Genomic DNA, 144,179 nt, shown 5'->3' on the forward strand with positions numbered 1-144,179 from the left:
TGCCTACTGGCGCTGCCGCGGCATTCTGCAACCTTCATCCTCGTGGGACCTGCTGGCGCTGCCGCGGCCCGTTGTAACTTCCATCTTCGTTGGGACCTGCTGGCGCTGCCGCGGCCCGTTGCCACCTACGATCTCTTCGGGACCTGCTGGCGCTGCCGCGGTCCGACCCGTCCGACCGCCGAGCTCGAGGATTGTGAGCTACCGCCGTTTCACCTCAGTACCCGTAGGTACCAAGACTGTCCCGCTACCCCCTTTCCCTACTAGAGACTAGAATTGAGAGGATCATCGTGTCCTGATCTCCTTGTATCGTACTACCTTACTTCAAGAACTGCCTATAAAAGGTGTTACTCTGATCTTCGTGTGGTGTCCATCTGTGGGGGGGGGGGAAGTTACTTGTCTGTACGATCGCTGGAGACGGCCCTCACCGGAGGCCTCTCCCCTTGTGCTCGGCCGACCCTCCAGGTCCCCGTCTAACATTGGTGGCCAGCGGCGCGATCCGAACCAACGCGTAACCGTACAGAGAGTAACTCACCCTACGACTAATCCACAATGTCGACCAGAGAGAGCGGATCTGCAGAGAAATTCCAGATGGAAAAACTGGAAGAGTACAACCACCGAGAGCTAAAACAATTTTGCATAGAACTAGGCATTGCCACCACCGGTCTGAGCACGAAAGAGGACTTCAAACACGCCCTAGAATCCTGGGCAGAGACAAATATCGCCGGACCCCGGGACCCCGAAGCCCCGGAGACAAACACCACTCTGACGGAAGAAAGGAGAACGGATCTCTCCCGGGAAGAGATCCGAGAACGAGAGAAAAATAGACTACACGAGTTAGAGTTGGCACGGCTCAAATTAGACGGAGAATTGAAACTGGCAGAACAAAAGATGAACTTAGAACACTTACGGCTCCAAGAAGAGCGAGAGGAAAAGCAGAGACAGAGAGAACTCGAAGAAAAAAGACTGGCATACGAACACGAGTGCAAGCTAGCGGAGATAGAAATGCGCAAACAGAACAAAGACCTAGGGGTGCCCGAGCAACCGCGCCCCCCAGGTACTACCGAACAGAAGGTCCACATCCCCAAGGATGTGGTCCGTGAATACTATCGGAACGACGACATAGAACAGTGGTTCAAGGCCTACGAGATCGCCATGACTGCCCACCGGATCGCTCGAAGTGACTGGGGAGCCGGTCTATGGGGGAGATTCGTCAATGAAGGCCGGGATGCCCTGCTGCAGCTTCCGGACCATCAAATGACGTCCTATGACCACATGAAGGCCGCCCTCCTCAGTCGATATGGGCTGACGCCCGAGATGTACCGCCAGAGGTTCCGCAACTGCACCCGGATCCCGGGTACAACCTGGATAGAATATGTGAACTATTTCAGCCGAGCCTTCGAGGGATGGATCAAGGGTAGCAACGTAACAACCTACGAACAGCTCTTCAACCTCATTGTGTGGGAGCACCTCTCCAACAACTGCTTCGTCGAGCTCAGGCAGCACCTCCTCGACAGTAAATTGACTGACCCACGGCAGCTCGCCGCCGAGGCTGACCGATGGGAGAGCACCCGAGTGACCCGGAGTGGGCCAAACGAGCAGAACAGAACCAACCAAGGTCATCATCGTCCCTGAGGAGGAGGAGGAGGACAGGGCCGGGGCAGAGACGCCGTCCTGGCCGCTCCCGCCAACAACACCCCGCCCCCGGCCGGCCGGGGCAACCCCCCGATGTGCCCGGGGTTCCGAGCCAACGTTACGTGTCATCGATGCCAGCGAGTCGGCCACTGTGCCAGTGACCCGACTTGCCCAAAGAACCAGACCCCCGGACCCCGCCAGGTGGCTGCCGCCGCCCTAGGAGAAGAGCAAGTCTCCGAAGAGCCTGAAGAGTATGAGCAGGAGCAGCCCGAGTGGGAACCTGCCGCCATGACCCTGGCCTGCCTAGGGGGAAGAGACCTGATCCCGCGGGCTCCCCTACCAGCCAACACCAGGAAATACAGCCAGTGGGTGAACATAAATGGGCGTAAGGCCGAAGCCCTGCGTGACACAGGGGCCAGTGTGACGGCCGTCCGTTGTCACCTGGTGACCCCAGAACAAATTCTGCCAAACGTTCTTTGCCCCGTCCGATCGGCCGACAATTCGGAGAGCCTGTGTCGGATGGCCTGCGTCCCCTTCGAATGGGGAGGAGTCTCCGGTATGTTAAAAGTGACTGTCCGCGACGATGCCCCCGTGGACTGCCTCCTGGGGAATGATCTCGAGAGTTCCCCGTGGGCAGCCGTTGAAAGAAGAGAGCACCTGGGGATGTTAGGCCTCCCGGGCTGGGCGTGCGTAACAACCCGGTCCATGGCCGCGGACACCATCCCTAGATCTGAAGAACCCGAATGGCCAGCACCTCCTCCCCCGATCGCTCCAGAGGGAGACTCCATCCCTACCGACACCCCAGAACAAACCCACGAAGAGCCCGCTCAGCCCCAAGACCTTCCGGACCTGGCTCAGTGGCGTCAGGAAGGGGGGCCCACCCAAGAACAATTCCGGCAAGAGCAAAAGACATGTCCCTCCCTCGAGGGACTGCGACAGCAAGCGCTCGCCCAGGGCGCAGGAGACACCGCAGGGGCCCACTGGATCTATTGGGACAATGACCTACTGTACAGCGAACAAAGAATAGCGGAGCTGGGGGCCAGTCGAGTGCTGGTGGTGCCCCTCCGTTTCAGAGACTTCCTTCTGAACTTGGCCCATGATGTCCCCCTGGCTGGACACTTGGGGCAAGACAAAACATACAACCGCCTGGTGACTCACTTTTACTGGCCGAAAATGAGAAATGACGTCTCCACCCACTGCCGGTCCTGCCCGACCTGCCAGGCCAGCGGGAAGAGCGGCCGCAAACTCAAGGCACCTCTGCAACCATTCCCCGTTGTGACCACCCCGTTCGAAAGGGTGGGAATAGACATTGTGGGGCCCCTGGACCCCCGAACAGCACAAGGGCATCGATTCATCCTGGTCCTGGTGGACCACGCCACCCGCTATCCTGAGGCGGTTCCCCTTCGAACTATAACAGCACCAGTGGTAGGTCGAGCCTTAATGGGGGTCTTCTCTCGAGTGGGCTTCCCCCGGGAAGTCGTCAGCGACAGGGGCACAAACTTTATTTCAAAATATATGAAATCCCTATGGCAACAGTGCGGAGTCACCTACCAATTCACAACCCCCTATCACCCGCAAGGAAACGGACTGGTCGAGCGATTCAACCGCATTCTCAAGGGGATGATCATGGGGCTGGAAGAACCCCTACGCCGCCAGTGGGACGTGCTACTACCGTGCCTCCTCTTCGCCTACCGAGAAGTCCCCCAGAAGTCCCTCGGCTTCAGCCCTTTCGAACTCCTGTACGGCCACCCTGTTCGCGGGCCTCTCAGCCTAGTTAAAGAAGAGTGGGAAATGGCCCCCCTGAAGACCCCTCCAGACGTCTACAAGTACCTCCTGACCCTCCGTAATCAAACCCGGCGATTCAGAGAGCTCGCCAAAGCCAATCTTGAAGCCAGTCAGGAGGACATGAAGAAGTGGTACGATCAACATGCCTCCTCCATCGAATTCGAGCCTGGCCAGCAGGTATGGGTGATGTCCCCCATCGAACCTTGTGCCTTACAGGACAAATGGACGGGGCCCTTCAAGGTGATCGAGCGTAAGAGCCCCGTCACCTACCTCATCGACATGGAATCCCCCCGGAACCCCCTCCGGGTCCTCCACGCCAACAGACTCAAACCCCACTTTGTGCGCTCGGAGCTCAGCCTGCTGATGGCTACAGACAGTGGGGCGGAAGAGGACTCCGAGCCCCTCCCTGACCTACTGGGGGCCGGGGAAAAAGATGGTTCAGTGGACGGGGTCCAACTCTCCGAGGCTCTGACCCCGGAGCAGCGCCAAGACTGTCGGGCCCTCCTGCTGCAATTTGCAAACCTATTCTCCCTCACACCCGGGGTCACCCCCTGGTGTCTGCACGACGTGGACACTGGCGACAGTCCTCCTATCCGACACCGGCTGTACCGAGTACCAGATCGGGTACGCACCTGCATCCAAGAAGAAGTCTCCAAGATGCTCGCACTCGGAGTCATCGAACCCTCGGACAGCCCCTGGGCCAGCCCGGTTGTACTGGTCCCCAAAGCTGCGGCCCCGGGCACCACACCCGAGCTCCGGTTCTGCGTCGACTATCGGGGTCTGAACGCTGTCACCCGAACCGACGCTCACCCCATCCCCCGAGCCGACGAACTAGTTGACCGCATGGGGGCGGCCCGCTACCTAAGCATCTTCGACCTGACGGCGGGCTACTGGCAGATCGGCCTCACCCCCAGGGCACAAGAACGATCCGCTTTCTCCACCCCGGATGGACACTACCATTTCAGAGTGATGCCATTCGGAATGAAAAACGCTCCAGCCACGTTTCAACGACTTGTGAACCAGGTATTGGCGGGCCTCGAAGAGTTCAGCGCCGCATACCTGGACGACATCGCGGTGTATAGCCGCCACTGGTCAGACCACCTCCGCCACCTCCGAGGGGTCCTGCAGGCCCTCCAACGGGCCGGCCTCACAATCAAGGCCAGCAAGTGCTGTTGGACAGGCCGCCTGGTCGGGCTGCCCCCCTCCCCGCAATGGGACCTGGACCCTGGCTCCCCCTGCATCCCCAGCCAGAGTCCCCGACGACCACCCGAAGTACACTGCAATCCCTCACCCACAAGACACCAGCTCCGGACCCAGCTGGCCCGGGGCACCATCCACACCACGGCCTCGGCCCAGCCGCCATCTTGGGGCACTGCAGCACGAGGCCGCGTGGCCTCAACTCGACCCTCACCCTGGGCCCGGCCGGGCCCGACATCGAGGCACCAACCTCCCCCCCAGGAGGCAGAGTGACCACTTGGCGAGTCAATGGGAGAAAGGAATCGTCAACGGCTCTCCTCCGCCAGGTGTCGATCATCCCAGGCCGCCCTGGGCGCTGGCTCCACCCCCCTGCTGGGTGTCTGGACTCCCTCATCCCGGACCTCCCGGCCCCCCAGGCGCGAGGGTCCGGACATCAAAGGGGACCAGACCTATAACTGGGGCAGGGCCAGACCAGGAAGCCAGTTGTATCCTGGAGTCGAGAGACCCGAGAAGAACTCATCTGTGACTGGCCTGCTGGCGCTGCCGCGGCCCTCTGCCTCGTGAAACCATCGTCTTGGCCTGCTGGCGCTGCCGCGGCCCTCTGCCTCGTGAAACCATCGTCTTGGCCTGCTGGCGCTGCCGCGGCCCTCTGCCTCGTGAAACCATCGTCTTGGCCTGCTGGCGCTGCCGCGGCCCTCTGCCTCGTGAAACCATCGTCTTGGCCTGCTGGCGCTGCCGCGGCCCTCTGCCTCGTGAAACCATCGACTCGGCCTGCTGGCGCTGCCGCGGCCCTCTGCCTTGTGAGACTATCATCTTGGCCTGCTGGCGCTGCCGCGGCCCGATCCACAGACACTCCAGCTCGAGGATTGTGAGCTCGCCTCTTACCACTTCCTGTACCGATCCGGTACCAAGACTGTCCCGCTACCCCCTTTCCCTACAGAGACTAGAAGTGAGAGGACCCCCGGGTCCGAGATATCCTGTATCGCTGATATCCTTGCCTTACGAACCTTATATAAAGTATTGAACTCGACCTGGTGTGGTGCCTGTTTGTGGGGAGGGAGGTAATTTGTCTGTACGATCGCCGGAGACGGTCCCCCTCGGGGATCTCTCCCGCAGTATCCGGCCGACCCTCAGGGTCCCCGTCTAACATTGGTGGCCAGCGACGGGATCCGAACCTACGCATAATCGTACAGAAAGTCACTCGACCCACGGCACACGACCACCATGACAACAGAGAGCGGAACAACGGAGAAATTCCAGATGGAAAAATTGGAAGACTACAACCACCGAGAACTGAAGCAATATTGCATAGAACTTGGTCTCCCAACCACAGGTCTGAGCACAAAGGAAGACTTCAAACGAGCCCTAGAAGCTTGGGCGGAAACGGGTACGGCCGTACCCCGAACACAAACAACCGAGACGAGCCCCGCACCAACTGAAGAAAGAAGAGCGGGTCTCTCCCTGGAAGAGATCCGAGAAAGAGAAAAAAGCAGACTCCACGAGTTAGAACTAGCCCGACTTCGCTTGGATGGGGAACTCAAGCTGGCGGAACAAAAAATAACTCTGGAACACTTACGGCTCCGAGAGGAGCGAGAAGAGAAGCAAAAACAGAGAGAGCTAGAGGAAAAGAAACTAGCGTACGAACATGAGCGCAATCTCAAAGAACTGGAGATCCAGAAACAGAATAAAGACCTCGGGCTCCCCGAACGACCGACCCTGCCTGCCTCTACCGAGCCCAAGGTTCACATCCCCAAAGATGTCATCCGGGAATACCACAAGAACGATGATATACAGCAGTGGTTTAAAGCCTATGAGGTGGCAATGACCTCCCACCGGATTCCCCGAAGCGACTGGGGAGCCGGATTATGGGGGAGGTTTGTCAACGAAGGGCGGGACGCCCTGCTGCAACTCCCGGACCAGCTGATGACATCCTACGACCACATGAAGGCCGCCCTCCTCACTCGATACGGGCTCACACCTGAGATGTACCGCCAACGGTTCCGCGACTGCAAACGGATTCCGGGTACAACCTGGGTGGAGTACGTGAACTTCTTTAGCCGAGCCTTCGAGGGGTGGATCAAGGGCAACAAAGTGACCACCTACGAACAACTCTTTGACCTTATCGTATGGGAGCACCTGTCGAACAACTGCTTCGTGGAGCTCCGCCAACACCTCTTGGACAGTAAGCTAACCGAACCTCGACAACTCGCCGCCGAAGCCGACCGGTGGGAAAGCACCCGAGTTGGCCGGAACGGACCCAGCGAATCATCCAGACCGTACCCAGGGCCCCATCGCCCCCGAGGAGGAGGAGGAGGCCAGAGTCGGGGGAGAGACCCCGGCCCCTCGTCACCCCCCAGGAGCCCCTCGACCCCGGTCGGCCGAGGAAGCCCTGCCATCCGGGCCGGTTTTCGGGCCCACGTTATGTGCCACAGATGCCTGCGACCCGGCCACTACGCCAGTGATCCCAACTGCCCAAAGAATCCGAACACTACCCCCCGCCAGGTCGCAGCGGCCGCCCTAGGGGAAGAACTAGTCCCGGAGGACCAAGAAGAGTACGAGACCGACCCCTCTGAATGGGCTCCCGCCGCCATGGCACTGGCCTGCTTAGGGGAGAGAGAGATGATTCCGCGGGCCCCCCTTCCCGCCAACACGCAGAAGTACAGTCAATGGGTCAACATTAATGGCCGCCGGGCGGGAGCCCTCCGCGACACCGGGGCCAGTGTAACGGCGGTCCGACGCCATCTCGTCACTCCAGACCAAATCCTGCCGAACATTCTCTGCCCTGTCCGCTCAGCAGACAATTCCGAAAGCCTGTGCCACATGGCTTGCGTCCCCTTCGAATGGGGAGGAGTAACGGGGATGTTAAAGGTGACTGTCCGCGATGATGCCCCCGTGGATTGCCTCCTAGGAAACGACCTCGAAAGCTCTCCCTGGGCAGCTATCGAACGGAGGGAACACCTGGGGATGCTCGGCCTCCCCGAATGGGTCTGCGTCACGACCCGGTCCATGACCGCCCGCGCGGTCCCCAGTCTAGAAGAGCCCGAGTGGCCGGAACCTCCTCCCACGCTCATCCCAGAGGAGGCCGCCCCAGAAGCCAGTCCCTCGACCCAAACAGAAGAAGGATCCGACCAGCTTCGGGACGTCCCTGACCTGGCACAATGGCGTCAGGAGGGAGGCCCCACTCAGGAACAATTCCGGGCCGAACAGAAAACATGTCCCTCTCTCGAAGGACTCCGGCAGCAAGCCCTGGCCCAGGGCACAGGGGATACCTCGGGGGCCCACTGGATCTACTGGGACCAAGACCTGCTCTACAGCGAGCAGAAAATTGCAGAACTAGGAGCCAGTCGGGTGCTGGTGGTGCCCCTTCGCTTCCGAGACTTCCTCCTGAACTTAGCCCACGATGTCCCCCTTGCCGGACACCTGGGACAGGATAAAACCTACGACCGCCTGGTGACCCATTTTTTCTGGCCCCAAATGCGAAAGGATGTCACCAACCACTGCAAGGCCTGCCCCACCTGCCAGGCCAGCGGAAAAAGTGGCCGAAAAATCAAAGCACCTTTACAACCCTTTCCGGTCGTCACCACCCCGTTTGAACGAGTGGGAATAGACATTGTGGGGCCCCTCGACCCTCGAACAGCCCAAGGACACCGGTTCATCCTGGTCCTAGTAGACCACGCCACCCGCTACCCCGAGGCCATGCCTCTTCGGACTGTGACGGCCCCCGTGGTGGGCCGAGCTCTGATGGGGATCTTCTCCCGGGTGGGGTTCCCCCGGGAGGTCGTCAGTGACAGGGGCACGAACTTTATCTCCAAATATATGAAGTCTCTCTGGCAACAATGCGGGGTCACCTACAAATTCACGACCCCCTATCACCCGCAAGGAAACGGACTGGTTGAGAGGTTCAACCGCACCCTCAAAGGAATGATTATGGGCCTAGAAGAACCCCTTCGACGCCAGTGGGACGTGCTACTTCCATGCCTCCTGTTTGCCTATCGGGAGGTCCCGCAGAAATCCCTCGGTTTCAGCCCATTTGAACTCCTGTACGGGCACCCCGTCCGGGGCCCCCTCAGCCTAGTCAAGGAAGGTTGGGAGCAGCCCCCCCAGAAAACTCCCCCGGACATCTACAGGTACCTCCTGGCTCTCCGCAACCAGACCCGGCGGTTCCGAGACACCGCCAAAGCCAATCTCGAGGCCAGTCAGGAGGACATGAAGAGGTGGTACGATCAGCACACGTCCTCCATTGAGTTCGAACCAGGACAACAGGTCTGGGTGATGTCCCCGGTTGAACCCTGTGCACTCCAAGACAGATGGTCCGGGCCCTTCAAGGTGATCGAACGCAAGGGGCCCGTCACCTATTTAATCGACATGGAGACTGCCCGGAACCCCCTACGGGTCCTCCATGCCAACAGGCTCAAACCCCATTTTGTGCGATCCGAACTCAGCCTCCTGATGGCTACCGATAATGGGACAGAAGAAGACTCCGAACCCCTTCCGGACTTACTGAGGGTCCTCGAACGGGATGGCTCAGTGGAAGGGGTCCAGCTCTCCGAGGCCCTGTCCCCGGAGCAACGCCAAGACTGCCAAACGCTCCTGAGGCGGTTCGCCTCCCTGTTCTCCCTCACCCCCGGAGTCACCCCCTGGTGCCTTCACGATGTGGACACCGGGGACAGCCCTCCTATTCGACACCGGGCGTACCGCGTACCCGATCGGGTGCGCAACTGCATCCAGACCGAGGTGTCCAAAATGCTGACCCTGGGAGTGATCGAACCCTCAGACAGCCCCTGGGCGAGCCCAGTCGTCCTGGTTCCCAAAGCAGCCGCCCCGGGCGTTGCCCCTGAGCTCCGGTTCTGCGTGGACTATCGGGGGCTGAATGCAGTTACCAGGACCGACGCTCATCCCATCCCCCGGGCAGATGAGCTAATTGACCGGATGGGGGCCGCCCGCTACCTGAGCATCTTCGACCTAACAGCGGGCTACTGGCAGATCGCCCTCACCCCTAGGGCCCAAGAACGTTCCGCCTTCTCTACCCCGGACGGGCACTACCACTTTAAAGTAATGCCCTTCGGCATGAAAAACGCCCCGGCAACGTTCCAACGGCTGGTAAACCAGGTACTGGCGGGCCTGGAAGACTTCAGCGCCGCCTACCTGGACGACATTGCTGTGTACAGCCACCAGTGGACCGACCACCTCCGCCACCTGCGGGAGGTTCTACACGCCCTCCAGCAAGCCGGGCTCACCATCAAGGCCAGCAAGTGCCAGGTTGGCCAAGGGTCCGTGACCTACCTGGGACACCAAGTGGGAAGCGGGCTGGTGGCCCCTCTCCAACTCAAGATTGCTGCCATCCAGGCCTGGCGACCCCCTACGACCCAAACGGAGGTCCGGGCCTTCCTGGGGCTCACCGGATACTACCGGCGGTTCGTGAAGGACTATGGCAGCATCATGGGGCCCCTCACAGAGCTCACCTCCAAGAAGGGCCCCAAAACCGTCAACTGGACCCCGGACTGCCAATCGGCCTTCGAGAGACTGAAGGCCGCCATGTGCACGGCCCCCGTGCTCCAGGCTCCCGACTACAGCCGGGAATTCATTGTGCAGACGGACGCCTCCGATCATGGTGTGGGGGCCGTCCTCTCCCAACTCAATGCTGAAGGGGTCGACCAACCAGTGGCCTACATCAGCAGACGCCTGCTGCCCCGAGAACAGCGCTGGAGCACCATTGAGAGGGAGGCCTTCGCCGTAGTCTGGGCACTCAAGAAGCTCCAGCCCTACCTCTTCGGCACCCACTTCCGGGTGCAAACAGACCACCGACCCCTGCAATGGCTGATGCAAATGCGGGGGGAGAACCCGAAGCTGTTGCGCTGGTCCATCTCCCTGCAGGGGATGGACTTCACGGTAGAACATCGTCCAGGCCAGGACCACGCCAACGCCGACGGCCTGTCACGCTTTTTCCGCCTCAGCGAGGAGAGTCCCCAGGAAGATGGCTGACTCTCCCCGCCTTCAGCTGGGGGGGACGCATGTTGGACAGGCCGCATGGTCGGGCTGCCCCCCTCCCCGCAATGGGACCTGGACCCTGGCTCCCCCTGCATCCCCAGCCAGAGTCCCCGACGACCACCCGAAGTACACTGCAATCCCTCACCCACAAGACACCAGCTCCGGACCCAGCTGGCCCGGGGCACCATCCACACCACGGCCTCGGCCCAGCCGCCATCTTGGGGCACTGCAGCACGAGGCCGCGTGGCCTCAACTCGACCCTCACCCTGGGCCCGGCCGGGCCCGACATCGAGGCACCAACCTCCCCCCCAGGAGGCAGAGTGACCACTTGGCGAGTCAATGGGAGAAAGGAATCGTCAACGGCTCTCCTCCGCCAGGTGTCGATCATCCCAGGCCGCCCTGGGCGCTGGCTCCACCCCCCTGCTGGGTGTCTGGACTCCCTCATCCCGGACCTCCCGGCCCCCCAGGCGCGAGGGTCCGGACATCAAAGGGGACCAGACCTATAACTGGGGCAGGGCCAGACCAGGAAGCCAGTTGTATCCTGGAGTCGAGAGACCCGAGAAGAACTCATCTGTGACTGGCCTGCTGGCGCTGCCGCGGCCCTCTGCCTCGTGAAACCATCGTCTTGGCCTGCTGGCGCTGCCGCGGCCCTCTGCCTCGTGAAACCATCGTCTTGGCCTGCTGGCGCTGCCGCGGCCCTCTGCCTCGTGAAACCATCGTCTTGGCCTGCTGGCGCTGCCGCGGCCCTCTGCCTCGTGAAACCATCGTCTTGGCCTGCTGGCGCTGCCGCGGCCCTCTGCCTCGTGAAACCATCGACTCGGCCTGCTGGCGCTGCCGCGGCCCTCTGCCTTGTGAGACTATCATCTTGGCCTGCTGGCGCTGCCGCGGCCCGATCCACAGACACTCCAGCTCGAGGATTGTGAGCTCGCCTCTTACCACTTCCTGTACCGATCCGGTACCAAGACTGTCCCGCTACCCCCTTTCCCTACAGAGACTAGAAGTGAGAGGACCCCCGGGTCCGAGATATCCTGTATCGCTGATATCCTTGCCTTACGAACCTTATATAAAGTATTGAACTCGACCTGGTGTGGTGCCTGTTTGTGGGGAGGGAGGTAATTTGTCTGTACGATCGCCGGAGACGGTCCCCCTCGGGGATCTCTCCCGCAGTATCCGGCCGACCCTCAGGGTCCCCGTCTAACAAGTGCCAAATCGGCCAGGGGTCCCTGACCTACCTCGGACACCAAGTGGGGAGCGGTCTGGTGGCCCCCCTCCAGCTCAAGATCGCTGCCATCCAGTCCTGGCGCCCCCCCGTAACCCAAACCGAGGTCCGAGCCTTCTTGGGGCTCACCGGATACTATCGGCGGTTCGTAAAGGACTATGGCAGCATTGTGGGGCCCCTCACGGAACTCACATCCAAGACCAACCCAAAAACAGTCAACTCCCGACTGTCAAGCAGCCTTCGAGAGGCTGAAGGCCGCAATGTGCACCGCTCCTGTGCTCCAGGCCCCCGACTACAGCCGTGAGTTCATCGTCCAGACTGATGCCTCAGACCATGGCATCGGGGCCGTCCTCTCCCAACTGAACCCCGAGGGAGTTGACCAACCAGTGGCCTTCATCAGCAGACGCCTCCTGCCCCGAGAACAGCGCTGGAGCACCATTGAGCGAGAGGCCTTCGCAGTAGTATGGGCCCTCAAGAAGCTCCGGCCTTACCTCTTCGGAACCCACTTCCGGGTACAAACAGATCATCGGCCCCTGCAATGGCTAATGCAAATGCGGGGGGAGAACCCCAAACTATTGCGATGGTCCATCTCCCTGCAGGGGATGGACTTCACTGTGGAGCATCGCCCTGGCCAAGACCACGCCAACGCGGATGGCCTGTCCCGCTTTTTCCGCCTCGACGAGGAGAGTCCCCAAGAGGATGGGTGACTCTCCCCGCCTTCAGCTGGGGGGGACGCATGTTGGACAGGCCCCACGAAGGGCTCGCTCCCTCCCCGCATGACAGGGCCCAGACACCGGCTCTCCGGGGGCTACCCGCAGAAGCAACCCGCAACCCGTCCCCTCCGGGACGCCTGCTCCCGGATATCTCTGTGTCACGGGCCCGGGCCCCCGGAAGCCCCATTGCCCGGCCCAGCCGCCATCTTGGACACTGCACCACGCGGCCGCGTGGCCTCAGCTCGACCCCAACCCTGGGCCCGGCCAGGCCCCGCCATCCCGGCACCACCATCCATCCAGGAGGTGAACGGACCACTTGGCAGGCTAATGGGAGAAAGAAGTGTCGATGGCTCTCCCCCCGCCAGGTGCCGATCGCCCCCAGCCTCCCCGGGTGCTGGCTCCACCCCCCTGCTGGGTGTCTGGACTCCCTCATCCCGGACCTCCCGACCTCCCAGTGCGAGGGTCCGGACATCAAAGGGCGCCAGACCTATAACCGAGGAGCCCCAGAGCAGGAAGGCAGTTGTATCCTGGAGTCGAGAGACACCGAGAAGAACTCATCCTTGACGGACTGCTGGCGCTGCCGCAGCCCTGCCTTGTGAACTATCGTCCTGCCTGCTGGCGCTGCCGCGGCCTTCTGCAACCTTCATCCTCGTGGGACCTGCTGGCGCTGCCGCGGCCCATTGTAACTTCCATCTTCGTTGGGACCTGCTGGCGCTGCCGCGGCCCGTTGCCACCTACGATCTCTTCGGGACCTGCTGGCGCTGCCGCGGTCCGACCCGTCCGACCGCCGAGCTCGAGGATTGTGAGCTACCGCCGTTTCACCTCAGTACCCGTAGGTACCAAGACTGTCCCGCTACCCCCTTTCCCTACTAGAGACTAGAATTGAGAGGATCATCGTGTCCTGATCTCCTTGTATCGTACTACCTTACTTCAAGAACTGCCTATAAAAGGTGTTACTCTGATCTTCGTGTGGTGTCCATCTGTGGGGGGGGGGGGGAAGTTACTTGTCTGTACAATCGCTGGAGACGGCCCTCACCGGAGGCCTCTCCCCTTGTGCTCGGCCGACCCTCCAGGTCCCCGTCTAACATCTGCACTCTGCACTCTGAATCTGCATTCTGCACTCTGAATCTGTACTCTGCACTCTGAATCTGCACTCTGAGTCTGCACTCTGAATCTGCACTCTGAATCTGCACTCTGAATCTCCACTCTGCACTCTAAATGTGCACTCTGCACTCTGAATCTGCACTCTGAATGTGCACTCTGCACTCTGAATCTGCACTCTGAATCTGCACTCTGCACTCACAATCTACACTCTGCACTCACAATCTGCACTCTGCACTCACAATCTACACTCTGCACTCACAATCTGCACTCTGAATCTGCACTCTGCACTCTGAATTTGCACTCTGCACTCTGAATCTGCACTCTGAATCTGCACTCTGAATCTGCACTCTGCACTCTGAATCTGCACTCTGAATCTGCACTCTGAATCTGCACTCTGCACTCTGCACTCTGAATCTGCACTCTGAATCTGCACTCTGAATCTGCACTCTGCACTCTGAATCTGCACTCTGCACTCTGAATCTGCACTCTGAATCTGCACTCTGCACTCTGAATCTGCACTCTGAATCTGCACTCTGCACTATGAATCTGCACTCTGAATCTGCACTCTGAATCTGCACTCTGAATCTGCACTGTGAATCTGCACTCTGCACTCTGCACTCTGCACTCTGCACTCTGAATCTGCACTCTAAATCTGCACTCTGAATCTGCACTCTGAATCTGCACTCTGCACTCGCAATCTACACTCTGAATCTGCACTCTGCACTCTGAATCTGCACTCTGCACTCTGAATCTGCACTCTGCACTCTGAATATGCACTCTGCACTCTGAATCTGCACTCTGCACTCACAATCTGCACTCTGCACTCACAATCTGCACTCTGAATCTGCACTCTGCACTCTGAATCTGCACTCTGCACTCTGAATCTGCACTCTGAATCTGCACTCTGCACTCACAATCTACACTCTGCTCTCACAATCTGCACTCTGAATCTGCACTCTGCACTCTGAATCTGCACTCTGCACTCTGAATCTGCACTCTGCACTCACAATCTGCACTCTGCACTCACAATCTGCACTCTGAATCTGCACTCTGCACTCTGAGTCTGCACTCTGCACTCACAATCTGCACTCTGCACTCACAATCTGCACTCTGCACTCTGAATCTGCACTATGCACTCTGAATCTGCACTCTGTACTCTGAATCTGCACTCTGCACTCTGAATCTGCACTCTGAATCTGCACTCTGAATCTGCACTCTGCACTCACAATCTACACTCTGCTCTCACAATCTGCACTCTGAATCTGCACTCTGCACTCTGAATCTGCACTCTGCACTCTGAATCTGCACTCTGCACTCACAATCTGCACTCTGCACTCACAATCTGCACTCTGAATATGCATTCTGCACTCTGAATCTGCACTCTGCACTGTGAATCTGCACTCTGAATCTGCACTCTGCACTCACAATCTACACTCTGCACTCACAATCTGCACTCTGAATCTGCACTCTGCACTCTGAATCTGCACTCTGCACTCTGAATCTGCACTCTGCACTCACAATCTGCACTCTGAATCTGCACTCTGCACTCTGAATCTGCACTCTGCACTCACAATCTGCACTCTGCACTCACAATCTGCACTCTGCACTCACAATCTGCACTCTGAATCTGCACTCTGCACTCTGAATCTGCACTCTGCACTCACAATCTGCACTCTGCACTCACAATCTGCACTCCGCACTCTGAATCTGCACTCTGCACTCACAATCTGCACTCTGCACTCACAATCTGCACTCTGCACTCTGAATCTGCACTCTGAATCTGCACTTTGAATCTGCACTCTGAATCTGCACTCTGAATCTGCACTCTGCACTCTGAATCTGCACTCTGAATCTGCACTCTGAATCTGCACTCTGCACTCTGAATCTGCACTCTGAATCTGCACTCTGAATCTGCACTCTGCACTCTGAATCTGCACTCTGAATCTGCACTCTGAATCTGCACTCTGAATCTGCACTCTGCACTCTGAATCTGCACTCTGAATCTGCACTCTGAATCTGCACTCTGCACTCTGAATCTGCACTCTGAATCTGCACTCTGCACTCTGAATCTGCACTCTGAATCTGCACTCTGAATCTGAACTCTGAATCTGCACTCTGCACTCTGAATCTGCACTCTGAATCTGCACTCTGCACTCTGCACTCTGAATCTGCACTCTGAATCTGCACTCTGCACTCTGAATCTGCACTCTGCACTCTGAATCTGCACTCTGAATCTGCACTCTGAATCTGCACTCTGCACTCTGAATCTGCACTCTGCACTCTGAATCTGCACTCTGCACTCTGATTCTGCACTCTGAATCTGCACTCTGAATCTGCACTCTGCACTCAGAATCTGCACTCTGAATCTGCACTCTGAATCTGCACTCTGCACTCTGAATCAGCAATCTGCACTCTGAATCTGCACTCTGAATCTGCACTCTGAATCTGCACTCTGCACTCTGAATCTGCACTCTGCACTCTGAATCTGCACTCTGCACTCTGAATCTGCACTCTGCACTCTGAATCTGCACTCTGAATCTGCACTCTGAATCTGTACTCTGAATCTGCACTCTGCACTTTGAATCTGCACTCTGAATCTGCACTCTGAATCTGCACTCTAAATCTGCACTCTGCACTATGAATCTGCACTCTGCACTCTGAATCTGCACTCTGAATCTGCACTCTGCACTCTGAATCTGCACTCTGAATCTTCACTCTGCACTCTGAATCTGCACTCTGCACTCTGAATCTGCACTCTGAATCTGCACTCTGCACTCTGAATCTGCACTCTGAATCTGCACTCTGCACTCTGAATCTGCACTCTGAATCTGCACTCTGAATCTGCACTCTGAATCTGCACTCTGCACTCTGAATCTGCACTCTGCACTCTGAATCTGCACTCTGAATCTGCACTCTGAATCTGCACTCTGCACTCTGAATCTGCACTCTGAATCTGCACTCTGAATCTCCACTCTGAATCTGCACTCTGAATCTGCACTCTGAATCTGCACTCTGCACTCTGCACTCTGAATCTGCACTCTGCACTCTGAATCTGCACTCTGAATCTGCACTCTGCACTCTGCACTCTGAATCTGCACTCTGCACTCTGAATCTGCACTCTGCACTCTGAATCTGCACTCTACACTCTGAATCTGCACTCTGAATCTGCACTCTGCACTCTGAATCTGCACTCTGAATCTACACTCTGCACTCTGAATCTGCACTCTGCACTCTGAATCTGCACTCTGCACTCTGAATCTGCACTCTGAATCTGCACTCTGCACTCTGAATCTGCACTCTGCACTCTGAATCTGCACTCTGAATCTGCTCTCTGAATCTGCACTCTGAATCTGCACTCTGAATCTGCACTCTGCACTCTGAATCTGCACTCTGAATCTCTACTCTGAATCTGCACTCTGAATCTGTACTCTGCACTATGAATCTGCACTCTGCACTCTGAATCTGCACTCTGCACTCACAATCTGCACTCTGCACTCACAATCTGCACTCTGCACTCTGAATCTGCACTATGCACTCTGAATCTGCACTCTGTACTCTGAATCTGCACTCTGAATCTGCACTCTGAATCTGCACTCTGAATCTGCACTCTGAATCTGCACTCTGCACTCAAAATCTGCACTCTGCACTCACAATCTGCACTCTGAATCTGCATTCTGCACTCTGAATCTGCACTCTGCACTCTGAATCTGCACTCTGAATCTGCACTCTGAATCTGCACTCTGAATCTGCACTCTGCACTCACAATCTACACTCTGCACTCACAATCTGCACTCTGAATCTGCACTCTGCACTCTGAATCTGCACTCCGCACTCTGAATCTGCACTCTGCACTCTGAATCTGCACTCTGCACTCACAATCTGCACTCTGAATCTGCACTCTGCACTCTGAATCTGCACTCTGCACTCACAATCTGCACTCTGCACTCACAATCTGCACTCTGCACTCACAATCTGCACTCTGAATCTGCACTCTGCACTCTGAATCTGCACTCTGCACTCACAATCTGCACTCTGCACTCACAATCTGCACTCTGAATCTGCACTCTGCACTCTGCACTCTGAATCTGCACTCTGCACTCTGAATCTGCACTCTGAGTCTGCACTCTGAATCTGCACTCTGCACTCTGAATCTGCACTCTGAATCTGCACTCTGAATCTGCACTCTGAATCTGCACTCTGAATCTGCACTCTGCACTCTGCACTCTGCACTCTGAATCTGCACTCTGCACTCTGAATCTGCACTCTGAATCTGCACTCTGAATCTGCACTCTGCACTCTGAATCTGCACTCTGAATCTGCACTCTGAATCTGCACTCTGCACTCTGAATCTGCACTCTGAATCTGCACTCTGCACTCTGCACTCTGCACTCTGAATCTGCACTCTGCACTCTGAATCTGTACTCTGAATCTGCACTCTGCACTCTGCACTCTGAATCTGCACTCTGCACTCTGAATCTGCACTCTGCACTCTGAATCTGCACTCTGAATCTGCACTCTGAATCTGCACTCTGAATCTGCACTCTGAATCTACACTCTGCACTCTGAATCTGCACTCTACACTCTGAATCTGCACTCTGAATCTGCACTCTGCACTCTGAATCTGCACTCTGAATCTGCACTCTGCACTCTGCACTCTGAATCTGCACTCTGCACTCTGAATCTGCACTCTGCACTCTGAATCTGCACTCTGAATCTGCACTCTGCACTCTGAATCTGCACTCCGCACTCTGAATCTGCACTCTGAGTCTGCACTCTGAATCTGCACTCTGCACTCTGAATCTGCACTCTGCACTCTGAATCTGCACTCTGAATCTGCACTCTGAATCTGCACTCTGAATCTGCACTCTGCACTCTGAATCTGCACTCTGAATCTGCACTCTGAATCTGCACTCTGCACTATGAATCTGCACTCTGCACTCTGAATCTGCACTCTGCACTCACAATCTGCACTCTGCACTCACAATCTGCACTCTGCACTCTGCACTCTGAATCTGCACTATGCACTCTGAATCTGCACTCTGTACTCTGAATCTGCACTCTGAATCTGCACTCTGAATCTGCACTCTGAATCTGCACTCTGAATCTGCACTCTGCACTCACAATCTGCACTCTGCACTCACAATCTGCACTCTGAATCTGCATTCTGCACTCTGAATCTCCACTCTGCACTCTGAATCTGCACTCTGAATCTGCACTCTGAATCTGCACTCTGCACTCACAATCTACACTCTGCACTCACAATCTGCACTCTGAATCTGCACTCTGCACTCTGAATCTGCACTCTGCACTCTGAATCTGCACTCTGCACTCTGAATCTGCACTCTGCACTCACAATCTGCACTCTGAATCTGCACTCTGCACTCTGAATCTGCACTCTGCACTCACAATCTGCACTCTGCACTCACAATCTGCACTCTGCACTCACAATCTGCACTCTGAATCTGCACTCTGCACTCTGAATCTGCACTCTGCACTCACAATCTGCACTCTGCACTCACAATCTGCACTCTGAATCTGCACTCTGCACTCTGCACTCTGAATCTGCACTCTGCACTCTGAATCTGCACTCTGAATCTGCACTCTGAATCTGCACTCTGCACTCTGAATCTGCACTCTGAATCTGCACTCTGAATCTGCACTCTGAATCTGCACTCTGAATCTGCACTCTGCACTCTGCACTCTGCACTCTGAATCTGCACTCTGCACTCTGAATCTGCACTCTGAATCTGCACTCTGAATCTGCACTCTGCACTCTGAATCTGCACTCTGAATCTGCACTCTGAATCTGCACTCTGCACTCTGAATCTGCACTCTGAATCTGCACTCTGCACTCTGCACTCTGCACTCTGAATCTGCACTCTGCACTCTGAATCTGTACTCTGAATCTGCACTCTGCACTCTGCACTCTGAATCTGCACTCTGCACTCTGAATCTGCACTCTGCACTCTGAATCTGCACTCTGAATCTGCACTCTGAATCTGCACTCTGAATCTGCACTCTGAATCTACACTCTGCACTCTGAATCTGCACTCTACACTCTGAATCTGCACTCTGAATCTGTACTCTGCACTCTGAATCTGCACTCTGAATCTGCACTCTGCACTCTGCACTCTGAATCTGCACTCTGCACTCTGAATCTGCACTCTGCACTCTGAATCTGCACTCTGAATCTGCACTCTGCACTCTGAATCTGCACTCCGCACTCTGAATCTGCACTCTGAGTCTGCACTCTGAATCTGCACTCTGCACTCTGAATCTGCACTCTGAATCTGCACTCTGCACTCTGAATCTGCACTCTGAATCTGCACTCTGAATCTGCACTCTGAATCTGCACTCTGCACTCTGAATCTGCACTCTGAATCTGCACTCTGAATCTGCACTCTGAATCTGCACTCTGCACTATGAATCTGCACTCTGCACTCTGAATCTGCACTCTGCACTCACAATCTGCACTCTGCACTCAAAATCTGCACTCTGCACTCTGAATCTGCACTATGCACTCTGAATCTGCACTCTGTACTCTGAATCTGCACTCTGAATCTGCACTCTGAATCTGCACTCTGCACTCACAATCTGCACTCTGCACTCACAATCTGCACTCTGAATCTGCATTCTGCACTCTGAATCTGCACTCTGCACTCTGAATCTGCACTCTGAATCTGCACTCTGAATCTGCACTCTGCACTCACAATCTACACTCTGCACTCACAATCTGCACTCTGAATCTGCACTCTGCACTCTGAATCTGCACTCTGCACTCTGAATCTGCACTCTGCACTCACAATCTGCACTCTGAATCTGCACTCTGCACTCTGAATCTGCACTCTGCACTCACAATCTGCACTCTGCACTCACAATCTGCACTCTGAATCTGCACTCTGCACTCTGAATCTGCACTCTGCACTCACAATCTGCACTCTGCACTCACAATCTGCACTCCGCACTCTGAATCTGCACTCTGCACTCACAATCTGCACTCTGCACTCACAATCTGCACTCTGCACTCTGAATCTGCACTCTGAATCTGCACTCTGAATCTGCACTCTGCACTCTGAATGTGCACTCTGCACTCTGAATCTGCACTCTGAATCTGCACTCTGCACTCTGAATCTGCACTCTGAATCTGCACTCTGAATCTGCACTCTGCACTCTGAATCTGCACTCTGAATCTGCACTCTGAATCTGCACTCTGAATCTGCACTCTGAATCTGCACTCTGCACTCTGAATCTGCACTCTGAATCTGCACTCTGAATCTGCACTCTGAATCTGCACTCTGAATCTACACTCTGCACTCTGAATCTGCACTCTACACTCTGAATCTGCACTCTGAATCTGCACTCTGCACTCTGAATCTGCACTCTGAATCTACACTCTGCACTCTGAATCTGCACTCTGCACTCTGAATCTGCACTCTGCACTCTGAATCTGCACTCTGAATCTGCACTCTGCACTCTGAATCTGCACTCTGCACTCTGAATCTGCACTCTGAATCTGCTCTCTGAATCTGCACTCTGCACTCTGAATCTGCACTCTGAATCTGCACTCTGCACTCTGAATCTGCACTCTGAATCTCTACTCTGAATCTGCACTCTGAATCTGCACTCTGCACTATGAATATGCACTCTGTACTCTGAATCTGCACTCTGAATCTGCACTCTGAATCTGCACTCTGAATCTGCACTCTGAATCTGCACTCTGCACTCACAATCTGCACTCTGCACTCACAATCTGCACTCTGAATCTGCATTCTGCACTCTGAATCTGCACTCTGCACTCTGAATCTGCACTCTGAATCTGCACTCTGAATCTGCACTCTGAATCTGCACTCTGCACTCACAATCTACACTCTGCACTCACAATCTGCACTCTGAATCTGCACTCTGCACTCTGAATCTGCACTCTGCACTCTGAATCTGCACTCTGCACTCTGAATCTGCACTCTGCACTCACAATCTGCACTCTGAATCTGCACTCTGCACTCTGAATCTGCACTCTGCACTCACAATCTGCACTCGCACTCACAATCTGCACTCTGCACTCACAATCTGCACTCTGAATCTGCACTCTGCACTCTGAATCTGCACTCTGCACTCACAATCTGCACTCTGCACTCACAATCTGCACTCTGAATCTGCACTCTGCACTCTGCACTCTGAATCTGCACTCTGCACTCTGAATCTGCACTCTGAATCTGCACTCTGAATCTGCACTCTGCACTCTGAATCTGCACTCTGAATCTGCACTCTGAATCTGCACTCTGAATCTGCACTCTGAATCTGCACTCTGCACTCTGCACTCTGCACTCTGAATCTGCACTCTGCACTCTGAATCTGCACTCTGAATCTGCACTCTGAATCTGCACTCTGCACTCTGAATCTGCACTCTGAATCTGCACTCTGAATCTGCACTCTGCACTCTGAATCTGCACTCTGAATCTGCACTCTGCACTCTGCACTCTGCACTCTGAATCTGCACTCTGCACTCTGAATCTGTACTCTGAATATGCACTCTGCAATCTGCACTCTGAATCTGCACTCTGCACTCTGAATCTGCACTCTGCACTCTGAATCTGCACTCTGAATCTGCACTCTGAATCTGCACTCTGAATCTGCACTCTGAATCTACACTCTGCACTCTGAATCTGCACTCTACACTCTGAATCTGCACTCTGAATCTGCACTCTGAATCTGCACTCTGAATCTGCACTCTGCACTCTGCACTCTGAATCTGCACTCTGCACTCTGAATCTGCACTCTGCACTCTGAATCTGCACTCTGAATCTGCACTCTGCACTCTGAATCTGCACTCCGCACTCTGAATCTGCACTCTGAATCTGCACTCTGAATCTGCACTCTGCACTCTGAATCTGCACTCTGAATCTGCACTCTGCACTCTGAATCTGCACTCTGAATCTGCACTCTGAATCTGCACTCTGAATCTGCACTCTGCACTCTGAATCTGCACTCTGAATCTGCACTCTGAATCTGCACTCTGAATCTGCACTCTGCACTATGAATCTGCACTCTGCACTCTGAATCTGCACTCTGCACTCACAATCTGCACTCTGCACTCACAATCTGCACTCTGCACTCTGAATCTGCACTATGCACTCTGAATCTGCACTCTGTACTCTGAATCTGCACTCTGAATCTGCACTCTGAATCTGCAGTCTGAATCTGCACTCTGAATCTGCACTCTTCACTCACAATCTGCACTCTGCACTCACAATCTGCACTCTGAATCTGCATTCTGCACTCTGAATCTGCACTCTGCACTCTGAATCTGCACTCTGAATCTGCACTCTGAATCTGCACTCTGAATCTGCACTCTGCACTCACAATCTACACTCTGCACTCACAATCTGCACTCTGAATCTGCACTCTGCACTCTGAATCTGCACTCGGCACTCTGAATCTGCACTCTGCACTCTGAATCTGCACTCTGCACTCACAATCTGCACTCTGAATCTGCACTCGGCACTCTGAATCTGCACTCTGCACTCACAATCTGCACTCTGCACTCACAATCTGCACTCTGAATCTGCACTCTGCACTCTGAATCTGCACTCTGCACTCACAATCTGCACTCTGCACTCACAATCTGCACTCCGCACTCTGAATCTGCACTCTGCACTCACAATCTGCACTCTGCACTCACAATCTGCACTCTGCACTCTGAATCTGCACTCTGAATCTGCACTCTGAATCTGCACTCTGCACTCTGAATGTGCACTCTGCACTCTGAATCTGCACTCTGAATCTGCACTCTGCACTCTGAATCTGCACTCTTAATCTGCACTCTGAATCTGCACTCTGCACTCTGAATCTGCACTCTGAATCTGCACTCTGAATCTGCACTCTGAATCTGCACTCTGCACTCTGAATCTGCACTCTGAATCTGCACTCTGAATCTGCACTCTGCACTCTGAATCTGCACTCTGCACTCTGAATCTGCACTCTGCACTCTGAATCTGCACTCTGAATCTGCACTCTGAATCTGCATTCTGCACTCTGAATCTGCACTCTGCACTCTGAATCTGCACTCTGAATCTGCACTCTGCACTCTGAATCTGCACTCTGCACTCTGAATCTGCACTCTGAATCTGCACTCTGAATCTGCACTCTGCACTCAGAATCTGCACTCAGAATCTGCACTCTGAATCTGCACTCTGTATCTGCACTCTGAATCTACACTCTGAATCTGCACTCTGCACTCTGAATCTGCACTCTGCACTCTGAATCTGCACTCTGCACTCACAATCTGCACTCTGAATCTGCACTCTGCACTCTGAATCTGCACTCTGCACTCACAATCTGCACTCTGCACTCACAATCTGCACTTTGCACTCACAATCTGCACTCTGAATCTGCACTCTGCACTCTGAATCTGCACTCTGCACTCTGAATCTGCACTCTGCACTCTGAATCTGCACTCTGCACTCTGAATCAGCACTCTGAATCTGCACTCTGCACTCTGAATCTGCACTCTGCACTCTGAATCTGCACTCTGCACTCTGAATCTGCACTCTGCACTCTGCACTCTGAATCTGCACTCTGAGTCTGCACTCTGAATCTGCACTCTGAATCTGCACTCTGAATCTGCACTCTGCACTATGAATCTGCACTCTGCACTCTGAATCTGCACTCTGCACTCACAATCTGCACTCTGCACTCACAATCTGCACTCTGCACTCTGAATCTGCACTATGCACTCTGAATCTGCACTCTGTACTCTGAATCTGCACTCTGAATCTGCACTCTGAATCTGCACTCTGAATCTGCACTCTGCACTCACAATCTGCACTCTGCACTCACAATCTGCACTCTGAATCTGCATTCTGCACTCTGAATCTGCACTCTGCACTCTGAATCTGCACTCTGAATCTGCACTCTGAATCTGCACTCTGAATCTGCACTCTGCACTCACAATCTACACTCTGCACTCACAATCTGCACTCTGAATCTGCACTCTGCACTCTGAATCTGCACTCTGCACTCTGAATCTGCACTCTGCACTCACAATCTGCACTCTGAATCTGCACTCTGCACTCTGAATCTGCACTCTGCACTCACAATCTGCACTCTGCACTCACAATCTGCACTCTGCACTCACAATCTGCACTCTGAATCTGCACTTTGCACTCTGAATCTGCACTCTGCACTCACAATCTGCACTCTGCACTCACAATCTGCACTCCGCACTCTGAATCTGCACTCTGCACTCACAATCTGCACTCTGCACTCACAATCTGCACTCTGCACTCTGAATCTGCACTCTGAATCTGCACTCTGCACTCTGAATGTGCACTCTGCACTCTGAATCTGCACTCTGAATCTGCACTCTGCACTCTGAATCTGCACTCTGAATCTGCACTCTGCACTCTGAATCTGCACTCTGAATCTGCACTCTGAATCTGCACTCTGAATCTGCACTCTGCACTCTGAATCTGCACTCTGAATCTGCACTCTGAATCTGCACTCTGAATCTGCACTCTGAATCTGCACTCTGAATCTGCACTCTGCACTCTGAATCTGCACTCTGAATCTGCACTCTGAATCTGCACTCTGCACTCTGAATCTGCACTCCGAATCTGCACTCTGCACACTGAATCTGCACTCTGCACTCTGAATCTGCACTCTGAATCTGCACTCTGAATCTGCACTCTGCACTCTGAATCTGCACTCTGAATCTGCACTCTGCACTCTGAATCTGCACTCTGCACTCTGAATCTGCACTCTGAATCTGCACTCTGCACTCTGAATCTGCACTCTGCACTCTGATTCTGCACTCTGAATCTGCACTCTGAATCTGCACTCTGCACTCAGAATCTGCACTCAGAATCTGCACTCTGAATCTGCACTCTGTATCTGCACTCTGAATCTGCCCTCTGAATCTGCACTCTGCACTCTGAATCTGCACTCTGCACTCTGAATCTGCACTCTGCACTCTGAATCTGCACTCTGCACTCACAATCTGCACTCTGAATCTGCACTCTGCACTCACAATCTGCACTCTGCACTTACAATCTGCACTCTGAATCTGTACTCTGCACTCTGAATCTGCACTCTGCACTCTGAATCTGCACTCTGCACTCTGAATCTGCACTCTGAATCTGCACTCTGCACTCTGCACTCTGAATCTGCACTCTGCACTCTGAATCTGCACTCTGCACTCTGAATCTGCACTTTGCACTCTGCACTCTGAATCTGCACTCTGAATCTGCACTCTGAATCTGCACTCTGAATCTGCACTCTGCACTCTAAATGTGCACTCTGCACTCTGAATCTGCACTCTGAATGTGCACTCTGCACTCACAATCTACACTCTGCACTCACAATCTGCACTCTGCACTCACAATCTACACTCTGCACTCACAATCTGCACTCTGAATCTGCACACTGCACTCTGAATTTGCACTCTGCATTCTGAATCTGCACTCTGAATCTGCACTCTGCACTCTGAATCTGCACTCTGAATCTGCACTCTGAATCTGCACTCTGAATCTGCACTCTGCACTCTGCACTCTGCACTCTGCACTCTGAATCTGCACTCTGAATCTGCACTCTGAATCTGCACTCTGAATCTGCACTCTGCACTCTGAATCTGCACTCTGCACTCTGAATCTGCACTCTGAATCTGCACTCTGCACTCTGAATCTGCACTCTGAATCTGCACTCTGAATCTGCACTCTGAATCTGCACTCTGCACTCTGCACTCTGAATCTGCACTCTGAATCTGCACTCTGAATCTGCACTCTGCTCTCTGAATCTGCACTCTGCACTCTGAATCTGCACTCTGCACTCTGAATCTGCACTCTGAATCTGCACTCTGAATCTGCACTCTGAATCTGCACTCTGCACTCACAATCTACACTCTGAATCTGCACTCTGCACTCTGAATCTGCACTCTGCACTCTGAATCTGCACTCTGCACTCTGAATATGCACTCTGTACTCTGAATCTGCACTCTGCACTCTGCACTCTGAATCTGCACTCTGAATCTGCACTCTGCACTCTGAATCTGCACTCCGCACTCTGAATCTGCACTCTGAATCTGCACTCTGAATCTGCACTCTGCACTCTGAATCTGCACTCTGCACTCTGAATCTGCACTCTGAATCTGCACTTTGAATCTGCACTCTGAATCTGCACTCTGAATCTGCACTCTGCACTCTGAATCTGCACTCTGAATCTGCACTCTGAATCTGCACTCTGAATCTGCACTCTGCACTATGAATCTGCACTCTGCACTCTGAATCTGCACTCTGCACTCACAATCAGCACTCTGCACTCACAATCTGCACTCTGCACTCTGAATCTGCACTCTGCACTCTGAATCTGCACTCTGAATCTGCACTCTGAATCTGCACTCTGAATCTGCACTCTGAATCTGCACTCTGCACTCTGAATCTGCACTCTGAATCTGCACTCTGAATCTGCACTCTGCACTCTGAATCTGCACTCCGAATCTGCACTCTGCACACTGAATCTGCACTCTGCACTCTGAATCTGCACTCTGAATCTGCACTCTGAATCTGCACTCTGCACTCTGAATCTGCACTCTGAATCTGCACTCTGCACTCTGAATCTGCACTCTGCACTCTGAATCTGCACTCTGCACTCTGATTCTGCACTCTGAATCTGCACTCTGAATCTGCACTCTGCACTCAGAATCTGTACTCAGAATCTGCACTCTGAATCTGCACTCTGTATCTGCACTCTGAATCTGCACTCTGAATCTGCACTCTGCACTCTGAATCTGCACTCTGCACTCTGAATCTGCACTCTGCACTCTGAATCTGCACTCTGCACTCACAATCTGCACTCTGAATCTGCACTCTGCACTCACAATCTGCACTCTGCACTCACAATCTGCACTCTGCACTTACAATCTGCACTCTGAATCTGTACTCTGCACTCTGAATCTGCACTCTGCACTCTGAATCTGCACTCTGCACTCTGAATCTGCACTCTGAATCTGCACTCTGCACTCTGCACTCTGAATCTGCACTCTGCACTCTGAATCTGCACTCTGCACTCTGAATCTGCACTTTGCACTCTGCACTCTGAATCTGCACTCTGAATCTGCATTCTGAATCTGCACTCTGAATCTGCACTCTGCACTCTAAATGTGCACTCTGCACTCTGAATCTGCACTCTGAATGTGCACTCTGCACTCACAATCTACACTCTGCACTCACAATCTGCACTCTGCACTCACAATCTACACTCTGCACTCACAATCTGCACTCTGAATCTGCACACTGCACTCTGAATTTGCACTCTGCACTCTGAATCTGCACTCTGAATCTGCACTCTGAATCTGCACTCTGCACTCTGAATCTGCACTCTGAATCTGCACTCTGAATCTGCACTCTGAATCTGCACTCTGCACTCTGCACTCTGCACTCTGAATCTGCACTCTGAATCTGCACTCTGAATCTGCACTCTGAATCTGCACTCTGCACTCTGAATCTGCACTCTGCACTCTGAATCTGCACTCTGAATCTGCACTCTGCACTCTGAATCTGCACTCTGAATCTGCACTCTGAATCTGCACTCTGAATCTGCACTCTGAATCTGCACTCTGCACTCTGCACTCTGAATCTGCACTCTGAATCTGCACTCTGAATCTGCACTCTGCTCTCTGAATCTGCACTCTGCACTCTGAATCTGCACTCTGCACTCTGAATCTGCACTCTGAATCTGCACTCTGAATCTGCACTCTGAATCTGCACTCTGCACTCACAATCTACACTCTGAATCTGCACTCTGCACTCTGAATCTGCACTCTGCACTCTGAATCTGCACTCTGCACTCTGAATATGCACTCTGTACTCTGAATCTGCACTCTGCACTCTGCACTCTGAATCTGCACTCTGAATCTGCACTCTGAATCTGCACTCTGAATCTGCACTCTGCACTCTGCACTCTGAATCTGCACTCTGCACTCTGAATCTGCACTCTGAATCTGCACTCTGCACTCTGAATCTGCACTCCGCACTCTGAATCTGCACTCTGAATCTGCACTCTGAATCTGCACTCTGCACTCTGAATCTGCACTCTGCACTCTGAATCTGCACTCTGAATCTGCACTCTGAGTCTGCACTCTGAATCTGCACTCTGCACTCTGAATCTGCACTCTGAATCTGCACTCTGAATCTGCACTCTGAATCTGCACTCTGCACTATGAATCTGCACTCTGCACTCTTCTGAATCTGCACTCTGCACTCACAATCTGCACTCTGCACTCACAATCTGCACTCTGCACTCTGAATCTGCACTATGCACTCTGAATCTGCACTCTGTACTCTGAATCTGCACTCTGAATCTGCACTCTGAATCTGCACTCTGAATCTGCACTCTGAATCTGCACTCTGCACTCACAATCTGCACTCTGCACTCACAATCTGCACTCTGAATCTGCATTCTGCACTCTGAATCTGCACTCTGCACTCTGAATCTGCACTCTGAATCTGCACTCTGAATCTGCACTCTGAATCTGCACTCTACACTCACAATCTACACTCTGCACTCACAATCTGCACTCTGAATCTGCACTCTGCACTCTGAATCTGCACTCTGCACTCTGAATCTGCACTCTGCACTCTGAATCTGCACTCTGCACTCACAATCTGCACTCTGAATCTGCACTCTGCACTCTGAATCTGCACTCTGCACTCTGAATCTGCACTCTGCACTCACAATCTGCACTCTGCACTCACAATCTGCACTCTGAATCTGCACTCTGCACTCTGAATCTGCACTCTGCACTCACAATCTGCACTCTGCACTCACAATCTGCACTCCGCACTCTGAATCTGCACTCTGCACTCACAATCTGCACTCTGCACTCACAATCTGCACTCTGCACTCTGAATCTGCACTCTGAATCTGCACTCTGAATGTGCACTCTGCACTCTGAATGTGCACTCTGCACTCTGAATCTGCACTCTGAATCTGCACTCTGCACTCTGAATCTGCACTCTGAATCTGCACTCTGAATCTGCACTCTGCACTCTGAATCTGCACTCTGAATCTGCACTCTGAATCTGCACTCTGAATCTGCACTCTGCACTCTGAATCTGCACTCTGAATCTGCACTCTGAATCTGCACTCTGCACTCTGAATCTGCACTCTGAATCTGCACTCTGCACTCTGAATCTGCACTCTGCACTCTGAATCTGCACTCTGAATCTGCACTCTGAATCTGCATTCTGCACTCTGAATCTGCACTCTGAATCTGCACTCTGCACTCTGAATCTGCACTCTGAATCTGCACTCTGCACTCTGAATCTGCACTCTGCACTCTGAATCTGCACTCTGAATCTGCACTCTGAATCTGCACTCTGCACTCAGAATCTGCACTCAGAATCTGCACTCTGAATCTGCACTCTGTATCTGCACTCTGAATCTACACTCTGAATCTGCACTCTGCACTCTGAATCTGCACTCTGCACTCTGAATCTGCACACTGCACTCACAATCTGCACTCTGAATCTGCACTCTGCACTCTGAATCTGCACTCTGCACTCACAATCTGCACTCTGCACTCACAATCTGCACTCTGCACTCACAATCTGCACTCTGAATCTGCACTCTGCACTCTGAATCTGCACTCTGCACTCTGAATCTGCACTCTGCACTCTGAATCTGCACTCTGAATCTGCACTCTGCACTCTGAATCTGCACTCTGCACTCTGAATCTGCACTCTGCACTCTGAATTTGCACTCTGCACTCTGCACTCTGAATCTGCACTCTGAATCTGCACTCTGAGTCTGCACTCTGAATCTGCACTCTGCACTCACAATCTGCACTCTGCACTCACAATCTGCACTCTGCACTCTGAATCTGCACTATGCACTCTGAATCTGCACTCTGTACTCTGAATCTGCACTCTGAATCTGCACTCTGAATCTGCACTCTGAATCTGCACTCTGAATCTGCACTCTGCACTCACAATCTGCACTCTGCACTCTGAATCTGCACTCTGAATCTGCACTCTGAATCTGCACCCTGCACTCTGAATCTGCACTCTGAATCTGCACTCTGCACTCTGAATCTGCACTCTGCACTCTGAATCTGCACTCTGAATCTGCACTCTGAATCTGCACTCTGCACTCAGAATCTGCACTCAGAATCTGCACTCTGAATCTGCACTCTGTATCTGCACTCTGAATCTACACTCTGAATCTGCACTCTGCACTCTGAATCTGCACTCTGCACTCTGAATCTGCACTCTGCACTCACAATCTGCACTCTGAATCTGCACTCTGCACTCTGAATCTGCACTCTGCACTCACAATCTGCACTCTGCACTCACAATCTGCACTCTGCACTCACAATCTGCACTCTGAATCTGCACTCTGCACTCTGAATCTGCACTCTGCACTCTGAATCTGCACTCTGCACTCTGAATCTGCACTCTGAATCTGCACTCTGCACTCTGAATCTGCACTCTGCACTCTGAATCTGCACTCTGCACTCTGAATCTGCACTCTGCACTCTGCACTCTGAATCTGCACTCTGAGTCTGCACTCTGAATCTGCACTCTGAATCTGCACTCTGAATCTGCACTCTGCACTATGAATCTGGACTCTGCACTCTGAATCTGCACTCTGCACTCACAATCTGCACTCTGCACTCTGAATCTGCACTATGCACTCTCAATCTGCACTCTGTACTCTGAATCTGCACTCTGAATCTGCACTCTGAATCTGCACTCTGCACTCACAATCTACACTCTGCACTCACAATCTGCACTCTGAATCTGCACTCTGCACTCTGAATCTGCACTCTGCACTCTGAATCTGCACTCTGCACTCTGAATCTGCACTCTGCACTCACAATCTGCACTCTGAATCTGCACTCTGCACTCTGAATCTGCACTCTGCACTCACAATCTGCACTCTGCACTCACAATCTGCACTCTGCACTCACAATCTGCACTCTGAATCTGCACTCTGCACTCTGAATCTGCACTCTGCACTCACAATCTGCACTCTGCACACACAATCTGCACTCCGCACTCTGAATCTGCACTCTGCACTCTGAATCTGCACTCTGCACTCTGAATCTGCACTCTGCACTCACAATCTGCACTCTGCACTCACAATCTGCACTCTGAATCTGCACTCTGCACTCTGAATCTGCACTCTGCACTCACAATCTGCACTCTGCACTCACAATCTGCACTCCGCACTCTGAATCTGCACTCTGCACTCACAATCTGCACTCTGCACTCACAATCTGCACTCTGCACTCTGAATCTGCACTCTGAATCTGCACTCTGAATGTGCACTCTGCACTCTGAATGTGCACTCTGCACTCTGAATCTGCACTCTGAATCTGCACTCTGCACTCTGAATCTGCACTCTGAATCTGCACTCTGAATCTGCACTCTGCACTCTGAATCTGCACTCTGAATCTGCACTCTGAATCTGCACTCTGAATCTGCACTCTGCACTCTGAATCTGCACTCTGAATCTGCACTCTGCACTCTGAATCTGCACTCTGCACTCTGAATCTGCACTCTGAATCTGCACTCTGAATCTGCATTCTGCACTCTGAATCTGCACTCTGAATCTGCACTCTGCACTCTGAATCTGCACTCTGAATCTGCACTCTGCACTCTGAATCTGCACTCTGCACTCTGAATCTGCACTCTGAATCTGCACTCTGAATCTGCACTCTGCACTCAGAATCTGCACTCAGAATCTGCACTCTGAATCTGCACTCTGTATCTGCACTCTGAATCTACACTCTGAATCTGCACTCTGCACTCTGAATCTGCACTCTGCACTCTGAATCTGCACACTGCACTCACAATCTGCACTCTGAATCTGCACTCTGCACTCTGAATCTGCACTCTGCACTCACAATCTGCACTCTGCACTCACAATCTGCACTCTGCACTCACAATCTGCACTCTGAATCTGCACTCTGCACTCTGAATCTGCACTCTGCACTCTGAATCTGCACTCTGCACTCTGAATCTGCACTCTGAATCTGCACTCTGCACTCTGAATCTGCACTCTGCACTCTGAATCTGCACTCTGCACTCTGAATCTGCACTCTGCACTCTGAATTTGCACTCTGCACTCTGCACTCTGAATCTGCACTCTGAATCTGCACTCTGAGTCTGCACTCTGAATCTGCACTCTGAATCTGCACTCTGAATCTGCACTCTGCACTATGAATCTGCACTCTGCACTCTGAATCTGCACTCTGCACTCACAATCTGCACTCTGCACTCACAATCTGCACTCTGCACTCTGAATCTGCACTATGCACTCTGAATCTGCACTCTGTACTCTGAATCTGCACTCTGAATCTGCACTCTGAATCTGCACTCTGAATCTGCACTCTGAATCTGCACTCTGCACTCACAATCTGCACTCTGCACTCTGAATCTGCACTCTGAATCTGCACTCTGAATCTGCACCCTGCACTCTGAATCTGCACTCTGAATCTGCACTCTGCACTCTGAATCTGCACTCTGCACTCTGAATCTGCACTCTGAATCTGCACTCTGAATCTGCACTCTGCACTCAGAATCTGCACTCAGAATCTGCACTCTGAATCTGCACTCTGTATCTGCACTCTGAATCTACACTCTGAATCTGCACTCTGCACTCTGAATCTGCACTCTGCACTCTGAATCTGCACTCTGCACTCACAATCTGCACTCTGAATCTGCACTCTGCACTCTGAATCTGCACTCTGCACTCACAATCTGCACTCTGCACTCACAATCTGCACTCTGCACTCACAATCTGCACTCTGAATCTGCACTCTGCACTCTGAATCTGCACTCTGCACTCTGAATCTGCACTCTGCACTCTGAATCTGCACTCTGAATCTGCACTCTGCACTCTGAATCTGCACTCTGCACTCTGAATCTGCACTCTGCACTCTGAATCTGCACTCTGCACTCTGCACTCTGAATCTGCACTCTGAGTCTGCACTCTGAATCTGCACTCTGAATCTGCACTCTGAATCTGCACTCTGCACTATGAATCTGGACTCTGCACTCTGAATCTGCACTCTGCACTCACAATCTGCACTCTGCACTCTGAATCTGCACTATGCACTCTGAATCTGCACTCTGTACTCTGAATCTGCACTCTGAATCTGCACTCTGAATCTGCACTCTGAATCTGCACTCTGCACTCACAATCTACACTCTGCACTCACAATCTGCACTCTGAATCTGCACTCTGCACTCTGAATCTGCACTCTGCACTCTGAATCTGCACTCTGCACTCACAATCTGCACTCTGAATCTGCACTCTGCACTCTGAATCTGCACTCTGCACTCACAATCTGCACTCTGCACTCACAATCTGCACTCTGCACTCACAATCTGCACTCTGAATCTGCACTCTGCACTCTGAATCTGCACTCTGCACTCACAATCTGCACTCTGCACACACAATCTGCACTCCGCACTCTGAATCTGCACTCTGCACTCACAATCTGCACTCTGCACTCACAATCTGCACTCTGCACTCTGAATCTGCACTCTGAATCTGCACTCTGAACCTGCACTCTGCACTCTGAATGTGCACTCTGCACTCTGAATCTGCACTCTGAATCTGCACTCTGCACTCTGAATCTGCACTCTGAATCTGCACTCTGCACTCTGAATCTGCACTCTGAATCTGCACTCTGAATCTGCACTCCGCACTCTGAATCTGCACTCTGAATCTGCACTCTGAATCTGCACTCTGAATCTGCACTCTGAATCTGCACTCTGCACTCTGAATCTGCACTCTGAATCTGCACTCTGAATCTGCACTCTGCACTCTGAATCTGCACTCCGAATCTGCACTCTGCACACTGAATCTGCACTCTGCACTCTGAATCTGCACTCTGAATCTGCACTCTGAATCTGCAATCTGCACTCTGAATCTGCACTCTGAATCTGCACTCTGCACTCTGAATCTGCACTCTGCACTCTGAATCTGCACTCTGAATCTGCACTCTGAATCTGCACTCTGCACTCTGAATCTGCACTCTGCACTCTGATTCTGCACTCTGAATCTGCACTCTGAATCTGCACTCTGCACTCAGAATCTGCACTCAGAATCTGCACTCTGAATCTGCACTCTGTATCTGCACTCTGAATCTGCACTCTGAATCTGCACTCTGCACTCTGAATCTGCACTCTGCATCTGCACTCTGCACTCTGAATCTGCACTCTGCACTCACAATCTGCACTCTGAATCTGCACTCTGCACTCTGAATCTGCACTCTGCACTCACAATCTGCACTCTGCACTCACAATCTGCACTCTGCACTTACAATCTGCACTCTGAATCTGTACTCTGCACTCTGAATCTGCACTCTGCACTCTGAATCTGCACTCTGCACTCTGAATCTGCACTCTGCACTCTGCACTCTGAATCTGCACTCTGCACTCTGAATCTGCACTCTGCACTCTGAATCTGCACTTTGCACTCTGCACTCTGAATCTGCACTCTGAATCTGCACTCTGAATCTGCACTCTGAATCTGCACTCTGCACTCTAAATGTGCACTCTGCACTCTGAATCTGCACTCTGAATGTGCACTCTGCACTCACAATCTACACTCTGCACTCACAATCTGCACTCTGCACTCACAATCTACACTCTGCACTCACAATCTGCACTCTGAATCTGCACACTGCACTCTGAATTTGCACTCTGCACTCTGAATCTGCACTCTGAATCTGCACTCTGAATCTGCACTCTGCACTCTGAATCTGCACTCTGAATCTGCACTCTGAATCTGCACTCTGAATCTGCACTTTGCACTCTGCAGTCTGCACTCTGCACTCTGAATCTGCACTCTGAATCTGCACTCTGAATCTGCACTCTGAATCTGCACTCTGCACTCTGAATCTGCACTCTGCACTCTGAATCTGCACTCTGAATCTGCACTCTGCACTCTGAATCTGCACTCTGAATCTGCACTCTGAATCTGCACTCTGAATCTGCACTCTGCACTCTGCACTCTGAATCTGCACTCTGAATCTGCACTCTGAATCTGCACTCTGAATCTGCACTCTGCTCTCTGAATCTGCACTCTGCACTCTGAATCTGCACTCTGAATCTGCACTCTGAATCTGCACTCTGAATCTGCACTCTGCACTCACAATCTACACTCTGAATCTGCACTCTGCACTCTGAATCTGCACTCTGCACTCTGAATCTGCACTCTGCACTCTGAATATGCACTCTGTACTCTGAATCTGCACTCTGCACTTTGAATCTGCACTCTGCACTCTGAATCTGCACTCTGCACTCTGAATATGCACTCTGCACTCTGAATCTGCACTCTGCACTCTGAATCTGCACTCTGAATCTGCACTCTGAATCTGCACTCACAATCTACACTCTGAATCTGCACTCTGCACTCTGAATCTGCACTCTGAATCTGCACTCTGAATCTGCACTCTGCACTCTGAATCTGCACTCTGAATCTGCACTCTGCACTCTGCACTCTGCACTCTGAATCTGCACTCTGCACTCTGAATCTGTACTCTGAATCTGCACTCTGCACTCTGCACTCTGAATCTGCACTCTGCACTCTGAATCTGCACTCTGCACTCTAAATCTGCACTCTGAATCTGCACTCTGAATCTGCACTCTGAATCTGCACTCTGAATCTACACTCTGCACTCTGAATCTGCACTCTACACTCTGAATCTGCACTCTGAATCTGCACTCTGCACTCTGAATCTGCACTCTGAATCTGCACTCTGCACTCTGCACTCTGAATCTGCACTCTGCACTCTGAATCTGCACTCTGCACTCTGAATCTGCACTCTGAATCTGCACTCTGCACTCTGAATCTGCACTCTGCACTCTGAATCTGCACTCTGAATCTGCACTCTGAATCTGCACTCTGCACTCTGAATCTGCACTCTGAATCTGCACTCTGCACTCTGAATCTGCACTCTGAATCTGCACTCTGAATCTGCACTCTGCACTCTGAATCTGCACTCTGAATCTGCACTCTGAATCTGCACTCTGCACTATGAATCTGCACTCTGCACTCTGAATCTGCACTCTGCACTCACAATCTGCACTCTGCACTCACAATCTGCACTCTGCATCTGCACAATGCACTCTGAATCTGCACTCTGTACTCTGAATCTGCACTCTGAATCTGCACTCTGAATCTGCACTCTGAATCTGCACTCTGCACTCACAATCTGCACTCTGCACTCACAATCTGCACTCTGAATCTGCATTCTGCACTCTGAATCTGCACTCTGAATCTGCACTCTGAATCTGCACTCTGAATCTGCACTCTGAATCTGCACTCTGCACTCACAATCTACACTCTGCACTCACAATCTGCACTCTGAATATGCACTCTGCACTCTGAATCTGCACTCTGCACTCTGAATCTGCACTCTGCACTCTGAATCTGCACTCTGCACTCACAATCTGCACTCTGAATCTGCACTCTGCACTCTGAATCTGCACTCTGCACTCACAATCTGCACTCTGCACTCACAATCTGCACTCTGAATCTACACTCCGCACTCTGAATCTGCACTCTGCACTCACAATCTGCACTCTGCACTCACAATCTGCACTCCGCACTCTGAATCTGCACTCTGCACTCACAATCTGCACTCTGCACTCACAATCTGCACTCTGCACTCTGAATCTGCACTCTGAATCTGCACTCTGCACTCTGAATGTGCACTCTGCACTCTGAATCTGCACTCTGCACTCTGAATCTGCACTCTGAATCTGCACTTTGCACTCTGAATCTGCACTCTGCACTCTGAATCTGCACTCTGAATCTGCCCTCTGAATCTGCACTCTGCACTCTGAATCTGCACTCTGAATCTGCACTCTGCACTCTGAATCTGCACTCTGAATCTGCATTCTGAATCTGCACTCTGAATCTGCACTCTGCACTCTGAATCTGCACTCTGAATCTGCACTCTGAATCTTCACTCTGCACTATGAATCTGCACTCTGCACTCTGAATCTGCACTCTGCACTCACAATCTGCACTCTGCACTCACAATCTGCACTCTGCACTCTGAATCTGCACTATGCACTCTGAATCTGCACTCTGTACTCTGAATCTGCACTCTGAATCTGCACTCTGAATCTGCACTCTGCACTCACAATCTGCACTCTGCACTCACAATCTGCACTCTGAATCTGAATTCTGCACTCTGAATCTGCACTCTGCACTCTGAATCTGCACTCTGAATCTGCACTCTGAATCTGCACTCTGCACTCACAATCTACACTCTGCACTCACAATCTGCACTCTGAATCTGCACTCTGCACTCTGAATCTGCACTCTGCATTCTGAATCTGCACTCTGCTCTCTGAATCTGCACTCTGCACTCACAATCTGCACTCTGAATCTGCACTCTGCACTCTGAATCTGCACTCTGCACTCACAATCTGCACTCTGCACTCACAATCTGCACTCTGAATCTGCACTCTGCACTCTGAATCTGCACTCTGCACTCACAATCTGCACTCTGCACTCACAATCTGCACTCCGCACTCTGAATCTGCACTCTGCACTCACAATCTGCACTCTGCACTCACAATCTGCACTCTGCACTCTGAATCTGCACTCTGAATCTGCACTCTGCACTCTGAATCTGCACTCTGCACTCTGAATCTGCACTCTGAATCTGCACTCTGAATCTGCACTCTGCACTCAGAATCTGCACTCAGAATCTGCACTCTGAATCTGCACTCTGTATCTGCACTCTGAATCTACACTCTGAATCTGCACTCTGCACTCTGAATCTGCACTCTGCACTCTGAATCTGCACTCTGCACTCACAATCTGCACTCTGAATCTGCACTCTGCACTCTGAATCTGCACTCTGCACTCACAATCTGCACTCTGCACTCACAATCTGCACTCTGCACTCACAATCTGCACTCTGAATCTGCACTCTGCACTCTGAATCTGCACTCTGCACTCTGAATCTGCACTCTGAATCTGCACTCTGCACTCTGAATCTGCACTCTGCACTCTGAATCTGCACTCTGCACTCTGAATCTGCACTCTGCACTCTGCACTCTGAATCTGCACTCTGAGTCTGCACTCTGAATCTGCACTCTGAATCTGCACTCTGAATCTGCACTCTGCACTATGAATCTGGACTCTGCACTCTGAATCTGCACTCTGCACTCACAATCTGCACTCTGCACTCTGAATCTGCACTATGCACTCTGAATCTGCACTCTGTACTCTGAATCTGCACTCTGAATCTGCACTCTGAATCTGCACTCTGAATCTGCACTCTGCACTCACAATCTACACTCTGCACTCACAATCTGCACTCTGAATCTGCACTCTGCACTCTGAATCTGCACTCTGCACTCTGAATCTGCACTCTGCACTCACAATCTGCACTCTGAATCTGCACTCTGCACTCTGAATCTGCACTCTGCACTCACAATCTGCACTCTGCACTCACAATCTGCACTCTGCACTCACAATCTGCACTCTGAATCTGCACTCTGCACTCTGAATCTGCACTCTGCACTCACAATCTGCACTCTGCACACACAATCTGCACTCCGCACTCTGAATCTGCACTCTGCACTCACAATCTGCACTCTGCACTCATAATCTGCACTCTGCACTCTGAATCTGCACTCTGAATCTGCACTCTGAACCTGCACTCTGCACTCTGAATGTGCACTCTGCACTCTGAATCTGCACTCAGAATCTGCACTCTGCACTCTGAATCTGCACTCTGAATCTGCACTCTGCACTCTGAATCTGCACTCTGAATCTGCACTCTGAATCTGCACTCTGCACTCTGAATCTGCACTCTGAATCTGCACTCTGAATCTGCACTCTGAATCTGCACTCTGAATCTGCACTCTGCACTCTGAATCTGCACTCTGAATCTGCACTCTGAATCTGCACTCTGCACTCTGAATCTGCACTCCGAATCTGCACTCTGCACACTGAATCTGCACTCTGCACTCTGAATCTGCACTCTGAATCTGCACTCTGAATCTGCACTCTGCACTCTGAATCTGCACTCTGAATCTGCACTCTGCACTCTGAATCTGCACTCTGCACTCTGAATCTGCACTCTGAATCTGCACTCTGAATCTGCACTCTGCACTCTGAATCTGCACTCTGCACTCTGATTCTGCACTCTAAATCTGCACTCTGAATCTGCACTCTGCACTCAGAATCTGCACTCAGAATCTGCACTCTGAATCTGCACTCTGTATCTGCACTCTGAATCTGCACTCTGAATCTGCACTCTGCACTCTGAATCTGCACTCTGCACTCTGAATCTGCACTCTGCACTCTGAATCTGCACTCTGCACTCACAATCTGCACTCTGAATCTGCACTCTGCACTCTGAATCTGCACTCTGCACTCACAATCTGCACTCTGCACTCACAATCTGCACTCTGCACTTACAATCTGCACTCTGAATCTGTACTCTGCACTCTGAATCTGCACTCTGCACTCTGAATCTGCACTCTGCACTCTGAATCTGCACTCTGCACTCTGCACTCTGAATCTGCACTCTGCACTCTGAATCTGCACTCTGCACTCTGAATCTGCACTTTGCACTCTGCACTCTGAATCTGCACTCTGAATCTGCACTCTGAATCTGCACTCTGCACTCTAAATGTGCACTCTGCACTCTGAATCTGCACTCTGAATGTGCACTCTGCACTCACAATCTACACTCTGCACTCACAATCTGCACTCTGCACTCACAATCTACACTCTGCACTCACAATCTGCACTCTGAATCTGCACACTGCACTCTGAATTTGCACTCTGCACTCTGAATCTGCACTCTGAATCTGCACTCTGAATCTGCACTCTGCACTCTGAATCTGCACTCTGAATCTGCACTCTGAATCTGCACTCTGAATCTGCACTTTGCACTCTGCAGTCTGCACTCTGCACTCTGAATCTGCACTCTGAATCTGCACTCTGAATCTGCACTCTGAATCTGCACTCTGCACTCTGAATCTGCACTCTGCACTCTGAATCTGCACTCTGCACTCTGAATCTGCACTCTGAATCTGCACTCTGAATCTGCACTCTGAATCTGCACTCTGAATCTGCACTCTGCACTCTGCACTCTGAATCTGCACTCTGAATCTGCACTCTGAATCTGCACTCTGAATCTGCACTCTGCTCTCTGAATCTGCACTCTGCACTCTGAATCTGCACTCTGAATCTGCACTCTGAATCTGCACTCTGAATCTGCACTCTGCACTCACAATCTACACTCTGAATCTGCACTCTGCACTCTGAATCTGCACTCTGCACTCTGAATCTGCACTCTGCACTCTGAATATGCACTCTGTACTCTGAATCTGCACTCTGCACTCTGAATCTGCACTCTGCACTCTGAATCTGCACTCTGCACTCTGAATATGCACTCTGCACTCTGAATCTGCACTCTGCACTCTGAATCTGCACTCTGAATCTGCACTCTGAATCTGCACTCACAATCTACACTCTGAATCTGCACTCTGCACTCTGAATCTGCACTCTGAATCTGCACTCTGAATCTGCACTCTGCACTCTGAATCTGCACTCTGAATCTGCACTCTGCACTCTGCACTCTGAATCTGCACTCTGCACTCTGAATCTGTACTCTGAATCTGCACTCTGCACTCTGCACTCTGAATCTGCACTCTGCACTCTGAATCTGCACTCTGCACTCTAAATCTGCACTCTGAATCTGCACTCTGAATCTGCACTCTGAATCTGCACTCTGAATCTACACTCTGCACTCTGAATCTGCACTCTACACTCTGAATCTGCACTCTGAATCTGCACTCTGCACTCTGAATCTGCACTCTGAATCTGCACTCTGCACTCTGCACTCTGAATCTGCACTCTGCACTCTGAATCTGCACTCTGCACTCTGAATCTGCACTCTGAATCTGCACTCTGCACTCTGAATCTGCACTCTGCACTCTGAATCTGCACTCTGAATCTGCACTCTGAATCTGCACTCTGCACTCTGAATCTGCACTCTGAATCTGCACTCTGCACTCTGAATCTGCACTCTGAATCTGCACTCTGAATCTGCACTCTGCACTCTGAATCTGCACTCTGAATCTGCACTCTGAATCTGCACTCTGCACTATGAATCTGCACTCTGCACTCTGAATCTGCACTCTGCACTCACAATCTGCACTCTGCACTCACAATCTGCACTCTGCACTCTGAATCTGCACAATGCACTCTGAATCTGCACTCTGTACTCTGAATCTGCACTCTGAATCTGCACTCTGAATCTGCACTCTGAATCTGCACTCTGCACTCACAATCTGCACTCTGCACTCACAATCTGCACTCTGAATCTGCATTCTGCACTCTGAATCTGCACTCTGCACTCTGAATCTGCACTCTGAATCTGCACTCTGAATCTGCACTCTGAATCTGCACTCTGCACTCACAATCTACACTCTGCACTCACAATCTGCACTCTGAATATGCACTCTGCACTCTGAATCTGCACTCTGCACTCTGAATCTGCACTCTGCACTCTGAATCTGCACTCTGCACTCACAATCTGCACTCTGAATCTGCACTCTGCACTCTGAATCTGCACTCTGCACTCACAATCTGCACTCTGCACTCACAATCTGCACTCTGAATCTACACTCCGCACTCTGAATCTGCACTCTGCACTCACAATCTGCACTCTGCACTCACAATCTGCACTCCGCACTCTGAATCTGCACTCTGCACTCACAATCTGCACTCTGCACTCACAATCTGCACTCTGCACTCTGAATCTGCACTCTGAATCTGCACTCTGCACTCTGAATGTGCACTCTGCACTCTGAATCTGCACTCTGCACTCTGAATCTGCACTCTGAATCTGCACTTTGCACTCTGAATCTGCACTCTGCACTCTGAATCTGCACTCTGAATCTGCACTCTGAATCTGCACTCTGCACTCTGAATCTGCACTCTGAATCTGCACTCTGCACTCTGAATCTGCACTCTGAATCTGCATTCTGAATCTGCACTCTGAATCTGCACTCTGCACTCTGAATCTGCACTCTGAATCTGCACTCTGAATCTGCACTCTGCACTATGAATCTGCACTCTGCACTCTGAATCTGCACTCTGCACTCACAATCTGCACTCTGCACTCACAATCTGCACTCTGCACTCTGAATCTGCACTATGCACTCTGAATCTGCACTCTGTACTCTGAATCTGCACTCTGAATCTGCACTCTGAATCTGCACTCTGCACTCACAATCTGCACTCTGCACTCACAATCTGCACTCTGAATCTGAATTCTGCACTCTGAATCTGCACTCTGCACTCTGAATCTGCACTCTGAATCTGCACTCTGAATCTGCACTCTGCACTCACAATCTACACTCTGCACTCACAATCTGCACTCTGAATCTGCACTCTGCACTCTGAATCTGCACTCTGCATTCTGAATCTGCACTCTGCACTCTGAATCTGCACTCTGCACTCACAATCTGCACTCTGAATCTGCACTCTGCACTCTGAATCTGCACTCTGCACTCACAATCTGCACTCTGCACTCACAATCTGCACTCTGAATCTGCACTCTGCACTCTGAATCTGCACTCTGCACTCACAATCTGCACTCTGCACTCACAATCTGCACTCCGCACTCTGAATCTGCACTCTGCACTCACAATCTGCACTCTGCACTCACAATCTGCACTCTGCACTCTGAATCTGCACTCTGAATCTGCACTCTGCACTCTGAATGTGCACTCTGCACTCTGAATCTGCACTCTGAATCTGCACTCTGCACTCTGAATCTGCACTCTGAATCTGCACTCTGAATCTGCACTCTGAATCTGCACTCTGCACTCTGAATCTGCACTCTGAATCTGCACTCTGAATCTGCACTCTGAATCTGTACTCTGCACTCTGAATCTGCACTCTGAATCTGCACTCTGAATCTGCACTCTGCACTCTGAATCTGCACTCCGAATCTGCACTCTGCACTCTGAATCTGCACTCTGCACTCTGAATCTGCACTCTGAATCTGCACTCTGCACTCTGAATCTGCACTCTGAATCTGCACTCTGCACTCTGAATCTGCACTCTGAATCTGCACTCTGCACTCTGCACTCTGAATCTGCACTCTGCACTCTGATTCTGCACTCTGAATCTGCACTCTGCACTCAGAATCTGCACTCAGAATCTGCACTCTGAATCTGCACTCTGTATCTGCACTCTGAATCTGCACTCTGCACTCTGAATCTGCACTCTGCACTCTGAATCTGCACTCTGCACTCACAATCTGCACTCCGAATCTGCACTCTGCACTCTGAATCTGCACTCTGCACTCACAATCTGCACTCTGCACTCACAATCTGCACTCTGCACTCACAATCTGCACTCCGAATCTGTACTCTGCACTCTGAATCTGCACTCTGCACTCTGAATCTGCACTCTGCACTCTGAATCTGCACTCTGCACTCTGAATCTGCACTCTGAATCTGCACTCTGCACTCTGCACTCTGAATCTGCACTCTGCACTCTGAATCTGCACTCTGCACTCTGAATCTGCACTCTGCACTCTGCACTCTGAATCTGCACTCTGAATCTGCACTCTGAGTCTGCACTCTGAATCTGCACTCTGAATCTGCACTCTGAATCTGCACTCTGCACTCTAAATGTGCACTCTGCACTCTGAATCTGCACTCTGAATGTGCACTCTGCACTCTGAATCTGCACTCTTAATCTGCACTCTGCACTCACAATCTACACTCTGCACTCACAATCTGCACTCTGCACTCACAATCTACACTCTGCACTCACAATCTGCACTCTGAATCTGCACACTGCACTCTGAATTTGCATTCTGCACTCTGAATCTGCACTCTGAATCTGCACTCTGAATCTGCACTCTGCACTCTGAATCTGCACTCTGAATCTGCACTCTGAATCTGCACTCTGCACTCTGCACTCTGCACTCTGCACACTGAATCTGCACTCTGAATCTGCACTCTGAATCTGCACTCTGAATCTGCACTCTGAATCTGCACTCTGAATCTGCACTCTGAATCTGCACTCTGCACTCTGAATCTGCACTCTGCACTCTGAATCTGCACTCTGAATCTGCACTCTGCACTCTGAATCTGCACTCTGCACTCTGAATCTGCACTCTGAATCTGCACTCTGCACTCTGAATCTGCACTCTGAATCTGCACTCTGAATCTGCACTCTGAATCTGCACTCTGCACTCTGAATCTGCACTCTGAATCTGCACTCTGAATCTGCACTCTGAATCTGCACTCTGCACTATGAATCTGCACTCTGCACTCTGAATCTGCACTCTGCACTCACAATCTGCACTCTGCACTCACAATCTGCACTCTGCACTCTGAATCTGCACTATGCACTCTGAATCTGCACTCTGTACTCTGAATCTGCACTCTGAATCTGCACTCTGAATCTGCACTCTGAATCTGCACTCTGAATCTGCACTCTGCACTCACAATCTGCACTCTGCACTCACAATCTGCACTCTGAATCTGCATTCTGCACTCTGAATCTGCACTCTGCACTCTGAATCTGCACTCTGAATCTGCACTCTGAATCTGCACTCTGAATCTGCACTCTGCACTCTGAATCTGCACTCTGAATCTGCACTCTGCACTCTGCACTCTGAATCTGCACTCTGCACTCTGAATCTGTACTCTGAATCTGCACTCTGCACTCTGCACTCTGCACTCTGCACTCTGCACTCTGAATCTGCACTCTGCACTCTGAATCTGCACTCTGCACTCTGAATCTGCACTCTGAATCTGCACTCTGAATCTACACTCTGCACTCTGAATCTGCACTCTACACTCTGAATCTGCACTCTGAATCTGCACTCTGCACTCTGAATCTGCACTCTGAATCTGCACTCTGCACTCTGCACTCTGAATCTGCACTCTGCACTCTGAATCTGCACTCTGCACTCTGAATCTGCACTCTGAATCTGCACTCTGCATTCTGAATCTGCACTCTGCACTCTGAATCTGCACTCTGAATCTGCACTCTGAATCTGCACTCTGCACTCTGAATCTGCACTCTGAATCTGCACTCTGCACTCTTAATCTGCACTCTGAATCTGCATCTGAATCTGCACTCTGAATCTGCACTCTGAATCTGCACTCTGCACTCTGAATCTGCACTCTGAATCTGCACTCTGAATCTGCACTCTGAATCTGCACTCTGCACTATGAATCTGCACTCTGCACTCTGAATCTGCACTCTGCACTCACAATCTGCACTCTGCACTCACAATCTGCACTCTGCACTCTGAATCTGCACTATGCACTCTGAATCTGCACTCTGTACTCTGAATCTGCACTCTGAATCTGCACTCTGAATCTGCACTCTGAATCTGCACTCTGAATCTGCACTCTGCACTCACAATCTGCACTCTGCACTCACAATCTGCACTCTGAATCTGCATTCTGCACTCTGAATCTGCACTCTGCACTCTGAATCTGCACTCTGAATCTGCACTCTGAATCTGCACTCTAAATCTGCACTCTGCACTCACAATCTACACTCTGCACTCACAATCTGCACTCTGAATCTGCACTCTGCACTCTGAATCTGCACTCTGCACTCTGAATCTGCACTCTGCACTCTGAATCTGCACTCTGCACTCACAATCTGCACTCTGAATCTGCACTCTGCACTCTGAATCTGCACTCTGCACTCACAATCTGCACTCTGCACTCACAATCTGCACTCTGAATCTGCACTCTGCACTCTGAATCTGCACTCTGCACTCACAATCTGCACTCTGCACTCACAATCTGCACTCCGCACTCTGAATCTGCACTCTGCACTCACAATCTGCACTCTGCACTCACAATCTGCACTCTGCACTCTGAATCTGCACTCTGAATCTGCACTCTAAATCTGCACTCTGCACTCTGAATGTGCACTCTGCACTCTGAATCTGCACTCTGAATCTGCACTCTGCACTCTGAATCTGCACTCTGAATCTGCACTCTGCACTCTGAATCTGCACTCTGAATCTGCACTCTGAATCTGCACTCTGAATCTGCACTCTGCACTCTGAATCTGCACTCCGAATCTGCACTCTGCACTCTGAATCTGCACTCTGCACTCTGAATCTGCACTCTGAATCTGCACTCTGAATCTGCACTCTGCACTCTGAATCTGCACTCTGAATCTCCACTCTGCACTCTGAATCTGCACTCTGAATCTGCACTCTGCACTCTGAATCTGCACTCTGCACTCTGAATCTGCACTCTGAATCTGCACTCTGAATCTGCACTCTGCACTCTGAATCTGCACTTTGCACCCTGATTCTGCACTCTGAATCTGCACTCTGAATCTGCACTCTGCACTCAGAATCTGCACTCTGAATCTGCACTCTGTATCTGCACTCTGAATCTGCACTCTGAATCTGCACTCTGAATCTGCACTCTGCACTCTGAATCTGCACTCTGCACTCTGAATCTGCACTCTGCACTCACAATCTGCACTCTGAATCTGCACTCTGCACTCTGAATCTGCACTCTGCTCTCTGAATCTGCACTCTGAATCTGCACTCTGAATCTGCACTCTGCACTCTGAATCTGCACTCTGAATCTGCACTCTGCACTCTGAATCTGCATTCTGAATCTGCACTCTGAATCTGCACTCTGAATCTGCACTCTGCACTCTGAATCTGCACTCTGAATCTGCACTCTGAATCTGCACTCTGAATCTGCACTCTGCACTATGAATCTGCACTCTGCACTCTGAATCTGCACTCTGAATCTGCACTCTGCACTCTGAATCTGCACTCTGCACTCTGAATCTGCACTCTGAATCTGCACTCTGAATCTGCACTCTGCACTCTGAATCTGCACTCTGAATCTGCACTCTGCACTCTGAATCTGCACTCTGAATCTGCACTCTGAATCTGCACTCTGAATCTGCGCTCCGCACTATGAATCTGCACTCTGCACTCTGAATCTGCACTCTACACTCTGAATCTGCACTCTGAATCTGCACTCTGAATCTGCACTCTGAATCTGCACTCTGAATCTGCACTCTGCACTCACAATCTGCACTCTGCACTCACAATCTGCACTCTGCACTCTGAATCTGCACTATGCACTCTGAATCTGCACTCTGTACTCTGAATCTGCACTCTGAATCTGCACTCTGAATCTGCACTCTGAATCTGCACTCTGAATCTGCACTCTGCACTCACAATCTGCACTCTGCACTGTTAGACGGGGACCTGGAGGGTCGGCCGAGCACAGTGATCGCACAGACAGGTAACTTCCCCCCCCACAGATGGACACCACACAAAGCTTATGGTAACACCTTTTATAGGCACTTCGGGTAGTAGAGTGGTACGATACAGGGCGACCAGGACACGATGATCCTCTCAATTCTAGTCTCTAGTAAGGGAAGGGGGTAGCGGGACAGTCTTGGTACCCACGGGTACGGGTGTGTAACGGTGATAGCTCACAATCCTCGAGCTCGGTGTTCGGAGGGGGGGGTCAGACCGCGGCGGCGCCGGCAGGTCCCGAAGAGGTCGTAGGTGGCACGGGCCGCGGCAGCGCCAGCAGGTCCCAACGAGGATGAAGGTTACAACGGGCCGCGGCAGCGCCAGCAGGTCCCACGAGAATGCAGGTTGCAGAGGGCCGCGGCAGCGCCAGCAGGTCCCACGGGGATGAAGGTTACAACGGGCCGCGGCAGCGCCAGCAGGTCCCACGAGAATGCAGGTTGCAGAGGGCCGCGGCAGCGCCAGCAGGTCCCACGGGGATGAAGGTTACAACGGACCGCGGCAGCGCCAGCAGGTCCCACGAGAATGCAGGTTGCAGGGGGCCGCGGCAGCGCCAGCAGGTCCCACGAGGATGAAGGTTGCAGAGGGCCGCGGCAGCGCCAGCAGGCAGGGCAATAGTTCCCAAGGCAGGGCTGGGGCAGCGCCAACAGTCCGTCAAGGATGAGTTCGTCGCGGTGTCTCTCGACTCCAGGATACAACTGCCTTCCTGTCCTGGGGCTGCCTCAGTTATAGGTCTGGCGCCCTTTGATGTCCGGACCCTCGCTCTTGGAGGTCGGGAGGTCCGGGATGAGGGAGTCCAGACACCCAGCAGGGGGGTGGAGCCAGCGCCCGAGGAAGCTGGGGGTGCTCGGCACCTGGCGGGGGAGAGCCATCGACACTTCGTACTCCCATTGACCTGCCAAGTGGGCCGTTCACCTCCTGGGTGGAGGGTGGTGCCGGGATGTCGGGGCCTGGCCAGGCCCAGGGTTGGGGTCGGGCTGAGGCCGCACGGCCGCGTGGTGCCGTGTCCAAGATGGCGGTTGGGCCGGGCCGTGGTGCTGACGGTGGCCCGGGCCCTGTCCTGCGGGGAGGGAGCGAGCCCTTCATGTGGCCTGTCCAACATGCATCCCCCCCAGCTGAAGGCGGGGAGAGTCACCCATCTTCTTGGGGACTTTCCTCGTCGAGGCGGAAAAAGCGGGACAGGCCATCCGCGTTGGCGTGGTCTTGGCCGGGTCGATGTTCCACAGTGAAGTCCATCCCCTGCAGGGAGATGGACCAACGTAGTAGTTTCGGGTTTTCCCCCCGCATCTGCATGAGCCATTGCAGGGGTCGATGATCGGTCTGGACCCGGAAGTGGGTGCCGAAGAGATAAGGCCGGAGCTTTTTGAGGGCCCACACCACGGCGAAGGCCTCCCTCTCGATGGTGCTCCAGCGTCGTTCTCGGGCCAGGAGCCGTCTGCTGATGAAAGCCACTGGCTGGTCCAGTCCTTCGGGGTTCAGCTGGGAAAGGACTGCCCCAACGCCGTGGTCGGAGGCATCTGTCTGGACGATAAATTCCCGGCTGTAGTCGGGGGCCTGGAGCACCGGGGCGGAGCACATGGCGGTCTTCAGCTTCTCGAAGGCCGCTTGACAGTCTGGGGTCCAGTTGACCTCCTTGGGTTGGTTTTTAGAGGTGAGTTCCGTGAGGGGCCCTACGATGCTGCCATAGTCCCTCACGAACCGTCGGTAGTAGCCTGTGAGTCCCAAGAAGGCGCGGACCTCGGTCTGGGTGATGGGGGACTGCCACGACTGGATGGCAGCGATCTTGAGTTGCAGAGGGGCCACCAGACCGCTTCCCACCTGGTGCCCGAGATAGGTCACGGACCCCTGGCCAATTTGGCATTTGCTGGCCTTGATCGTGAGGCCAGCTCGTTGGAGGGCCTGTAGCACCTCTCGGAGGTGGTGGAGGTGGTCGGACCAGTGGTGGCTGTACACAGCGATATCGTCCAGGTAGGCGGCGCTGAATCCTTCGAGTCCTGCCAGGACCTGGTTTACTAGCCGCTGAAATGTGGCTGGCGCATTCTTCATGCCGAATGGCATGACCTTGAAGTTATAGTGGCCATCAGGGGTAGAGAATGCCGATCGTTCTTGGGCCCGGGGTGTGAGACCGATCTGCCAGTAGCCCGCTGTCAGGTCGAAGATGCTGAGGTAGCGGGCAGCTCCCATGCGGTCGATTAGTTCATCCGCTCGGGGGATGGGGTGTGCGTCTGTTCTGGTGACCGCATTCAAGCCCCGGTAGTCGACGCAGAACCGGAGCTCTGGCGTGGCGCCGGGAGCGGCCGCTTTGGGGACCAGTACCACTGGGCTGGCCCAGGGGCTGTCTGAGGGCTCGATGATCCCGAGTGTGAGCATCTTGGCGACCTCCTCTTGGATGCAGGCCCGTACCCGATCTGGTACGCGGTAGGCCCGATGGCGGATAGGGGGACTGTCTCCAGTGTCCACGTCGTGTAAGCACCAGGGGGAGACCCCTGGGGTGAGGGAGAACAGGGTGGAGAACTGGAGCAGGAGGACTCGGCAGTCTTGGCGCTGTTCCAGGGTGAGGGCCTCCGAGAGTCGGACCCCGTCCACGGAGCCGTCCTTCTCCCGTGACCGTAGGAGGTCAGGGAGGGGTTCGGAGTCCTCCTCGGTCCCATTGTCGGTTGCCATCAGGAGACTGAGTTCGGAGCGTGCAAAGTGGGGTTTCAGTCTGTTAGCGTGGAGGACCCGGAGGGGGTTTCGGGAAGATTCCATATCGATGAGATAGGTGACAGGGCTCTTGCGCTCGATTACTTTGAAGGGCCCCGTCCATTTGTCTTGCAGGGCGCATGGCTCGGTAGGAGACATTACCCACACTTGTTGGCCGGGTTCAAATTCGATGGAGGATGCATTTTGATCGTACCACCTTTTCATGTCCTCCTGACTGGCCTCCAGGGTTGCTTTTGCCATCTCTCTGAACCTTCTGGTCTGGTTGCGGAGGGTTAGGAGGTACTTGAAAACATCTGGAGTGTCTTTTAGGGGGGGCATTTCCCAGCCTTCTTTGACTAGGCTGAGCGGGCCTCGCACCGGGTGTCCATACAAGAGTTCGAAAGGGCTGAAGCCGAGGGACTCCTGGGGGACTTCTCGGTAGGCAAAGAGAAGGCACGGTAGTAGCACATCCCACTGGCGACGGAGGGGCTCTTCCAACCCCCCAATCATCCCTTTGAGCGTGCGGTTGAACCGCTCAACCAGTCCGTTCCCTTGAGGGTGATAGGGGGTCGTGAATCGGTAGGTGACCCCACACTGTTGCCAGAGGGACTTCATGTATTTTGAGATAAAGTTCGTACCCCTGTCGCTGACGACTTCCCGGGGAAAGCCCACTCGAGAGAAGATCCCCATCAAGGCTCGACCCACTACTGGGGCTGTTATCGTACGAAGGGGGACCGCTTCAGGATAGCGGGTAGCGTGATCCACCAGGACCAGGATGAAGCGATGTCCCTGTGCTGTTCGGGGGTCCAGGGGCCCCACAATGTCTATTCCCACCCTTTCGAACGGGGTGGTCACCACGGGGAATGGTTGTAGGGGTGCCTTGAGTTTGCGGCCGCTCTTCCCACTGGCCTGGCAGGTCTGGCAGGACCGGCAATGGTTGGATACGTCATTCCTCATTTTGGGCCAAAAAAAGTGAGTCACCAGGCGGTGGTAGGTCTTGTCTTGGCCCAGGTGCCCGGCCAGGGGGACATCATGGGCTAGGTTCAACAGGAAGTCTCTGAAGTGGAGGGGCACCACCAGCACTCGACCGGCCCCCAGTTCTGCGATTTTCTGTTCGCTGTACAAGAGATCATTGTCCCAATAAACCCAGTGGGCCCCGGTGGTGTCTCCTTGGCTCTGGGCGAGCGCTTGCTGTCGCAATCCCTCGAGAGAGGGGCAGGTCTTTTGCTCCTGCCGGAATTGTTCCTGGGTGGGCCCCCCTTCTTGACGCCACTTAGCCAGGTCGGGAAGCTCGGGGGGCTGTGTGGACCCCTCTGGGGTGGGGTCCGGGTGGTCGGTCTGGAGGAAGTCTTCTTCTGGAGTGATCGAGGGCGGAGGTGCTGCCCATTCTGGTTCTTTTGGTCTAGGGATGGTGCGGGTGGCCATGGACCGGGTGGTTACGCACGCCCAGTCCGGGAGACCCAACATCCCCAGATGCTCTCTTCTTTCCACAGCGGCCCACGGGGAGCTCTCGAGATCGTTCCCCAGGAGGCAGTCTACGGGGGCATCGTCACGGACAGTTACTTTCAGCATGCCGGACACTCCTCCCCATTCGAAGGGGACGCAGGCCATCCGACACAGGCTCTCCGAGTTATCTGCCGATCGGACGGGGCAAAGTACGTTTGGTAGGATTTGTTCTGGGGTCACCAGGTGACAGCGGACGGCCGTCACACTGGCCCCGGTGTCACGCAGGGCCTCGGCCTTGCGCCCATTGATGCTCACCCATTGGCTGTACTTCCGAGTGTTGGCGGGCAGGGGAGTCCGCGGGACCATGTCTCTTCCCCCTAGGCATGCCAGGGTCATGGCGGCGGGTTCCCACTCGAACTGCTCCGACTCATAGGTCTCCGTGTCTTCGGAGACTTGTTCTTCTCCCAGGGCGGCGGCCGCCATCTGGCGGGGCCCGGGGGCCTGGTTCTTCGGGCAGGTCGGGTCACTAGCATAGTGGCCGACTCGCTGGCATCGATGACACGTCACGTTAGCTCGGAACCCCGGGCGCATCGGGGGGTTTCCCCGGCCTGTTGGGGCCGGGTGGCGTTAGTGGGTGCGGCCGGGGCGGCGTCTCTGCCCCGGCCCGGGCCTCCTCCTCCTCCTCGGGGACGATGGTGACGTTGGTTGGTTCTGTTCTGCTCATTCGGCCCACTCCGGGCCACTCGGGTGCTCTCCCACCGGTCAGCCTTGGTGGCTAGCGGCGGGATCCGAACCAACGCGTACCGTACAGACAGTAACTCACCCTACAACTAAAACCACAATGACGACCAAAGAGAGCGGATCGGCGGAGAAGTTCCAGATGGAAAAGCTGGAAGAATACAACCACCGAGAGCTCAAGCAATTTTGCATGGACTTAGGCATTGCTACCACCGGGCTAAGCACAAAAGAAGACTTCAAAGACGCCCTAGAGGCCTGGACAGAGACAAATACCGCAACCCCCCGGGACCCCGCAGCCCCGGAAGTCAACACCACCCGGACGGAGGAACGGAGAACAGGCCCCTCCCATGAAGAGATCCAAGAGCGGGAAAAAAATAGATTACACGAGTTAGACTTGGCACGACTCAGATTAGACGGAGAATTGAAACTGGAGTAGAGTGGTACGATACAGGGCGACCAGGACACGATGATCCTCTCAATTCTAGTCTCTAGTAAGGGAAGGGGGTAGCGGGACAGTCTTGGTACCCACGGGTACGGGTGTGTAACGGTGATAGCTCACAATCCTCGAGCTCGGTGTTCGGAGGGGGGGGTCAGACCGCGGCGGCGCCGGCAGGTCCCGAAGAGGTCGTAGGTGGCACGGGCCGCGGCAGCGCCAGCAGGTCCCAACGAGGATGAAGGTTACAACGGGCCGCGGCAGCGCCAGCAGGTCCCACGAGAATGCAGGTTGCAGAGGGCCGCGGCAGCGCCAGCAGGTCCCACGGGGATGAAGGTTACAACGGGCCGCGGCAGCGCCAGCAGGTCCCACGAGAATGCAGGTTGCAGAGGGCCGCGGCAGCGCCAGCAGGTCCCACGGGGATGAAGGTTACAACGGACCGCGGCAGCGCCAGCAGGTCCCACGAGAATGCAGGTTGCAGGGGGCCGCGGCAGCGCCAGCAGGTCCCATGAGGATGAAGGTTGCAGAGGGCCGCGGCAGCGCCAGCAGGCAGGGCAATAGTTCCCAAGGCAGGGCTGGGGCAGCGCCAACAGTCCGTCAAGGATGAGTTCGTCGCGGTGTCTCTCGACTCCAGGATACAACTGCCTTCCTGTCCTGGGGCTGCCTCAGTTATAGGTCTGGCGCCCTTTGATGTCCGGACCCTCGCTCTTGGAGGTCGGGAGGTCCGGGATGAGGGAGTCCAGACACCCAGCAGGGGGGTGGAGCCAGCGCCCGAGGAAGCTGGGGGTGCTCGGCACCTGGCGGGGGAGAGCCATCGACACTTCGTACTCCCATTGACCTGCCAAGTGGGCCGTTCACCTCCTGGGTGGAGGGTGGTGCCGGGATGTCGGGGCCTGGCCAGGCCCAGGGTTGGGGTCGGGCTGATGCCGCACGGCCGCGTGGTGCCGTGTCCAAGATGGCGGTTGGGCCGGGCCGTGGTGCTGACGGTGGCCCGGGCCCTGTCCTGCGGGGAGGGAGCGAGCCCTTCATGTGGCCTGTCCAACATGCACTCACAATCTGCACTCTGAATCTGCATTCTGCACTCTGAATCTGCACTCTGCACTCTGAATCTGCACTCTGAATCTGCACTCTGAATCTGCACTCAGCACTCACAATCTACACTCTACACTCACAATCTGCACTCTGAATCTGCACTCTGCACTCTGAATCTGCACTCTGCACTCTGAATCTGCACTCTGCACTCTGAATCTGCACTCTGCACTCACAATCTGCACTCTGAATCTGCACTCTGCACTCTGAATCTGCACTCTGCACTCACAATCTGCACTCTGCACTCACAATCTGCACTCTGAATCTGCACTCTGCACTCTGAATCTGCACTCTGCACTCACAATCTGCACTCTGCACTCACAATCTGCACTCCGCACTCTGAATCTGCACTCTGCACTCACAATCTGCACTCTGCACTCACAATCTGCACTCTGCACTCTGAATCTGCACTCTGAATCTGCACTCTGCACTCTGAATGTGCACTCTGCACTCTGAATCTGCACTCTGCACTCTGAATCTGCACTCTGAATCTGCACTCTGAATCTGCACTCTGCACTCTGAATCTGCACTCTGAATCTGCACTCTGAATCTGCACTCTGAATCTGCACTCTGAATCTGCACTCTGCACTCTGAATCTGCACTCTGAATCTGCACTCTGCACTCTGAATCTGCACTCCGAATCTGCACTCTGCACTCTGAATCTGCACTCTGCACTCTGAATCTGCACTCTGAATCTGCACTCTGAATCTGCACTCTGCACTCTGAATCTGCACTCTGAATCTGCACTCTGCACTCTGAATCTGCACTCTGAATCTGCACTCTGAATCTGCACTCTGCACTCTGAATCTGCACTCTGCACTCTGATTCTGCACTCTGAATCTGCACTCTGAATCTGCACTCTGCACTCAGAATCTGCACTCAGAATCTGCACTCTGAATCTGCACTCTGTATCTGCACTCTGAATCTGCACTCTGAATCTGCACTCTGCACTCTGAATCTGCACTCTGCACTCTGAATCTGCACTCTGCACTCTGAATCTGCACTCTGCACTCACAATCTGCACTCTGAATCTGCACTCTGCACTCTGAATCTGCACTCTGCACTCACAATCTGCACTCTGCACTCACAATCTGCACTCACAATCTGCACTCTGAATCTGCACTCTGCACTCTGAATCTGCACTCTGCACTCTGAATCTGCACTCTGCACTCTGAATCTGCACTCTGAATCTGCACTCTGCACTCTCCACTCTGAATCTGCACTCTGCACTCTGAATCTGCACTCTGCACTCTGAATCTGCACTCTGCACTATGAATCTGCACTCTGCACTCTGCACTCGGAATCTGCACTCTGAATCTGCACTCTGAGTCTGCACTCTGAATCTGCACTCTGAATCTGCACTCTGAATCTGCACTCTGCACTATGAATCTGCACTCTGCACTCTGAATCTGCACTCTGAATCTGCACTCTGAATCTGCACTCTGCACTCTGAATCTGCACTCTGCACTCTGAATCTGCACTCTGAATCTGCACTCTGCACTCTGAATCTGCACTCTGAATCTGCACTCTGAATCTGCACTCTGAATCTGCACTCTGAATCTGCACTCTGAATCTGCACTCTGAATCTGCACTCTGAATCTGCACTCTGAATCTGCACTCTGCACTCTGCACTCTGAATCTGCACTCTGAATCTGCACTCTGAATCTGCACTCTGAATCTGCACTCTGCTCTCTGAATCTGCACTCTGCACTCTGAATCTGCACTCTGAATCTGCACTCTGAATCTGCACTCTGAATCTGCACTCTGAATCTGCACTCTGCACTCACAATCTACACTCTGAATCTGCACTCTGCACTCTGAATCTGCACTCTGCACTCTGAATCTGCACTCTGCACTCTGAATATGCACTCTGTACTCTGAATCTGCACTCTGCACTCTGAATCTGCACTCTGCACTCTGAATCTGCACTCTGCACTCTGAATATGCACTCTGCACTCTGAATCTGCACTCTGCACTCTGAATCTGCACTCTGAATCTGCACTCTGAATCTGCACTCACAATCTACACTCTGAATCTGCACTCTGCACTCTGAATCTGCACTCTGAATCTGCACTCTGAATCTGCACTCTGCACTCTGAATCTGCACTCTGAATCTGCACTCTGCACTCTGCACTCTGCACTCTGAATCTGCACTCTGCACTCTGAATCTGTACTCTGAATCTGCACTCTGCACTCTGCACTCTGAATCTGCACTCTGCACTCTGAATCTGCACTCTGCACTCTAAATCTGCACTCTGAATCTGCACTCTGAATCTGCACTCTGAATCTGCACTCTGAATCTACACTCTGCACTCTGAATCTGCACTCTACACTCTGAATCTGCACTCTGAATCTGCACTCTGCACTCTGAATCTGCACTCTGCACTCTGAATCTGCACTCTGCACTCTGAATCTGCACTCTGAATCTGCACTCTGAATCTGCACTCTGCACTCTGAATCTGCACTCTGAATCTGCACTCTGCACTCTGAATCTGCACTCTGAATCTGCACTCTGAATCTGCACTCTGCACTCTGAATCTGCACTCTGAATCTGCACTCTGAATCTGCACTCTGCACTATGAATCTGCACTCTGCACTCTGAATCTGCACTCTGCACTCACAATCTGCACTCTGCACTCACAATCTGCACTCTGCACTCTGAATCTGCACTATGCACTCTGAATCTGCACTCTGTACTCTGAATCTGCACTCTGAATCTGCACTCTGAATCTGCACTCTGAATCTGCACTCTGCACTCACAATCTGCACTCTGCACTCACAATCTGCACTCTGAATCTGCATTCTGCACTCTGAATCTGCACTCTGCACTCTGAATCTGCACTCTGAATCTGCACTCTGAATCTGCACTCTGCACTCACAATCTACACTCTGCACTCACAATCTGCACTCTGAATCTGCACTCTGCACTCTGAATCTGCACTCTGCACTCTGAATCTGCACTCTGCACTCTGAATCTGCACTCTGCACTCACAATCTGCACTCTGAATCTGCACTCTGCACTCTGAATCTGCACTCTGCACTCACAATCTGCACTCTGCACTCACAATCTGCACTCTGAATCTGCACTCTGCACTCTGAATCTGCACTCTGCACTCACAATCTGCACTCTGCACTCACAATCTGCACTCCGCACTCTGAATCTGCACTCTGCACTCACAATCTGCACTCTGCACTCACAATCTGCACTCTGCACTCTGAATCTGCACTCTGAATCTGCACTCTGCACTCTGAATGTGCACTCTGCACTCTGAATCTGCACTCTGAATCTGCACTCTGCACTCTGAATCTGCACTCTGAATCTGCACTCTGAATCTGCACTCTGCACTCTGAATCTGCACTCTGAATCTGCACTCTGCACTCTGAATCTGCACTCCGAATCTGCACTCTGCACTCTGAATCTGCACTCTGCACTCTGAATCTGCACTCTGAATCTGCACTCTGAATCTGCACTCTGCACTCTGAATCTGCACTCTGAATCTGCACTCTGCACTCTGAATCTGCACTCTGAATCTGCACTCTGCACTCTGAATCTGCACTCTGCACTCTGATTCTGCACTCTGAATCTGCACTCTGAATCTGCACTCTGCACTCAGAATCTGCACTCAGAATCTGCACTCTGAATCTGCACTCTGTATCTGCACTCTGAATCTGCACTCTGCACTCTGAATCTGCACTCTGCACTCTGAATCTGCACTCTGCACTCTGAATCTGCACTCTGCACTCACAATCTGCACTCTGAATCTGCACTCTGCACTCTGAATCTGCACTCTGCACTCACAATCTGCACTCTGCACTCACAATCTGCACTCACAATCTGCACTCTGAATCTGCACTCTGCACTCTGAATCTGCACTCTGCACTCTGAATCTGCACTCTGCACTCTGAATCTGCACTCTGCACTCTGAATCTGCACTCTGAATCTGCACTCTGCACTCTCCACTCTGAATCTGCACTCTGCACTCTGAATCTGCACTCTGCACTCTGAATCTGCACTCTGCACTATGAATCTGCACTCTGCACTCTGCACTCGGAATCTGCACTCTGAATCTGCACTCTGAGTCTGCACTCTGAATCTGCACTCTGAATCTGCACTCTGAATCTGCACTCTGCACTATGAATCTGCACTCTGCACTCTGAATCTGCACTCTGCACTCACAATCTGCACTCTGCACTCACAATCTGCACTCTGAATCTGTACTCTGCACTCTGAATCTGCACTCTGCACTCTGAATCTGCACTCTGCACTCTGAATCTGCACTCTGCACTCTGAATCTGCACTCTGAATCTGCACTCTGCACTCTGCACTCTGAATCTGCACTCTGCACTCTGAATCTGCACTCTGCACTCTGAATCTGCACTCTGCACTCTGCACTCTGAATCTGCACTCTGAATCTGCACTCTGAGTCTGCACTCTGAATCTGCACTCTGAATCTGCACTCTGAATCTGCACTCTGCACTCTAAATGTGCACTCTGCACTCTGAATCTGCACTCTGAATGTGCACTCTGCACTCTGAATCTGCACTCTTAATCTGCACTCTGCACTCACAATCTACACTCTGCACTCACAATCTGCACTCTGCACTCACAATCTACACTCTGCACTCACAATCTGCACTCTGAATCTGCACACTGCACTCTGAATTTGCACTCTGCACTCTGAATCTGCACTCTGAATCTGCACTCTGAATCTGCACTCTGCACTCTGAATCTGCACTCTGAATCTGCACTCTGAATCTGCACTCTGCACTCTGCACTCTGCACTCTGCACACTGAATCTGCACTCTGAATCTGCACTCTGAATCTGCACTCTGAATCTGCACTCTGAATTTGCACTCTGCACTCTGAATCTGCACTCTGCACTCTGAATCTGCACTCTGAATCTGCACTCTGCACTCTGAATCTGCACTCTGAATCTGCACTCTGAATCTGCACTCTGAATCTGCACTCTGAATCTGCACTCTGAATCTGCACTCTGCACTCTGAATCTGCACTCTGAATCTGCACTCTGAATCTGCACTCTGAATCTGCACTCTGCACTCACAATCTACACTCTGAATCTGCACTCTGCACTCTGAATCTGCACTCTGCACTCTGAATCTGCACTCTGCACTCTGAATATGCACTCTGCACTCTGAATCTGCACTCTGCACTCTGAATCTGCATTCTGCACTCTGAATCTGCACTCTGCACTCTGAATATGCACTCTGCACTCTGAATCTGCACTCTGCACTCTGAATCTGCACTCTGAATCTGCACTCACAATCTACACTCTGAATCTGCACTCTGCACTCTGAATCTGCACTCTGAATCTGCACTCTGAATCTGCACTCTGCACTCTGAATCTGCACTCTGAATCTGCACTCTGCACTCTGCACTCTGCACTCTGAATCTGCACTCTGCACTCTGAATCTGTACTCTGAATCTGCACTCTGCACTCTGCACTCTGAATCTGCACTCTGCACTCTGAATCTGCACTCTGCACTCTGAATCTGCACTCTGAATCTGCACTCTGAATCTGCACTCTGAATCTACACTCTGCACTCTGAATCTGCACTCTACACTCTGAATTTGCACTCTGAATCTGCACTCTGCACTCTGAATCTGCACTCTGAATCTGCACTCTGCACTCTGCACTCTGAATCTGCACTCTGCACTCTGAATCTGCACTCTGCACTCTGAATCTGCACTCTGAATCTGCACTCTGCACTCTGAATCTGCACTCTGCACTCTGAATCTGCACTCTGAATCTGCACTCTGAATCTGCACTCTGAATCTGCACTCTGAATCTGCACTCTGAATCTGCACTCTGCACTCTGAATCTGCACTCTGAATCTGCACTCTGAATCTGCACTCTGCGCAATGAATCTGCACTCTGCACTCTGAATCTGCACTCTGCACTCACAATCTGCACTCTGCACTCACAATCTGCACTCTGCACTCTGAATCTGCACTATGCACTCTGAATCTGCACTCTGTACTCTGAATCTGCACTCTGAATCTGCACTCTGAATCTGCACTCTGAATCTGCACTCTGAATCTGCACTCTGCACTCACAATCTGCACTCTGCACTCACAATCTGCACTCTGAATCTGCATTCTGCACTCTGAATCTGCACTCTGCACTCTGAATCTGCACTCTGAATCTGCACTCTGAATCTGCACTCTGAATCTGCACTCTGCACTCACAATCTACACTCTGCACTCACAATCTGCACTCTGAATCTGCACTCTGCACTCTGAATCTGCACTCTGCACTCTGAATCTGCACTCTGAACTCACAATCTGCACTCTGAATCTGCACTCTGCACTCTGAATCTGCACTCTGCACTCACAATCTGCACTCTGCACTCACAATCTGCACTCTGAATCTGCACTCCGCACTCTGAATCTGCACTCTGCACTCACAATCTGCACTCTGCACTCACAATCTGCACTCCGCACTCTGAATCTGCACTCTGCACTCACAATCTGCACTCTGCACTCACAATCTGCACTCTGCACTCTGAATCTGCACTCTGAATCTGCACTCTGCACTCTGAATGTGCACTCTGCACTCTGAATCTGCACTCTGCACTCTGAATCTGCACTCTGAATCTGCACTCTGCACTCTGAATCTGCACTCTGCACTCTGAATCTGCACTCTGAATCTGCACTCTGAATCTGCACTCTGCACTCTGAATCTGCACTCTGCACTCTGAATCTGCACTCTGAATCTGCACTCTGAATCTGCACTCTGAATCTGCACTCTGCACTCTGAATCTGCACTCTGAATCTGCACTCTGAATCTGCACTCTGAATCTGCACTCTGCACTATGAATCTGCACTCTGCACTCTGAATCTGCACTCTGCACTCACAATCTGCACTCTGCACTCACAATCTGCACTCTGCACTCTGAATCTGCACTATGCACTCTGAATCTGCACTCTGTACTCTGAATCTGCACTCTGAATCTGCACTCTGAATCTGCACTCTGAATCTGCACTCTGCACTCACAATCTGCACTCTGCACTCACAATCTGCACTCTGAATCTGCATTCTGCACTCTGAATCTGCACTCTGCACTCTGAATCTGCACTCTGAATCTGCACTCTGAATCTGCACTCTGCACTCACAATCTACACTCTGCACTCACAATCTGCACTCTGAATCTGCACTCTGCACTCTGAATCTGCACTCTGCACTCTGAATCTGCACTCTGCACTCTGAATCTGCACTCTGCACTCACAATCTGCACTCTGAATCTGCACTCTGCACTCTGAATCTGCACTCTGCACTCTGAATCTGCACTCTGCACTCTGAATCTGCACTCTGAATCTGCACTCTGAATCTGCACTCTGCACTCTGAATCTGCACTCTGAATCTGCACTCTGAACTCTGAATCTGCACTCTGAATCTGCACTCTGAATCTGCACTCTGCACTCTGAATCTGCACTCTGAATCTGCACTCTGAATCTGCACTCTGAATCTGCACTCTGCACTATGAATCTGCACTCTGCACTCTGAATCTGCACTCTGCACTCACAATCTGCACTCTGCACTCACAATCTGCACTCTGCACTCTGAATCTGCACTATGCACTCTGAATCTGCACTCTGTACTCTGAATCTGCACTCTGAATCTGCACTCTGAATCTGCACTCTGAATCTGCACTCTGCACTCACAATCTGCACTCTGCACTCACAATCTGCACTCTGAATCTGCATTCTGCACTCTGAATCTGCACTCTGCACTCTGAATCTGCACTCTGAATCTGCACTCTGAATCTGCACTCTGCACTCACAATCTACACTCTGCACTCACAATCTGCACTCTGAATCTGCACTCTGCACTCTGAATCTGCACTCTGCACTCTGAATCTGCACTCTGCACTCTGAATCTGCACTCTGCACTCACAATCTGCACTCTGAATCTGCACTCTGCACTCTGAATCTGCACTCTGCACTCACAATCTGCACTCTGCACTCACAATCTGCACTCTGAATCTGCACTCTGCACTCTGAATCTGCACTCTGCACTCACAATCTGCACTCTGCACTCACAATCTGCACTCCGCACTCTGAATCTGCACTCTGCACTCACAATCTGCACTCTGCACTCACAATCTGCACTCTGCACTCTGAATCTGCACTCTGAATCTGCACTCTGCACTCTGAATGTGCACTCTGCACTCTGAATCTGCACTCTGAATCTGCACTCTGCACTCTGAATCTGCACTCTGAATCTGCACTCTGAATCTGCACTCTGCACTCTGAATCTGCACTCTGAATCTGCACTCTGCACTCTGAATCTGCACTCCGAATCTGCACTCTGCACTCTGAATCTGCACTCTGCACTCTGAATCTGCACTCTGAATCTGCACTCTGAATCTGCACTCTGCACTCTGAATCTGCACTCTGAATCTGCACTCTGCACTCTGAATCTGCACTCTGAATCTGCACTCTGCACTCTGAATCTGCACTCTGCACTCTGATTCTGCACTCTGAATCTGCACTCTGAATCTGCACTCTGCACTCAGAATCTGCACTCAGAATCTGCACTCTGAATCTGCACTCTGTATCTGCACTCTGAATCTGCACTCTGCACTCTGAATCTGCACTCTGCACTCTGAATCTGCACTCTGCACTCTGAATCTGCACTCTGCACTCACAATCTGCACTCTGAATCTGCACTCTGCACTCTGAATCTGCACTCTGCACTCACAATCTGCACTCTGCACTCACAATCTGCACTCACAATCTGCACTCTGAATCTGCACTCTGCACTCTGAATCTGCACTCTGCACTCTGAATCTGCACTCTGCACTCTGAATCTGCACTCTGAATCTGCACTCTGCACTCTCCACTCTGAATCTGCACTCTGCACTCTGAATCTGCACTCTGCACTCTGAATCTGCACTCTGCACTATGAATCTGCACTCTGCACTCTGCACTCGGAATCTGCACTCTGAATCTGCACTCTGAGTCTGCACTCTGAATCTGCACTCTGAATCTGCACTCTGAATCTGCACTCTGCACTATGAATCTGCACTCTGCACTCTGAATCTGCACTCTGCACTCACAATCTGCACTCTGCACTCACAATCTGCACTCTGAATCTGTACTCTGCACTCTGAATCTGCACTCTGCACTCTGAATCTGCACTCTGCACTCTGAATCTGCACTCTGCACTCTGAATCTGCACTCTGAATCTGCACTCTGCACTCTGCACTCTGAATCTGCACTCTGCACTCTGAATCTGCACTCTGCACTCTGAATCTGCACTCTGCACTCTGCACTCTGAATCTGCACTCTGAATCTGCACTCTGAGTCTGCACTCTGAATCTGCACTCTGAATCTGCACTCTGAATCTGCACTCTGCACTCTAAATGTGCACTCTGCACTCTGAATCTGCACTCTGAATGTGCACTCTGCACTCTGAATCTGCACTCTTAATCTGCACTCTGCACTCACAATCTACACTCTGCACTCACAATCTGCACTCTGCACTCACAATCTACACTCTGCACTCACAATCTGCACTCTGAATCTGCACACTGCACTCTGAATTTGCACTCTGCACTCTGAATCTGCACTCTGAATCTGCACTCTGAATCTGCACTCTGCACTCTGAATCTGCACTCTGAATCTGCACTCTGAATCTGCACTCTGCACTCTGCACTCTGCACTCTGCACACTGAATCTGCACTCTGAATCTGCACTCTGAATCTGCACTCTGAATCTGCACTCTGAATCTGCACTCTGCACTCTGAATCTGCACTCTGCACTCTGAATCTGCACTCTGAATCTGCACTCTGCACTCTGAATCTGCACTCTGAATCTGCACTCTGAATCTGCACTCTGAATCTGCACTCTGAATCTGCACTCTGAATCTGCACTCTGCACTCTGAATCTGCACTCTGAATCTGCACTCTGAATCTGCACTCTGAATCTGCACTCTGCACTCACAATCTACACTCTGAATCTGCACTCTGCACTCTGAATCTGCACTCTGCACTCTGAATCTGCACTCTGCACTCTGAATATGCACTCTGCACTCTGAATCTGCACTCTGCACTCTGAATCTGCATTCTGCACTCTGAATCTGCACTCTGCACTCTGAATATGCACTCTGCACTCTGAATCTGCACTCTGCACTCTGAATCTGCACTCTGAATCTGCACTCACAATCTACACTCTGAATCTGCACTCTGCACTCTGAATCTGCACTCTGAATCTGCACTCTGAATCTGCACTCTGCACTCTGAATCTGCACTCTGAATCTGCACTCTGCACTCTGCACTCTGCACTCTGAATCTGCACTCTGCACTCTGAATCTGTACTCTGAATCTGCACTCTGCACTCTGCACTCTGAATCTGCACTCTGCACTCTGAATCTGCACTCTGCACTCTGAATCTGCACTCTGAATCTGCACTCTGAATCTGCACTCTGAATCTACACTCTGCACTCTGAATCTGCACTCTACACTCTGAATCTGCACTCTGAATCTGCACTCTGCACTCTGAATCTGCACTCTGAATCTGCACTCTGCACTCTGCACTCTGAATCTGCACTCTGCACTCTGAATCTGCACTCTGCACTCTGAATCTGCACTCTGAATCTGCACTCTGCACTCTGAATCTGCACTCTGCACTCTGAATCTGCACTCTGAATCTGCACTCTGAATCTGCACTCTGAATCTGCACTCTGAATCTGCACTCTGAATCTGCACTCTGCACTCTGAATCTGCACTCTGAATCTGCACTCTGAATCTGCACTCTGAATCTGCACTCTGCGCAATAAATCTGCACTCTGCACTCTGAATCTGCACTCTGCACTCACAATCTGCACTCTGCACTCACAATCTGCACTCTGCACTCTGAATCTGCACTATGCACTCTGAATCTGCACTCTGTACTCTGAATCTGCACTCTGAATCTGCACTCTGAATCTGCACTCTGAATCTGCACTCTGAATCTGCACTCTGCACTCACAATCTGCACTCTGCACTCACAATCTGCACTCTGAATCTGCATTCTGCACTCTGAATCTGCACTCTGCACTCTGAATCTGCACTCTGAATCTGCACTCTGAATCTGCACTCTGAATCTGCACTCTGCACTCACAATCTACACTCTGCACTCACAATCTGCACTCTGAATCTGCACTCTGCACTCTGAATCTGCACTCTGCACTCTGAATCTGCACTCTGCACTCACAATCTGCACTCTGAATCTGCACTCTGCACTCTGAATCTGCACTCTGCACTCACAATCTGCACTCTGCACTCACAATCTGCACTCTGAATCTGCACTCTGCACTCTGAATCTGCACTCTGCACTCACAATCTGCACTCTGCACTCACAATCTGCACTCCACACTCTGAATCTGCACTCTGCACTCACAATCTGCACTCTGCACTCACAATCTGCACTCTGCACTCTGAATCTGCACTCTGAATCTGCACTCTGCACTCTGAATCTGCACTCTGCACTCTGAATCTGCACTCTGAATCTGCACTCTGCACTCTGAATCTGCACTCTGAATCTGCACTCTGAATCTGCACTCTGCACTCTGAATCTGCACTCTGAATCTGCACTCTGAATCTGCACTCTGAATCTGCACTCTGCACTCTGAATCTGCACTCTGAATCTGCACTCTGAATCTGCACTCTGCACTCTGAATCTGCACTCCGAATCTGCACTCTGCACTCTGAATCTGCACTCTGCACTCTGAATCTGCACTCTGAATCTGCACTCTGAATCTGCACTCTGCACTCTGAATCTGCACTCTGAATATGCACTCTGCACTCTGAATCTGCACTCTGAATCTGCACTCTGCACTCTGAATCTGCACTCTGCACTCTGAATCTGCACTCTGAATCTGCACTCTGAATCTGCACTCTGCACTCTGAATCTGCACTCTGCACTCTGATTCTGCACTCTGAATCTGCACTCTGAATCTGCACTCTGTATCTGCACTCTGAATCTGCACTCTGAATCTGCACTCTGTACTCTGAATCTGCACTCTGCACTCACAATCTGCACTCTGCACTCACAATCTGCACTCTGAATCTGCACTCTGCACTCTGAATCTGCACTCTGCACTCTGAATCTGCACTCTGCACTCTGAATCTGCACTCTGAATCTGCACTCTGCACTCTGCACTCTGAATCTGCACTCTGCACTCTGAATCTGCACTCTGCACTCTGAATCTGCACTCTGCACTCTGAATCTGCATTCTGCACTCTGCACTCTGAATCTGCACTCTGAATCTGCACTCTGAGTCTGCACTCTGAATCTGCACTCTGAATCTGCACTCTGAATCTGCACTCTGCACTATGAATCTGTACTCTGCACTCTGAATCTGCACTCTGCACTCTGAATCTGCACTCTGCACTCTGAATCTGCACTCTGCACTCACAATCTGCACTCTGAATCTGCACTCTGCACTCTGAATCTGCACTCTGCACTCACAATCTGCACTCTGCACTCACAATCTGCACTCTGCACTCACAATCTGCACTCTGAATCTGCACTCTGCACTCTGAATCTGCACTCTGCACTCTGAATCTGCACTCTGCACTCTGAATCTGCACTCTGCACTCTGAATCTGCACTCTGAATCTGCACTCTGCACTCTGCACTCTGAATCTGCACTCTGCACTCTGAATCTGCACTCTGCACTCTGAATCTGCACTCTGCACTCTGAATCTGCATTCTGCACTCTGCACTCTGAATCTGCACTCTGAATCTGCACTCTGAGTCTGCACTCTGAATCTGCACTCTGAATCTGCACTCTGCACTCACAATCTACACTCTGCACTCACAATCTGCACTCTGAATCTGCACTCTGCACTCTGAATCTGCACTCTGCACTCTGAATCTGCACTCTGCACTCACAATCTGCACTCTGAATCTGCACTCTGCACTCTGAATCTGCACTCTGCACTCACAATCTGCACTCGCACTCACAATCTGCACTCTGCACTCACAATCTGCACTCTGAATCTGCACTCTGCACTCTGAATCTGCACTCTGCACTCACAATCTGCACTCTGCACTCACAATCTGCACTCTGAATCTGCACTCTGCACTCTGAATCTGCACTCTGCACTCTGAATCTGCACTCTGAATCTGCACTCTGAATCTGCACTCTGCACTCTGAATCTGCACTCTGAATCTGCACTCTGAATCTGCACTCTGAATCTGCACTCTGCACTCTGCACTCTGCACTCACAATCTACACTCTGCACTCACAATCTGCACTCTGAATCTGCACTCTGCACTCTGAATCTGCACTCTGCACTCTGAATCTGCACTCTGCACTCTGAATCTGCACTCTGCACTCTGAATCTGCACTCTGAATCTGCACTCTGAATCTGCACTCTGCACTCTGAATCTGCACTCTGAATCTGCACTCTGCACTCTGAATCTGCACTCTGAATCTGCACTCTGAATCTGCACTCTGCACTCTGAATCTGCACTCTGAATCTGCACTCTGAATCTGCACTCTGCACTATGAATCTGCACTCTGCACTCTGAATCTGCACTCTGCACTCACAATCTGCACTCTGCACTCACAATCTGCACTCTGCACTCTGAATCTGCACTATGCACTCTGAATCTGCACTCTGTACTCTGAATCTGCACTCTGAATCTGCACTCTGAATCTGCACTCTGAATCTGCACTCTGCACTCACAATCTGCACTCTGCACTCACAATCTGCACTCTGAATCTGCATTCTGCACTCTGAATCTGCACTCTGCACTCTGAATCTGCACTCTGAATCTGCACTCTGAATCTGCACTCTGCACTCACAATCTACACTCTGCACTCACAATCTGCACTCTGAATCTGCACTCTGCACTCTGAATCTGCACTCTGCACTCTGAATCTGCACTCTGCACTCTGAATCTGCACTCTGCACTCACAATCTGCACTCTGAATCTGCACTCTGCACTCTGAATCTGCACTCTGCACTCACAATCTGCACTCTGCACTCACAATCTGCACTCTGAATCTGCACTCTGCACTCTGAATCTGCACTCTGCACTCACAATCTGCACTCTGCACTCACAATCTGCACTCCGCACTCTGAATCTGCACTCTGCACTCACAATCTGCACTCTGCACTCACAATCTGCACTCTGCACTCTGAATCTGCACTCTGAATCTGCACTCTGCACTCTGAATGTGCACTCTGCACTCTGAATCTGCACTCTGAATCTGCACTCTGCACTCTGAATCTGCACTCTGAATCTGCACTCTGAATCTGCACTCTGCACTCTGAATCTGCACTCTGAATCTGCACTCTGCACTCTGAATCTGCACTCCGAATCTGCACTCTGCACTCTGAATCTGCACTCTGCACTCTGAATCTGCACTCTGAATCTGCACTCTGAATCTGCACTCTGCACTCTGAATCTGCACTCTGAATCTGCACTCTGCACTCTGAATCTGCACTCTGAATCTGCACTCTGCACTCTGAATCTGCACTCTGCACTCTGATTCTGCACTCTGAATCTGCACTCTGAATCTGCACTCTGCACTCAGAATCTGCACTCAGAATCTGCACTCTGAATCTGCACTCTGTATCTGCACTCTGAATCTGCACTCTGCACTCTGAATCTGCACTCTGCACTCTGAATCTGCACTCTGCACTCTGAATCTGCACTCTGCACTCACAATCTGCACTCTGAATCTGCACTCTGCACTCTGAATCTGCACTCTGCACTCACAATCTGCACTCTGCACTCACAATCTGCACTCACAATCTGCACTCTGAATCTGCACTCTGCACTCTGAATCTGCACTCTGCACTCTGAATCTGCACTCTGCACTCTGAATCTGCACTCTGCACTCTGAATCTGCACTCTGAATCTGCACTCTGCACTCTCCACTCTGAATCTGCACTCTGCACTCTGAATCTGCACTCTGCACTCTGAATCTGCACTCTGCACTATGAATCTGCACTCTGCACTCTGCACTCGGAATCTGCACTCTGAATCTGCACTCTGAGTCTGCACTCTGAATCTGCACTCTGAATCTGCACTCTGAATCTGCACTCTGCACTATGAATCTGCACTCTGCACTCTGAATCTGCACTCTGCACTCACAATCTGCACTCTGCACTCACAATCTGCACTCTGAATCTGTACTCTGCACTCTGAATCTGCACTCTGCACTCTGAATCTGCACTCTGCACTCTGAATCTGCACTCTGCACTCTGAATCTGCACTCTGAATCTGCACTCTGCACTCTGCACTCTGAATCTGCACTCTGCACTCTGAATCTGCACTCTGCACTCTGAATCTGCACTCTGCACTCTGCACTCTGAATCTGCACTCTGAATCTGCACTCTGAGTCTGCACTCTGAATCTGCACTCTGAATCTGCACTCTGAATCTGCACTCTGCACTCTAAATGTGCACTCTGCACTCTGAATCTGCACTCTGAATGTGCACTCTGCACTCTGAATCTGCACTCTTAATCTGCACTCTGCACTCACAATCTACACTCTGCACTCACAATCTGCACTCTGCACTCACAATCTACACTCTGCACTCACAATCTGCACTCTGAATCTGCACACTGCACTCTGAATTTGCACTCTGCACTCTGAATCTGCACTCTGAATCTGCACTCTGAATCTGCACTCTGCACTCTGAATCTGCACTCTGAATCTGCACTCTGAATCTGCACTCTGCACTCTGCACTCTGCACTCTGCACACTGAATCTGCACTCTGAATCTGCACTCTGAATCTGCACTCTGAATCTGCACTCTGAATTTGCACTCTGCACTCTGAATCTGCACTCTGCACTCTGAATCTGCACTCTGAATCTGCACTCTGCACTCTGAATCTGCACTCTGAATCTGCACTCTGAATCTGCACTCTGAATCTGCACTCTGAATCTGCACTCTGAATCTGCACTCTGCACTCTGAATCTGCACTCTGAATCTGCACTCTGAATCTGCACTCTGAATCTGCACTCTGCACTCACAATCTACACTCTGAATCTGCACTCTGCACTCTGAATCTGCACTCTGCACTCTGAATCTGCACTCTGCACTCTGAATATGCACTCTGCACTCTGAATCTGCACTCTGCACTCTGAATCTGCATTCTGCACTCTGAATCTGCACTCTGCACTCTGAATATGCACTCTGCACTCTGAATCTGCACTCTGCACTCTGAATCTGCACTCTGAATCTGCACTCACAATCTACACTCTGAATCTGCACTCTGCACTCTGAATCTGCACTCTGAATCTGCACTCTGAATCTGCACTCTGCACTCTGAATCTGCACTCTGAATCTGCACTCTGCACTCTGCACTCTGCACTCTGAATCTGCACTCTGCACTCTGAATCTGTACTCTGAATCTGCACTCTGCACTCTGCACTCTGAATCTGCACTCTGCACTCTGAATCTGCACTCTGCACTCTGAATCTGCACTCTGAATCTGCACTCTGAATCTGCACTCTGAATCTACACTCTGCACTCTGAATCTGCACTCTACACTCTGAATTTGCACTCTGAATCTGCACTCTGCACTCTGAATCTGCACTCTGAATCTGCACTCTGCACTCTGCACTCTGAATCTGCACTCTGCACTCTGAATCTGCACTCTGCACTCTGAATCTGCACTCTGAATCTGCACTCTGCACTCTGAATCTGCACTCTGCACTCTGAATCTGCACTCTGAATCTGCACTCTGAATCTGCACTCTGAATCTGCACTCTGAATCTGCACTCTGAATCTGCACTCTGCACTCTGAATCTGCACTCTGAATCTGCACTCTGAATCTGCACTCTGCGCAATGAATCTGCACTCTGCACTCTGAATCTGCACTCTGCACTCACAATCTGCACTCTGCACTCACAATCTGCACTCTGCACTCTGAATCTGCACTATGCACTCTGAATCTGCACTCTGTACTCTGAATCTGCACTCTGAATCTGCACTCTGAATCTGCACTCTGAATCTGCACTCTGAATCTGCACTCTGCACTCACAATCTGCACTCTGCACTCACAATCTGCACTCTGAATCTGCATTCTGCACTCTGAATCTGCACTCTGCACTCTGAATCTGCACTCTGAATCTGCACTCTGAATCTGCACTCTGAATCTGCACTCTGCACTCACAATCTACACTCTGCACTCACAATCTGCACTCTGAATCTGCACTCTGCACTCTGAATCTGCACTCTGCACTCTGAATCTGCACTCTGAACTCACAATCTGCACTCTGAATCTGCACTCTGCACTCTGAATCTGCACTCTGCACTCACAATCTGCACTCTGCACTCACAATCTGCACTCTGAATCTGCACTCCGCACTCTGAATCTGCACTCTGCACTCACAATCTGCACTCTGCACTCACAATCTGCACTCCGCACTCTGAATCTGCACTCTGCACTCACAATCTGCACTCTGCACTCACAATCTGCACTCTGCACTCTGAATCTGCACTCTGAATCTGCACTCTGCACTCTGAATGTGCACTCTGCACTCTGAATCTGCACTCTGCACTCTGAATCTGCACTCTGAATCTGCACTCTGCACTCTGAATCTGCACTCTGCACTCTGAATCTGCACTCTGAATCTGCACTCTGAATCTGCACTCTGCACTCTGAATCTGCACTCTGCACTCTGAATCTGCACTCTGAATCTGCACTCTGAATCTGCACTCTGAATCTGCACTCTGCACTCTGAATCTGCACTCTGAATCTGCACTCTGAATCTGCACTCTGAATCTGCACTCTGCACTATGAATCTGCACTCTGCACTCTGAATCTGCACTCTGCACTCACAATCTGCACTCTGCACTCACAATCTGCACTCTGCACTCTGAATCTGCACTATGCACTCTGAATCTGCACTCTGTACTCTGAATCTGCACTCTGAATCTGCACTCTGAATCTGCACTCTGAATCTGCACTCTGCACTCACAATCTGCACTCTGCACTCACAATCTGCACTCTGAATCTGCATTCTGCACTCTGAATCTGCACTCTGCACTCTGAATCTGCACTCTGAATCTGCACTCTGAATCTGCACTCTGCACTCACAATCTACACTCTGCACTCACAATCTGCACTCTGAATCTGCACTCTGCACTCTGAATCTGCACTCTGCACTCTGAATCTGCACTCTGCACTCTGAATCTGCACTCTGCACTCACAATCTGCACTCTGAATCTGCACTCTGCACTCTGAATCTGCACTCTGCACTCTGAATCTGCACTCTGCACTCTGAATCTGCACTCTGAATCTGCACTCTGAATCTGCACTCTGCACTCTGAATCTGCACTCTGAATCTGCACTCTGAACTCTGAATCTGCACTCTGAATCTGCACTCTGAATCTGCACTCTGCACTCTGAATCTGCACTCTGAATCTGCACTCTGAATCTGCACTCTGAATCTGCACTCTGCACTATGAATCTGCACTCTGCACTCTGAATCTGCACTCTGCACTCACAATCTGCACTCTGCACTCACAATCTGCACTCTGCACTCTGAATCTGCACTATGCACTCTGAATCTGCACTCTGTATTCTGAATCTGCACTCTGAATCTGCACTCTGAATCTGCACTCTGAATCTGCACTCTGCACTCACAATCTGCACTCTGCACTCACAATCTGCACTCTGAATCTGCATTCTGCACTCTGAATCTGCACTCTGCACTCTGAATCTGCACTCTGAATCTGCACTCTGAATCTGCACTCTGCACTCACAATCTACACTCTGCACTCACAATCTGCACTCTGAATCTGCACTCTGCACTCTGAATCTGCACTCTGCACTCTGAATCTGCACTCTGCACTCTGAATCTGCACTCTGCACTCACAATCTGCACTCTGAATCTGCACTCTGCACTCTGAATCTGCACTCTGCACTCACAATCTGCACTCTGCACTCACAATCTGCACTCTGAATCTGCACTCTGCACTCTGAATCTGCACTCTGCACTCACAATCTGCACTCTGCACTCACAATCTGCACTCCGCACTCTGAATCTGCACTCTGCACTCACAATCTGCACTCTGCACTCACAATCTGCACTCTGCACTCTGAATCTGCACTCTGAATCTGCACTCTGCACTCTGAATGTGCACTCTGCACTCTGAATCTGCACTCTGAATCTGCACTCTGCACTCTGAATCTGCACTCTGAATCTGCACTCTGAATCTGCACTCTGCACTCTGAATCTGCACTCTGAATCTGCACTCTGCACTCTGAATCTGCACTCCGAATCTGCACTCTGCACTCTGAATCTGCACTCTGCACTCTGAATCTGCACTCTGAATCTGCACTCTGAATCTGCACTCTGCACTCTGAATCTGCACTCTGAATCTGCACTCTGCACTCTGAATCTGCACTCTGAATCTGCACTCTGCACTCTGAATCTGCACTCTGCACTCTGATTCTGCACTCTGAATCTGCACTCTGAATCTGCACTCTGCACTCAGAATCTGCACTCAGAATCTGCACTCTGAATCTGCACTCTGTATCTGCACTCTGAATCTGCACTCTGCACTCTGAATCTGCACTCTGCACTCTGAATCTGCACTCTGCACTCTGAATCTGCACTCTGCACTCACAATCTGCACTCTGAATCTGCACTCTGCACTCTGAATCTGCACTCTGCACTCACAATCTGCACTCTGCACTCACAATCTGCACTCACAATCTGCACTCTGAATCTGCACTCTGCACTCTGAATCTGCACTCTGCACTCTGAATCTGCACTCTGCACTCTGAATCTGCACTCTGAATCTGCACTCTGCACTCTCCACTCTGAATCTGCACTCTGCACTCTGAATCTGCACTCTGCACTCTGAATCTGCACTCTGCACTATGAATCTGCACTCTGCACTCTGCACTCGGAATCTGCACTCTGAATCTGCACTCTGAGTCTGCACTCTGAATCTGCACTCTGAATCTGCACTCTGAATCTGCACTCTGCACTATGAATCTGCACTCTGCACTCTGAATCTGCACTCTGCACTCACAATCTGCACTCTGCACTCACAATCTGCACTCTGAATCTGTACTCTGCACTCTGAATCTGCACTCTGCACTCTGAATCTGCACTCTGCACTCTGAATCTGCACTCTGCACTCTGAATCTGCACTCTGAATCTGCACTCTGCACTCTGCACTCTGAATCTGCACTCTGCACTCTGAATCTGCACTCTGCACTCTGAATCTGCACTCTGCACTCTGCACTCTGAATCTGCACTCTGAATCTGCACTCTGAGTCTGCACTCTGAATCTGCACTCTGAATCTGCACTCTGAATCTGCACTCTGCACTCTAAATGTGCACTCTGCACTCTGAATCTGCACTCTGAATGTGCACTCTGCACTCTGAATCTGCACTCTTAATCTGCACTCTGCACTCACAATCTACACTCTGCACTCACAATCTGCACTCTGCACTCACAATCTACACTCTGCACTCACAATCTGCACTCTGAATCTGCACACTGCACTCTGAATTTGCACTCTGCACTCTGAATCTGCACTCTGAATCTGCACTCTGAATCTGCACTCTGCACTCTGAATCTGCACTCTGAATCTGCACTCTGAATCTGCACTCTGCACTCTGCACTCTGCACTCTGCACACTGAATCTGCACTCTGAATCTGCACTCTGAATCTGCACTCTGAATCTGCACTCTGAATCTGCACTCTGCACTCTGAATCTGCACTCTGCACTCTGAATCTGCACTCTGAATCTGCACTCTGCACTCTGAATCTGCACTCTGAATCTGCACTCTGAATCTGCACTCTGAATCTGCACTCTGAATCTGCACTCTGAATCTGCACTCTGCACTCTGAATCTGCACTCTGAATCTGCACTCTGAATCTGCACTCTGAATCTGCACTCTGCACTCACAATCTACACTCTGAATCTGCACTCTGCACTCTGAATCTGCACTCTGCACTCTGAATCTGCACTCTGCACTCTGAATATGCACTCTGCACTCTGAATCTGCACTCTGCACTCTGAATCTGCATTCTGCACTCTGAATCTGCACTCTGCACTCTGAATATGCACTCTGCACTCTGAATCTGCACTCTGCACTCTGAATCTGCACTCTGAATCTGCACTCACAATCTACACTCTGAATCTGCACTCTGCACTCTGAATCTGCACTCTGAATCTGCACTCTGAATCTGCACTCTGCACTCTGAATCTGCACTCTGAATCTGCACTCTGCACTCTGCACTCTGCACTCTGAATCTGCACTCTGCACTCTGAATCTGTACTCTGAATCTGCACTCTGCACTCTGCACTCTGAATCTGCACTCTGCACTCTGAATCTGCACTCTGCACTCTGAATCTGCACTCTGAATCTGCACTCTGAATCTGCACTCTGAATCTACACTCTGCACTCTGAATCTGCACTCTACACTCTGAATCTGCACTCTGAATCTGCACTCTGCACTCTGAATCTGCACTCTGAATCTGCACTCTGCACTCTGCACTCTGAATCTGCACTCTGCACTCTGAATCTGCACTCTGCACTCTGAATCTGCACTCTGAATCTGCACTCTGCACTCTGAATCTGCACTCTGCACTCTGAATCTGCACTCTGAATCTGCACTCTGAATCTGCACTCTGAATCTGCACTCTGAATCTGCACTCTGAATCTGCACTCTGCACTCTGAATCTGCACTCTGAATCTGCACTCTGAATCTGCACTCTGAATCTGCACTCTGCGCAATAAATCTGCACTCTGCACTCTGAATCTGCACTCTGCACTCACAATCTGCACTCTGCACTCACAATCTGCACTCTGCACTCTGAATCTGCACTATGCACTCTGAATCTGCACTCTGTACTCTGAATCTGCACTCTGAATCTGCACTCTGAATCTGCACTCTGAATCTGCACTCTGAATCTGCACTCTGCACTCACAATCTGCACTCTGCACTCACAATCTGCACTCTGAATCTGCATTCTGCACTCTGAATCTGCACTCTGCACTCTGAATCTGCACTCTGAATCTGCACTCTGAATCTGCACTCTGAATCTGCACTCTGCACTCACAATCTACACTCTGCACTCACAATCTGCACTCTGAATCTGCACTCTGCACTCTGAATCTGCACTCTGCACTCTGAATCTGCACTCTGCACTCACAATCTGCGCTCTGAATCTGCACTCTGCACTCTGAATCTGCACTCTGCACTCACAATCTGCACTCTGCACTCACAATCTGCACTCTGAATCTGCACTCTGCACTCTGAATCTGCACTCTGCACTCACAATCTGCACTCTGCACTCACAATCTGCACTCCACACTCTGAATCTGCACTCTGCACTCACAATCTGCACTCTGCACTCACAATCTGCACTCTGCACTCTGAATCTGCACTCTGAATCTGCACTCTGCACTCTGAATCTGCACTCTGCACTCTGAATCTGCACTCTGAATCTGCACTCTGCACTCTGAATCTGCACTCTGAATCTGCACTCTGAATCTGCACTCTGCACTCTGAATCTGCACTCTGAATCTGCACTCTGAATCTGCACTCTGAATCTGCACTCTGCACTCTGAATCTGCACTCTGAATCTGCACTCTGAATCTGCACTCTGCACTCTGAATCTGCACTCCGAATCTGCACTCTGCACTCTGAATCTGCACTCTGCACTCTGAATCTGCACTCTGAATCTGCACTCTGAATCTGCACTCTGCACTCTGAATCTGCACTCTGAATATGCACTCTGCACTCTGAATCTGCACTCTGAATCTGCACTCTGCACTCTGAATCTGCACTCTGCACTCTGAATCTGCACTCTGAATCTGCACTCTGAATCTGCACTCTGCACTCTGAATCTGCACTCTGCACTCTGATTCTGCACTCTGAATCTGCACTCTGAATCTGCACTCTGTATCTGCACTCTGAATCTGCACTCTGAATCTGCACTCTGTACTCTGAATCTGCACTCTGCACTCACAATCTGCACTCTGCACTCACAATCTGCACTCTGAATCTGCACTCTGCACTCTGAATCTGCACTCTGCACTCTGAATCTGCACTCTGCACTCTGAATCTGCACTCTGAATCTGCACTCTGCACTCTGCACTCTGAATCTGCACTCTGCACTCTGAATCTGCACTCTGCACTCTGAATCTGCACTCTGCACTCTGAATCTGCATTCTGCACTCTGCACTCTGAATCTGCACTCTGAATCTGCACTCTGAGTCTGCACTCTGAATCTGCACTCTGAATCTGCACTCTGAATCTGCACTCTGCACTATGAATCTGTACTCTGCACTCTGAATCTGCACTCTGCACTCTGAATCTGCACTCTGCACTCTGAATCTGCACTCTGCACTCACAATCTGCACTCTGAATCTGCACTCTGCACTCTGAATCTGCACTCTGCACTCACAATCTGCACTCTGCACTCACAATCTGCACTCTGCACTCACAATCTGCACTCTGAATCTGCACTCTGCACTCTGAATCTGCACTCTGCACTCTGAATCTGCACTCTGCACTCTGAATCTGCACTCTGCACTCTGAATCTGCACTCTGAATCTGCACTCTGCACTCTGCACTCTGAATCTGCACTCTGCACTCTGAATCTGCACTCTGCACTCTGAATCTGCACTCTGCACTCTGAATCTGCATTCTGCACTCTGCACTCTGAATCTGCACTCTGAATCTGCACTCTGAGTCTGCACTCTGAATCTGCACTCTGAATCTGCACTCTGCACTCACAATCTACACTCTGCACTCACAATCTGCACTCTGAATCTGCACTCTGCACTCTGAATCTGCACTCTGCACTCTGAATCTGCACTCTGCACTCACAATCTGCACTCTGAATCTGCACTCTGCACTCTGAATCTGCACTCTGCACTCACAATCTGCACTCGCACTCACAATCTGCACTCTGCACTCACAATCTGCACTCTGAATCTGCACTCTGCACTCTGAATCTGCACTCTGCACTCACAATCTGCACTCTGCACTCACAATCTGCACTCTGAATCTGCACTCTGCACTCTGAATCTGCACTCTGCACTCTGAATCTGCACTCTGAATCTGCACTCTGAATCTGCACTCTGCACTCTGAATCTGCACTCTGAATCTGCACTCTGAATCTGCACTCTGAATCTGCACTCTGCACTCTGCACTCTGCACTCACAATCTACACTCTGCACTCACAATCTGCACTCTGAATCTGCACTCTGCACTCTGAATCTGCACTCTGCACTCTGAATCTGCACTCTGCACTCTGAATCTGCACTCTGCACTCACAATCTGCACTCTGAATCTGCACTCTGCACTCTGAATCTGCACTCTGCACTCACAATCTGCACTCTGAATCTGCACTCTGCACTCTGAATCTGCACTCTGCACTCACAATCTGCACTCTGCACTCACAATCTGCACTCTGAATCTGCACTCTGCACTCTGCACTCTGAATCTGCACTCTGCACTCTGAATCTGCACTCTGAATCTGCACTCTGAATCTGCACTCTGCACTCTGAATCTGCACTCTGAATCTGCACTCTGAATCTGCACTCTGAATCTGCACTCTGAATCTGCACTCTGCACTCTGCACTCTGCACTCTGAATCTGCACTCTGCACTCTGAATCTGCACTCTGAATCTGCACTCTGAATCTGCACTCTGCACTCTGAATCTGCACTCTGAATCTGCACTCTGAATCTGCACTCTGCACTCTGAATCTGCACTCTGAATCTGCACTCTGCACTCTGCACTCTGCACTCTGAATCTGCACTCTGCACTCTGAATCTGTACTCTGAATCTGCACTCTGCACTCTGCACTCTGAATCTGCACTCTGCACTCTGAATCTGCACTCTGCACTCTGAATCTGCACTCTGAATCTGCACTCTGAATCTGCACTCTGAATCTGCACTCTGAATCTACACTCTGCACTCTGAATCTGCACTCTACACTCTGAATCTGCACTCTGAATCTGCACTCTGAATCTGCACTCTGAATCTGCACTCTGCACTCTGAATCTGCACTCTGCACTCTGAATCTGCACTCTGAATCTGCACTCTGCACTCTAAATGTGCACTCTGCACTCTGAATCTGCACTCTGAATGTGCACTCTGCACTCTGAATCTTCACTCTTAATCTGCACTCTGCACTCACAATCTACACTCTGCACTCACAATCTGCACTCTGCACTCACAATCTACACTCTGCACTCACAATCTGCACTCTGAATCTGCACACTGCACTCTGAATTTGCACTCTGCACTCTGAATCTGCACTCTGAATCTGCACTCTGAATCTGCACTCTGCACTCTGAATCTGCACTCTGAATCTGCACTCTGAATCTGCACTCTGCACTCTGCACTCTGCACACTGAATCTGCACTCTGAATCTGCACTCTGAATCTGCACTCTGAATCTGCACTCTGAATCTGCACTCTGCACTCTGAATCTGCACTCTGCACTCTGAATCTGCACTCTGAATCTGCACTCTGCACTCTGAATCTGCACTCTGAATCTGCACTCTGCACTCTGAATCTGCACTCTGAATCTGCACTCTGAATCTGCACTCTGAATCTGCACTCTGCACTCTGCACTCTGCACTCTGAATCTGCACTCTGAATCTGCACTCTGAATCTGCACTCTGAATCTGCACTCTGCACTCTGAATCTGCACTCTGTACTCTGAATCTGCACTCTGCACTCTGAATCTGCACTCTGAATCTGCACTCTGAATCTGCACTCTGAATCTGCACTCTGCACTCACAATCTACACTCTGAATCTGCACTCTGCACTCTGAATCTGCACTCTGCACTCTGAATCTGCACTCTGCACTCTGAATATGCACTCTGCACTCTGAATCTGCACTCTGCACTCTGAATCTGCATTCTGCACTCTGAATCTGCACTCTGCACTCTGAATATGCACTCTGCACTCTGAATCTGCACTCTGCACTCTGAATCTGCACTCTGAATCTGCACTCACAATCTACACTCTGAATCTGCACTCTGCACTCTGAATCTGCACTCTGAATCTGCACTCTGAATCTGCACTCTGCACTCTGAATCTGCACTCTGAATCTGCACTCTGCACTCTGCACTCTGCACTCTGAATCTGCACTCTGCACTCTGAAGCTGTACTCTGAATCTGCACTCTGCACTCTGCACTCTGAATCTGCACTCTGCACTCTGAATCTGCACTCTGAATCTGCACTCTGAATCTGCACTCTGAATCTGCACTCTGAATCTACACTCTGCACTCTGAATCTGCACTCTACACTCTGAATCTGCACTCTGAATCTGCACTCTGCACTCTGAATCTGCACTCTGAATCTGCACTCTGCACTCTGCACTCTGAATCTGCACTCTGCACTCTGAATCTGCACTCTGCACTCTGAATCTGCACTCTGAATCTGCACTCTGCACTCTGAATCTGCACTCTGCACTCTGAATCTGCACTCTGAATCTGCACTCTGAATCTGCACTCTGCACTCTGAATCTGCACTCTGAATCTGCACTCTGAATCTGCACTCTGAATCTGCACTCTGCACTCTGAATCTGCACTCTGAATCTGCACTCTGAATCTGCACTCTGAATCTGCACTCTGCACTATGAATCTGCACTCTGCACTCTGAATCTGCACTCTGCACTCACAATCTGCACTCTGCACTCACAATCTGCACTCTGCACTCTGAATCTGCACTATGCACTCTGAATCTGCACTCTGTACTCTGAATCTGCACTCTGAATCTGCACTCTGAATCTGCACTCTGAATCTGCACTCTGAATCTGCACTCTGCACTCACAATCTGCACTCTGCACTCACAATCTGCACTCTGAATCTGCATTCTGCACTCTGAATCTGCACTCTGCACTCTGAATCTGCACTCTGAATCTGCACTCTGAATCTGCACTCTGCACTCTGAATCTGCACTCTGCACTCACAATCTGCACTCTGAATCTGCACTCTGCACTCTGAATCTGCACTCTGCACTCACAATCTGCACTCTGCACTCACAATCTGCACTCTGAATCTGCACTCTGCACTCTGAATCTGCACTCTGCACTCACAATCTGCACTCTGCACTCACAATCTGCACTCCGCACTCTGAATCTGCACTCTGCACTCACAATCTGCACTTTTCACTCACAATCTGCACTCTGCACTCTGAATCTGCACTCTGAATCTTCACTCTGAATCTGCACTCTGCACTCTGAATGTGCACTCTGCACTCTGAATCTGCACTCTGAATCTGCACTCTGCACTCTGAATCTGCACTCTGAATCTGCACTCTGAATCTGCACTCTGCACTCTGAATCTGCACTCTGAATCTGCACTCTGAATCTGCACTCTGCACTCTGAATCTGCACTCTGAATCTGCACTCTGAATCTGCACTCTGCACTCTGAATCTGCACTCCGAATCTGCACTCTGCACTCTGAATCTGCACTCTGCACTCTGAATCTGCACTCTGAATCTGCACTCTGAATCTGCACTCTGCACTCTGAATCTGCACTCTGAATATGCACTCTGCACTCTGAATCTGCACTCTGAATCTGCACTCTGCACTCTGAATCTGCACTCTGCACTCTGAATCTGCACTCTGAATCTGCACTCTGAATCTGCACTCTGCACTCTGAATCTGCACTCTGCACTCTGATTCTGCACTCTGAATCTGCACTCTGAATCTGCACTCTGCACTCAGAATCTGCACTCAGAATCTGCACTCTGAATCTGCACTCTGTATCTGCACTCTGAATCTGCACTCTGAATCTGCACTCTGTACTCTGATTCTGCACTCTGCACTCTGAATCTGCACTCTGCACTCTGAATCTGCACTCTGCACTCACAATCTGCACTCTGAATCTGCACTCTGAATCTGCACTCTGCACTATGAATCTGCACTCTGCACTCTGAATCTGCACTCTGCACTCTGAATCTGCACTCTGCACTCTGAATCTGCACTCTGCACTCACAATCTGCACTCTGAATCTGCACTCTGCACTCTGAATCTGCACTCTGCACTCACAATCTGCACTCTGCACTCACAATCTGCACTCTGCACTCACAATCTGCACTCTGAATCTGCACTCTGCACTCTGAATCTGCACTCTGCACTCTGAATCTGCACTCTGCACTCTGAATCTGCACTCTGCACTCTGAATCTGCACTCTGAATCTGCACTCTGCACTCTGCACTCTGAATCTGCACTCTGCACTCTGAATCTGCACTCTGCACTCTGAATCTGCACTCTGCACTCTGAATCTGCATTCTGCACTCTGCACTCTGAATCTGCACTCTGAATCTGCACTCTGAGTCTGCACTCTGAATCTGCACTCTGAATCTGCACTATGAATCTGCACTCTGCACTCTGAATCTGCACTCTGCACTCACAATCTGCACTCTGCACTCACAATCTGCACTCTGCACTCTGAATCTGCACTATGCACTCTGAATCTGCACTCTGTACTCTGAATCTGCACTCTGAATCTGCACTCTGAATCTGCACTCTGAATCTGCACTCTGAATCTGCACTCTGCACTCACAATCTGCACTCTGCACTCACAATCTGCACTCTGAATCTGCATTCTGCACTCTGAATCTGCACTCTGCACTCTGAATCTGCACTCTGAATCTGCACTCTAAATCTGCACTCTGAATCTGCACTCTGCACTCACAATCTACACTCTGCACTCACAATCTGCACTCTGAATCTGCACTCTGCACTCTGAATCTGCACTCTGCTCTCTGAATCTGCACTCTGCACTCTGAATCTGCACTCTGCACTCACAATCTGCACTCTGAATCTGCACTCTGCACTCTGAATCTGCACTCTACACTCTGAATCTGCACTCTGAATCTGCACTCTGCACTCTGAATCTGCACTCTGAATCTGCACTCTGCACTCTGCACTCTGAATCTGCACTCTGCACTCTGAATCTGCACTCTGCACTCTGAATCTGCACTCTGAATCTGCACTCTGCACTCTGAATCTGCACTCTGCACTCTGAATCTGCACTCTGAATCTGCACTCTGAATCTGCACTCTGCACTCTGAATCTGCACTCTGAATCTGCACTCTGAATCTGCACTCTGAATCTGCACTCTGCACTCTGAATCTGCACTCTGAATCTGCACTCTGAATCTGCACTCTGAATCTGCACTCTGCACTATGAATCTGCACTCTGCACTCTGAATCTGCACTCTGCACTCACAATCTGCACTCTGCACTCACAATCTGCACTCTGCACTCTGAATCTGCACTATGCACTCTGAATCTGCACTCTGTACTCTGAATCTGCACTCTGAATCGGCACTCTGAATCTGCACTCTGAATCTGCACTCTGAATCTGCACTCTGCACTCACAATCTGCACTCTGCACTCACAATCTGCACTCTGAATCTGCATTCTGCACTCTGAATCTGCACTCTGCACTCTGAATCTGCACTCTGAATCTGCACTCTGAATCTGCACTCTGCACTCTGAATCTGCACTCTGCACTCACAATCTGCACTCTGAATCTGCACTCTGCACTCTGAATCTGCACTCTGCACTCACAATCTGCACTCTGCACTCACAATCTGCACTCTGAATCTGCACTCTGCACTCTGAATCTGCACTCTGCACTCACAATCTGCACTCTGCACTCACAATCTGCACTCCGCACTCTGAATCTGCACTCTGCACTCACAATCTGCACTTTTCACTCACAATCTGCACTCTGCACTCTGAATCTGCACTCTGAATCTGCACTCTGCACTCTGAATGTGCACTCTGCACTCTGAATCTGCACTCTGAATCTGCACTCTGCACTCTGAATCTGCACTCTGAATCTGCACTCTGAATCTGCACTCTGCACTCTGAATCTGCACTCTGAATCTGCACTCTGAATCTGCACTCTGCACTCTGAATCTGCACTCCGAATCTGCACTCTGCACTCTGAATCTGCACTCTGCACTCTGAATCTGCACTCTGAATCTGCACTCTGAATCTGCACTCTGCACTCTGAATCTGCACTCTGAATATGCACTCTGCACTCTGAATCTGCACTCTGAATCTGCACTCTGCACTCTGAATCTGCACTCTGCACTCTGAATCTGCACTCTGAATCTGCACTCTGAATCTGCACTCTGCACTCTGAATCTGCACTCTGCACTCTGATTCTGCACTCTGAATCTGCACTCTGAATCTGCACTCTGCACTCAGAATCTGCACTCAGAATCTGCACTCTGAATCTGCACTCTGTATCTGCACTCTGAATCTGCACTCTGAATCTGCACTCTGTACTCTGATTCTGCACTCTGCACTCTGAATCTGCACTCTGCACTCTGAATCTGCACTCTGCACTCACAATCTGCACTCTGAATCTGCACTCTGAATCTGCACTCTGCACTATGAATCTGCACTCTGCACTCTGAATCTGCACTCTGCACTCTGAATCTGCACTCTGCACTCTGAATCTGCACTCTGCACCCACAATCTGCACTCTGAATCTGCACTCTGCACTCTGAATCTGCACTCTGCACTCACAATCTGCACTCTGCACTCACAATCTGCACTCTGCACTCACAATCTGCACTCTGAATCTGCACTCTGCACTCTGAATCTGCACTCTGCACTCTGAATCTGCACTCTGCACTCTGAATCTGCACTCTGCACTCTGAATCTGCACTCTGAATCTGCACTCTGCACTCTGCACTCTGAATCTGCACTCTGCACTCTGAATCTGCACTCTGCACTCTGAATCTGCACTCTGCACTCTGAATCTGCATTCTGCACTCTGCACTCTGAATCTGCACTCTGAATCTGCACTCTGAGTCTGCACTCTGAATCTGCACTCTGAATCTGCACTATGAATCTGCACTCTGCACTCTGAATCTGCACTCTGCACTCACAATCTGCACTCTGCACTCACAATCTGCACTCTGCACTCTGAATCTGCACTATGCACTCTGAATCTGCACTCTGTACTCTGAATCTGCACTCTGAATCTGCACTCTGAATCTGCACTCTGAATCTGCACTCTGAATCTGCACTCTGCACTCACAATCTGCACTCTGCACTCACAATCTGCACTCTGAATCTGCATTCTGCACTCTGAATCTGCACTCTGCACTCTGAATCTGCACTCTGAATCTGCACTCTAAATCTGCACTCTGAATCTGCACTCTGCACTCACAATCTACACTCTGCACTCACAATCTGCACTCTGAATCTGCACTCTGCACTCTGAATCTGCACTCTGCACTCTGAATCTGCACTCTGCACTCTGAATCTGCACTCTGCACTCACAATCTGCACTCTGAATCTGCACTCTGCACTCTGAATCTGCACTCTGCACTCACAATCTGCACTCTGCACTCACAATCTGCACTCTGCACTCACAATCTGCACTCTGAATCTGCACTCTGCACTCTGAATCTGCACTCTGCACTCACAATCTGCACTCTGCACTCACAATCTGCACTCCGCACTCTGAATCTGCACTCTGCACTCACAATCTGCACTCTCTGCACTCACAATCTGCACTCTGCACTCTGAATCTGCACTCTGAATCTGCACTCTGAATCTGCACTCTGCACTCTGAATGTGCACTCTGCACTCTGAATCTGCACTCTGAATCTGCACTCTGCACTCTGAATCTGCACTCTGAATCTGCACTCTGAATCTGCACTCTGCACTCTGAATCTGCACTCTGAATCTGCACTCTGAATCTGCACTCTGAATCTGCACTCTGCACTCTGAATCTGCACTCTGAATCTGCACTCTGAATCTGCACTCTGCACTCTGAATCTGCACTCCGAATCTGCACTCTGCACTCTGAATCTGCACTCTGCACTCTGAATCTGCACTCTGAATCTGCACTCTGAATCTGCACTCTGCACTCTGAATCTGCACTCTGAATATGCACTCTGCACTCTGAATCTGCACTCTGAATCTGCACTCTGCACTCTGAATCTGCACTCTGCACTCTGAATCTGCACTCTGAATCTGCACTCTGAATCTGCACTCTGCACTCTGAATCTGCACTCTGCACTCTGATTCTGCACTCTGAATCTGCACTCTGAATCTGCACTCTGCACTCAGAATCTGCACTCAGAATCTGCACTCTGAATCTGCACTCTGTATCTGCACTCTGAATCTGCACTCTGAATCTGCACTCTGTACTCTGAATCTGCACTCTGCACTCTGAATCTGCACTCTGCACTCTGAATCTGCACTCTGCACTCACAATCTGCACTCTGAATCTGCACTCTGCACTCTGAATCTGCACTCTGCACTCACAATCTGCACTCTGCACTCACAATCTGCACTCTGCACTCACAATCTGCACTCTGAATCTGCACTCTGCACTCTGAATCTGCACTCTGCACTCTGAATCTGCACTCTGCACTCTGAATCTGCACTCTGAATCTGCACTCTGCACTCTGCACTCTGAATCTGCACTCTGCACTCTGAATCTGCACTCTGCACTCTGAATCTGCACTCTGCACTCTGAATCTGCATTCTGCACTCTGCACTCTGAATCTGCACTCTGAATCTGCACTCTGAGTCTGCACTCTGAATCTGCACTCTGAATCTGCACTCTGAATCTGCACTCTGCACTATGAATCTGCACTCTGCACTCTGAATCTGCACTCTGCACTCTGAATCTGCACTCTGCACTCTGAATCTGCACTCTGCACTCACAATCTGCACTCTGCACTCACAATCTGCACTCTGAATCTGCACTCTGCACTCTGAATCTGCACTCTGCACTCACAATCTGCACTCTGCACTCACAATCTGCACTCCGCACTCTGAATCTGCACTCTGCACTCACAATCTGCACTTTTCACTCACAATCTGCACTCTGCACTCTGAATCTGCACTCTGAATCTGCACTCTGCACTCTGAATGTGCACTCTGCACTCTGAATCTGCACTCTGAATCTGCACTCTGCACTCTGAATCTGCACTCTGAATCTGCACTCTGAATCTGCACTCTGCACTCTGAATCTGCACTCTGAATCTGCACTCTGAATCTGCACTCTGCACTCTGAATCTGCACTCTGAATCTGCACTCTGAATCTGCACTCTGCACTCTGAATCTGCACTCCGAATCTGCACTCTGCACTCTGAATCTGCACTCTGCACTCTGAATCTGCACTCTGAATCTGCACTCTGAATCTGCACTCTGCACTCTGAATCTGCACTCTGAATATGCACTCTGCACTCTGAATCTGCACTCTGAATCTGCACTCTGCACTCTGAATCTGCACTCTGCACTCTGAATCTGCACTCTGAATCTGCACTCTGCACTCTGAATCTGCACTCTGCACTCTGATTCTGCACTCTGAATCTGCACTCTGAATCTGCACTCTGCACTCAGAATCTGCACTCAGAATCTGCACTCTGAATCTGCACTCTGTATCTGCACTCTGAATCTGCACTCTGAATCTGCACTCTGTACTCTGATTCTGCACTCTGCACTCTGAATCTGCACTCTGCACTCTGAATCTGCACTCTGCACTCACAATCTGCACTCTGAATCTGCACTCTGAATCTGCACTCTGCACTATGAATCTGCACTCTGCACTCTGAATCTGCACTCTGCACTCTGAATCTGCACTCTGCACTCTGAATCTGCACTCTGCACCCACAATCTGCACTCTGAATCTGCACTCTGCACTCTGAATCTGCACTCTGCACTCACAATCTGCACTCTGCACTCACAATCTGCACTCTGCACTCACAATCTGCACTCTGAATCTGCACTCTGCACTCTGAATCTGCACTCTGCACTCTGAATCTGCACTCTGCACTCTGAATCTGCACTCTGCACTCTGAATCTGCACTCTGAATCTGCACTCTGCACTCTGCACTCTGAATCTGCACTCTGCACTCTGAATCTGCACTCTGCACTCTGAATCTGCACTCTGCACTCTGAATCTGCATTCTGCACTCTGCACTCTGAATCTGCACTCTGAATCTGCACTCTGAGTCTGCACTCTGAATCTGCACTCTGAATCTGCACTATGAATCTGCACTCTGCACTCTGAATCTGCACTCTGCACTCACAATCTGCACTCTGCACTCACAATCTGCACTCTGCACTCTGAATCTGCACTATGCACTCTGAATCTGCACTCTGTACTCTGAATCTGCACTCTGAATCTGCACTCTGAATCTGCACTCTGAATCTGCACTCTGAATCTGCACTCTGCACTCACAATCTGCACTCTGCACTCACAATCTGCACTCTGAATCTGCATTCTGCACTCTGAATCTGCACTCTGCACTCTGAATCTGCACTCTGAATCTGCACTCTAAATCTGCACTCTGAATCTGCACTCTGCACTCACAATCTACACTCTGCACTCACAATCTGCACTCTGAATCTGCACTCTGCACTCTGAATCTGCACTCTGCACTCTGAATCTGCACTCTGCACTCTGAATCTGCACTCTGCACTCACAATCTGCACTCTGAATCTGCACTCTGCACTCTGAATCTGCACTCTGCACTCACAATCTGCACTCTGCACTCACAATCTGCACTCTGCACTCACAATCTGCACTCTGAATCTGCACTCTGCACTCTGAATCTGCACTCTGCACTCACAATCTGCACTCTGCACTCACAATCTGCACTCCGCACTCTGAATCTGCACTCTGCACTCACAATCTGCACTCTCTGCACTCACAATCTGCACTCTGCACTCTGAATCTGCACTCTGAATCTGCACTCTGAATCTGCACTCTGCACTCTGAATGTGCACTCTGCACTCACAATCTGCACTCTGAATCTGCACTCTGCACTCTGAATCTGCACTCTGCACTCACAATCTGCACTCTGCACTCACAATCTGCACTCTGCACTCACAATCTGCACTCTGAATCTGCACTCTGCACTCTGAATCTGCACTCTGCACTCTGAATCTGCACTCTGCACTCTGAATCTGCACTCTGCACTCTGAATCTGCACTCTGAATCTGCACTCTGCACTCTGCACTCTGAATCTGCACTCTGCACTCTGAATCTGCACTCTGCACTCTGAATCTGCACTCTGCACTCTGAATCTGCATTCTGCACTCTGCACTCTGAATCTGCACTCTGAATCTGCACTCTGAGTCTGCACTCTGAATCTGCACTCTGAATCTGCACTATGAATCTGCACTCTGCACTCTGAATCTGCACTCTGCACTCACAATCTGCACTCTGCACTCACAATCTGCACTCTGCACTCTGAATCTGCACTATGCACTCTGAATCTGCACTCTGTACTCTGAATCTGCACTCTGAATCTGCACTCTGAATCTGCACTCTGAATCTGCACTCTGAATCTGCACTCTGCACTCACAATCTGCACTCTGCACTCACAATCTGCACTCTGAATCTGCATTCTGCACTCTGAATCTGCACTCTGCACTCTGAATCTGCACTCTGAATCTGCACTCTAAATCTGCACTCTGAATCTGCACTCTGCACTCACAATCTACACTCTGCACTCACAATCTGCACTCTGAATCTGCACTCTGCACTCTGAATCTGCACTCTGCTCTCTGAATCTGCACTCTGCACTCTGAATCTGCACTCTGCACTCACAATCTGCACTCTGAATCTGCACTCTGCACTCTGAATCTGCACTCTACACTCTGAATCTGCACTCTGAATCTGCACTCTGCACTCTGAATCTGCACTCTGAATCTGCACTCTGCACTCTGCACTCTGAATCTGCACTCTGCACTCTGAATCTGCACTCTGCACTCTGAATCTGCACTCTGAATCTGCACTCTGCACTCTGAATCTGCACTCTGCACTCTGAATCTGCACTCTGAATCTGCACTCTGAATCTGCACTCTGCACTCTGAATCTGCACTCTGAATCTGCACTCTGAATCTGCACTCTGAATCTGCACTCTGCACTCTGAATCTGCACTCTGAATCTGCACTCTGAATCTGCACTCTGAATCTGCACTCTGCACTATGAATCTGCACTCTGCACTCTGAATCTGCACTCTGCACTCACAATCTGCACTCTGCACTCACAATCTGCACTCTGCACTCTGAATCTGCACTATGCACTCTGAATCTGCACTCTGTACTCTGAATCTGCACTCTGAATCGGCACTCTGAATCTGCACTCTGAATCTGCACTCTGAATCTGCACTCTGCACTCACAATCTGCACTCTGCACTCACAATCTGCACTCTGAATCTGCATTCTGCACTCTGAATCTGCACTCTGCACTCTGAATCTGCACTCTGAATCTGCACTCTGAATCTGCACTCTGCACTCTGAATCTGCACTCTGCACTCACAATCTGCACTCTGAATCTGCACTCTGCACTCTGAATCTGCACTCTGCACTCACAATCTGCACTCTGCACTCACAATCTGCACTCTGAATCTGCACTCTGCACTCTGAATCTGCACTCTGCACTCACAATCTGCACTCTGCACTCACAATCTGCACTCCGCACTCTGAATCTGCACTCTGCACTCACAATCTGCACTTTTCACTCACAATCTGCACTCTGCACTCTGAATCTGCACTCTGAATCTGCACTCTGCACTCTGAATGTGCACTCTGCACTCTGAATCTGCACTCTGAATCTGCACTCTGCACTCTGAATCTGCACTCTGAATCTGCACTCTGAATCTGCACTCTGCACTCTGAATCTGCACTCTGAATCTGCACTCTGAATCTGCACTCTGCACTCTGAATCTGCACTCCGAATCTGCACTCTGCACTCTGAATCTGCACTCTGCACTCTGAATCTGCACTCTGAATCTGCACTCTGAATCTGCACTCTGCACTCTGAATCTGCACTCTGAATATGCACTCTGCACTCTGAATCTGCACTCTGAATCTGCACTCTGCACTCTGAATCTGCACTCTGCACTCTGAATCTGCACTCTGAATCTGCACTCTGAATCTGCACTCTGCACTCTGAATCTGCACTCTGCACTCTGATTCTGCACTCTGAATCTGCACTCTGAATCTGCACTCTGCACTCAGAATCTGCACTCAGAATCTGCACTCTGAATCTGCACTCTGTATCTGCACTCTGAATCTGCACTCTGAATCTGCACTCTGTACTCTGATTCTGCACTCTGCACTCTGAATCTGCACTCTGCACTCTGAATCTGCACTCTGCACTCACAATCTGCACTCTGAATCTGCACTCTGAATCTGCACTCTGCACTATGAATCTGCACTCTGCACTCTGAATCTGCACTCTGCACTCTGAATCTGCACTCTGCACTCTGAATCTGCACTCTGCACCCACAATCTGCACTCTGAATCTGCACTCTGCACTCTGAATCTGCACTCTGCACTCACAATCTGCACTCTGCACTCACAATCTGCACTCTGCACTCACAATCTGCACTCTGAATCTGCACTCTGCACTCTGAATCTGCACTCTGCACTCTGAATCTGCACTCTGCACTCTGAATCTGCACTCTGCACTCTGAATCTGCACTCTGAATCTGCACTCTGCACTCTGCACTCTGAATCTGCACTCTGCACTCTGAATCTGCACTCTGCACTCTGAATCTGCACTCTGCACTCTGAATCTGCATTCTGCACTCTGCACTCTGAATCTGCACTCTGAATCTGCACTCTGAGTCTGCACTCTGAATCTGCACTCTGAATCTGCACTATGAATCTGCACTCTGCACTCTGAATCTGCACTCTGCACTCACAATCTGCACTCTGCACTCACAATCTGCACTCTGCACTCTGAATCTGCACTATGCACTCTGAATCTGCACTCTGTACTCTGAATCTGCACTCTGAATCTGCACTCTGAATCTGCACTCTGAATCTGCACTCTGAATCTGCACTCTGCACTCACAATCTGCACTCTGCACTCACAATCTGCACTCTGAATCTGCATTCTGCACTCTGAATCTGCACTCTGCACTCTGAATCTGCACTCTGAATCTGCACTCTAAATCTGCACTCTGAATCTGCACTCTGCACTCACAATCTACACTCTGCACTCACAATCTGCACTCTGAATCTGCACTCTGCACTCTGAATCTGCACTCTGCACTCTGAATCTGCACTCTGCACTCTGAATCTGCACTCTGCACTCACAATCTGCACTCTGAATCTGCACTCTGCACTCTGAATCTGCACTCTGCACTCACAATCTGCACTCTGCACTCACAATCTGCACTCTGCACTCACAATCTGCACTCTGAATCTGCACTCTGCACTCTGAATCTGCACTCTGCACTCACAATCTGCACTCTGCACTCACAATCTGCACTCCGCACTCTGAATCTGCACTCTGCACTCACAATCTGCACTCTCTGCACTCACAATCTGCACTCTGCACTCTGAATCTGCACTCTGAATCTGCACTCTGAATCTGCACTCTGCACTCTGAATGTGCACTCTGCACTCTGAATCTGCACTCTGAATCTGCACTCTGCACTCTGAATCTGCACTCTGAATCTGCACTCTGAATCTGCACTCTGCACTCTGAATCTGCACTCTGAATCTGCACTCTGAATCTGCACTCTGAATCTGCACTCTGCACTCTGAATCTGCACTCTGAATCTGCACTCTGAATCTGCACTCTGCACTCTGAATCTGCACTCCGAATCTGCACTCTGCACTCTGAATCTGCACTCTGCACTCTGAATCTGCACTCTGAATCTGCACTCTGAATCTGCACTCTGCACTCTGAATCTGCACTCTGAATATGCACTCTGCACTCTGAATCTGCACTCTGAATCTGCACTCTGCACTCTGAATCTGCACTCTGCACTCTGAATCTGCACTCTGAATCTGCACTCTGAATCTGCACTCTGCACTCTGAATCTGCACTCTGCACTCTGATTCTGCACTCTGAATCTGCACTCTGAATCTGCACTCTGCACTCAGAATCTGCACTCAGAATCTGCACTCTGAATCTGCACTCTGTATCTGCACTCTGAATCTGCACTCTGAATCTGCACTCTGTACTCTGAATCTGCACTCTGCACTCTGAATCTGCACTCTGCACTCTGAATCTGCACTCTGCACTCACAATCTGCACTCTGAATCTGCACTCTGCACTCTGAATCTGCACTCTGCACTCACAATCTGCACTCTGCACTCACAATCTGCACTCTGCACTCACAATCTGCACTCTGAATCTGCACTCTGCACTCTGAATCTGCACTCTGCACTCTGAATCTGCACTCTGCACTCTGAATCTGCACTCTGAATCTGCACTCTTCACTCTGCACTCTGAATCTGCACTCTGCACTCTGAATCTGCACTCTGCACTCTGAATCTGCACTCTGCACTCTGAATCTGCATTCTGCACTCTGCACTCTGAATCTGCACTCTGAATCTGCACTCTGAGTCTGCACTCTGAATCTGCACTCTGAATCTGCACTCTGAATCTGCACTCTGCACTATGAATCTGCACTCTGCACTCTGAATCTGCACTCTGCACTCTGAATCTGCACTCTGCACTCTGAATCTGCACTCTGCACTCACAATCTGCACTCTGCACTCACAATCTGCACTCTGAATCTGCACTCTGCACTCTGAATCTGCACTCTGCACTCACAATCTGCACTCTGCACTCACAATCTGCACTCCGCACTCTGAATCTGCACTCTGCACTCACAATCTGCACTTTTCACTCACAATCTGCACTCTGCACTCTGAATCTGCACTCTGAATCTGCACTCTGCACTCTGAATGTGCACTCTGCACTCTGAATCTGCACTCTGAATCTGCACTCTGCACTCTGAATCTGCACTCTGAATCTGCACTCTGAATCTGCACTCTGCACTCTGAATCTGCACTCTGAATCTGCACTCTGAATCTGCACTCTGCACTCTGAATCTGCACTCTGAATCTGCACTCTGAATCTGCACTCTGCACTCTGAATCTGCACTCCGAATCTGCACTCTGCACTCTGAATCTGCACTCTGCACTCTGAATCTGCACTCTGAATCTGCACTCTGAATCTGCACTCTGCACTCTGAATCTGCACTCTGAATATGCACTCTGCACTCTGAATCTGCACTCTGAATCTGCACTCTGCACTCTGAATCTGCACTCTGCACTCTGAATCTGCACTCTGAATCTGCACTCTGCACTCTGAATCTGCACTCTGCACTCTGATTCTGCACTCTGAATCTGCACTCTGAATCTGCACTCTGCACTCAGAATCTGCACTCAGAATCTGCACTCTGAATCTGCACTCTGTATCTGCACTCTGAATCTGCACTCTGAATCTGCACTCTGTACTCTGATTCTGCACTCTGCACTCTGAATCTGCACTCTGCACTCTGAATCTGCACTCTGCACTCACAATCTGCACTCTGAATCTGCACTCTGAATCTGCACTCTGCACTATGAATCTGCACTCTGCACTCTGAATCTGCACTCTGCACTCTGAATCTGCACTCTGCACTCTGAATCTGCACTCTGCACCCACAATCTGCACTCTGAATCTGCACTCTGCACTCTGAATCTGCACTCTGCACTCACAATCTGCACTCTGCACTCACAATCTGCACTCTGCACTCACAATCTGCACTCTGAATCTGCACTCTGCACTCTGAATCTGCACTCTGCACTCTGAATCTGCACTCTGCACTCTGAATCTGCACTCTGCACTCTGAATCTGCACTCTGAATCTGCACTCTGCACTCTGCACTCTGAATCTGCACTCTGCACTCTGAATCTGCACTCTGCACTCTGAATCTGCACTCTGCACTCTGAATCTGCATTCTGCACTCTGCACTCTGAATCTGCACTCTGAATCTGCACTCTGAGTCTGCACTCTGAATCTGCACTCTGAATCTGCACTATGAATCTGCACTCTGCACTCTGAATCTGCACTCTGCACTCACAATCTGCACTCTGCACTCACAATCTGCACTCTGCACTCTGAATCTGCACTATGCACTCTGAATCTGCACTCTGTACTCTGAATCTGCACTCTGAATCTGCACTCTGAATCTGCACTCTGAATCTGCACTCTGAATCTGCACTCTGCACTCACAATCTGCACTCTGCACTCACAATCTGCACTCTGAATCTGCATTCTGCACTCTGAATCTGCACTCTGCACTCTGAATCTGCACTCTGAATCTGCACTCTAAATCTGCACTCTGAATCTGCACTCTGCACTCACAATCTACACTCTGCACTCACAATCTGCACTCTGAATCTGCACTCTGCACTCTGAATCTGCACTCTGCACTCTGAATCTGCACTCTGCACTCTGAATCTGCACTCTGCACTCACAATCTGCACTCTGAATCTGCACTCTGCACTCTGAATCTGCACTCTGCACTCACAATCTGCACTCTGCACTCACAATCTGCACTCTGCACTCACAATCTGCACTCTGAATCTGCACTCTGCACTCTGAATCTGCACTCTGCACTCACAATCTGCACTCTGCACTCACAATCTGCACTCCGCACTCTGAATCTGCACTCTGCACTCACAATCTGCACTCTCTGCACTCACAATCTGCACTCTGCACTCTGAATCTGCACTCTGAATCTGCACTCTGAATCTGCACTCTGCACTCTGAATGTGCACTCTGCACTCTGAATCTGCACTCTGAATCTGCACTCTGCACTCTGAATCTGCACTCTGAATCTGCACTCTGAATCTGCACTCTGCACTCTGAATCTGCACTCTGAATCTGCACTCTGAATCTGCACTCTGAATCTGCACTCTGCACTCTGAATCTGCACTCTGAATCTGCACTCTGAATCTGCACTCTGCACTCTGAATCTGCACTCCGAATCTGCACTCTGCACTCTGAATCTGCACTCTGCACTCTGAATCTGCACTCTGAATCTGCACTCTGAATCTGCACTCTGCACTCTGAATCTGCACTCTGAATATGCACTCTGCACTCTGAATCTGCACTCTGAATCTGCACTCTGCACTCTGAATCTGCACTCTGCACTCTGAATCTGCACTCTGAATCTGCACTCTGAATCTGCACTCTGCACTCTGAATCTGCACTCTGCACTCTGATTCTGCACTCTGAATCTGCACTCTGAATCTGCACTCTGCACTCAGAATCTGCACTCAGAATCTGCACTCTGAATCTGCACTCTGTATCTGCACTCTGAATCTGCACTCTGAATCTGCACTCTGTACTCTGAATCTGCACTCTGCACTCTGAATCTGCACTCTGCACTCTGAATCTGCACTCTGCACTCACAATCTGCACTCTGAATCTGCACTCTGCACTCTGAATCTGCACTCTGCACTCACAATCTGCACTCTGCACTCACAATCTGCACTCTGCACTCACAATCTGCACTCTGAATCTGCACTCTGCACTCTGAATCTGCACTCTGCACTCTGAATCTGCACTCTGCACTCTGAATCTGCACTCTGAATCTGCACTCTGCACTCTGCACTCTGAATCTGCACTCTGCACTCTGAATCTGCACTCTGCACTCTGAATCTGCACTCTGCACTCTGAATCTGCATTCTGCACTCTGCACTCTGAATCTGCACTCTGAATCTGCACTCTGAGTCTGCACTCTGAATCTGCACTCTGAATCTGCACTCTGAATCTGCACTCTGCACTATGAATCTGCACTCTGCACTCTGAATCTGCACTCTGCACTCTGAATCTGCACTCTGCACTCTGAATCTGCACTCTGCACTCACAATCTGCACTCTGCACTCACAATCTGCACTCTGAATCTGCACTCTGCACTCTGAATCTGCACTCTGCACTCTGAATCTGCACTCTGCACTCTGAATCTGCACTCTGCACTCTGAATCTGCACTCTGAATCTGCACTCTGCACTCTGCACTCTGAATCTGCACTCTGCACTCTGAATCTGCACTCTGCACTCTGAATCTGCACTCTGCACTCTGAATCTGCATTCTGCACTCTGCACTCTGAATCTGCACTCTGAATCTGCACTCTGAGTCTGCACTCTGAATCTGCACTCTGAATCTGCACTCTGCACTCACAATCTACACTCTGCACTCACAATCTGCACTCTGAATCTGCACTCTGCACTCTGAATCTGCACTCTGCACTCTGAATCTGCACTCTGCACTCACAATCTGCACTCTGAATCTGCACTCTGCACTCTGAATCTGCACTCTGCACTCACAATCTGCACTCGCACTCACAATCTGCACTCTGCACTCACAATCTGCACTCTGAATCTGCACTCTGCACTCTGAATCTGCACTCTGCACTCACAATCTGCACTCTGCACTCACAATCTGCACTCTGAATCTGCACTCTGCACTCTGAATCTGCACTCTGCACTCTGAATCTGCACTCTGAATCTGCACTCTGAATCTGCACTCTGCACTCTGAATCTGCACTCTGAATCTGCACTCTGAATCTGCACTCTGAATCTGCACTCTGCACTCTGCACTCACAATCTACACTCTGCACTCACAATCTGCACTCTGAATCTGCACTCTGCACTCTGAATCTGCACTCTGCACTCTGAATCTGCACTCTGCACTCTGAATCTGCACTCTGCACTCACAATCTGCACTCTGAATCTGCACTCTGCACTCTGAATCTGCACTCTGCACTCACAATCTGCACTCTGAATCTGCACTCTGCACTCTGAATCTGCACTCTGCACTCACAATCTGCACTCTGCACTCACAATCTGCACTCTGAATCTGCACTCTGCACTCTGCACTCTGAATCTGCACTCTGCACTCTGAATCTGCACTCTGAATCTGCACTCTGAATCTGCACTCTGCACTCTGAATCTGCACTCTGAATCTGCACTCTGAATCTGCACTCTGAATCTGCACTCTGAATCTGCACTCTGCACTCTGCACTCTGCACTCTGAATCTGCACTCTGCACTCTGAATCTGCACTCTGAATCTGCACTCTGAATCTGCACTCTGCACTCTGAATCTGCACTCTGAATCTGCACTCTGAATCTGCACTCTGCACTCTGAATCTGCACTCTGAATCTGCACTCTGCACTCTGCACTCTGCACTCTGAATCTGCACTCTGCACTCTGAATCTGTACTCTGAATCTGCACTCTGCACTCTGCACTCTGAATCTGCACTCTGCACTCTGAATCTGCACTCTGAATCTGCACTCTGAATCTGCACTCTGAATCTGCACTCTGAATCTACACTCTGCACTCTGAATCTGCACTCTACACTCTGAATCTGCACTCTGAATCTGCACTCTGAATCTGCACTCTGAATCTGCACTCTGCACTCTGAATCTGCACTCTGCACTCTGAATCTGCACTCTGAATCTGCACTCTGCACTCTAAATGTGCACTCTGCACTCTGAATCTGCACTCTGAATGTGCACTCTGCACTCTGAATCTTCACTCTTAATCTGCACTCTGCACTCACAATCTACACTCTGCACTCACAATCTGCACTCTGCACTCACAATCTACACTCTGCACTCACAATCTGCACTCTGAATCTGCACACTGCACTCTGAATTTGCACTCTGCACTCTGAATCTGCACTCTGAATCTGCACTCTGAATCTGCACTCTGCACTCTGAATCTGCACTCTGAATCTGCACTCTGAATCTGCACTCTGCACTCTGCACTCTGCACACTGAATCTGCACTCTGAATCTGCACTCTGAATCTGCACTCTGAATCTGCACTCTGAATCTGCACTCTGCACTCTGAATCTGCACTCTGCACTCTGAATCTGCACTCTGAATCTGCACTCTGCACTCTGAATCTGCACTCTGAATCTGCACTCTGAATCTGCACTCTGAATCTGCACTCTGCACTCTGCACTCTGCACTCTGAATCTGCACTCTGAATCTGCACTCTGAATCTGCACTCTGAATCTGCACTCTGCACTCTGAATCTGCACTCTGTACTCTGAATCTGCACTCTGCACTCTGAATCTGCACTCTGAATCTGCACTCTGAATCTGCACTCTGAATCTGCACTCTGCACTCACAATCTACACTCTGAATCTGCACTCTGCACTCTGAATCTGCACTCTGCACTCTGAATCTGCACTCTGCACTCTGAATATGCACTCTGCACTCTGAATCTGCACTCTGCACTCTGAATCTGCATTCTGCACTCTGAATCTGCACTCTGCACTCTGAATATGCACTCTGCACTCTGAATCTGCACTCTGCACTCTGAATCTGCACTCTGAATCTGCACTCACAATCTACACTCTGAATCTGCACTCTGCACTCTGAATCTGCACTCTGAATCTGCACTCTGCACTCTGAATCTGCACTCTGAATCTGCACTCTGCACTCTGCACTCTGCACTCTGAATCTGCACTCTGCACTCTGAAGCTGTACTCTGAATCTGCACTCTGCACTCTGCACTCTGAATCTGCACTCTGCACTCTGAATCTGCACTCTGCACTCTGAATCTGCACTCTGAATCTGCACTCTGAATCTGCACTCTGAATCTGCACTCTGAATCTACACTCTGCACTCTGAATCTGCACTCTACACTCTGAATCTGCACTCTGAATCTGCACTCTGCACTCTGAATCTGCACTCTGAATCTGCACTCTGCACTCTGCACTCTGAATCTGCACTCTGCACTCTGAATCTGCACTCTGCACTCTGAATCTGCACTCTGAATCTGCACTCTGCACTCTGAATCTGCACTCTGCACTCTGAATCTGCACTCTGAATCTGCACTCTGAATCTGCACTCTGCACTCTGAATCTGCACTCTGAATCTGCACTCTGAATCTGCACTCTGAATCTGCACTCTGCACTCTGAATCTGCACTCTGAATCTGCACTCTGAATCTGCACTCTGAATCTGCACTCTGCACTATGAATCTGCACTCTGCACTCTGAATCTGCACTCTGCACTCACAATCTGCACTCTGCACTCACAATCTGCACTCTGCACTCTGAATCTGCACTATGCACTCTGAATCTGCACTCTGTACTCTGAATCTGCACTCTGAATCTGCACTCTGAATCTGCACTCTGAATCTGCACTCTGAATCTGCACTCTGCACTCACAATCTGCACTCTGCACTCACAATCTGCACTCTGAATCTGCATTCTGCACTCTGAATCTGCACTCTGCACTCTGAATCTGCACTCTGAATCTGCACTCTGAATCTGCACTCTGCACTCTGAATCTGCACTCTGCACTCACAATCTGCACTCTGAATCTGCACTCTGCACTCTGAATCTGCACTCTGCACTCACAATCTGCACTCTGCACTCACAATCTGCACTCTGAATCTGCACTCTGCACTCTGAATCTGCACTCTGCACTCACAATCTGCACTCTGCACTCACAATCTGCACTCCGCACTCTGAATCTGCACTCTGCACTCACAATCTTCACTTTTCACTCACAATCTGCACTCTGCACTCTGAATCTGCACTCTGAATCTGCACTCTGAATCTGCACTCTGCACTCTGAATGTGCACTCTGCACTCTGAATCTGCACTCTGAATCTGCACTCTGCACTCTGAATCTGCACTCTGAATCTGCACTCTGAATCTGCACTCTGCACTCTGAATCTGCACTCTGAATCTGCACTCTGAATCTGCACTCTGCACTCTGAATCTGCACTCTGAATCTGCACTCTGAATCTGCACTCTGCACTCTGAATCTGCACTCCGAATCTGCACTCTGCACTCTGAATCTGCACTCTGCACTCTGAATCTGCACTCTGAATCTGCACTCTGAATCTGCACTCTGCACTCTGAATCTGCACTCTGAATATGCACTCTGCACTCTGAATCTGCACTCTGAATCTGCACTCTGCACTCTGAATCTGCACTCTGCACTCTGAATCTGCACTCTGAATCTGCACTCTGCACTCTGAATCTGCACTCTGCACTCTGATTCTGCACTCTGAATCTGCACTCTGAATCTGCACTCTGCACTCAGAATCTGCACTCAGAATCTGCACTCTGAATCTGCACTCTGTATCTGCACTCTGAATCTGCACTCTGAATCTGCACTCTGTACTCTGAATCTGCACTCTGCACTCTGAATCTGCACTCTGCACTCTGAATCTGCACTCTGCACTCACAATCTGCACTCTGAATCTGCACTCTGAATCTGCACTCTGCACTATGAATCTGCACTCTGCACTCTGAATCTGCACTCTGCACTCTGAATCTGCACTCTGCACTCTGAATCTGCACTCTGCACTCACAATCTGCACTCTGAATCTGCACTCTGCACTCTGAATCTGCACTCTGCACTCACAATCTGCACTCTGCACTCACAATCTGCACTCTGCACTCACAATCTGCACTCTGAATCTGCACTCTGCACTCTGAATCTGCACTCTGCACTCTGAATCTGCACTCTGCACTCTGAATCTGCACTCTGCACTCTGAATCTGCACTCTGAATCTGCACTCTGCACTCTGCACTCTGAATCTGCACTCTGCACTCTGAATCTGCACTCTGCACTCTGAATCTGCACTCTGCACTCTGAATCTGCATTCTGCACTCTGCACTCTGAATCTGCACTCTGAATCTGCACTCTGAGTCTGCACTCTGAATCTGCACTCTGAATCTGCACTATGAATCTGCACTCTGCACTCTGAATCTGCACTCTGCACTCACAATCTGCACTCTGCACTCACAATCTGCACTCTGCACTCTGAATCTGCACTATGCACTCTGAATCTGCACTCTGTACTCTGAATCTGCACTCTGAATCTGCACTCTGAATCTGCACTCTGAATCTGCACTCTGCACTCACAATCTGCACTCTGCACTCACAATCTGCACTCTGAATCTGCATTCTGCACTCTGAATCTGCACTCTGCACTCTGAATCTGCACTCTGAATCTGCACTCTAAATCTGCACTCTGAATCTGCACTCTGCACTCACAATCTACACTCTGCACTCACAATCTGCACTCTGAATCTGCACTCTGCACTCTGAATCTGCACTCTGCACTCTGAATCTGCACTCTGCACTCTGAATCTGCACTCTGCACTCACAATCTGCACTCTGAATCTGCACTCTGCACTCTGAATCTGCACTCTGCACTCACAATCTGCACTCTGCACTCACAATCTGCACTCTGCACTCACAATCTGCACTCTGAATCTGCACTCTGCACTCTGAATCTGCACTCTGCACTCACAATCTGCACTCTGCACTCACAATCTGCACTCCGCACTCTGAATCTGCACTCTGCACTCACAATCTGCACTCTGCACTCACAATCTGCACTCTGCACTCTGAATCTGCACTCTGAATCTGCACTCTGAATCTGCACTCTGCACTCTGAATGTGCACTCTGCACTCTGAATCTGCACTCTGAATCTGCACTCTGCACTCTGAATCTGCACTCTGAATCTGCACTCTGAATCTGCACTCTGCACTCTGAATCTGCACTCTGAATCTGCACTCTGAATCTGCACTCTGAATCTGCACTCTGCACTCTGAATCTGCACTCTGAATCTGCACTCTGAATCTGCACTCTGCACTCTGCACTCTGCACACTGAATCTGCACTCTGAATCTGCACTCTGAATCTGCACTCTGAATCTGCACTCTGCACTCTGAATCTGCACTCTGCACTCTGAATCTGCACTCTGAATCTGCACTCTGCACTCTGAATCTGCACTCTGAATCTGCACTCTGCACTCTGAATCTGCACTCTGAATCTGCACTCTGAATCTGCACTCTGAATCTGCACTCTGCACTCTGCACTCTGCACTCTGAATCTGCACTCTGAATCTGCACTCTGAATCTGCACTCTGAATCTGCACTCTGCACTCTGAATCTGCACTCTGTACTCTGAATCTGCACTCTGCACTCTGAATCTGCACTCTGAATCTGCACTCTGAATCTGCACTCTGAATCTGCACTCTGCACTCACAATCTACACTCTGAATCTGCACTCTGCACTCTGAATCTGCACTCTGCACTCTGAATCTGCACTCTGCACTCTGAATATGCACTCTGCACTCTGAATCTGCACTCTGCACTCTGAATCTGCATTCTGCACTCTGAATCTGCACTCTGCACTCTGAATCTGCACTCTGCACTCTGAATCTGCACTCTGCACTCTGAATCTGCACTCTGAATCTGCACTCACAATCTACACTCTGAATCTGCACTCTGCACTCTGAATCTGCACTCTGAATCTGCACTCTGAATCTGCACTCTGCACTCTGAATCTGCACTCTGAATCTGCACTCTGCACTCTGCACTCTGCACTCTGAATCTGCACTCTGCACTCTGAAGCTGTACTCTGAATCTGCACTCTGCACTCTGCACTCTGAATCTGCACTCTGCACTCTGAATCTGCACTCTGAATCTGCACTCTGAATCTGCACTCTGAATCTGCACTCTGAATCTACACTCTGCACTCTGAATCTGCACTCTACACTCTGAATCTGCACTCTGAATCTGCACTCTGCACTCTGAATCTGCACTCTGAATCTGCACTCTGCACTCTGCACTCTGAATCTGCACTCTGCACTCTGAATCTGCACTCTGCACTCTGAATCTGCACTCTGAATCTGCACTCTGCACTCTGAATCTGCACTCTGCACTCTGAATCTGCACTCTGAATCTGCACTCTGAATCTGCACTCTGCACTCTGAATCTGCACTCTGAATCTGCACTCTGAATCTGCACTCTGAATCTGCACTCTGCACTCTGAATCTGCACTCTGAATCTGCACTCTGAATCTGCACTCTGAATCTGCACTCTGCACTATGAATCTGCACTCTGCACTCTGAATCTGCACTCTGCACTCACAATCTGCACTCTGCACTCACAATCTGCACTCTGCACTCTGAATCTGCACTATGCACTCTGAATCTGCACTCTGTACTCTGAATCTGCACTCTGAATCTGCACTCTGAATCTGCACTCTGAATCTGCACTCTGAATCTGCACTCTGCACTCACAATCTGCACTCTGCACTCACAATCTGCACTCTGAATCTGCATTCTGCACTCTGAATCTGCACTCTGCACTCTGAATCTGCACTCTGAATCTGCACTCTGAATCTGCACTCTGCACTCTGAATCTGCACTCTGCACTCACAATCTGCACTCTGAATCTGCACTCTGCACTCTGAATCTGCACTCTGCACTCACAATCTGCACTCTGCACTCACAATCTGCACTCTGAATCTGCACTCTGCACTCTGAATCTGCACTCTGCACTCACAATCTGCACTCTGCACTCACAATCTGCACTCCGCACTCTGAATCTGCACTCTGCACTCACAATCTGCACTTTTCACTCACAATCTGCACTCTGCACTCTGAATCTGCACTCTGAATCTTCACTCTGAATCTGCACTCTGCACTCTGAATGTGCACTCTGCACTCTGAATCTGCACTCTGAATCTGCACTCTGCACTCTGAATCTGCACTCTGAATCTGCACTCTGAATCTGCACTCTGCACTCTGAATCTGCACTCTGAATCTGCACTCTGAATCTGCACTCTGCACTCTGAATCTGCACTCTGAATCTGCACTCTGAATCTGCACTCTGCACTCTGAATCTGCACTCCGAATCTGCACTCTGCACTCTGAATCTGCACTCTGCACTCTGAATCTGCACTCTGAATCTGCACTCTGAATCTGCACTCTGCACTCTGAATCTGCACTCTGAATATGCACTCTGCACTCTGAATCTGCACTCTGAATCTGCACTCTGCACTCTGAATCTGCACTCTGCACTCTGAATCTGCACTCTGAATCTGCACTCTGAATCTGCACTCTGCACTCTGAATCTGCACTCTGCACTCTGATTCTGCACTCTGAATCTGCACTCTGAATCTGCACTCTGCACTCAGAATCTGCACTCAGAATCTGCACTCTGAATCTGCACTCTGTATCTGCACTCTGAATCTGCACTCTGAATCTGCACTCTGTACTCTGATTCTGCACTCTGCACTCTGAATCTGCACTCTGCACTCTGAATCTGCACTCTGCACTCACAATCTGCACTCTGAATCTGCACTCTGAATCTGCACTCTGCACTATGAATCTGCACTCTGCACTCTGAATCTGCACTCTGCACTCTGAATCTGCACTCTGCACTCTGAATCTGCACTCTGCACTCACAATCTGCACTCTGAATCTGCACTCTGCACTCTGAATCTGCACTCTGCACTCACAATCTGCACTCTGCACTCACAATCTGCACTCTGCACTCACAATCTGCACTCTGAATCTGCACTCTGCACTCTGAATCTGCACTCTGCACTCTGAATCTGCACTCTGCACTCTGAATCTGCACTCTGCACTCTGAATCTGCACTCTGAATCTGCACTCTGCACTCTGCACTCTGAATCTGCACTCTGCACTCTGAATCTGCACTCTGCACTCTGAATCTGCACTCTGCACTCTGAATCTGCATTCTGCACTCTGCACTCTGAATCTGCACTCTGAATCTGCACTCTGAGTCTGCACTCTGAATCTGCACTCTGAATCTGCACTATGAATCTGCACTCTGCACTCTGAATCTGCACTCTGCACTCACAATCTGCACTCTGCACTCACAATCTGCACTCTGCACTCTGAATCTGCACTATGCACTCTGAATCTGCACTCTGTACTCTGAATCTGCACTCTGAATCTGCACTCTGAATCTGCACTCTGAATCTGCACTCTGCACTCTGAATCTGCACTCTGAATCTGCACTCTGCACTCACAATCTGCACTCTGCACTCACAATCTGCACTCTGAATCTGCATTCTGCACTCTGAATCTGCACTCTGCACTCTGAATCTGCACTCTGAATCTGCACTCTAAATCTGCACTCTGAATCTGCACTCTGCACTCACAATCTACACTCTGCACTCACAATCTGCACTCTGAATCTGCACTCTGCACTCTGAATCTGCACTCTGCTCTCTGAATCTGCACTCTGCACTCTGAATCTGCACTCTGCACTCACAATCTGCACTCTGAATCTGCACTCTGCACTCTGAATCTGCACTCTACACTCTGAATCTGCACTCTGAATCTGCACTCTGCACTCTGAATCTGCACTCTGAATCTGCACTCTGCACTCTGCACTCTGAATCTGCACTCTGCACTCTGAATCTGCACTCTGCACTCTGAATCTGCACTCTGAATCTGCACTCTGCACTCTGAATCTGCACTCTGCACTCTGAATCTGCACTCTGAATCTGCACTCTGAATCTGCACTCTGCACTCTGAATCTGCACTCTGAATCTGCACTCTGAATCTGCACTCTGAATCTGCACTCTGCACTCTGAATCTGCACTCTGAATCTGCACTCTGAATCTGCACTCTGAATCTGCACTCTGCACTATGAATCTGCACTCTGCACTCTGAATCTGCACTCTGCACTCACAATCTGCACTCTGCACTCACAATCTGCACTCTGCACTCTGAATCTGCACTATGCACTCTGAATCTGCACTCTGTACTCTGAATCTGCACTCTGAATCTGCACTCTGAATCTGCACTCTGAATCTGCACTCTGAATCTGCACTCTGCACTCACAATCTGCACTCTGCACTCACAATCTGCACTCTGAATCTGCATTCTGCACTCTGAATCTGCACTCTGCACTCTGAATCTGCACTCTGAATCTGCACTCTGAATCTGCACTCTGCACTCTGAATCTGCACTCTGCACTCACAATCTGCACTCTGAATCTGCACTCTGCACTCTGAATCTGCACTCTGCACTCACAATCTGCACTCTGCACTCACAATCTGCACTCTGAATCTGCACTCTGCACTCTGAATCTGCACTCTGCACTCACAATCTGCACTCTGCACTCACAATCTGCACTCCGCACTCTGAATCTGCACTCTGCACTCACAATCTGCACTTTTCACTCACAATCTGCACTCTGCACTCTGAATCTGCACTCTGAATCTGCACTCTGAATCTGCACTCTGCACTCTGAATGTGCACTCTGCACTCTGAATCTGCACTCTGAATCTGCACTCTGCACTCTGAATCTGCACTCTGAATCTGCACTCTGAATCTGCACTCTGCACTCTGAATCTGCACTCTGAATCTGCACTCTGAATCTGCACTCTGCACTCTGAATCTGCACTCTGAATCTGCACTCTGAATCTGCACTCTGCACTCTGAATCTGCACTCCGAATCTGCACTCTGCACTCTGAATCTGCACTCTGCACTCTGAATCTGCACTCTGAATCTGCACTCTGAATCTGCACTCTGCACTCTGAATCTGCACTCTGAATATGCACTCTGCACTCTGAATCTGCACTCTGAATCTGCACTCTGCACTCTGAATCTGCACTCTGCACTCTGAATCTGCACTCTGAATCTGCACTCTGAATCTGCACTCTGCACTCTGAATCTGCACTCTGCACTCTGATTCTGCACTCTGAATCTGCACTCTGAATCTGCACTCTGCACTCAGAATCTGCACTCAGAATCTGCACTCTGAATCTGCACTCTGTATCTGCACTCTGAATCTGCACTCTGAATCTGCACTCTGTACTCTGATTCTGCACTCTGCACTCTGAATCTGCACTCTGCACTCTGAATCTGCACTCTGCACTCACAATCTGCACTCTGAATCTGCACTCTGAATCTGCACTCTGCACTATGAATCTGCACTCTGCACTCTGAATCTGCACTCTGCACTCTGAATCTGCACTCTGCACTCTGAATCTGCACTCTGCACCCACAATCTGCACTCTGAATCTGCACTCTGCACTCTGAATCTGCACTCTGCACTCACAATCTGCACTCTGCACTCACAATCTGCACTCTGCACTCACAATCTGCACTCTGAATCTGCACTCTGCACTCTGAATCTGCACTCTGCACTCTGAATCTGCACTCTGCACTCTGAATCTGCACTCTGCACTCTGAATCTGCACTCTGAATCTGCACTCTGCACTCTGCACTCTGAATCTGCACTCTGCACTCTGAATCTGCACTCTGCACTCTGAATCTGCACTCTGCACTCTGAATCTGCATTCTGCACTCTGCACTCTGAATCTGCACTCTGAATCTGCACTCTGAGTCTGCACTCTGAATCTGCACTCTGAATCTGCACTATGAATCTGCACTCTGCACTCTGAATCTGCACTCTGCACTCACAATCTGCACTCTGCACTCACAATCTGCACTCTGCACTCTGAATCTGCACTATGCACTCTGAATCTGCACTCTGTACTCTGAATCTGCACTCTGAATCTGCACTCTGAATCTGCACTCTGAATCTGCACTCTGAATCTGCACTCTGCACTCACAATCTGCACTCTGCACTCACAATCTGCACTCTGAATCTGCATTCTGCACTCTGAATCTGCACTCTGCACTCTGAATCTGCACTCTGAATCTGCACTCTAAATCTGCACTCTGAATCTGCACTCTGCACTCACAATCTACACTCTGCACTCACAATCTGCACTCTGAATCTGCACTCTGCACTCTGAATCTGTACTCTGCACTCTGAATCTGCACTCTGCACTCTGAATCTGCACTCTGCACTCACAATCTGCACTCTGAATCTGCACTCTGCACTCTGAATCTGCACTCTGCACTCACAATCTGCACTCTGCACTCACAATCTGCACTCTGCACTCACAATCTGCACTCTGAATCTGCACTCTGCACTCTGAATCTGCACTCTGCACTCACAATCTGCACTCTGCACTCACAATCTGCACTCCGCACTCTGAATCTGCACTCTGCACTCACAATCTGCACTCTCTGCACTCACAATCTGCACTCTGCACTCTGAATCTGCACTCTGAATCTGCACTCTGAATCTGCACTCTGCACTCTGAATGTGCACTCTGCACTCTGAATCTGCACTCTGAATCTGCACTCTGCACTCTGAATCTGCACTCTGAATCTGCACTCTGAATCTGCACTCTGCACTCTGAATCTGCACTCTGAATCTGCACTCTGAATCTGCACTCTGCACTCTGAATCTGCACTCTGAATCTGCACTCTGAATCTGCACTCTGCACTCTGAATCTGCACTCCGAATCTGCACTCTGCACTCTGAATCTGCACTCTGCACTCTGAATCTGCACTCTGAATCTGCACTCTGAATCTGCACTCTGCACTCTGAATCTGCACTCTGAATATGCACTCTGCACTCTGAATCTGCACTCTGAATCTGCACTCTGCACTCTGAATCTGCACTCTGCACTCTGAATCTGCACTCTGAATCTGCACTCTGCACTCTGAATCTGCACTCTGCACTCTGATTCTGCACTCTGAATCTGCACTCTGAATCTGCACTCTGCACTCAGAATCTGCACTCAGAATCTGCACTCTGAATCTGCACTCTGTATCTGCACTCTGAATCTGCACTCTGAATCTGCACTCTGTACTCTGAATCTGCACTCTGCACTCTGAATCTGCACTCTGCACTCTGAATCTGCACTCTGCACTCACAATCTGCACTCTGAATCTGCACTCTGCACTCTGAATCTGCACTCTGCACTCACAATCTGCACTCTGCACTCACAATCTGCACTCTGCACTCACAATCTGCACTCTGAATCTGCACTCTGCACTCTGAATCTGCACTCTGCACTCTGAATCTGCACTCTGCACTCTGAATCTGCACTCTGAATCTGCACTCTGCACTCTGCACTCTGAATCTGCACTCTGCACTCTGAATCTGCACTCTGCACTCTGAATCTGCACTCTGCACTCTGAATCTGCATTCTGCACTCTGCACTCTGAATCTGCACTCTGAATCTGCACTCTGAGTCTGCACTCTGAATCTGCACTCTGAATCTGCACTCTGAATCTGCACTCTGCACTATGAATCTGCACTCTGCACTCTGAATCTGCACTCTGCACTCTGAATCTGCACTCTGCACTCTGAATCTGCACTCTGCACTCACAATCTGCACTCTGAATCTGCACTCTGCACTCTGAATCTGCACTCTGCACTCACAATCTGCACTCTGCACTCACAATCTGCACTCTGCACTCACAATCTGCACTCTGAATCTGCACTCTGCACTCTGAATCTGCACTCTGCACTCTGAATCTGCACTCTGCACTCTGAATCTGCACTCTGCACTCTGAATCTGCACTCTGAATCTGCACTCTGCACTCTGCACTCTGAATCTGCACTCTGCACTCTGAATCTGCACTCTGCACTCTGAATCTGCACTCTGCACTCTGAATCTGCATTCTGCACTCTGCACTCTGAATCTGCACTCTGAATCTGCACTCTGAGTCTGCACTCTGAATCTGCACTCTGAATCTGCACTCTGCACTCACAATCTACACTCTGCACTCACAATCTGCACTCTGAATCTGCACTCTGCACTCTGAATCTGCACTCTGCACTCTGAATCTGCACTCTGCACTCTGAATCTGCACTCTGCACTCACAATCTGCACTCTGAATCTGCACTCTGCACTCTGAATCTGCACTCTGCACTCACAATCTGCATTCGCACTCACAATCTGCACTCTGCACTCACAATCTGCACTCTGAATCTGCACTCTGCACTCTGAATCTGCACTCTGCACTCACAATCTGCACTCTGCACTCACAATCTGCACTCTGAATCTGCACTCTGCACTCTGAATCTGCACTCTGCACTCTGAATCTGCACTCTGAATCTGCACTCTGAATCTGCACTCTGCACTCTGAATCTGCACTCTGAATCTGCACTCTGAATCTGCACTCTGAATCTGCACTCTGCACTCTGCACTCTGCACTCACAATCTACACTCTGCACTCACAATCTGCACTCTGAATCTGCACTCTGCACTCTGAATCTGCACTCTGCACTCTGAATCTGCACTCTGCACTCTGAATCTGCACTCTGCACTCACAATCTGCACTCTGAATCTGCACTCTGCACTCTGAATCTGCACTCTGCACTCACAATCTGCACTCTGAATCTGCACTCTGCACTCTGAATCTGCACTCTGCACTCACAATCTGCACTCTGCACTCACAATCTGCACTCTGAATCTGCACTCTGCACTCTGCACTCTGAATCTGCACTCTGCACTCTGAATCTGCACTCTGAATCTGCACTCTGAATCTGCACTCTGCACTCTGAATCTGCACTCTGAATCTGCACTCTGAATCTGCACTCTGAATCTGCACTCTGCACTCTGCACTCTGCACTCTGAATCTGCACTCTGCACTCTGAATCTGCACTCTGAATCTGCACTCTGAATCTGCACTCTGCACTCTGAATCTGCACTCTGAATCTGCACTCTGAATCTGCACTCTGCACTCTGAATCTGCACTCTGAATCTGCACTCTGCACTCTGCACTCTGCACTCTGAATCTGCACTCTGCACTCTGAATCTGTACTCTGAATCTGCACTCTGCACTCTGCACTCTGAATCTGCACTCTGCACTCTGAATCTGCACTCTGCACTCTGAATCTGCACTCTGAATCTGCACTCTGAATCTGCACTCTGAATCTGCACTCTGAATCTACACTCTGCACTCTGAATCTGCACTCTACACTCTGAATCTGCACTCTGAATCTGCACTCTGAATCTGCACTCTGAATCTGCACTCTGCACTCTGAATCTGCACTCTGCACTCTGAATCTGCACTCTGAATCTGCACTCTGCACTCTAAATGTGCACTCTGCACTCTGAATCTGCACTCTGAATGTGCACTCTGCACTCTGAATCTTCACTCTTAATCTGCACTCTGCACTCACAATCTACACTCTGCACTCACAATCTGCACTCTGCACTCACAATCTACACTCTGCACTCACAATCTGCACTCTGAATCTGCACACTGCACTCTGAATTTGCACTCTGCACTCTGAATCTGCACTCTGAATCTACACTCTGAATCTGCACTCTGCACTCTGAATCTGCACTCTGAATCTGCACTCTGAATCTGCACTCTGCACTCTGCACTCTGCACACTGAATCTGCACTCTGAATCTGCACTCTGAATCTGCACTCTGAATCTGCACTCTGAATCTGCACTCTGCACTCTGAATCTGCACTCTGCACTCTGAATCTGCACTCTGAATCTGCACTCTGCACTCTGAATCTGCACTCTGAATCTGCACTCTGAATCTGCGCTCTGAATCTGCACTCTGCACTCTGCTCTCTGCACTCTGAATCTGCACTCTGAATCTGCACTCTGAATCTGCACTCTGAATCTGCACTCTGCACTCTGAATCTGCACTCTGTACTCTGAATCTGCACTCTGCACTCTGAATCTGCACTCTGAATCTGCACTCTGAATCTGCACTCTGAATCTGCACTCTGCACTCACAATCTACACTCTGAATCTGCACTCTGCACTCTGAATCTGCACTCTGCACTCTGAATCTGCACTCTGCACTCTGAATATGCACTCTGCACTCTGAATCTGCACTCTGCACTCTGAATCTGCATTCTGCACTCTGAATCTGCACTCTGCACTCTGAATATGCACTCTGCACTCTGAATCTGCACTCTGCACTCTGAATCTGCACTCTGAATCTGCACTCACAATCTACACTCTGAATCTGCAATCTGCACTCTGAATCTGCACTCTGAATCTGCACTCTGAATCTGCACTCTGCACTCTGAATCTGCACTCTGAATCTGCACTCTGCACTCTGCACTCTGCACTCTGAATCTGCACTCTGCACTCTGAAGCTGTACTCTGAATCTGCACTCTGCACTCTGCACTCTGAATCTGCACTCTGCACTCTGAATCTGCACTCTGCACTCTGAATCTGCACTCTGAATCTGCACTCTGAATCTGCACTCTGAATCTGCACTCTGAATCTACACTCTGCACTCTGAATCTGCACTCTACACTCTGAATCTGCACTCTGAATCTGCACTCTGCACTCTGAATCTGCACTCTGAATCTGCACTCTGCACTCTGCACTCTGAATCTGCACTCTGCACTCTGAATCTGCACTCTGCACTCTGAATCTGCACTCTGAATCTGCACTCTGCACTCTGAATCTGCACTCTGCACTCTGAATCTGCACTCTGAATCTGCACTCTGAATCTGCACTCTGCACTCTGAATCTGCACTCTGAATCTGCACTCTGAATCTGCACTCTGAATCTGCACTCTGCACTCTGAATCTGCACTCTGAATCTGCACTCTGAATCTGCACTCTGAATCTGCACTCTGCACTATGAATCTGCACTCTGCACTCTGAATCTGCACTCTGCACTCACAATCTGCACTCTGCACTCACAATCTGCACTCTGCACTCTGAATCTGCACTATGCACTCTGAATCTGCACTCTGTACTCTGAATCTGCACTCTGAATCTGCACTCTGAATCTGCACTCTGAATCTGCACTCTGAATCTGCACTCTGCACTCACAATCTGCACTCTGCACTCACAATCTGCACTCTGAATCTGCATTCTGCACTCTGAATCTGCACTCTGCACTCTGAATCTGCACTCTGAATCTGCACTCTGAATCTGCACTCTGCACTCTGAATCTGCACTCTGCACTCACAATCTGCACTCTGAATCTGCACTCTGCACTCTGAATCTGCACTCTGCACTCACAATCTGCACTCTGCACTCACAATCTGCACTCCGCACTCTGAATCTGCACTCTGCACTCACAATCTGCACTTTTCACTCACAATATGCACTCTGCACTCTGAATCTGCACTCTGAATCTGCACTCTGAATCTGCACTCTGCACTCTGAATGTGCACTCTGCACTCTGAATCTGCACTCTGAATCTGCACTCTGCACTCTGAATCTGCACTCTGAATCTGCACTCTGAATCTGCACTCTGCACTCTGAATCTGCACTCTGAATCTGCACTCTGAATCTGCACTCTGCACTCTGAATCTGCACTCTGAATCTGCACTCTGAATCTGCACTCTGCACTCTGAATCTGCACTCCGAATCTGCACTCTGCACTCTGAATCTGCACTCTGCACTCTGAATCTGCACTCTGAATCTGCACTCTGAATCTGCACTCTGCACTCTGAATCTGCACTCTGAATATGCACTCTGCACTCTGAATCTGCACTCTGAATCTGCACTCTGCACTCTGAATCTGCACTCTGCACTCTGAATCTGCACTCTGAATCTGCACTCTGAATCTGCACTCTGCACTCTGAATCTGCACTCTGCACTCTGATTCTGCACTCTGAATCTGCACTCTGAATCTGCACTCTGCACTCAGAATCTGCACTCAGAATCTGCACTCTGAATCTGCACTCTGTATCTGCACTCTGAATCTGCACTCTGAATCTGCACTCTGTACTCTGAATCTGCACTCTGCACTCTGAATCTGACCTGTAACTCTGAATCTGCACTCTGCACTCACAATCTGCACTCTGAATCTGCACTCTGAATCTGCACTCTGCACTATGAATCTGCACTCTGCACTCTGAATCTGCACTCTGCACTCTGAATCTGCACTCTGCACTCTGAATCTGCACTCTGCACTCACAATCTGCACTCTGAATCTGCACTCTGCACTCTGAATCTGCACTCTGCACTCACAATCTGCACTCTGCACTCACAATCTGCACTCTGCACTCACAATCTGCACTCTGAATCTGCACTCTGCACTCTGAATCTGCACTCTGCACTCTGAATCTGCACTCTGCACTCTGAATCTGCACTCTGAATCTGCACTCTGCACTCTGCACTCTGAATCTGCACTCTGCACTCTGAATCTGCACTCTGCACTCTGAATCTGCACTCTGCACTCTGAATCTGCATTCTGCACTCTGCACTCTGAATCTGCACTCTGAATCTGCACTCTGAGTCTGCACTCTGAATCTGCACTCTGAATCTGCACTATGAATCTGCACTCTGCACTCTGAATCTGCACTCTGCACTCACAATCTGCACTCTGCACTCACAATCTGCACTCTGCACTCTGAATCTGCACTATGCACTCTGAATCTGCACTCTGTACTCTGAATCTGCACTCTGAATCTGCACTCTGAATCTGCACTCTGAATCTGCACTCTGAATCTGCACTCTGCACTCACAATCTGCACTCTGCACTCACAATCTGCACTCTGAATCTGCATTCTGCACTCTGAATCTGCACTCTGCACTCTGAATCTGCACTCTGAATCTGCACTCTAAATCTACACTCTGAATCTGCACTCTGCACTCACAATCTACACTCTGCACTCACAATCTGCACTCTGAATCTGCACTCTGCACTCTGAATCTGCACTCTGCACTCTGAATCTGCACTCTGCACTCTGAATCTGCACTCTGCACTCACAATCTGCACTCTGAATCTGCACTCTGCACTCTGAATCTGCACTCTGCACTCACAATCTGCACTCTGCACTCACAATCTGCACTCTGCACTCACAATCTGCACTCTGAATCTGCACTCTGCACTCTGAATCTGCACTCTGCACTCACAATCTGCACTCTGCACTCACAATCTGCACTCCGCACTCTGAATCTGCACTCTGCACTCACAATCTGCACTCTGCACTCACAATCTGCACTCTGCACTCTGAATCTGCACTCTGAATCTGCACTCTGAATCTGCACTCTGCACTCTGAATGTGCACTCTGCACTCTGAATCTGCACTCTGAATCTGCACTCTGCACTCTGAATCTGCACTCTGAATCTGCACTCTGCACTCTGAATCTGCACTCTGAATCTGCACTCTGAATCTGCACTCTGAATCTGCACTCTGCACTCTGAATCTGCACTCTGAATCTGCACTCTGAATCTGCACTCTGCACTCTGAATCTGCACTCCGAATCTGCACTCTGCACTCTGAATCTGCACTCTGCACTCTGAATCTGCACTCTGAATCTGCACTCTGAATCTGCACTCTGCACTCTGAATCTGCACTCTGAATATGCACTCTGCACTCTGAATCTGCACTCTGAATCTGCACTCTGCACTCTGAATCTGCACTCTGCACTCTGAATCTGCACTCTGAATCTGCACTCTGAATCTGCACTCTGCACTCTGAATCTGCACTCTGCACTCTGATTCTGCACTCTGAATCTGCACTCTGAATCTGCACTCTGCACTCAGAATCTGCACTCAGAATCTGCACTCTGAATCTGCACTCTGTATCTGCACTCTGAATCTGCACTCTGAATCTGCACTCTGTACTCTGAATCTGCACTCTGCACTCTGAATCTGCACTCTGCACTCTGAATCTGCACTCTGCACTCACAATCTGCACTCTGAATCTGCACTCTGCACTCTGAATCTGCACTCTGCACTCACAATCTGCACTCTGCACTCACAATCTGCACTCTGCACTCACAATCTGCACTCTGAATCTGCACTCTGCACTCTGAATCTGCACTCTGCACTCTGAATCTGCACTCTGCACTCTGAATCTGCACTCTGAATCTGCACTCTGCACTCTGCACTCTGAATCTGCACTCTGCACTCTGAATCTGCACTCTGCACTCTGAATCTGCACTCTGCACTCTGAATCTGCATTCTGCACTCTGCACTCTGAATCTGCACTCTGAATCTGCACTCTGAGTCTGCACTCTGAATCTGCACTCTGAATCTGCACTCTGAATCTGCACTCTGCACTATGAATCTGCACTCTGCACTCTGAATCTGCACTCTGCACTCTGAATCTGCACTCTGCACTCTGAATCTGCACTCTGCACTCACAATCTGCACTCTGAATCTGCACTCTGCACTCTGAATCTGCACTCTGCACTCACAATCTGCACTCTGCACTCACAATCTGCACTCTGCACTCACAATCTGCACTCTGAATCTGCACTCTGCACTCTGAATCTGCACTCTGCACTCTGAATCTGCACTCTGCACTCTGAATCTGCACTCTGCACTCTGAATCTGCACTCTGAATCTGCACTCTGCACTCTGAATCTGCACTCTGCACTCTGAATCTGCACTCTGCACTCTGAATCTGCACTCTGCACTCTGAATCTGCATTCTGCACTCTGCACTCTGAATCTGCACTCTGAATCTGCACTCTGAGTCTGCACTCTGAATCTGCACTCTGAATCTGCACTCTGCACTCACAATCTACACTCTGCACTCACAATCTGCACTCTGAATCTGCACTCTGCACTCTGAATCTGCACTCTGCACTCTGAATCTGCACTCTGCACTCTGAATCTGCACTCTGCACTCACAATCTGCACTCTGAATCTGCACTCTGCACTCTGAATCTGCACTCTGCACTCACAATCTGCACTCGCACTCACAATCTGCACTCTGCACTCACAATCTGCACTCTGAATCTGCACTCTGCACTCTGAATCTGCACTCTGCACTCACAATCTGCACTCTGCACTCACAATCTGCACTCACAATCTGCACTCTGAATCTGCACTCTGCACTCTGAATCTGCACTCTGCACTCTGAATCTGCACTCTGAATCTGCACTCTGAATCTGCACTCTGCACTCTGAATCTGCACTCTGAATCTGCACTCTGAATCTGCACTCTGAATCTGCACTCTGAATCTGCACTCTGCACTCTGCACTCTGCACTCACAATCTACACTCTGCACTCACAATCTGCACTCTGAATCTGCACTCTGCACTCTGAATCTGCACTCTGCACTCTGAATCTGCACTCTGCACTCTGAATCTGCACTCTGCACTCTGAATCTGCACTCTGCACTCACAATCTGCACTCTGAATCTGCACTCTGCACTCTGAATCTGCACTCTGCACTCACAATCTGCACTCGCACTCACAATCTGCACTCTGCACTCACAATCTGCACTCTGAATCTGCACTCTGCACTCTGAATCTGCACTCTGCACTCACAATCTGCACTCTGCACTCACAATCTGCACTCTGAATCTGCACTCTGCACTCTGCACTCTGAATCTGCACTCTGCACTCTGAATCTGCACTCTGAATCTGCACTCTGAATCTGCACTCTGCACTCTGAATCTGCACTCTGAATCTGCACTCTGAATCTGCACTCTGAATCTGCACTCTGCACTCTGCACTCTGCACTCTGAATCTGCACTCTGCACTCTGAATCTGCACTCTGAATCTGCACTCTGAATCTGCACTCTGCACTCTGAATCTGCACTCTGAATCTGCACTCTGCACTCTGAATCTGCACTCTGAATCTGCACTCTGAATCTGCACTCTGCACTCTGAATCTGCACTCTGAATCTGCACTCTGCACTCTGAATCTGCACTCTGCACTCTGAATCTGCACTCTGAATCTGCACTCTGCACTCTGAATCTGCACTCTGAATCTGCACTCTGCACTCTGAATCTGCACTCTGAATCTGCACTCTGAATCTGCACTCTCCACTCTGAATCTGCACTCTGAATCTGCACTCTGCACTCTGCACTCTGCACTCTGAATCTGCACTCTGCACTCTGAATCTGTACTCTGAATCTGCACTCTGCACTCTGCACTCTGAATCTGCACTCTGCACTCTGAATCTGCACTCTGCACTCTGAATCTGCACTCTGAATCTGCACTCTGAATCTGCACTCTGAATCTGCACTCTGAATCTACACTCTGCACTCTGAATCTGCACTCTACACTCTGAATCTGCACTCTGAATCTGCACTCTGAATCTGCACTCTGAATCTGCACTCTGAATCTGCACTCTGCACTCTAAATCTGCACTCTGCACTCTGAATCTGCACTCTGAATCTGCACTCTGCACTCTAAATGTGCACTCTGCACTCTGAATCTGCACTCTGAATGTGCACTCTGCACTCTGAATCTGCACTCTTAATCTGCACTCTGCACTCACAATCTACACTCTGCACTCACAATCTGCACTCTGCACTCACAATCTACACTCTGTACTCACAATCTGCACTCTGAATCTGCACACTGCACTCTGAATTTGCACTCTGCACTCTGAATCTGCACTCTGAATCTGCACTCTGAATCTGCACTCTGCACTCTGAATCTGCACTCTGAATCTGCACTCTGAATCTGCACTCTGCACTCTGCACTCTGCACTCTGCACACTGAATCTGCACTCTGAATCTGCACTCTGAATCTGCACTCTGCACTCTGAATCTGCACTCTGCACTCTGAATCTGCACTCTGAATCTGCACTCTGCACTCTGAATCTGCACTCTGAATCTGCACTCTGCACTCTGAATCTGCACTCTGAATCTGCACTCTGAATCTGCACTCTGCACTCTGCACTCTGCACTCTGAATCTGCACTCTGAATCTGCACTCTGAATCTGCACTCTGAATCTGCACTCTGAATCTGCACTCTGCACTCTGAATCTGCACTCTGGACTCTGAATCTGCACTCTGCACTCTGAATCTGCACTCTGAATCTGCACTCTGAATCTGCACTCTGAATCTGCACTCTGCACTCACAATCTACACTCTGAATCTGCACTCTGCACTCTGAATCTGCACTCTGCACTCTGAATCTGCACTCTGCACTCTGAATATGCACTCTGCACTCTGAATCTGCACTCTGCACTCTGAATCTGCATTCTGCACTCTGAATCTGCACTCTGCACTCTGAATATGCACTCTGCACTCTGAATCTGCACTCTGCACTCTGAATCTGCACTCTGAATCTGCACTCACAATCTACACTCTGAATCTGCACTCTGCACTCTGAATCTGCACTCTGAATCTGCACTCTGCACTCTGAATCTGCACTCTGAATCTGCACTCTGCACTCTGCACTCTGCACTCTGAATCTGCACTCTGCACTCTGAATCTGCACTCTGAATCTGCACTCTGAATCTGCACTCTGAATCTACACTCTGCACTCTGAATCTGCACTCTACACTCTGAATCTGCACTCTGAATCTGCACTCTGCACTCTGAATCTGCACTCTGAATCTGCACTCTGCACTCTGCACTCTGAATCTGCACTCTGCACTCTGAATCTGCACTCTGCACTCTGAATCTGCACTCTGAATCTGCACTCTGCACTCTGAATCTGCACTCTGCACTCTGAATCTGCACTCTGAATCTGCACTCTGAATCTGCACTCTGCACTCTGAATCTGCACTCTGAATCTGCACTCTGAATCTGCACTCTGAATCTGCACTCTGCACTCTGAATCTGCACTCTGAATCTGCACTCTGAATCTGCACTCTGAATCTGCACTCTGCACTATGAATCTGCACTCTGCACTCTGAATCTGCACTCTGCACTCACAATCTGCACTCTGCACTCACAATCTGCACTCTGCACTCTGAATCTGCACTATGCACTCTGAATCTGCACTCTGTACTCTGAATCTGCACTCTGAATCTGCACTCTGAATCTGCACTCTGAATCTGCACTCTGAATCTGCACTCTGCACTCTGAATCTGCACTCTGAATCTGCATTCTGCACTCTGCACTCTGAATCTGCACTCTGAATCTGCACTCTGAGTCTGCACTCTGAATCTGCACTCTGAATCTGCACTCTGAATCTGCACTCTGCACTATGAATCTGCACTCTGCACTCTGAATCTGCACTCTGCACTCTGAATCTGCACTCTGCACTCTGAATCTGCACTCTGCACTCACAATCTGCACTCTGAATCTGCACTCTGCACTCTGAATCTGCACTCTGCACTCACAATCTGCACTCTGCACTCACAATCTGCACTCTGCACTCACAATCTGCACTCTGAATCTGCACTCTTCACTCTGAATCTGCACTCTGCACTCTGAATCTGCACTCTGCACTCTGAATCTGCACTCTGCACTCTGAATCTGCACTCTGAATCTGCACTCTGCACTCTGAATCTGCACTCTGCACTCTGAATCTGCACTCTGCACTCTGAATCTGCACTCTGCACTCTGAATCTGCATTCTGCACTCTGCACTCTGAATCTGCACTCTGAATCTGCACTCTGAGTCTGCACTCTGAATCTGCACTCTGAATCTGCACTCTGCACTCACAATCTACACTCTGCACTCACAATCTGCACTCTGAATCTGCACTCTGCACTCTGAATCTGCACTCTGCACTCTGAATCTGCACTCTGCACTCTGAATCTGCACTCTGCACTCACAATCTGCACTCTGAATCTGCACTCTGCACTCTGAATCTGCACTCTGCACTCACAATCTGCACTCGCACTCACAATCTGCACTCTGCACTCACAATCTGCACTCTGAATCTGCACTCTGCACTCTGAATCTGCACTCTGCACTCACAATCTGCACTCTGCACTCACAATCTGCACTCACAATCTGCACTCTGAATCTGCACTCTGCACTCTGAATCTGCACTCTGCACTCTGAATCTGCACTCTGAATCTGCACTCTGAATCTGCACTCTGCACTCTGAATCTGCACTCTGAATCTGCACTCTGAATCTGCACTCTGAATCTGCACTCTGAATCTGCACTCTGCACTCTGCACTCACAATCTACACTCTGCACTCACAATCTGCACTCTGAATCTGCACTCTGCACTCTGAATCTGCACTCTGCACTCTGAATCTGCATTCTGCACTCTGCACTCTGAATCTGCACTCTGAATCTGCACTCTGAGTCTGCACTCTGAATCTGCACTCTGAATCTGCACTCTGAATCTGCACTCTGCACTATGAATCTGCACTCTGCACTCTGAATCTGCACTCTGCACTCTGAATCTGCACTCTGCACTCTGAATCTGCACTCTGCACTCACAATCTGCACTCTGAATCTGCACTCTGCACTCTGAATCTGCACTCTGCACTCACAATCTGCACTCTGCACTCACAATCTGCACTCTGCACTCACAATCTGCACTCTGAATCTGCACTCTGCACTCTGAATCTGCACTCTGCACTCTGAATCTGCACTCTGCACTCTGAATCTGCACTCTGCACTCTGAATCTGCACTCTGAATCTGCACTCTGCACTCTGAATCTGCACTCTGCACTCTGAATCTGCACTCTGCACTCTGAATCTGCACTCTGCACTCTGAATCTGCATTCTGCACTCTGCACTCTGAATCTGCACTCTGAATCTGCACTCTGAGTCTGCACTCTGAATCTGCACTCTGAATCTGCACTCTGCACTCACAATCTACACTCTGCACTCACAATCTGCACTCTGAATCTGCACTCTGCACTCTGAATCTGCACTCTGCACTCTGAATCTGCACTCTGCACTCTGAATCTGCACTCTGCACTCACAATCTGCACTCTGAATCTGCACTCTGCACTCTGAATCTGCACTCTGCACTCACAATCTGCACTCGCACTCACAATCTGCACTCTGCACTCACAATCTGCACTCTGAATCTGCACTCTGCACTCTGAATCTGCACTCTGCACTCACAATCTGCACTCTGCACTCACAATCTGCACTCACAATCTGCACTCTGAATCTGCACTCTGCACTCTGAATCTGCACTCTGCACTCTGAATCTGCACTCTGAATCTGCACTCTGAATCTGCACTCTGCACTCTGAATCTGCACTCTGAATCTGCACTCTGAATCTGCACTCTGAATCTGCACTCTGAATCTGCACTCTGCACTCTGCACTCTGCACTCACAATCTACACTCTGCACTCACAATCTGCACTCTGAATCTGCACTCTGCACTCTGAATCTGCACTCTGCACTCTGAATCTGCACTCTGCACTCTGAATCTGCACTCTGCACTCTGAATCTGCACTCTGCACTCACAATCTGCACTCTGAATCTGCACTCTGCACTCTGAATCTGCACTCTGCACTCACAATCTGCACTCGCACTCACAATCTGCACTCTGCACTCACAATCTGCACTCTGAATCTGCACTCTGCACTCTGAATCTGCACTCTGCACTCACAATCTGCACTCTGCACTCACAATCTGCACTCTGAATCTGCACTCTGCACTCTGCACTCTGAATCTGCACTCTGCACTCTGAATCTGCACTCTGAATCTGCACTCTGAATCTGCACTCTGCACTCTGAATCTGCACTCTGAATCTGCACTCTGAATCTGCACTCTGAATCTGCACTCTGCACTCTGCACTCTGCACTCTGAATCTGCACTCTGCACTCTGAATCTGCACTCTGAATCTGCACTCTGAATCTGCACTCTGCACTCTGAATCTGCACTCTGAATCTGCACTCTGCACTCTGAATCTGCACTCTGAATCTGCACTCTGAATCTGCACTCTGCACTCTGAATCTGCACTCTGAATCTGCACTCTGCACTCTGAATCTGCACTCTGCACTCTGAATCTGCACTCTGAATCTGCACTCTGCACTCTGAATCTGCACTCTGAATCTGCACTCTGCACTCTGAATCTGCACTCTGAATCTGCACTCTGAATCTGCACTCTGCACTCTGAATCTGCACTCTGAATCTGCACTCTGCACTCTGCACTCTGCACTCTGAATCTGCACTCTGCACTCTGAATCTGTACTCTGAATCTGCACTCTGCACTCTGCACTCTGAATCTGCACTCTGCACTCTGAATCTGCACTCTGCACTCTGAATCTGCACTCTGAATCTGCACTCTGAATCTGCACTCTGAATCTACACTCTGCACTCTGAATCTGCACTCTACACTCTGAATCTGCACTCTGAATCTGCACTCTGAATCTGCACTCTGAATCTGCACTCTGAATCTGCACTCTGCACTCTAAATCTGCACTCTGCACTCTGAATCTGCACTCTGAATCTGCACTCTGCACTCTAAATGTGCACTCTGCACTCTGAATCTGCACTCTGAATGTGCACTCTGCACTCTGAATCTGCACTCTTAATCTGCACTCTGCACTCACAATCTACACTCTGCACTCACAATCTGCACTCTGCACTCACAATCTACACTCTGTACTCACAATCTGCACTCTGAATCTGCACACTGCACTCTGAATTTGCACTCTGCACTCTGAATCTGCACTCTGAATCTGCACTCTGAATCTGCACACTGCACTCTGAATCTGCACTCTGAATCTGCACTCTGAATCTGCACTCTGCACTCTGCACTCTGCACTCTGCACACTGAATCTGCACTCTGAATCTGCACTCTGAATCTGCACTCTGCACTCTGAATCTGCACTCTGCACTCTGAATCTGCACTCTGAATCTGCACTCTGCACTCTGAATCTGCACTCTGAATCTGCACTCTGCACTCTGAATCTGCACTCTGAATCTGCACTCTGAATCTGCACTCTGAATCTGCACTCTGCACTCTGCACTCTGCACTCTGAATCTGCACTCTGAATCTGCACTCTGAATCTGCACTCTGAATCTGCACTCTGAATCTGCACTCTGCACTCTGAATATGCACTCTGCACTCTGAATCTGCACTCTGCACTCTGAATCTGCACTCTGAATCTGCACTCTGAATCTGCACTCTGAATCTGCACTCTGCACTCACAATCTACACTCTGAATCTGCACTCTGCACTCTGAATCTGCACTCTGCACTCTGAATCTGCACTCTGCACTCTGAATATGCACTCTGCACTCTGAATCTGCACTCTGCACTCTGAATCTGCATTCTGCACTCTGAATCTGCACTCTGCACTCTGAATATGCACTCTGCACTCTGAATCTGCACTCTGCACTCTGAATCTGCACTCTGAATCTGCACTCACAATCTACACTCTGAATCTGCACTCTGCACTCTGAATCTGCACTCTGAATCTGCACTCTGAATCTGCACTATGCACTCTGAATCTGCACTCTGAATCTGCACTCTGCACTCTGCACTCTGCACTCTGAATCTGCACTCTGCACTCTGAATCTGCACTCTGAATCTGCACTCTGAATCTGCACTCTGAATCTACACTCTGCACTCTGAATCTGCACTCTACACTCTGAATCTGCACTCTGAATCTGCACTCTGCACTCTGAATCTGCACTCTGAATCTGCACTCTGCACTCTGCACTCTGAATCTGCACTCTGCACTCTGAATCTGCACTCTGCACTCTGAATCTGCACTCTGAATCTGCACTCTGCACTCTGAATCTGCACTCTGCACTCTGAATCTGCACTCTGAATCTGCACTCTGAATCTGCACTCTGCACTCTGAATCTGCACTCTGAATCTGCACTCTGAATCTGCACTCTGAATCTGCACTCTGCACTCTGAATCTGCACTCTGAATCTGCACTCTGAATCTGCACTCTGAATCTGCACTCTGCACTATGAATCTGCACTCTGCACTCTGAATCTGCACTCTGCACTCACAATCTGCACTCTGCACTCACAATCTGCACTCTGCACTCTGAATCTGCACTATGCACTCTGAATCTGCACTCTGTACTCTGAATCTGCACTCTGAATCTGCACTCTGAATCTGCACTCTGAATCTGCACTCTGAATCTGCACTCTGCACTCTGAATCTGCACTCTGCACTCTGAATCTGCATTCTGCACTCTGCACTCTGAATCTGCACTCTGAATCTGCACTCTGAGTCTGCACTCTGAATCTGCACTCTGAATCTGCACTCTGAATCTGCACTCTGCACTATGAATCTGCACTCTGCACTCTGAATCTGCACTCTGCACTCTGAATCTGCACTCTGCACTCTGAATCTGCACTCTGCACTCACAATCTGCACTCTGAATCTGCACTCTGCACTCTGAATCTGCACTCTGCACTCACAATCTGCACTCTGCACTCACAATCTGCACTCTGCACTCACAATCTGCACTCTGAATCTGCACTCTGCACTCTGAATCTGCACTCTGCACTCTGAATCTGCACTCTGCACTCTGAATCTGCACTCTGCACTCTGAATCTGCACTCTGAATCTGCACTCTGCACTCTGAATCTGCACTCTGCACTCTGAATCTGCACTCTGCACTCTGAATCTGCACTCTGCACTCTGAATCTGCATTCTGCACTCTGCACTCTGAATCTGCACTCTGAATCTGCACTCTGAGTCTGCACTCTGAATCTGCACTCTGAATCTGCACTCTGCACTCACAATCTACACTCTGCACTCACAATCTGCACTCTGAATCTGCACTCTGCACTCTGAATCTGCACTCTGCACTCTGAATCTGCACTCTGCACTCTGAATCTGCACTCTGCACTCACAATCTGCACTCTGAATCTGCACTCTGCACTCTGAATCTGCACTCTGCACTCACAATCTGCACTCGCACTCACAATCTGCACTCTGCACTCACAATCTGCACTCTGAATCTGCACTCTGCACTCTGAATCTGCACTCTGCACTCACAATCTACACTCTGCACTCACAATCTGCACTCACAATCTGCACTCTGAATCTGCACTCTGCACTCTGAATCTGCACTCTGCACTCTGAATCTGCACTCTGAATCTGCACTCTGAATCTGCACTCTGCACTCTGAATCTGCACTCTGAATCTGCACTCTGAATCTGCACTCTGAATCTGCACTCTGAATCTGCACTCTGCACTCTGCACTCTGCACTCACAATCTACACTCTGCACTCACAATCTGCACTCTGAATCTGCACTCTGCACTCTGAATCTGCACTCTGCACTCTGAATCTGCACTCTGCACTCTGAATCTGCACTCTGCACTCTGAATCTGCACTCTGCACTCACAATCTGCACTCTGAATCTGCACTCTGCACTCTGAATCTGCACTCTGCACTCACAATCTGCACTCGCACTCACAATCTGCACTCTGCCCTCACAATCTGCACTCTGAATCTGCACTCTGCACTCTGAATCTGCACTCTGCACTCACAATCTGCACTCTGCACTCACAATCTGCACTCTGAATCTGCACTCTGCACTCTGCACTCTGAATCTGCACTCTGCACTCTGAATCTGCACTCTGAATCTGCACTCTGAATCTGCACTCTGCACTCTGAATCTGCACTCTGAATCTGCACTCTGAATCTGCACTCTGAATCTGCACTCTGCACTCTGCACTCTGCACTCTGAATCTGCACTCTGCACTCTGAATCTGCACTCTGAATCTGCACTCTGAATCTGCACTCTGCACTCTGAATCTGCACTCTGAATCTGCACTCTGCACTCTGAATCTGCACTCTGAATCTGCACTCTGAATCTGCACTCTGCACTCTGAATCTGCACTCTGAATCTGCACTCTGCACTCTGAATCTGCACTCTGCACTCTGAATCTGCACTCTGAATCTGCACTCTGCACTCTGAATCTGCACTCTGAATCTGCACTCTGCACTCTGAATCTGCACTCTGAATCTGCACTCTGAATCTGCACTCTGCACTCTGAATCTGCACTCTGAATCTGCACTCTGCACTCTGAATCTGCACTCTGCACTCTGAATCTGTACTCTGAATCTGCACTCTGCACTCTGCACTCTGAATCTGCACTCTGCACTCTGAATCTGCACTCTGCACTCTGAATCTGCACTCTGAATCTGCACTCTGAATCTGCACTCTGAATCTACACTCTGCACTCTGAATCTGCACTCTACACTCTGAATCTGCACTCTGAATCTGCACTCTGAATCTGCACTCTGAATCTGCACTCTGAATCTGCACTCTGCACTCTAAATCTGCACTCTGCACTCTGAATCTGCACTCTGAATCTGCACTCTGCACTCTAAATGTGCACTCTGCACTCTGAATCTGCACTCTGAATGTGCACTCTGCACTCTGAATCTGCACTCTTAATCTGCACTCTGCACTCACAATCTACACTCTGCACTCACAATCTGCACTCTGCACTCACAATCTACACTCTGTACTCACAATCTGCACTCTGAATCTGCACACTGCACTCTGAATTTGCACTCTGCACTCTGAATCTGCACTCTGAATCTGCACTCTGAATCTGCACTCTGCACTCTGAATCTGCACTCTGAATCTGCACTCTGAATCTGCACTCTGCACTCTGCACTCTGCACTCTGCACACTGAATCTGCACTCTGAATCTGCACTCTGAATCTGCACTCTGCACTCTGAATCTGCACTCTGCACTCTGAATCTGCACTCTGAATCTGCACTCTGCACTCTGAATCTGCACTCTGAATCTGCACTCTGCACTCTGAATCTGCACTCTGAATCTGCACTCTGAATCTGCACTCTGAATCTGCACTCTGCACTCTGCACTCTGCACTCTGAATCTGCACTCTGAATCTGCACTCTGAATCTGCACTCTGAATCTGCACTCTGAATCTGCACTCTGCACTCTGAATCTGCACTCTGCACTCTGAATCTGCACTCTGCACTCTGAATCTGCACTCTGAATCTGCACTCTGAATCTGCACTCTGAATCTGCACTCTGCACTCACAATCTACACTCTGAATCTGCACTCTGCACTCGGAATCTGCACTCTGCACTCTGAATCTGCACTCTGCACTCTGAATCTGCACTCTGCACTCTGAATATGCACTCTGCACTCTGAATCTGCACTCTGCACTCTGAATCTGCATTCTGCACTCTGAATCTGCACTCTGCACTCTGAATATGCACTCTGCACTCTGAATCTGCACTCTGCACTCTGAATCTGCACTCTGAATCTGCACCCACAATCTACACTCTGAATCTGCACTCTGCACTCTGAATCTGCACTCTGAATCTGCACTCTGAATCTGCACTCTGAATCTGCACTCTGCACTCTGAATCTGCACTCTGAATCTGCACTCTGCACTCTGCACTCTGCACTCTGAATCTGCACTCTGCACTCTGAATCTGCACTCTGAATCTGCACTCTGAATCTACACTCTGCACTCTGAATCTGCACTCTACACTCTGAATCTGCACTCTGAATCTGCACTCTGCACTCTGAATCTGCACTCTGAATCTGCACTCTGCACTCTGAATCTGCACTCTGCACTCTGAATCTGCACTCTGCACTCTGAATCTGCACTCTGAATCTGCACTCTGCACTCTGAATCTGCACTCTGCACTCTGAATCTGCACTCTGAATCTGCACTCTGAATCTGCACTCTGCACTCTGAATCTGCACTCTGAATCTGCACTCTGAATCTGCACTCTGAATCTGCACTCTGCACTCTGAATCTGCACTCTGAATCTGCACTCTGAATCTGCACTCTGAATCTGCACTCTGCACTATGAATCTGCACTCTGCACTCTGAATCTGCACTCTGCACTCACAATCTGCACTCTGCACTCACAATCTGCACTCTGCACTCTGAATCTGCACTATGCACTCTGAATCTGCACTCTGTACTCTGAATCTGCACTCTGAATCTGCACTCTGAATCTGCACTCTGAATCTGCACTCTGAATCTGCACTCTGCACTCACAATCTGCACTCTGCACTCACAATCTGCACTCTGAATCTGCATTCTGCTCTCTGAATCTGCACTCTGCACTCTGAATCTGCACTCTGAATCTGCACTCTGAATCTGCACTCTGAATCTGCACTCTGCACTCACAATCTACACTCTGCACTCACAATCTGCACTCTGAATCTGCACTCTGCACTCTGAATCTGCACTCTGCACTCTGAATCTGCACTCTGCACTCACAATCTGCACTCTGAATCTGCACTCTGCACTCTGAATCTGCACTCTGCACTCACAATCTGCACTCTGCACTCACAATCTGCACTCTGAATCTGCACTCTGCACTCTGAATCTGCACTCTGCACTCACAATCTGCACTCTGCACTCACAATCTGCACTCCGCACTCTGAATCTGCACTCTGCACTCACAATCTGCACTCTGCACTCACAATCTGCACTCTGCACTCTGAATCTGCACTCTGAATCTGCACTCTGAATCTGCACTCTGCACTCTGAATGTGCACTCTGCACTCTGAATCTGCACTCTGAATCTGCACTCTGCACTCTGAATCTGCACTCTGAATCTGCACTCTGAATCTGCACTCTGCACTCTGAATCTGCACTCTGAATCTGCACTCTGAATCTGCACTCTGAATATACACTCTGCACTCTGAATCTGCACTCTACACTCTGAATCTGCACTCTGAATCTGCACTCTGCACTCTGAATCTGCACTCTGAATCTGCACTCTGCACTCTGCACTCTGAATCTGCACTCTGCACTCTGAATCTGCACTCTGCACTCTGAATCTGCACTCTGAATCTGCACTCTGCACTCTGAATCTGCACTCTGCACTCTGAATCTGCACTCTGAATCTGCACTCTGAATCTGCACTCTGCACTCTGAATCTGCACTCTGAATCTGCACTCTGAATCTGCACTCTGAATCTGCACTCTGCACTCTGAATCTGCACTCTGAATCTGCACTCTGAATCTGCACTCTGAATCTGCACTCTGCACTATGAATCTGCACTCTGCACTCTGAATCTGCACTCTGCACTCACAATCTGCACTCTGCACTCACAATCTGCACTCTGCACTCTGAATCTGCACTATACACTCTGAATCTGCACTCTGTACTCTGAATCTGCACTCTGAATCTGCACTCTGAATCTGCACTCTGAATCTGCACTCTGAATCTGCACTCTGCACTCACAATCTGCACTCTGCACTCACAATCTGCACTCTGAATCTGCATTCTGCTCTCTGAATCTGCACTCTGCACTCTGAATCTGCACTCTGAATCTGCACTCTGAATCTGCACTCTGAATCTGCACTCTGCACTCACAATCTACACTCTGCACTCACAATCTGCACTCTGAATCTGCACTCTGCACTCTGAATCTGCACTCTGCACTCTGAATCTGCACTCTGCACTCACAATCTGCACTCTGAATCTGCACTCTGCACTCTGAATCTGCACTCTGCACTCACAATCTGCACTCTGCACTCACAATCTGCACTCACAATCTGCACTCTGCACTCTGAATCTGCACTCTGAATCTGCACTCTGAATCTGCACTCTGCACTCTGAATGTGCACTCTGCACTCTGAATCTGCACTCTGAATCTGCACTCTGCACTCTGAATCTGCACTCTGAATCTGCACTCTGAATCTGCACTCTGCACTCTGAATCTGCACTCTGAATCTGCACTCTGAATCTGCACTCTGAATATACACTCTGCACTCTGAATCTGCACTCTACACTCTGAATCTGCACTCTGAATCTGCACTCTGCACTCTGAATCTGCACTCTGAATCTGCACTCTGCACTCTGCACTCTGAATCTGCACTCTGCACTCTGAATCTGCACTCTGCACTCTGAATCTGCACTCTGAATCTGCACTCTGCACTCTGAATCTGCACTCTGCACTCTGAATCTGCACTCTGAATCTGCACTCTGAATCTGCACTCTGCACTCTGAATCTGCACTCTGAATCTGCACTCTGAATCTGCACTCTGAATCTGCACTCTGCACTCTGAATCTGCACTCTGAATCTGCACTCTGAATCTGCACTCTGAATCTGCACTCTGCACTATGAATCTGCACTCTGCACTCTGAATCTGCACTCTGCACTCACAATCTGCACTCTGCACTCACAATCTGCACTCTGCACTCTGAATCTGCACTATACACTCTGAATCTGCACTCTGTACTCTGAATCTGCACTCTGAATCTGCACTCTGAATCTGCACTCTGAATCTGCACTCTGAATCTGCACTCTGCACTCACAATCTGCACTCTGCACTCACAATCTGCACTCTGAATCTGCATTCTGCTCTCTGAATCTGCACTCTGCACTCTGAATCTGCACTCTGAATCTGCACTCTGAATCTGCACTCTGAATCTGCACTCTGCACTCACAATCTACACTCTGCACTCACAATCTGCACTCTGAATCTGCACTCTGCACTCTGAATCTGCACTCTGCACTCTGAATCTGCACTCTGCACTCACAATCTGCACTCTGAATCTGCACTCTGCACTCTGAATCTGCACTCTGCACTCACAATCTGCACTCTGCACTCACAATCTGCACTCTGAATCTGCACTCTGCACTCTGAATCTGCACTCTGCACTCACAATCTGCACTCTGCACTCACAATCTGCACTCCGCACTCTGAATCTGCACTCTGCACTCACAATCTGCACTCTGCACTCACAATCTGCACTCTGCACTCTGAATCTGCACTCTGAATCTGCACTCTGAATCTGCACTCTGCACTCTGAATGTGCACTCTGCACTCTGAATCTGCACTCTGAATCTGCACTCTGCACTCTGAATCTGCACTCTGAATCTGCACTCTGAATCTGCACTCTGCACTCTGAATCTGCACTCTGAATCTGCACTCTGAATCTGCACTCTGCACTCTGAATCTGCACTCTGAATCTGCACTCTGAATCTGCACTCCGAATCTGCACTCTGCACTCTGAATCTGCACTCTGCACTCTGAATCTGCACTCTGAATCTGCACTCTGAATCTGCACTCTGCACTCTGAATCTGCACTCTGAATATGCACTCTGCACTCTGAATCTGCACTCTGAATCTGCACTCTGCACTCTGAATCTGCACTCTGCACTCTGAATCTGCACTCTGAATCTGCACTCTGAATCTGCACTCTGCACTCTGAATCTGCACTCTGCACTCTGATTCTGCACTCTGAATCTGCACTCTGAATCTGCACTCTGCACTCAGAATCTGCACTCAGAATCTGCACTCTGAATCTGCACTCTGTATCTGCACTCTGAATCTGCACTCTGAATCTGCACTCTGTACTCTGAATCTGCACTCTGCACTCTGAATCTGCACTCTGCACTCTGAATCTGCACTCTGCACTCACAATCTGCACTCTGAATCTGCACTCTGCACTCTGAATCTGCACTCTGCACTCACAATCTGCACTCTGCACTCACAATCTGCACTCTGCACTCACAATCTGCACTCTGAATCTGCACTCTGCACTCTGAATCTGCACTCTGCACTCTGAATCTGCACTCTGCACTCTGAATCTGCACTCTGAATCTGCACTCTGCACTCTGCACTCTGAATCTGCACTCTGCACTCTGAATCTGCACTCTGCACTCTGAATCTGCACTCTGCACTCTGAATCTGCATTCTGCACTCTGCACTCTGAATCTGCACTCTGAATATGCACTCTGAGTCTGCACTCTGAGTCTGCACTCTGAATCTGCACTCTGAATCTGCACTCTGCACTATGAATCTGCACTCTGCACTCTGAATCTGCACTCTGCACTCTGAATCTGCACTCTGCACTCTGAATCTGCACTCTGCACTCACAATCTGCACTCTGAATCTGCACTCTGCACTCTGAATCTGCACTCTGCACTCACAATCTGCACTCTGCACTCACAATCTGCACTCTGAATCTGCACTCTGCACTCTGAATCTGCACTCTGCACTCTGAATCTGCACTCTGCACTCTGAATCTGCACTCTGCACTCTGAATCTGCACTCTGAATCTGCACTCTGCACTCTGAATCTGCACTCTGCACTCTGAATCTGCACTCTGCACTCTGAATCTGCACTCTTCACTCTGAATCTGCATTCTGCACTCTGCACTCTGAATCTGCACTCTGAATCTGCACTCTGAGTCTGCACTCTGAATCTGCACTCTGAATCTGCACTCTGAATCTGCACTCTGCACTATGAATCTGCACTCTGCACTCTGAATCTGCACTCTGCACTCACAATCTGCACTCTGCACTCACAATCTGCACTCTGCACTCTGAATCTGCACTATGCACTCTGAATCTGCACTCTGTACTCTGAATCTGCACTCTGAATCTGCACTCTGAATCTGCACTCTGAATCTGCACTCTGAATCTGCACTCTGCACTCACAATCTGCACTCTGCACTCACAATCTGCACTCTGAATCTGCATTCTGCACTCTGAATCTGCACTCTGCACTCTGAATCTGCACTCTGAATCTGCACTCTAAATCTGCACTCTGAATCTGCACTCTGCACTCACAATCTACACTCTGCACTCACAATCTGCACTCTGAATCTGCACTCTGCACTCTGAATCTGCACTCTGCACTCTGAATCTGCACTCTGCACTCTGAATCTGCACTCTGCACTCACAATCTGCACTCTGAATCTGCACTCTGCACTCTGAATCTGCACTCTGCACTCACAATCTGCACTCTGCACTCACAATCTGCACTCTGCACTCACAATCTGCACTCTGAATCTGCACTCTGCACTCTGAATCTGCACTCTGCACTCACAATCTGCACTCTGCACTCACAATCTGCACTCCGCACTCTGAATCTGCACTCTGCACTCACAATCTGCACTCTGCACTCACAATCTGCACTCTGCACTCTGAATCTGCACTCTGAATCTGCACTCTGAATCTGCACTCTGCACTCTGAATGTGCACTCTGCACTCTGAATCTACACTCTGAATCTGCACTCTGCACTCTGAATCTGCACTCTGAATCTGCACTCTGCACTCTGAATCTGCACTCTGAATCTGCACTCTGAATCTGCACTCTGAATCTGCACTCTGAATCTGCACTCTGCACTCTGAATCTGCACTCTGAATCTGCACTCTGAATCTGCACTCTGCACTCTGAATCTGCACTCCGAATCTGCACTCTGCACACTGAATCTGCACTCTGCACTCTGAATCTGCACTCTGAATCTGCACTCTGAATCTGCACTCTGCACTCTGAATCTGCACTCTGAATCTGCACTCTGCACTCTGAATCTGCACTCTGCACTCTGAATCTGCACTCTGCACTCTGAATCTGCACTCTGAATCTGCACTCTGAATCTGCACTCTGCACTCTGAATCTGCACTCTGCACTCTGAATCTGCACTCTGCACTCTGATTCTGCACTCTGAATCTGCACTCTGAATCTACACTCTGCACTCAGAATCTGCACTCAGAAACTGCACTCTGCACTCACAATCTGCACTCTGCACTCTGAATCTGCACTCTGAATCTGCACTCTGCACTCTGAATCTGCACTCTGCACTCTGAATCTGCACTCTGCAATCTGAATCTGCACTCTGCACTCTGAATCTGCACTCTGAATCTGCACTCTGAATCTGCACTCTGCACTCACAATCTGCACTCTGCACTCACAATCTGCACTCTGAATCTGCATTCTGCACTCTGAATCTGCACTCTGCACTCTGAATCTGCACTCTGAATCTGTACTCTGAATCTGCACTCTGAATCTGCACTCTGCACTCACAATCTACACTCTGCACTCACAATCTGCACTCTGAATCTGCACTCTGCACTCTGAATCTGCACTCTGCACTCTGAATCTGCACTCTGCACTCTGAATCTGCACTCTGCACTCACAATCTGCACTCTGCACTCACAATCTGCACTCTGAATCTGCATTCTGCACTCTGAATCTGCACTCTGCACTCTGAATCTGCACTCTGAATCTGTACTCTGAATCTGCACTCTGAATCTGCACTCTGCACTCACAATCTACACTCTGCACTCACAATCTGCACTCTGAATCTGCACTCTGCACTCTGAATCTGCACTCTGCACTCTGAATCTGCACTCTGCACTCTGAATCTGCACTCTGCACTCACAATCTGCACTATGAATCTGCAGTCTGCACTCTGAATCTGCACTCTGCACTCACAATCTGCACTCTGCACTCACAATCTGCACTCTGCACTCGCAATCCGCACTCTGAATCTGCACTCTGCACTCTGAATCTGCACTCTGCACTCACAATCTGCACTCTGCACTCACAATCTGCACTCCGCACTCTGAATCTGCACTCTGCACTCACAATCTGCACTCTGCACTCACAATCTGCACTCTGCACTCTGAATCTGCACTCTGAATCTGCACTCTGAATCTGCACTCTGCACTCTGAATGTGCACTCTGCACTCTGAATCTGCACTCTGAATCTGCACTCTGCACTCTGAATCTGCACTCTGAATCTGCACTCTGAATCTGCACTCTGAATCTGCACTCTGCACTCTGAATCTGCACTCTGAATCTGCACTCTGAATCTGAACTCTGAATCTGCACTCTGAATCTGCACTCTGAATCTGCACTCTGCACTCTGAATCTGCACCACTCTGAATCTGCACTCTGAATCTGCACTCTGCACTCTGAATCTGCACCCCGAATCTGCACTCTGCACACTGAATCTGCACTCTGCACTCTGAATCTGCACTCTGAATCTGCACTCTGAATCTGCACTCTGCACTCTGAATCTGCACTCTGAAAATGACACTCTGCACTCTGAATCTGCACTCTGAATCTGCACTCTGCACTCTGAATCTGCACTCTGCACTCTGAATCTGCACTCTGAATCTGCACTCTGAATCTGCACTGTGCACTCTGAATCTGCACTCTGCACTCTGATTCTGCACTCTGAATCTGCACTCTGAATCTGCACTCTGCACTCAGAATCTGCACTCAGAATCTGCACTCTGAATCTGCACTCTGTATCTGCACTCTGAATCTGCACTCTGCACTATGAATCTGCACTCTGCACTCTGAATCTGCACTCTGCACTCTGAATCTGCACTCTGAATCTGCACTCTGAATCTGCACTCTGAATCTGCACTCTGCACTCACAATCTGCACTCTGCACTCTGAATCTGCACTCTGAATCTGCACTCTGAATCTGCACTCTGCACTCACAATCTGCACTCTGCACTCACAATCTGCACTCTGCACTCACAATCTGCACTCTGCACTCTGAATCTGCACTATGCACTCTGAATCTGCACTCTGTACTCTGAATCTGCACTCTGAATCTGCACTCTGAATCTGCACTCTGAATCTGCACTCTGAATCTGCACTCTGCACTCACAATCTGCACTCTGCACTCACAATCTGCACTCTGAATCTGCATTCTGCACTCTGAATCTGCACTCTGCACTCTGAATCTGCACTCTGAATCTGCACTCTGAATCTGCACTCTGCACTCACAATCTACACTCTACACTCACAATCTGCACTCTGAATCTGCACTCTGCACTCACAATCTGCACTCTGAATCTGCACTCTGCACTCTGAATCTGCACTCTGCACTCTGAATCTGCACTCTGAATCTGCACTCTGAATCTGCACTGTGCACTCTGAATCTGCACTCTGCACTCTGATTCTGCACTCTGAATCTGCACTCTGAATCTGCACTCTGCACTCAGAATCTGCACTCAGAATCTGCACTCTGAATCTGCACTCTGTATCTGCACTCTGAATCTGCACTCTGCACTATGAATCTGCACTCTGCACTCTGAATCTGCACTCTGCACTCTGAATCTGCACTCTGAATCTGCACTCTGAATCTGCACTCTGAATCTGCACTCTGCACTCACAATCTGCACTCTGCACTCACAATCTGCACTCTGCACTCTGAATCTGCACTATGCACTCTGAATCTGCACTCTGTACTCTGAATCTGCACTCTGAATCTGCACTCTGAATCTGCACTCTGAATCTGCACTCTGAATCTGCACTCTGCACTCACAATCTGCACTCTGCACTCACAATCTGCACTCTGAATCTGCATTCTGCACTCTGAATCTGCACTCTGCACTCTGAATCTGCACTCTGAATCTGCACTCTGAATCTGCACTCTGCACTCACAATCTACACTCTACACTCACAATCTGCACTCTGAATCTGCACTCTGCACTCTGAATCTGCACTCTGCACTCTGAATCTGCACTCTGCACTCACAATCTGCACTCTGAATCTGCACTCTGCACTCTGAATCTGCACTCTGCACTCACAATCTGCACTCTGCACTCACAATCTGCACTCTGAATCTGCACTCTGCACTCTGAATCTGCACTCTGCACTTACAATCTGCACTCTGCACTCACAATCTGCACTCCGCACTCTGAATCTGCACTCTGCACTCACAATCTGCACTCTGCACTCACAATCTGCACTCTGCACTCTGAATCTGCACTCTGAATCTGCACTCTGCACTCTGAATGTGCACTCTGCACTCTGAATCTGCACTCTGAATCTGCACTCTGCACTCTGAATCTGCACTCTGAATCTGCACTCTGAATCTGCACTCTGAATCTGCACTCTGAATCTGCACTCTGAATCTGCACTCTGAATCTGCACTCTGAATCTGCACTCTGCACTCTGAATCTGCACTCTGCACTCTGAATCTGCACTCCGAATCTGCACTCTGCACTCTGAATCTGCACTCTGCACTCTGAATCTGCACTCTGAATCTGCACTCTGCACTCTGAATCTGCACTCTGAATCTGCACTCTGCACTCTGAATCTGCACTCTGAATCTGCACTCTGAATCTGCACTCTGCACTCTGAATCTGCACTCTGCACTCTGATTCTGCACTCTGAATCTACACTCTGAATCTGCACTCTGCACTCAGAATCTGCACTCAGAATCTGCACTCTGAATCTGCACTCTGTATCTGAACTCTGAATCTGCACTCTGAATCTGCACTCTGCACTCTGAATCTGCACTCTGAACTCTGAATCTGCACTCGGCACTCTGAATCTGCACTCTGCACTCACAATCTGCACTCTGAATCTGCACTCTGCACTCTGAATCTGCACTCTGCACTCACAATCTGCACTCTGCACTCACAATCTGCACTCACAATCTGCACTCTGAATCTGCACTCTGCACTCTGAATCTGCACTCTGCACTCTGAATCTGCACTCTGCACTCTGAATCTGCACTCTGAATCTGCACTCTGCACTCTCCACTCTGAATCTGCACTCTGCACTCTGAATCTGCACTCTGCACTCTGAATCTGCACTCTGCACTATGAATCTGCACTCTGCACTCTGCACTCGGAATCTGCACTCGGAATCTGCACTCTGAGTCTGCACTCTGAATCTGCACTCTGAATCTGCACTCTGAATCTGCACTCTGCACTATGAATCTGCACTCTGCACTCTGAATCTGCACTCTGCACTCACAATCTGCACTCTGCACTCACAATCTGCACTCTGAATCTGTACTCTGCACTCTGAATCTGCACTCTGCACTCTGAATCTGCACTCTGCACTCTGAATCTGCACTCTGCACTCTGAATCTGCACTCTGCACTCTGCACTCTGAATCTGCACTCTGCACTCTGAATCTGCACTCTGCACTCTGAATCTGCACTCTGCACTCTGCACTCTGAATCTGCACTCTGAATCTGCACTCTGAGTCTGCACTCTGAATCTGCACTCTGAATCTGCACTCTGAATCTGCACTCTGCACTCTAAATGTGCACTCTGCACTCTGAATCTGCACTCTGAATCTGCACTCTGCACTCTGAATCTGCACTCTTAATCTGCACTCTGCACTCACAATCTACACTCTGCACTCACAATCTGCACTCTGCACTCACTAAATACACTCTGCACTCACAATCTGCACTCTGAATCTGCACACTGCACTCTGAATTTGCACTCTGCACTCTGAATCTGCACTCTGAATCTGCACTCTGAATCTGCACTCTGCACTCTGAATCTGCACTCTGAATCTGCACTCTGAATCTGCACTCTGCACTCTGCACACTGAATCTGCACTCTGAATCTGCACTCTGAATCTGCACTCTGAATCTGCACCCTGCACTCTGAATCTGCACTCTGCACTCTGAATCTGCACTCTGAATCTGCACTCTGCACTCTGAATCTGCACTCTGAATCTGCACTCTGAATCTGCACTCTGAATCTGCACTCTGAATCTGCACTCTGCACTCTGCACTCTGCACTCTGCACTCTGAATCTGCACTCTGAATCTGCACTCTGAATCTGCACTCTGAATCTGCACTCTGAATCTGCACTCTGAATCTGCACTCTGAATCTGCACTCTGCACTCTGAATCTGCACTCTGCACTCTGAATCTGCACTCTGAATCTGCACTCTGAATCTGCACTCTGAATCTGCACTCTGAATCTGTACTCTGCACTCACAATCTATACTCTGAATCTGCACTCTGCACTCTGAATCTGCACTCTGCACTCTGAATCTGCACTCTGCACTCTGAATATGCACTTTACACTCTGAATCTGCGCTCTGCACTCTGAATCTGCATTCTGCACTCTGAATCTGCACTCTGCACTCTGAATATGCACTCTGCACTCTGAATCTGCACTCTGCACTCTGAATCTGCACTCTGAATCTGCACTCTGAATCTGCACTCACAATCTACACTCTGAATCTGCACTCTGCACTCTGAATCTGCACTCTGAATCTGCACTCTGAATCTGCACTCTGCACTCTGAATCTGCACTCTGAATCTGCACTCTGCACTCTGCACTCTGAATCTGCACTCTGCACTCTGAATCTGTACTCTGAATCTGCACTCTGCACTCTGCACTCTGAATCTGCACTCTGCACTCTGAATCTGCACTCTGCACTCTGAATCTGCACTCTGAATCTGCACTCTGAATCTGCACTCTGAATCTACACTCTGAATCTACACTCTGCACTCTGAATCTGCACTCTACACTCTGAATCTGCACTCTGAATCTGCACTCTGCACTCTGAATCTGCACTCTGAATCTGCACTCTGCACTCTGCACTCTGAATCTGCACTCTGCACTCTGAATCTGCACTCTGCACTCTGAATCTGCACTCTGAATCTGCACTCTGCACTCTGAATCTGCACTCTGCACTCTGAATCTGCACTCTGAATCTGCACTCTGAATCTGCACTCTGCACTCTGAATCTGCACTCTGAATCTGCACTCTGAATCTGCACTCTGAATCTGCACTCTGCACTCTGAATCTGCACTCTGAATCTGCACTCTGAATCTGCACTCTGAATCTGCACTCTGCACTATGAATCTGCACTCTGAATCTGCACTCTGAATCTGCACTCTGCACTCTGAATCTGCACTCTGAATCTGCACTCTGAATCTGCACTCTGCACTCTGAATCTGCACTCTGAATCTGCACTCTGCACTCTGAATCTGCACTCTGCACTCTGAATCTGCACTCTGCACTCTGAATCTGCACTCTGAATCTGCACTCTGAATCTGCACTCTGCACTCTGAATCTGCACTCTGCACTCTGAATCTGCACTCTGCACTCTGATTCTGCACTCTGAATCTGCACTCTGAATCTACACTCTGCACTCAGAATCTGCACTCAGAAACTGCACTCTGCACTCACAATCTGCACTCTGCACTCTGAATCTGCACTCTGAATCTGCACTCTGCACTCTGAATCTGCACTCTGCACTCTGAATCTGCACTCTGCAATCTGAATCTGCACTCTGCACTCTGAATCTGCACTCTGAATCTGCACTCTGAATCTGCACTCTGCACTCACAATCTGCACTCTGCACTCACAATCTGCACTCTGAATCTGCATTCTGCACTCTGAATCTGCACTCTGCACTCTGAATCTGCACTCTGAATCTGTACTCTGAATCTGCACTCTGAATCTGCACTCTGCACTCACAATCTACACTCTGCACTCACAATCTGCACTCTGAATCTGCACTCTGCACTCTGAATCTGCACTCTGCACTCTGAATCTGCACTCTGCACTCTGAATCTGCACTCTGCACTCACAATCTGCACTCTGCACTCACAATCTGCACTCTGAATCTGCATTCTGCACTCTGAATCTGCACTCTGCACTCTGAATCTGCACTCTGAATCTGTACTCTGAATCTGCACTCTGAATCTGCACTCTGCACTCACAATCTACACTCTGCACTCACAATCTGCACTCTGAATCTGCACTCTGCACTCTGAATCTGCACTCTGCACTCTGAATCTGCACTCTGCACTCTGAATCTGCACTCTGCACTCACAATCTGCACTATGAATCTGCAGTCTGCACTCTGAATCTGCACTCTGCACTCACAATCTGCACTCTGCACTCACAATCTGCACTCTGCACTCGCAATCCGCACTCTGAATCTGCACTCTGCACTCTGAATCTGCACTCTGCACTCACAATCTGCACTCTGCACTCACAATCTGCACTCCGCACTCTGAATCTGCACTCTGCACTCACAATCTGCACTCTGCACTCACATTCTGCACTCTGCACTTTGAATCTGCACTCTGAATCTGCACTCTGAATCTGCACTCTGCACTCTGAATGTGCACTCTGCACTCTGAATCTGCACTCTGAATCTGCACTCTGCACTCTGAATCTGCACTCTGAATCTGCACTCTGAATCTGCACTCTGAATCTGCACTCTGCACTCTGAATCTGCACTCTGAATCTGCACTCTGAATCTGAACTCTGAATCTGCACTCTGAATCTGCACTCTGAATCTGCACTCTGCACTCTGAATCTGCACCACTCTGAATCTGCACTCTGAATCTGCACTCTGCACTCTGAATCTGCACCCCGAATCTGCACTCTGCACACTGAATCTGCACTCTGCACTCTGAATCTGCACTCTGAATCTGCACTCTGAATCTGCACTCTGCACTCTGAATCTGCACTCTGAAAATGACACTCTGCACTCTGAATCTGCACTCTGAATCTGCACTCTGCACTCTGAATCTGCACTCTGCACTCTGAATCTGCACTCTGAATCTGCACTCTGAATCTGCACTGTGCACTCTGAATCTGCACTCTGCACTCTGATTCTGCACTCTGAATCTGCACTCTGAATCTGCACTCTGCACTCAGAATCTGCACTCAGAATCTGCACTCTGAATCTGCACTCTGTATCTGCACTCTGAATCTGCACTCTGCACTATGAATCTGCACTCTGCACTCTGAATCTGCACTCTGCACTCTGAATCTGCACTCTGAATCTGCACTCTGAATCTGCACTCTGAATCTGCACTCTGCACTCACAATCTGCACTCTGCACTCTGAATCTGCACTCTGAATCTGCACTCTGAATCTGCACTCTGCACTCACAATCTGCACTCTGCACTCACAATCTGCACTCTGCACTCACAATCTGCACTCTGCACTCTGAATCTGCACTATGCACTCTGAATCTGCACTCTGTACTCTGAATCTGCACTCTGAATCTGCACTCTGAATCTGCACTCTGAATCTGCACTCTGAATCTGCACTCTGCACTCACAATCTGCACTCTGCACTCACAATCTGCACTCTGAATCTGCATTCTGCACTCTGAATCTGCACTCTGCACTCTGAATCTGCACTCTGAATCTGCACTCTGAATCTGCACTCTGCACTCACAATCTACACTCTACACTCACAATCTGCACTCTGAATCTGCACTCTGCACTCTGAATCTGCACTCTGCACTCTGAATCTGCACTCTGCACTCTGAATCTGCACTCTGCACTCACAATCTGCACTCTGAATCTGCACTCTGCACTCTGAATCTGCACTCTGCACTCTGAATCTGCACTCTGAATCTGCACTCTGAATCTGCACTGTGCACTCTGAATCTGCACTCTGCACTCTGATTCTGCACTCTGAATCTGCACTCTGAATCTGCACTCTGCACTCAGAATCTGCACTCAGAATCTGCACTCTGAATCTGCACTCTGTATCTGCACTCTGAATCTGCACTCTGCACTATGAATCTGCACTCTGCACTCTGAATCTGCACTCTGCACTCTGAATCTGCACTCTGAATCTGCACTCTGAATCTGCACTCTGAATCTGCACTCTGCACTCACAATCTGCACTCTGCACTCACAATCTGCACTCTGCACTCTGAATCTGCACTATGCACTCTGAATCTGCACTCTGTACTCTGAATCTGCACTCTGAATCTGCACTCTGAATCTGCACTCTGAATCTGCACTCTGAATCTGCACTCTGCACTCACAATCTGCACTCTGCACTCACAATCTGCACTCTGAATCTGCATTCTGCACTCTGAATCTGCACTCTGCACTCTGAATCTGCACTCTGAATCTGCACTCTGAATCTGCACTCTGCACTCACAATCTACACTCTACACTCACAATCTGCACTCTGAATCTGCACTCTGCACTCTGAATCTGCACTCTGCACTCTGAATCTGCACTCTGCACTCACAATCTGCACTCTGAATCTGCACTCTGCACTCTGAATCTGCACTCTGCACTCACAATCTGCACTCTGCACTCACAATCTGCACTCTGAATCTGCACTCTGCACTCTGAATCTGCACTCTGCACTTACAATCTGCACTCTGCACTCACAATCTGCACTCCGCACTCTGAATCTGCACTCTGCACTCACAATCTGCACTCTGCACTCACAATCTGCACTCTGCACTCTGAATCTGCACTCTGAATCTGCACTCTGCACTCTGAATGTGCACTCTGCACTCTGAATCTGCACTCTGAATCTGCACTCTGCACTCTGAATCTGCACTCTGAATCTGCACTCTGAATCTGCACTCTGAATCTGCACTCTGAATCTGCACTCT

This window comes from Lissotriton helveticus, chromosome 6, assembly GCF_964261635.1.
Source record: "Lissotriton helveticus chromosome 6, aLisHel1.1, whole genome shotgun sequence".
Taxonomy (NCBI): Eukaryota; Metazoa; Chordata; class Amphibia; order Caudata; family Salamandridae; genus Lissotriton; species Lissotriton helveticus.